Below are 140,586 nucleotides of genomic sequence, written 5' to 3'. Positions count from 1 at the left end.
GCAGAGAGAGAAGCAGGCTCCATGCAGGGATCCTGATGCGGGACTCGATCCCGGGACCCCCGGATCATGACCTGAGTCCAAGGCAGACGCTCAACCGCCGAGCCCCCCAGGCGCCCCCAGCCTGAACAAAGCTTTACTGAGCATTTACTACACACCAGGCTGCCCGCGGAGTGCTATCCCTTCCCTTCGTATCTGACTCAATTCCTGGGAGATGCGGTGGTTTCTACCCCGCTTTACAGGGAAGGATTTGAGGTGCGGGGCTACACCGCGGAGGGCGCCCGGAGCCACCTGATCTCCTATTCCTTCCAGCGCTCCTCGCTGGCCCGTCCTTCCGCGACTGTGCACAGGAAGGCTTATGCCGCTCGCCTCGACCTTGCAGGCCCGGCCGCCTCCCTGCGCTGCGCTGGGTACCCCGTGCTTGGAGGGGCGCCGGGCACGGATATTTATACCTACGGGCTGGAAGGCAGCTCGCAGGCCCAGGAGCCCTCCCTCAGGCCTGGGAGGCCCGCACTTCACAGCAGCCTGAGAGAGGCCCCGATGGGGTGGAGGCCACTCTCGGGAGAACCGGCAAAGGCTGGGGGCCAAAGCTCCGTCCGGCCCAAAGCCGCAGGATTTCTGGGACAGACACGGGGCGCAGCCCGTCTGGCACAATTGGCGGCCAGAGAGAGAACTCAGATCCCCTCTCTTGGGCAGCTGGGGGTCTCCGGGGTCCCAAAGCCCCCGCTGCCCCGCGGGTACCCGTGGGCCACCAGCCCTTCCCAGGCAGAGCCGCACATCCCTTCTGGAGAAATCCAAGGCAGCCCCCTCCTTTCTCAGATGCTACCAGCAATCTCCTTGTCTTTGCCGGGCTCCCCATCTTCCTCCTCCCGCGCCCCCCACCCCTACCCTACCTCCCCCACCCATCAGAAGTTAATTCCTTGGAAACTTTCCTTGGGAGCAATTTCCACTTCTTATTATGCCCGCTGCGCCGGCCCAGCTCGGTGCTATCTGGCTCCCTACAGCCGGGAAGACGTCTGACACTTGCCTGGAATAGCAGAGGTGACGGAGTGGGGGGGGCTGCTCCTGGGATTATGATAAGGGCTGGCAGGCCGTTTGGTATGCCGGCCCAGGCCACACGCTTTACCTTCCATATTGGGGTGATAAAGATGATTTTCCATGCTGGTCCCTATCTCCTATCAAGACCAAACATTCAAATGCAGCCCTTGGTTTTCAACCCCCCTCCCCCTCCAAGATACTACCTCCTCCAAAGGAAATTGAACCTGACGATTTGAACGGGGGAAAAAAAATTAATTGAAGTAGCCAGGTCATTCCCTCCCTATGACTCTCGGATTTAATGAAAAAATGGAGGTGGTTTTGAAGCTAGGCATGCTTGTGGGGTGCAGAGAAGGAAGGGGCTGGAAGGTGTTTCTCTCGGGGGCTCCAAGGAGGCCCCACTCCATCAGGAGGGCTCAGGACCGGGGCACTGAGTCCCTTCCCACTTGCCGGGTGCACCGACCGCCAAGTTGTCACATCGGAGAGGAGTGTGCATGCAGGAGGAAGATCCTGACCCAAAAGACAGGTTGATGGGGGTTGGGGGGCCAGGGAGGAAGCGTGACTTCACTTCTCATCTCAATAAAATTTTACCAAAAAAGAAAGAAGCTTCAGGAAGCTTTGGGCTCCTTTTCTTTATTATTATTATTTTTGTAGGGTTTTGGAATTGTTTCCTGGGTTCGGAGTCTGTCAGCAGAATATTTATTGTACTTTATGGTGCATTAGTAACGAGATTGTCTTCCCTCTCCACAGCCGACTTCAACCCCCACCCACCCGACTCTCTGGAAGGAGAGTGTATTAAGTAGGAGGATTTCTTTTTTGCCAAAGTCAGCAGCTGTGGCAGAGACGCCCCAAGTCCCGGAACTCCGGCTTCGGTGGCATCGCCCACGGGGCCTCGGGGAAGAGGGGGAGGCGCCCTGGCGGGGCCTGGCACCCACAGCCGTCCTCGTCCTCGTTCCTCCGGCCGCCCCGTCCCGGGCTCCCCCACCGAGCACCCCCACCCGGATTCTTCAGAGAGCCACTGGGAACCCCAGCGACCCCCCCCCCCCGCCCCCAGCAGGGCACCACAGCCCACGATGGGCTCAGCACCGGTCACAAATTACAGCCCCGACAAGAGGATTTACCAGCGGCAGGACAGGGCCCAGAGGCGGGGAGGGCCGGGCTGGGGAGGTCACCCACCCAACCCCCTCCCGCAGAAGCCCAGGGACAAAGGGGCCCGAACAGAGAGGCTGGCCGCTCAGCCAGCTGCCCGGCCCTCACCGCTTCTCATACAGGTTTTACAGGTCTGCTCGAGAGGCGGGGAGAAACTGGCCACAAGCCATTAATTACAAATTGGTTCAGGGAGGGAAGGCCTGGAGAAGACCTTTCCACATCCCGGCTCCGATCTCCGGGGGCAGTTCCTGCTCTGTCCGCCGGGATGGGCCCCAGAGCCAGCGCTGGGCCAGCAGAGGGCCGGCGCGAACCCACGTTGGCTGGGGACGCTGCTCGGGTGGCCGCCTCTCGGGGCCTCACTTTCCCCATCTGTCAGCCCAGGGGTTGGGCCCGGTCACCTCTAGGGATGTCCCGGATTCTGCTCATCACAATGACGACAACAAACAAGCGCTAATGCGCCAGCTGCCGTGCACGCGACCTCGCGGAGTCCTCCCAGCAACAGCGTGGCTGGGGACTATTATCCCCATGGGGCAGTGTGGGGCCGAGGCCCCGGGAGGGGAGGCCGAGGAAGCCTCGCCAGCACCCGGCAGGTTAGCAGGTTAGTGGCGGTGCCCGGACCCCCGTCCCACCTGCTCCAGCTCCCCTCGGTGCCTCCGTACCAACCACCTCGGACAGTTCCCCAGGCCTCGGATTATACATTCGTCTTCCAACTTTTCTTCATCAACTAAAAATAAAGAAAGAAATGTGTCTGGAATCCCAGGAGCTCCCGTGCTGTGGCAATTCTCATCTGGGCAGGGCCCGGCTGAAATGGGGAAAATCCATGTCCGGGTCTTTATTCTAGGAGGTGGGCTGGGCCACCGAGCCCGGGTAGTAGAGGCCACACCTGCCACAGACCCTATGATGGCACTCGCCGTCTTTCCTGTCCTGCCAGGACCCCTACCCCTGGGGGCTCCTCCCCTTCTACGCACCCCCCTTCCCTCTCCTGGGCCCACACCCCAGGGCAGGACTTCTCGGCCTCAGCACTGACACGGTGCATGGACAATTGTGGGCTGGAGCCATCCTGTGCGCTGTGGGCTGTTTAGCAGCAAACTAGGCCTCTACCCACTACGGATGCCAGGAGCTCCCCACCCCACTCCAGCCGTGGAAACCCCCCACGAGTATTTCCAGGTAGTGCCCAGGATTCTCTGGGGGACAAAATCATCCCCAACTTGAGATCCATTGCTCTAGCAGTTAGAGGGACCAAATGTCCCCTCCTGCCACCTTTTTTTTTTTTTTTAGGATTTTATTTATTTATTCATGAGAGACAGGAGAGAGAGACAGAGACAGAAACAGAGGGAGACAGAGAGAGGCAGAGACACAGGCAGAGGGAGAAGCAGGCTCCATGCAGGGAGCCTGATGTGGGACTTGATCCTGTGTCTTCAGGATCAGGCCCTGGACCGAAGGCAGGCGCTAAATCACTGAGCCACCCGGGGATCCCCATTTTTCTAAAGGTTTTATTTATTTATTCATGAGAGACAAAGAGAGAGAGAGAGAGAGAGAGAGAGAGAGAGACCCTCCTGCCACTTGTAGTAGTATCATTAGGACACTGCTCGACCTTCTAAGGCTCAGTCTCCACGCCTGTAAAATGCAGCTGATAATGACACGTGAAGATATGATCCAGGGGTCCCATGAGGTGCACGTGAAGGGCTCAGCCGGCCCAGCATCCAGCAAATGTGTGCGACCAAAGGAAATGGGCGTGAGTGGGGGGAACAGATGGTGTCACCTGGAGAAGAGGATCATCAATTTTGGAAGTCACTGGGGCTGGGGCCAATGTCTTCATGAACTGAGCACATCATAGAGTTAAGATTTATCTTTGGGATTTTGAGACCTGATCCCGAAGGCCCCGGTTGTCACGTGGTCCAGTCCTTTATCTGAAGATCCCACGTCAAGGTCTGTGTCCTTATATTAGGTCATCGGTTCTCAACCATGGGACAATTTTCACCCCCCAGTGGACATTTGGCAATGTCTGGAAACATTTAGTATTTTTTTCTAATTTTTAGTTTTAGAGAAAGAAAGAGAGAGAAAGAGTAAAGGGGAGGGGCAGAGGGAGAGAGAGAATCTCAAGAAGATTGCACTGAGTGGAGAGCCCAACGTGGGGCCCTATCCTGAGACCTTGAGATCATGGCCTGAGCTGAAATCAACAGTCGGACACTTCACTGACTGAGCCATCCAGGCTTCCCTGGAGATATCTTCGTCATAGCTGGGTGGAGGGCAGGTGACTCCGGGTAGGCTAAACACCTTACGGTGCACGGACAGCACCACAGCAAAGAATTAGCCCAACATGTCAATGGTACCCAGGTTGAGAGGCCCTGCATCAGATTGCTCAAACCCACTTTGCTTTCCCTTTTTGCCTTGGCCACTAGGAAGCTCAGAGCAAAAAAATTTTTTAAGATTTTATTTATTTATTCATGAGAGACACAGAGAGAGGCAGAGACACAGGCAGAGGGTGAAGCAGGCTCCATGCAAGGAGCCCGACATGGGACTCGATCCCAGGTCTCCAGGATCATGCCTTGGGCCAAAGGTGGCACTAAACCGCTGAGCCACCCAGGCTGCCCCCATTGCAAAATTTTATATTCAACTGCCACAGCTTCTCTGGGAAGAGGTTTTTTTAAAAAAAATTTTTTTTATTTATTTATGATAGTCACACACAGAGAGAGAGAGAGGGAGAGAGAGGCAGAGACACAGGCAGGCTCCATGCACGGGAGCCGGATGTGGGACTCGATCCCAGGTCTCCAGGATCGCACCCTGGGCCAAAGGCAGGCGTCAAACCGCTGCGCCACCCAGGGATCCCTGGGACAAGGTTTCTGATTTAACTCTTATCCCCACTCCCATCTTTAATTATTCTATATCTTCTTTCAACTTTACTGAAATAGGCCTATAGATTTTTTTGTCTCATTTTAACCACGTTTTATTGTTATAGGAAGTGGACATATAAACCGAACCAAAGCTAGTCCCTGTTGGGTTTTTTTTTTTTTAAGTGATTTTTTAAAAGACTTTTATGGCTTGCAGTTTCTTTTATAAGTTATACCATCCTCTCAACAGGCATAAACGGCAGGTGGGAGAGGAAACAGGCTCAGCCAAGTGTCTCTGTGAGTAAACGAAACTGGGGCTTTCATGTGAATTAAACGAAATGGCAGCGACTAAGTGAATCCTATTGATGCGCCTCTGATAGGGAAGAGTAATAAGCCTTAGTACATTAACCAATGAATCCCTATGGCAACTCTTTCAAAAATGACACTATTTCCTTCTTAAAGATGGGAAACCTAACATTCCCAACCAGTGCGGATGACCCACTCCGTATCCTCATCCAGAAGCCAACTTGATTACTCCTGTGGTCTACACGGGCTAAGTTACCCAGATGGTTGGCACACTCGGTGCTCAGTGCCCACTGTCAGCCCGTCCCATCACCCCAGCACCCCCTGCCCTCGGCTGCACCAGGTGCCTGATGGAGCCCTGAACTCAACACAGCAGAAGTGGTACAACCCAACGGTGGAACGTTATTCAGCCACAAAAAGGTGCGAAGAACTGAGTCATGCTACAACGTGGATGAACCAAGAAAACGTCATGCCGAGTGAGAGAAGTCCGACACCCAAGGAAACATTGTTGGAGTCCATTTGTAGGACCTAAAGACTCAGGATAGGTGGATCTAAAGACACAGGAGGTGCATTAGTGGTTGCCTGGGGTTGGGGTCAGGGGGAGGAATGGGGAGTGGTTGCCAATGGGTGCGGCTCTCCTTTTGGACAGGCAGGAATGTGCTGGAAGTACGTAGTGGTGTTGGGTGCCCATGCCACTGTGTTGTACAGTGTAAGATGGTCAAACATGGTATATTTCATGTACGTGACTTTTACTATAATTTATTTATTATTTATTATTTATTTATTTGACAGAGAGAGAGAGCACAAGCAGGGGGAGCAGCAGGCAGAGGGGGAGAGAGAAGCAGGCTCCCCACTGAGCAGGGAGCCTGTCTCGGGGGCTCAATCCCAGGACCCTGAGATCATGACCCCAAGAACTAAAGCAGATGCTTAACCAACTGAGCCACCCAGGCACCCCCACCACAATTTTTTTAAATGTATAAAGATAAATGAAAGAACATTAAAAAAGGGGGAAGGGGGGAAGGAGAGAGGGAGGGAGGGAGGAAGGGAGGGAGAAAGGGAGGGAGGATGGGTGGATCCAGTCTGACTCTTCTGGGCTAGGAGTGTGCGAGCATCTTTTTCTTCTTTTCATTTCATCTCTAATATTGGGATATTGTTTGCCCAACAGACCAACCAAAAACAAAACAAAACAAAAAGAAGAAGAAGAAATAAACAAAACCCAGACCACTAGAACAGCTGAGTCTCGCTAACATTGTGGAGAATCAACAGGTCAGAAAAGGTGATCTGATCGGTCCGTCAAAGGGTTATTTTGTCTACACAACACGGCACAGCTGGTTCGAAGTTTGGGGTTTTGTTTTCTTTTCCCTCGCTTTGACTGGCTGCTTTAACTTGGTGAATAAGCAATTTGAGAATGACTGGGGAAAAATAATATTTTTACTCAAGCCTGGGTTTCCAAATTGCCCAATTAATAGAAGAGGGAAAGTCCTTTCTTTGAAGGGTCTGGCCTCAGGGCATTTGGAGCTCACCAAAGGCAAGTGAGCTTTGGTCCCACTCCAAGCCATGGGAGAAAGGGCTCAGGGAGCCCACCGGGCTTCACTCCTCCCTGGGGCTGATGGGGGCGGGGGGGACTCATCCCAGCATTATTTATCCTGGGCAAGGGAAAAGCAACCCCCAAGTCTCAAATGAGAGTCCTAAGGAAACTGCACTCTGTCCACACAATGGCATGTTATGTCGCTCTTAGGTCTGCGGCCTGCAAGCAAGCAAACAAACAAAACACTAAGGACACAAAGACATATTTTCACACAAATTTGAGTAAAACGGCCCTCGAGCCCACAGTATTATTGCAAATGTAGGTACAGAAGAACCACTCGAAGCAAATAGATGAAAATGCAAGGAATATTCCGTGATGGGCAGCCTTGACTTCCTTCTATATACTCTGCAAAGAACGAGTGTTGCTTTTATAATCCAAAAACTTTTCTTTCTTTTTTTTTTTCCCCCCAAACGTTTGCAGGGAATATCAAGGACCAGCCTTCCCTTTGAAATGGCTTCCAGCTTGCACATGGTCTAAACTCAGTCTTTGCTCTCTGGCTGTCACTGGCAGCTGCAGTGGGGGAAATCCAGATCACAGGCAAAGAAGCTTCTGGGCTGCGGGCTGCTCCTGGCCACCTCCCAAAGATGCAGCCTCGGCACAGAGTGATAGAGAAACCCAGCCAGAGAGAGAGGCAGTGGGGCTCTGGGGGACACACAGCCTCCCCTCTCCCCTCTCCTCTCTCCCCTTTTCTCCATCTCTTCGTTCTACCTGTGACTAGCTTCTTTCTCAGAGAAGGTGCGGAGCATCCTCTTAGATCTAAGATTGGACCGTGCTCCCTGACTCTTCCCTCCACTCCTGCCTCTGCCACTTAACTGGTTGTGTGTCCTTGGGCAAGTCATTTGAAGGGCAAGCCTCCTCGGAGGCTCCAACGAGCAAGTCCGCAGGGCCCTAATCCTGTCTGTGACTTTAACCTTGTATTTAGGCCACTTGGGTCTGATAATTCGCCTATCCGGACAACCCTCTGAATCAGTGTCAACCTTACACATGAGGAAACAGCAACCCAAAGTGACACAGCTGGAAAATGGAGAGTCAGAATTTGAACTCAGATCCCTGGATGCAGGGCCCAAGCTCTTTTGAATGGTTTCTCTCTCTCTTTTTTAAAATATTTTACTTATTTATTTGAGAGAGAGAGAGAGAGAGAGTACAAGAAGGAGGCGGGGCACAGGGAGAGGGAGAAGCAGACTCCCCTCTGAACAGGATGCAGGGCTCCATCCCAAGACCCTGAGGTCATGACCTGAGCCAAAGGCAGACACTTAACCGACTGAGCCACCCAGGCATCCCACTGGTTTCGCATTTTTTGTGTCCACATCGCGCCTCTGGCTACACAGCAGCTTGATCTGGTTCCGTCAACATTGGTGAAGAATCTAAAGAGTTGGGCAGCCCCAGTGGTGCAGCGGTTTAGCGCCACCTGCAGCCCGGGGTGTGATCCTGGGGACCCTGGATCGAGTCCCACGTCGGGTTCCCTGCGTGGAGCCTGCTTCTCCCTCTGCCGGTGCCTCTGCCCCCCCCCCCTGTGTCTCTATGAATGGATAAATGAAATCTTAAAAAAAAAAAAAAAGAATCTAAAGAGTAATCCTTCATCGGCAAACTACCGATTGTCAGCCACCGTGCTAAGTGCTTTTCACACATTATCTCATTTAATCCGTCAGTTTACCCTGAGAGGTAAGCATCGTTAATAACCCTCATCACCCAGATGAAGGCACTGCAAGGTAAATGGATTCACCCAATATCGCCTAGCTGGGAAATCGGAGGATGGAAACCCAAGAGCGTCTGCGGGGTTGGAGATTAAGATGACTGGCTCCGTGTCTTGGGAATTACCACTGGTATCTATATAGGACCGGGGGTAATGGATTCCGAACGGACTGTGGGGGCTGGGGAGCCAATAGGGCTGCTGGCCATGGTGATCTCTGGCTCCGGCCTAGAGCGGGGCAGCAATGCCCAGGACTAGAGCTGGTACCTGAGACGCCCAGTACGAGGCGAGACTGCGTGGGCGCCAGCCAGCTGTGGACCGGCGGGCATCACAACCCAGCTGTCGGTCAGCAGATGCTAGCCAGCTGCAGGAGACCAGGTCAGACGCCCTTTTCCTTCCAGACCCTGGATGGGGACTCCCTGAGAAAATGGAGGTGCTCACTTCCCAACCTCTTATGCGTCATGGCACGCACAGAAACTGATCATAATAGGGATAAATAGGTGGCACCAGCCACTTGCAGCCAGGGGCAACTGGCTCAGGCCCCCACATCCCTGCACTCCCACCCCCAGATTTGGAGGGTGTCCAAAGCTTGGCACACAAAGTGGGAGGCCTGGTTCAGGAGGATCCCTCACTGCCCTCCCCCATCCCCACCCTTTATGATTTCCTTCTGCTTAGAAGCAAAAAAATCTGCTTCTAAAGGGTCTTTAAAGAATACACACACACACACACACACACACACACACACACACCCAGCTCTTTCCTAGAGAGCTCTGCTTTAATGCAGATTCCCAGCTTTACGGTAAAACACTGGTGTCCGTGAGTACTTGAAAATATGTTTGACTTGATAATGAGCACGTTTGAACGGCCCATATTTTGCAATTCACAGCAACCTGGTCTCAGTCAACACTTTTCTGTGAACATGTCTTTCGAGGAATAAAGAAAACTAAATTCTATTCTTTTTATCGATATGCACCTTCCTTCCTGTGGTGTTGGGTGCAGACACACACACGTGCACACATGTACACATACTCTTTACAACTCCGTGGGTTCCTTCCCTAAAATTGATCAATATGTGAGACACACTTCTATGAACTTTCTCTGGAAATTCAAGACGGAAGAAAATTTCCAGGTTTCAAATCACGGAAGCAAGTGTAAGGACCATCTGACCCCACAATTAAACAGAGAAGCACACTGAGACCCAGAGGGGAAGGGACTCGCCCAAGGTCATACAAGGAATCTGTGCTGGAGCCCAAGTGGGTACCCAGGCCCCCTGGCTCCCGGCCCAGCACTGCCCAGAGAGGTACAAGAATAGAAGTCATTGTCTAAATTAAAAGGAGACAAATACCACTTCTCCATCCCCGAGGAGAGCCAATGGAGGGAGTCTTTGCAGACACAATTGCCACAAAGTTTTCAAAGCCTTTCCTAACCTAATATATGTAAAGAAATCTTTGGAGAGTCATTCCCCATTAATCAGCTGTCAGCAGCGTTCTGAGGGAGGGGAGGGAGTGGGGAATGGAGAAGACGAACTCATTTTCCAGAGCCTGTCTCCAGGATTTCAAAAAAACGAGTTTAGCAGAGCCAGTCACTTTGGGGGCGTCTGAGAAAATGAGAAACGGCTCTCACACCCTTGAATGCTCTAAACCTGCACGACGATCCTTCTGATCTGGTGACTCACATGTTAGCGTGCCTCAGAGTCATCTGGAAGGCTTGTTAAAGCACAGATGGCTGCCCCCCACCCACCCAGATGCAGCGGGTCTGGTGTGGGGTCTGAGCAGTCGCATAGCGGGGCAACTTCCCTGTGATGCCCCTGCGGCTGGTCCAGTGACCACCCTAAGAATCCAGGCTCCAAGCCATCAAGACTATTCGCACGGCCCAGACAAAAGGGTGAAAAAGAAAAAAATTTAAAAACCAACTTTATTCATCTGGGGGCAGGACCCAAAGCCGGTCAGAGGTGACTGGCACCCAATGGCACAGACTCCATTGGTGCTCATGGGTGCCTGGCCGGGGCCCGCACAGCCTGGCGCTGCCCACCGCGGGCTTCCCGGTGCTCTGGGCTGTCGGGTGGAGGCAACTCACACCAGCGCCTGCCCACTGCCCAAGTGGAAAGAAAGAGACAGAGACGGATGGCACAGGGTCTAGAGGAACCTCGAGAGTGACCCAGGAGACTCATTTCTCTGCCCTGATGTTGGGTTTGGGGGGTAATTAGGTGCTGAGGCACGAACAGGGCCCCAAAGTCTGTTTCTTTTCATTGTAATATCTTCCATGTGGAAGCCTTCACTTTTTTAAAGGTATAATCCTCCTTAGCGAATATGTAGAAAATGCCTGGAGGCAAACAGAAGAAAATCAGTTATCACCCATAATCTTACCCCATAGCAGCACTCAGCACTTGGCTACAGTCTTCTGGGGTTATTATTTTTTTTAAGATTTTATTTATTTATTCATGAGACACAGAAAGACACAGGCAGAGGGAGAAGCAGGCTCCATGCAGGGAGCCTGATGCGGGACTCGATCCCAGGACCCCAGGATCATGCCCTGAGCCAAAGGCAGGCGCTCAACCACTGAGCCACCCAGGTGCCCCTGGGGTTATTTTTCTACACATATGTATCATTTTGTGTTTTTAAGTAGGATCATGCTGTTTTGGAAGCCTCCTCTTTTTTTTCACTCAATTTTCATGAACATTTAGCCAGATGATTAAAAATTCTGACATGTAGTATAGTTCACCGCAAGTTCTACCCAGCGTAGCATTCGGCAGAGACAGAAAAATGTCCTCCTGCAGGTCATTCAAGATGCACCTTCCTCTGTCCAGAATCATCTGTTCACTCAGTTAAGAACACAGACCCTAGTGGCACCCGGGTGGCTCAAGCGTCTGACTCTTGATTTCAGCTCAGGTCATGATCTCATGGTCATGAGATTGAGCCCCATGCTGCGCGTGGAGCCTGCTTAAGATTCTCTCTCTCTCCTCTCTCCGTCTGCCCCTCTCCCTACTCCCATTCTCTCTCTCTAAAAAAAAAAAAAAAAAAAAAAAAAATTAAAAATATGGGATCCCTGGGTGGCTCAGTGGTTTAACACCTGCCTTTGGCCCAGGGCATGATCCTGGAGTCCTGAGATCAAGTCCCACATCGGGCTCCCTGCATGGAGCCTGCTTCTCCCTCTGCCTGTATCTCTCATGAATGAATAAATAAATAAAATATTTTAAATAAATAAATAAATAAATAAATAAATAAATAAATAATAAAAATAATTAGGGATGCCTGGGTGGCTCAGTGGTTGAGCATCTGCCTTTGGCTCAGGGCATGATCCTGGGGTCCTGGGATCGAGTCCTACATTGGGACTCCCTGTAGGGAGCCTGCTTCTCCCTCTGCCTGTGTCTCTGCCTCTCTCTGTGTGCATCTCATGAATAAATAAATAAAATCTTTAAAATATATATAAATAAATAAATAAAATCTTTTTTAAGAATTAAAATAATTTTTTAAAAACTACATAGACTTGCAGCTACATTGCCTGAGCTCACACCCTCTGTGCCACTTTCCAGGTAGGGGACCAAGGACACGCTACTGGACCTCTCAGTGGCTCACTTTCTTAGCCAATACAATAAGGGTGATAATATTAGTACAGATCTCAAACCGTCGTTGTGTGGATCAAATGAGCTAAGACGGTTGCTAGCACAGAGTAAAAGAAACATTACGCAAGTGTCACCTCTTACTATGTGTCCATATGATGGTTCTAGAGGATTCCATTATATGCACGTTTCATAATATATTTGTCAATACTATATTGTTTGGGATTTCCCCCCCAATTTTCCTTGTTATAAAAAAAAATATTGTGATGAACATACTTATTTCTTTGCAGATGTGCGTGCTAAGTTCCCAGAAATACAAAGTGATACCCCAAGGATGGTTCTAAACATTTCTAGAGCTTTTAAAACATACTTGGCAAGTCACCCTTCAGAAAGCTGGCACCAGTTTACTCCACCACAAACAGTATATGAGAGTCCCAGCCCCCAGAACCCTCAGCAACCCTGGATAGTATCGCCTTTCCCCTCACAAATGCCACTTTAATGGGTGAGCAAGCATGGCACCTCGTTGTCTTAATTTGCTTTGCTTAGGTATCTGGTAAGATGGACAATTTTTCATATGCTTTTAGCCCTCGTGTATTAAAGACGTGTATCTTTAATAAATTGTCTATCCATGTCCTCTGGCCTAAAGATGGTGCATCATCCTTATTGATTTGCAAGAGCTCTTTATATAGAAAAGACATTGAAGTATTGTAAGTATTTTCTCCAAACTGTCATTTGCTTCTCAGTTTTATTTTTGGTGGGCTTTTTTCCTTGTGTGTCACTTTGTTCCCCCTCGGATACACTAGTTAACCAACCAGAGGTGCCCCCACTGTGTCCCCATCGGTATCCTCCTAGCCCCATTCCATCAGCCTGGGGCCCTTTTAAGTTTGTAGCCTGGGGCAGTCCCTTTGATTTACTGCCCCCTACATAATGAAAAACTCAATTGGGAAGTGGTCTATCAGGTCTGTCCAGAAGTCCTAGACGACCCCAAATCTGCTGGGCTCCTACCCCTGCTGGCAGCCCAGGTCACAGGTCATCACGCCCCAGTGACCCCCAAAAAAGAATAAATCACGCCCCCTGGTGATAACTGCTGATGCCAGCCAACTGGTTTGGCTGCTTGCTTTCCTAAATTTCCTTGATAATTTCTGGAAGAATGCAGGTTATAGCCCAGGACCTCAAGAAGAAAAATAACACCAACCCAGGATAAGCCATAAAAACTGCCCCTTCCTGAGCCCTGCTAAGGGCGATCTCTCCAGCATTCCTCACAAGCCGAGTGTTACTGTGCCCATTTCCTAAATGGGGAAACAGAAGTTCAGTCGAGGTAGAGTCCCTTGGCCTAGGAAGACCAGCTTGTGAGGAAAGAAACCGAGGGTTTCAAAGCCTGTGCCCTGTGATAGAGCCCCCCTCACTAGACCCACCTGGGTTTAACTCATGTGGCACCACCTGCTTGCTCTGGGACAGCAGGAAAACCACTTCACCACCCTAATTCCCATTTTCCTTCTTCTGGGGATGATAACACCCTGCCCCTGCACTGCACAATACAGAAGGGAGAATCGAGTTTGTAAAGACTTTTTTTAAAAGATGGTTTTAATTTATGTACTCATGAGAGACACGCAGAGAGGCAGAGACACAGGCAGAGGGAGAAGCAGGCTCCCTGCGGGGAGCCTGACGTGGACCCGATCCCAGGACCCCAGGATCACAGCCTGGGCCGAAGGCAGATGCTGAACTGCTGAGCCCTCCCCCCAAGGGCCCTGAAAATCCAGTTTTTAAAAATGACATGAAAATTTCATAACCTGTCAAAATGTCCAAAAAAGTTGACTTTGTATCAACTTGTACTTTCTTGTCCACTTGTATCAGCTTGTAGCAAGCCTGGGACACCTACAGGAGGATCACCAGCCCCTTGCCCACGCTCACAATCATGCTGCCACATTCAACAACACAGAATCCTGAGTTCACCTGGAACCAGGTCCCCACACCTCCCCCTGCCATTCCCATGAGCCCCACACATGGCAAATCCATGTTCACAGAGTCCCCGTACCTGGGAACGCAGGGAGCGCAAGTGCCGCAGAGCATGCAGCAGGGCGAAAGGAGACCCAGCAAGCCCCAGCTCCATCTGCCCGGCAAATGAGATTCTTTTTTTTTTCCCCGTGTCTTTAAACCAACACTACCAGGGATGCCTGGGTAGCTCAGCAGTTGAGCGTCTGCCCTCGGCTCAGGGCGTGATCCTGGGGTCCCAGGATCAAGTCCCACATTAGGCTCCCCACAGGGAGCCTGCTGCTCCCTCTGCCTGTGTCTCTGCCTCTCTCTCTGTGTCTCTCAAGAATAAATAAATAAAATCTTCAAATATACATAAATAAATAAATACACTCTAACACTTGGCTAAAACCAAGGTGTCAGGGCAGCCCCAGTGGCGCAGCGGTTTAGCGCTGCCTGCAGCCCAGGGCATGATCCTGGAGACCCTGGATCGAGTCCCACGTCAGGCTCTCTGTATGATGCCTGCTTCTCCCTCTGCCTGTGTCTCTGCCTCTCTCTCTCTCTGTCTCTATGAATAAATAAATAAAATCTTTTAAAAAATTGCCAATAAATAAATAAATAAATAAAACCAAGGTGTCCCAGGACACGCTCTTGCCAGAGGCTCTACGGACAATCCTCCGTTCCTCCTTCCAGCTTCTGGCGGCTGCCGGCATTCCTCGGCTTATGGCCACATCCCTCCAACCTCTGCCTCTGCAACCACAGCACCTTCTCCTCCTCTGTGTCAAATCTCCCCTCTTCTCCTCTCTTATTAAAGACATGTGTCATGGCATTTCGGGCCACCCAGATAATCCGGGATCATCTCTCCATCTCATGATCCTTCACTTGATCCCATTTGCAAAGATCCTATTACATTGTGAGGTAATATTTACGGGCTCTCCAGACACTAGGACCCAGTGTCTCGGGAGGCATGATTCAGCCTACGGCAGCATGTATAGAAGTGAAATGTGCCAAATTCGTGACTGTGGTGTCTTCTGGATGAAAAGAAAGGGAATGCTACAGGGGACGAGTGTGTCAGGGTGTCAACTGTGTCTCAAAGGACCTATCCTGCTATAATGTCTGTGTGAAATATTTAATAAGTTAAAAAAAAAAACCTTAAGCCCTCCCAACTCCTAGCTGTGTGACCTCAGGCAATTTATTTCACATTTATGGACTTTTGGCTTCTCATCTATATTACGAAGTTACTGGTGTCTACCTCATGGACGTGCACCGGCCCTCAATCAGAGACTGTATGCAAAGTGCCTAGCAGGTGTCTGGCTCCTAAGTACCGAGTCACCATTAATATTGATACTGTGTCTGTTTTTCTGAAACCGGGGAGCATTTTCTACAGCACACCCATGCACACGCGCGTGCGAGCCCACACACGCACACCCTTCTGCGCCACAGAAATAAGTTTTTCTGCTCCCAGCCCTGGTTTTGAAACTCAGCACTGGTAGGGGGTGGGGAGAACAGGCCAGCTGAAAACTACAATGGCAGAAGCAGGGGGGGGGTGGGGGGGGCCTTTGCAAAGGCACTTTTTTGATCTGCTCTAACTGCCACTATAGAGAATTAGATGGAATTCATTTTTATGATGAAGGAATTAATGGTTATGGAGAGAATCGGGTTCAGGTGGAAGACTTGAATCCAAAGAAGGGAATAAAGCCTTGAAATTCAAATGAAAAATTATTATATAAGCATAAAGGAAACCTATTTTACACCTGTAAGACTAAATGTATAAATATGAACCAACTGCTCCCTCTGGGAAATGGGGATTGTGCTTTTAATTCACCTAGACAAATATGCAGCGCACCCTCCCTTCTACCTATACATTTCAATGAAGACCTGGCACCTGCCAGGGGCTCCTGGGTACCCCCAGCCTGGCCACCTGCTCCCTCAGAGTGGGCACTTTCTAGGCAGGCAAAAGCCCTTCTGGCCTCCCCCAGAGCCCGCAGGAGGGAAGTGAGCTCCTGAGCAGAAAAGCCCTTGGCCAAGGTCATTTCAAAGTCTCCCTTACAGAGCCAGCATTCTCTGGTACTGCAGTCCCCCATCCCCACCCCCACGGACTCCGGAGGCAGGACATCCAATTCTACCGTCCCACATTAGAATGTTTCAGCTTCATTCATTCATTCATTCATTCATTCATTCATTCCATAGCATCTCTGAGCACCTGTCATGTGCCAGTCTCTGTGCTCTGTGCTGGGGACTACCTGGTTTATAAAAGGAGAAACTGAGGCAGCAAGCGACTCCAGGGGAGCAAGAAAGAGAGTAGACTTTGGAGCCAAGGAAATCGAAGTTAAAATCCCTTGCCTGCCACCTTGGACCAGTCTTGGTTTGACCTTGGATGTCCCCGAGTCCAGTTTCTGCCTCCGTAGAACAGAGATGCCGATTCCACCACACATGCGGGCCTCGAGGTTAAACAGGCCTGCTGTTCAATGCCTGGCACAGAGTAGGCACTCAAAAATGCTAGTTATGAATGTTGGTGCCCAAGAGCACAAGGTAATATGATCATTCAACTTAGCTCTTTATCCAGCACCCTCTGTGTTCTTCCAGGCACGGAGCTCAGCCCTAGAAATGTCTGCAGAGAGGAATGCAGGCAGGTCCCCAGTGCTGACTGCAGAGGGAGCGGGAAGCCAGGGAGCCAGCGAGCAAGAGCACTGAGTGCCCACTGCGGACCGAGGCTCACCCAGCTCTCCGCACATCAGCCGTGTTTGGGTTCCATCGGAGCACCTTTCACCCTGCTGCCACGGCTGGTCACCCCCCCCCCCTTCCTCCGAGGGCTCCAGGAGATCTTAGCCACAGAGGCCAGGCCAGAGGTTCCATATCACTGCAGATCACCAGCCTCACAAGATTCAAGCCCAGGTGTCCCCGCTTTTCCCAAGTCCAGATACCCTGCTTGTGCTAGAATCATTCGTTCATTCAGTCCTTCACCCAATGAAGATTCACAGAGCATCTTCAGGCTTCAATTGCGAATACAAGAACCAAAGAAGAGGTCCTGTCCTAGGAGAGGAAAGACCCCTCCCTAGGGAGTAGGCCGCAGTAGCGGAGGGGGGTTCCCCAGGAGACCAGGAAGGAGGAGCCCAATTCCATTGGCCTCCCCTTAGCAATCAGAGGTGGGGACCAGGCAGCCTTTGATTCTTTTGTCCTCATTCCCATCCCACCCCACCCCCCAAAAGCCTGGGGGCCTGGAGGGAAAGTTAGTCTGGGCTTGTGGGCTTCCCTGGAACTTGTGCGCAGCCAGGAGCTCCAGGCCAGCCGGAGCTGGGCGCCACCACCCCCCCTTTGATTTGTTCAATGAAAATGCTTTGCCGGTTCCATAGATGCTCGGCTGTGATAAGGTAATTGTGCAAGGGCGCAGTCTACAACCCATTAATGCTGGACTCGGTACAAATTGATCTTGGAGTAGTGATCTAAAGGCGCCAGAGAAGGCAGCCCAGCGCCATCCATCGGACACTTGGTCTTTTGTTCAGGCAGCTGGGAGCCTGGGAGGAGACTTCCGTCCTCTGGCTCTCCGAGGGTTCCAGGAAACCCACATTCCTCGGTTGCACACACACCTCCAGCTCCTCCTATCTGCAGGTACGCAGGGCACTCTGGTGTGCACACCTGCGTACACGCACACGTCCATGCACAGGCATACTCACATATGCTCCTCTACACTCTGACATGAGCAGAGCACACACGTGCCCTGAGCCTCACATACGGCTGTGTGAACACTCACGCACATGGTCACGTCTTTCTCCCCTCCATCCCCTTCAGGCCCCTAGAGTGGAAGCAGCCTCCTCTCACTCCCGCACCAGGAGTGAAAAGGAGACGGGGATGGCTGGGCAGAGGGGAAGGTTCCTACAGATATTAGGGAACACACTGTAAAGATGGCCTTGATTGCATTTCTGAAAGCCAGTAGAAAGCAGCTGGCAAGAAAGGGGAGCCCAGAGGGTCAAGAGTAGGAGAGGGAAGAAGACAAGAGGAGGAAGAAGCGAAAAGAAGAGGAAGAGAGGGGAGCGGAGGAGGGTAGAAGAAGCAGGAGGAAGGGCAGAAAGAGGCTCAGGGACATCCTATTTAAAGGTGGGCCTGGGAGAAGCCTATTACTGTTATTGTTGTTATTTACCTTGGGAACTGGAATCGAACGCGTTCTATTTCAGGACTGTTTTATTTTTCTGGGGAAAACAGAAATGTCAAGCCAGAAAATGTCCCAGTTTCCCTCTCCTTCCTATTCTGGTTTTGGACCGATATTTCAAGGCCGCTCTTCCAAGACTGGGACTCGTTAGGAGAGAAATCCTAATAGAGGACTGGGGGCGTGGGCGAAAGGTGTTCTTTTTCAAGGGTGCCCCTGTGCAGGCGGCACTGAGGAATTCCAGCCTCCCAACCCGAACCGACTGGAGCCTCCAGAAGGTCCTTTGTTCATGGATATTCCATTTCTCTCCCCACCCCCACGCCCACCCCCTCCTCTCTCATTATCAAACATTTGAAGACTGAATCATTCCATTTGTTGACGTCTTTGGCCAGAGCCTCTGAAAACGCAAAAGAGCCCGCCGAAATTAAAACTCCTGGTTTTCAAGGTGGATTTATCACCCTTTAAAGGAAGATGCATTGGGTAATCGCTTTCACAAAGTGCTCATCGCACAGGGATCTAAAATAAAAAGAGTGTCCTGTCCCATGGGCTGGGGGAAGGGACCCCAGTCCCTGGGAGCAGGGAAAAGGAAGCCCCAGTTGTGGCCCTAAGTCTCTCATCCCCTGGACCCATCATCAATTTACAGGCTGGGGCGAGAACAGCCCGAGAAAGGCCACCTGCCCCAGCTGGTGTCAACCTGGGGTCTTTGCTCCTGATCCTTCAATGCCGCCCCCCTCCAGTCTCTCTTTCCCATTTGGAGGGTTCATTCATTCAGGGGAACTTGGGAAGAAGAATTCCTATGAGCAGCGCTGTTGCCCTAGAAAAGGCGGAGTGGTGGGACAGAGGGTGGGAGACAGACAAGGATCTCCGAGCAGACAGGGAGAGGTGGACCTAGGGGACAGTCACCCAAGCCAGAGAGCAGGAGAACAGGAGTAATTTCTAGAGGGAGGGGGTACTAGAATCCAGCTGGGCTGGGCCTGGGGGATGCTCCTTCAAGAGATAGCCCCGGGTGGATGCAAAGCAGAGGAGAGACCCTCCTGGAAGGTCTTTGCCCAACCACATCTGGGCCAAAGGAAGGGCTTTCCTGGGAAACAGGTCTGAGCCATAGCCTGGTGCACAACGGAGGCTCCTACATATTCCAAGACACCATGAAGGGCGGCGGGGGCGGGGGGGCAGCAGTGCAGAGAGGAAGATCACAGGAGAGAAGTCAGAAAAGCACGGAGCAAAAGGGGGGATAAAAAAGAGAGGAGCTCAGGAGACAGAAATGTGTGTGTGTCCATGCGTGTGCACATGCATATGCATAAGAGACAGAGACCCACAGAGACAGGCAGACCAGGCTGAGAGAAGAAGAGGGAGGGAGGAAGAAGCAGGGAGGGGGGGTAGGGAGAGGGGCTGAAGGGAAACTTTCCAGGCCAAGTCCAGCCCACGACACACACAATGCACACCGAGCCCCTCAGCGCTTCCAGCAGCGGCTGGAGGTCCTGGGAGTTGATGGATGTCTATGTGGGGAGTGGACGGGGGCAAGGGGGTTAGCCAGGGGAGCTGAGAGGAGAGGGAAAGAAGTTCCCCCCACCTCTGGCTGGGCTGCAGCCGCCCCAGTTCCCAGGTGAACCTCCCTTTACCCCCGCTGGATGTGAAATCGCCATTTCACCCTGCCACACTTCTTAATTGTTGCAAAAATCATTTGTGAAATTGGTCTCCAACAGGCGAGAACGGCCACGCTCATTCTGACAGACACCCCCCTCCCTCCCCCTCCGCCTGCCCCGCGGGAGCCCACGGAATCCCCAAGCTTGGAAAGCTCAGGCTTGGTGCCTCCAGCAAGGAGTTGGGGGGCAGGGGCTCCCTGGCGGCTAGACCTGCTGCTCCATCCTCTGCAGGGCACGGGCAGCAGGCAGTGAGGACCAGGCCAAAGGGCTAGGTGCCCCCCCCTCCGGACACCTGGGGCTCAATATCCCCAGGCACCAGCGGAACCCTGAATGGAGGGGTCTGGCTCTGCACTCGCCCCACTCAGCTCGGGAACCACCGCAAAGTCAATGGAGGAGGGTCTGAGTGTCCCCAGAGCTCTTTCTTCGTTGGGAACTGACCCAAACACACATTCACACCTTCCAATGGTGGCGCTGAGAGTTGCCCAAGGCAGCATGGAAGCGACCCTAAAACATAAACACAGACACAGACCCTTCCTTAGAAACCCATAGCTACTCAGACTGGCCCACAGAAGACCTCCCACAAACCCACCTTCACCCAGACACAGGCACAGATGCTCCCAGGTCCACCCACAAATACAGAGAATCGGTGCCTTAAATCCCTCCCAGCCAGGACGGAAATTACCGATGAATGAATGTACAACATCTTGTAACACGTACGGGTATACGTGTGTGTGTCGTGTGCCTATCTGTAGGTGTGCATGTGTATATTCATACATACACAGAAAATCCATAGCCACCTCTGGAGGTCAAGGCAGGCCAGACCCTCTAGCAAGACAAGGTGTAAAGGGCCCCAAATCTAACTCATTCTCCCCAGACACACACACTGTGGCTTCAAACTTCATCTCCCTGTCCCTCTCAGGGCCTGCGGATACAGTGGGGTAGCACCTCCAATGAATAAAGGGACCCAGGAAAACTTGTAGGGCCCCTACAACTCAGGCAGCCTGGCACCCTGCCCTGGGCAAGGCACCCTGGTGTCCCGTGTCCAGTTCCAAAGCGACGTGGCCCTCCCCAATTTTGAAGCCACCGGAGGGTGTGGGTTTAACTTGCTTTCCCATTGGCCCCCATTTCCAGAGGGCCTCCCCTCCAAGAGCCTGAGGAGAGGAGGGAGTCGGTCACATGCTGAGAGGGGCAAAGGTCACAGGTGAGGAAAAGGGGAGGGGAAGGGGGCACACTAGGGCCAGCCCGAGGAGTGCCCCCCAGGCCAAGACGAGGCTGACCCCAGGACCCGGAGAGGGCGGGCAGGGGGCGGGCTGCGGGGTGGGGGCCGAGTTGGAGGGCTGGGTTTATTTTATTGTATTTTGCCTCCAGCACTGGGCCGGAGACACTCTTTCCCGGGGGAGACAAAAGGCCTGCTGTCCTGGCGTCCTGCCCCGCTGGGAGGGCGTTTCGCCCCCAGGACTCGTGTCCCGGGGCAGGGGCGTCTGGGGCAGGGGAGAGCGCAGAGTTGCCGGACCTCTGATCACTACCCCCCACTTCTGACCCTTTCAGTGAGACACCCCCCGACCGACCACCGCCGCCCCTAAATTCTGAGCAGAGGAGCTCAGAACTGATGGGCTCAAGGTGGAACCAAGTGCCCACCCGCCTCCCTCCCAGGGTACCCACTTGCTGTCAGCCTCAGGGCAGTGCACTGCCTGCTGGAAAGGGGTTCTGGGTGGTGGTCAGGGAGCCTGAAGAAGAAGATGAGTTTAAACCCGGCTGGAGAGATGGGTGAGGGGAAGAGGAGGAGGAGGGGAGAAGCGATAGTCCCTAACATTTGGCACACCCGGGTTTCTAAGCACTCGGGGCTTCTCAGGGCGGCAGGAGGCTGGGCAAGACCCGGACGCCGCGGCTCAGACATTATTTCACAGAGAAAGTCATAAACCCTTCCCTTGAAGTCACCCGAGGCCCATCTCTGCGGGCCCCGCTGGCAGAGATGTCAGAGTGTGCGAGGGACATGAAGGAGACGTGCGACCAGCGGCCGCTGACCCGGGGAGGCCAGAGAAAAGGCGAGAATCCAGGGGAGGCACCGACCGGAGGCAGACATTCCCCCGCAGCCCGGACTGCAGAGAGGGGCGGCCGGCGACCGGGGGGCCTGGGCACTCGGCAGATCTGGGCCATTCGTCAAAAGAAGACACTTGCACAAAGTTGGCCCCCTCCCCTCCTGCGCCCTCCCCCAGCCCTGGGCCTCGCTCCCTACGACTTAACGGGGCGGTTCAAATTCTCCCCCAAAAAACGAGGTCGGGGGGGGGGGATTAGAAAAGAGAGAGAGAGAGAACAAAATATTCGTTGGCGATTTCTTTTCGGGTATTGGTCCCCGGCTCCTTCCGCCCTGGCCCTCTTCCCTCCTCATGAATAAAAGAAAAGTCGGAACCTATCAGATCTCGTGGGCTGCCTCCCCCCACCTCCCCGGGCTCCAGTTGAGCACTTTTGCACAACTTACCCAGCGGATCACTCGCCCCCTCGCTTCCCCTCTTCTCCTCCCGACCCCGGGACCCCCCTGTCGCCTGCCCGCAAGCCCCGACACTGGACAGCCACCTCCTGCCTCCCTCCCCAAGCCTCGCGGGGGGCGGGCGGGGGGCGCGGGCCGGTGCGCCGGGGAGGCGCGAGCGCGGCCCGGAGGGAGGCGTGGGGAGGGGTGCGGGGAGGGAGCGCGAGCAGCGGGCGCGAGAAGAAATATATAAATAAATACGGGAGAGGAGCCAGGCGGCGGCCTCGCGGCGCAGAAACTTTGGCCCGGAGCGCGCGGCTGGCAGCCCGAGCGGGGACCCTGCTCCGGCCGCGACCCCCCCAGCCCCGCTCGGCCGCTCGGCCTCCCCTCCCGGTGCCTCCCGGCCTCCCCTCCCGGTGCGTCCCGGCGCCTCCCGACCTCCCCTCCCGGTGCCTCCCCGCCTCCCCTCCCGGTGCCTCCCGTCCCGGTGCCTCCCGGTGCCTCCCCGCCTCCCCTCCCGGTGCCTCCCGGTGCCTCCCCGCCTCCCCTCCCGGTGCCTCCCCTCCCGGTGCCTCCCTGTGCCTCCCAGCCTCCCGTCCCGGTGCCTCCCGCTGCTGCCCGGCCTCTCCTCCCGGTGCCTCCCGGCCTCCCCTCCCTGTGCCACCCGGTGCCTCCCGGCCTCCCCTCCCGGTGCCTCCCGGTGCCACCCGGTGCCTCCCGGCCTCCCCTCCCGGTGCCTCCCGGTGCCACCCGGTGTCTCCCGGCCTCCCCTCCCGGTGCCTCCCGGCCTCCCCTCCCGGTGCCACCCGGTGCCACCCGGTGCCTCCCGGCCTCCCCTCCCGGTGCCTCCCGGTGGCTCTCGGCCTCCCCTCCCGGCCTCCCCTCCCGGTGCCTCCCGCTGCTGCCCGGCCTCCCCTCCCGGTGCCTCCCGGTGCCTCCCTGTGCCTCCCGGCCTCCCCTCCCGGTGCCTCCCGGTGCCTCCCGGCCTCCCCTCCCGGTGCCTCCCGGTGGCTCTCGGCCTCCCCTCCCGGCCTCCCCTCCCGGTGCCTCCCGCTGCTGCCCGGCCTCCCCTCCCGGCCTCGCCTCCCGGTGCCTCCCGGTGGCGCCCGGCGCATCCGCCCGCACAACTTCTGGCCCCGCGGAGCGCGCAGGGGCGGACTTGGGGTGGCCGCGTTTGTTTGCTTGAACTTCCTTGTCACCACCTTCCCTCCCCACCCACCACCCACCCCAACCTCCGCCCCCACCTCGCCCCCCTCCCCAGCTTCTGGACGCGCCCGGCGGCCGCCGGGGGTGGGGGGGCGGGGGTAGGGCGCGTGTGTGCCGGGGAGGAGGGGGGAGAGGTTAAAAAAAGAAGTGGAAGAAGCAGGCGAGGAGGAGAGAGCGGCGGGGGTGGAAGGGAGCGCACGGGAGCGATCTTGGCCGACTCTGGATCCGTCCCCGGCGTGCGCGACCATGGCGGCCCTTCCCGGCACGGTCCCGAGGATGATGCGGCCGGCCCCGGGGCAGAACTACCCCCGCACGGGGTTCCCCCTGGAAGGTAAGAGCGCCGGGAGGGCCGCGCCCCCGCGCCCCGCGCCCCGCGCCCCGCGCCCCGCCGGGAGCCCCGGGTCCCCGCAGCGCCGGAGGCAGGGGCCGCGCCAGGGACCCGGGGTCCCTTCTCTTCTGGGTCCCATCCGGGCGCTGGAACTTGCCGGGGCCCACTCTTGCCCCGCTTTTGCGCAGCTCCCCGGGACGGGCCACCCCGGGCTCCCCAGGGCTCCCCAGGGCTCTCCAGGGCTCCCCAGGGCTCCCCAGGGCTCCCCAGGGCTCGGGCCGAGCCTCCCCTCCTCCCCGCGCACCTCGGCCCCTCGGAAATTTCAAGTCGGAGCCAATTTCAGCTCGTTCCACTATTTTCAGACACTTTCCCCCAGGTGGCTTTCCCAGCTCTCCGCCTTCCCCAGCTCCCGTTCTTGCACTATTCCTTTTTCCGCTCCCGGCAGGGTCCTCCGATCCCTTTTATTTCGAAATCCGGGCCATGTGTGATAGTTCATCTGTCTGAACTAGGAAGGCTGCCCCTTTCTTCCAATGCACCAGTCAGAAACTCCTGCCTTTTGGTTTGGAAACAAACTGATTTGAAATAAATAAATAGCAACGATTTTCTACCTCCCACCCCGCGTCCCCCGGCCCCCCCCCCCAAAAAAAACTTTTCACTTGGGCCTGGGAACTCTGGAACTCTCCCCGGAGAGAAGCTCCGGACGGGCAGACAAGGGGAGAGTGTTAATTCTGTAACGGGTCCTCCGTAAATAGCCAGCACCGGGCTCCAAGCCGGGAGGACTGGCCGCGGACCGGGTCCCCGGGCTGGGGGAAAGGGTGGGAGCGCCCTGCCCAGACCCTCTCCTGCATTTTTGTTTTGTTTTGTTTTTAAACTAATGGAAGGCCTTCAACCTGTCAACCGAGGGATCCCCGGCTTTCTGGGCTCTGGGCGTAGGTTAGCCCAGGGTGTCCTAAAGATATAGTGGGAGATGGGTGCCACTTTCCTTTTTCTTTTTTTTTTTAAAATCACTCTTCTTGGAATTGTATGAGCCCCCTGTGCGTGAGGAAGGGGAGAGAAGGCGGGGAGGGGATGGATGGGCAGGCGGCCTGCGGCCTGGGGAGGGAGGGGTGCCTCTGGCAGCCAGGCGACGCGGGTCCCTGAATTAGACGGAGGCGAGGAGAGTGGCTCCGTGATCAAGTGCGCGCGAGCAGCCACGCAGGCGGGAGAGCGCCCAAGCCCGGGGATTTGCCGTAGCCCTCTCCTGTAGCGAATGCAAGTAAAACAGGCGGCCGAGGACGCGCAGAGGATTAGAACAATATTTGCCCAACATGACGGAGAATACTGAGGAGAGCCGAGCGCCGGTCGCTAAAGAGGCTCTTGAATATAAAGTTGGGCGCTCGAGAGCTCTCCAGCGCTAATGGCATATCCCGCCACGGAGACCGAGTGACTCTGACTTGGCGACGCACGATTTCTGATTAAATCCGAGGGTGGCTTCAGACACCTACTTTTACAAAGAGAGGTGGGGGGGACCCGGAGCGCGAGGGAGGAGGCGGTAGGAACAGCTCGGCCGCCGAGCCCCTTCTCGCCTCCTCCCTTCCAATTATCCCGGCAGCTCCCTCCACTCGGGCGGCTGTGAAATCGTTCTAATCTGGCACATCTCCGCAGCCGCCTGGTCCCCAAATTGGGGGGATGGAGGCCGGATTAGTGTACCGGGTGTCCCCCCCAACCTTCTGTGAGGAAATTGTGTAGACTTTGCATTAAGGCTTCTAGGGAGCTCTCCCCTCCCCAGCTTGCGGCAGGGGTGCCTGTCTCCCTGGTTCCCAAAGTCGCCCACCCTGGGAGACGGTGACCCATCTGTGTGCCACCCTCACAGAGCCTGCGGGGACAGATCGTGGATTTCTGAAGCCAAATAGGTATTTGCTATGGAAGCTCCCCGACCCCGGAGCGCCTCCCAGAATTGCCCCAAAACGAAATTAGAACTTGGAGGGGGGCTGGAAGCAAGGGAGGTCCCTCAAGGGACAGCCAGGTGACTCCAGAGGCAGCGACCAACAGCATCTTGTCGCCAGTGCCTGGGCTGTTCAGTTATAAGTAGGACAGTTCTGCTGCCCAGGCCAGGGCTGTGAATACTGGGAATTGACCAGCATTTTCTGGCCCCCCGCAAAATGGATCAGTCTCGACCACTTAGGGTATGGAACTGACCAGAGGGGCCACATCTCGCCCCCCCATTGGCCCCTCTAAGAGGCTAGCAGACCTGCAGCCCAAACTACATCCTGGGGGACAGAGCCGCTGGTCCCACAGACTCCAAGACTCCGTCAGCCTCTTGCCCTCTCCCTCCCGTTCTCAGAAGCACCAGATCCCTCCCAGGTGTGTCTTCCTTCCCCATAGGGTGACAGGAATGGGGGCACAGAGCATCTGAGTGGCTGTGGCAGCCAACCTGACTCCTCTCTCCATCCTTCCAGGACCCTCTCTCAGCTTTATGACTGTGTTTCTCCTGACCTCTGAGCTGCCGCAGCTCCAAATGTGGGGAATTCGGAGACCCCCTGTTGGGAGTCTTGGGGCTCAAACACAACTGGAGTCAAGGGGTGTGCTCAGTGTCTCCTCCCCATCCTCACCCTGTGCCTCTCTCCTTCCTCCCCTCCCTTCTCCAGTGTCCACGCCACTTGGCCAAGGCCGGGTCAATCAGCTCGGTGGGGTCTTCATCAACGGGCGACCCCTGCCTAACCACATCCGCCACAAGATAGTAGAGATGGCCCACCACGGCATCCGGCCCTGTGTCATCTCCCGCCAGCTACGTGTCTCCCACGGCTGTGTCTCCAAGATTCTCTGCCGCTACCAGGAGACGGGGTCCATCCGGCCTGGGGCCATTGGCGGCAGCAAGCCCAGAGTGAGTGTCTTTGCTGCAGAGCTCGAAGTCGGCCTTCTCAGGGTTGGGGGATCCTGGCTGTGGCCCCTCTCACTACCCTGTGTCATCCAGTACCACTGGGGTGTCTATATGCTCCCTGTGGAAAGTACAGGAGGAGAGTGTCCTCACCCATAGATATTCTCCTAATTATTTAGATTTCTAGGGGCTAGAGTAGCTGAGTTTCCAGGTTGTCCAGGACTCTGAAGCCAATGAGTCATCCCTGGGCTGTTGCTACATCTGTTCTGAGCCCCCAGCATCATCCCAGACCAGGGAAAGTCTTCCCTGTCTTGCCTGAAATAGTGATTGGGGGAGTCCCAAGAGTCCTAACTAGGTCCTATCTTATTACCTGTCACTACCCTATGCACCCAGCTGCTTTCCTGGTTTTATGAAAGAGTAAAGCCAATCTCGAAGGGGGTGGGGGTGGGAGACATGGGAACCAGAGCCACCAGCCTGGCCCGGGGCTCTTGGGAGTTTGATATTAAAAGTGTCTCCCTCCCCCTACCCCATCTTTCCACTCCTGCTCTCCCACCTCCACCTCTGAAGCAGGTGGCGACTCCGGATGTAGAGAAAAAGATCGAGGAATACAAGAGGGAAAACCCAGGCATGTTCAGCTGGGAGATCCGAGACAGGCTGCTGAAGGACGGACACTGTGACCGCAGCACCGTGCCCTCAGGTGAGAAGGCAGCTGAGCCGGCCAATGCAGTAGAGTCTGGCTGGGGCTTGGGGCTCCGGCTGTGCAGCTGTGCAGGGTGGGGGGGCTGAAGGCCCGAGGGGACCGGAGGGGATGAAGAATGGGGAGCTCCAAGGAAAGTCGGGAGGAAAGGGAGCTGGAGTGTTGGGAGAGTTAGGGCAAAGGAGGGAATCAAAACCGAAAGGAAGATGGAGGGAGGGAAGAAGGAAAGAGAAGAGAGAAAGTTAAGAAAGAGGAGAAAGAGTGGAGAAAGGAGGGAGAGAAGGAAGGAGGGACAGAAGGAGCAAAAAGTTATCTGATAAGGCTGAGTGATAACCGGAGCTCCCTTGGTGCATTCTCAGAAAAGTGGCCCTAGAGAGATGGGTGCGTCCTAGGAGGGTTGATCTCCGTGGCCTCCCTGGATCCCTTTCCCCAAGTCATTATTTTTTCTGTTACTGGCACCAGCCAGCAGTGGGTCCCAAATGTGGAGGCCTATGAGACAGAAAGCGGCCTGGGGTGGACGTGCACGTGTGCTCGTGTGCATGGGCCTCCTGGCGTGCGGGGCGGGGAGGCACACCTGGGTGTAAAGGGGACAGCCACAGGGGCTGGAGGGCCTCTGGAAAGGTGTGGGTGTGGGTGCATCTAGGGGAGGTGACGGTGTAAGGCACAAGTGTGTGCATGGAGGAGTATAGGAATGCCCCTGTCAGAGTGCCCCAGGTGAGTCGGCCTCCCTGGTGAGGACTGTACCTGGATGTAAATGCTTAAATGGGGCGGGGGGGGGGGGTGTCAGTGTGCTGGGGGGAGGGACTGCGTGGCTCTCTCCCCCGGAACCAGGTGGCCGGGCTCCGCTGCCCCAACAACTTATACTTGCTCTTTTGCCTTTGAATTTCTGAGGTTTAGTGAGTTCGATTAGCCGCGTGCTCAGAATCAAGTTCGGGAAGAAAGAGGAGGAGGACGAAGCGGACAAGAAGGAGGAGGACGGTGAGAAGAAAGCCAAGCATAGCATCGATGGCATCCTGGGCGACAAAGGTAGGGAACCTCCGGTGGCCGGGGCGGGCGCCACTGCCGAGCTATGCATCCCCGCGGGAGCGCGCGGGCCGGTGGCGGGCCGGTGGTTCACTTCCGCCGTCCAAGGCTGGCGGTGGCACTTTTGCAGGGGGTGGGGGGACTCGTAGTGCTCCCCCCACCGCCCCCGGGGGCAGCCTGGAGCCCCTCCGGGTTTGCGATAGAGCGCCTCCTCCGTGCGCCCCGGAACCCGGGCAGAGCTTGCCGAGCCGGGGCGCAGACAGCCTCCATGTCCCGGGGGAGCCGGTTGCAGGTTGGTGCACTGCGCGCCGCTGAGTGCGCAAGCCCTTCGCGCAGGGCCTGGCTGAGCCGTCAGGGGCGTGTGTCCTGCGGGGCTGGAGTCTTGGCTGGTCCGGGTGTGGATCTATTATTTATAGGACACTTGGACAAGGGGGCGGGGGGGGGGGCGAGGAAGGAGGAGCCGGCCCGCGGCTCCCTAAATGAATTTGTTAACCAGACCTGCACACGCTCTCTAAACGGTCCCTTGAAACCCTGCCTGACAGTTGACTGACCGCTGCAATCAATAAAAATTAGCAAGGGCCGCGTGGGCCGCCGCCTCACCCTCAGCCCCGGGTTGCCAGGGCTCGAGCGGAGACCGTACCGAGTGGGTGCAGTCGGGCGCACCAGTCAGGCACTTGCCTCTGGCGGGGCCAGCAGTTGAGGCCAAGTTCCCAGAGGCCCGGGATGGGAGGATCTCGGGCGGGGAGAAAGATTCCGACTGTACCCACACTCGGCCCACTTCCAGCGGCTGCCAGGCTGCTGGAGGCCGAGCCTAGCCCCCCGTTTCTCTCCTGGTCTGCTAGGGAAGGCATTTATCTTTCATGCGCCTGCACGCCCGGCCCCGGAAAGGGGAACCTGCTTTTGTTTATTGACGGGGGAAGTTTCGGGAGAAGGGAGTCTTCCTCATTACCCCCTCCCCTAGTAGTTCTCTTTGAGACTTGGTGAATGTGTCCTAAGTTAGTGCGGAGGGGGGAAGAAAGATAGAAATTGAAGGCCCAGAGTCACAAAGAGGGGCTGGGAGAAAGAAGCGAGCCCCCAAACGGGCTGGCCTGCGGGGAGGCAGCAGGCAGACAGGACGGACAGCGGTCGTGCAAACCTGCACGGCGGTAGCTTTGGAAAAAGTGAGGGAGTGCCCGAGACCTGGAAACTTGTTAGCACATTTTGCTTGAATTTCTTTCCAGAGGTTTTCTCGAGATACCCCACTCCTGGCCTCCCGTGAACTCCAAGCCCGGGTCCCTCTGCAGTTGTCTGTAGTCTCTCCCAACCTTGAAGATGAACTTCACAGACAAAGCCCGCTTCCAAAGACAACACCGGGGAGGCCCAGCCCCCACAGGCCCGGTGGAGGGGGAAGGTGGGAGGAGGGGCAGGGGCAGCCCCTTTGAGAGCGGCCTAGAGCTGGGGAAGGGGCGGGCTATTGACATTCAGGGCCCCGAGTGGAGCCCGGTCCCGCCGGGGACAAAAGGGAGAGGGAAGAAAGGGAGCGAGCGGTGCCTGGCACCCCGCTGTGCCGGGGCTGTCGCGGAGCCTCGGGTCTGCAGGGGGAAGCGCTGGTGCAGCTTGGGAGCCCCCGGCTGGGCCGAGGCAGCCAGAGCCCTGGGACCCCTGTGTGTGTGCGTGCAGGGGGGCGGGGGCCCACTCCTTACTTCAGTTCGTTTCAGAAAGGGACTTGGTTGGACTTGGTGGGGCACTTTGGACTTGAAATGATCTTTGCCGGTGAAATACCACACAGCAGACAGGGTTTCTGAGAAGTCTCGGGGAGAGGCAGGAGGAGGTTTGGTTTTATTTGGAGAGACTTTAGGGGTGTGTGTGTGTGTGTGCGCGCGCGTCTTCGGAGAAAGAAGGAGAACCGAGGAAGAGGCTAGAAAGTGCATTTTGGGGATCCCTTGGGCCCCAGGGAGTTCGGGTGCTTCTGGCGTTGGTCAGGGCTTGCGAAACCGGCTCACGAGCCACTTCGCTGCAGAGAGGATTTCCCTGCAGCAGAACCAGGAAGCTCCAAATCTCCAAGGGTTTGTGAGGAGCCTGGCGGTTCTAGATGGGGAGGCAGAGAGCACAGGAGCAGAGTCTGGAGAAGAGCTGCAGAGACGAAATGGAATCCGTGGGTCTGGGATCCACAGAGCCTAGCAGTTTGGGGGTGACAGTGGGCACGTCCGGCGCTGGGACTGTGAGCTGGATGGCTGTGTAAGCGCATGTGACTCTCCGGGTGGCTGTTTGCCCAAGGGCCTTGGGATCACTGTGCCGTGGGTCGCATTCTGTGCGAGTGGGGTCCTGTGTGGGTGTGCAGGGGGGCCGTACGTGCGTGTGAACGGGCAGGACAGTGGGGATGAGAGAGGGTTGCCTGTCCCTCTGGGGACAAATCGTGTCAGCCCCCTGAATCCCAGGGCCAGGAGGCAGGCATCCCAGTGAACCACCCAGCTGGAACCTCTCCTCTCTCTCCTGGGCCCCAGCCATCAGTTTCATGGCCAAGTTAAAGGTGAAAAGACCTCCTAACCTCCACCCAAGTCGGCCAGGTGGGGCGAGGCAGAGATGCCTCCAAGGGCAGAGCGGGGGACGGGGCGGGGAGGGGGGTGCACACCCACAAACTTTGTTTTGGTTTCTTGCTCTCCACAAATGCTTTCTCCCGGGGGTTGCCCCTCTCATGGCGGGGAGCCTTCGAAGAAGGGGTTTAAGAGCTCTCCTCTTTAAGCGCTAAAGAGAGATCCCTCCCTGAGTCCGTTTTTCCCTATCGTCCGCTTGGCATTTAATAATGTTAAGACTTATTAGAGCTGGTAATGAAAACTGGGGCTGCTGAATAGGAAACTGTGTTGCAGAAGGGTGTTATAGCTCCCAGGCATGGTAAGAAACTATTTATCCCCAATCAGTCCTCACTCTCAGAGTTTGAAGCACAAACGTTAAGTTGAAGGGTTTTAAAGCAGATTAAATTGAGCTTTTATTTCTGTGCACTTTCATCTCTGAACAGCTCACTCCTGCTCCCCTTGGGCTGATATTCATGAGGCTGTTCATATTTTTTTTTCTCTTATCCTTGTTAAGACTGAGTTATTAGGATTGTTGGTTGTGAGAATTTCAGACCACGGCGGATAGGGGCTCCAGCCGTGCTCTGCTCACCTGGAGAGGGAAATGGACAGTTCCTTGGCCTCATCCACTTGGACTCTCTTCTCCTCACCCCTTCTCCGAGGATCAAGGGAGAGACAGGCCAGAGACCCAACCGGGAAAGGATTTGAGGAGGGATAGGAGAGAGAAAGATTTTCCTAGCTGGAGCTCAGGGAGTCTCTGGTGGGAGATTTGATAGGGGGTTGCAAAAAGTCAAACCATTCCTCTGTGGGAGCTACGGGAGTGTAAAAAAAAAATAAGCAAAAAAAAAAAAAAAAGGCGATAACAACAGCAATCAACAATAAGGACACCAAAGCCTCCTGTATCTGACAATATGCAAACTTACGCTGAAACGGACCGCATCGGGGTTCCACCTGGGTCTCCAGGGTACAACACCTACGTGAGGTCACAATTAACATGAAATAGGGAGGGGGGCCGCAAGATTTAAAAGAAGAGGAAGATCGTGCATTTCCTCTATGGGGGGGGTGGGGAAGTGCCCCGATGTCCAAGTCTGTCTGAGAATTTGCCGACTTGCCTGGAATGAAAGGTCCTCTGAGGTGGGGGCCTAAGGTGGTGTGTGTGTGTGTGTGTGTGTGTGTGTGTGTGTGTGTTTCTTTGCATTTTTCCTGAATTTGTCTTTAAAGCGGCAAACTTACAGGTGTGGAGTGGGAGAAGACGGAGAAGGCTCGGAAAGGAGGGGAGAGCCCGAAGTGTCGGTTTTAGACACTTGTAAAAGGAGGTGGGAAACAATTTAATTTGGCAGCGCCGCTAGCTGCTAATGCGGTTTTCGGTGGTTTGCTACACTGGAGGAAGCTGTTTTGATTGTGTGTACAAGGACCTGCCAAATTTAATTAGGCTCCGGGGGAGCGCATGAATAGGGGAAGGGGGGCGCCGGCTCCCCTCAGCCCACACCGTTTTTTTTTTCTTTTCCCCCGGCTTCACACCTGGAAGGGGCATTGTTTACCGGATAGGCGAGAGCGGCAGAGGGAAGGGGAGGAGGCGCAGCGAGAGAGGGGCCTGGGAAGAGGGAGCGAGGGAGGGGACGAAGATAGTCCATTTATCAAGAAACAATCTGCATTGATTTAAACCAACAAGTTCCCTCCTCTGTAAATGTGTGTTTAGAGAAAGGTAATTGACACTCCACCAAATCAAAGGATTACCCCGGGTTGGCAATCTAATCAAACAGAGTCCAGGCGGGATTTGAGGCTGTTCAGAGTAGGATCAGCTTCGCATAATGGGGGCTCGGAGGAAGATGGGAGGGTGTCAGGCAATTCCCCGGCTTTAGGCTGCGCTCAGTGGTGGATGTGCAGGGAGACCAGAGGGGGAGAGAGAGGGAGGGGGCGACGGCCCCGCCGCGCCCGGGTGGTGGGGGGATGGGGGCGAGCCCACACTGGGCCGACAAGGCTCCCCCTTTCTTCCCTCCGCGCCCCCCCAACCGAAGAAGAGAGAGGGGAAGGAGGGAGAGAACAACAATGAGATAAGTATTACAAAGGCAAACACTGGCGCTCGCTCGCTCGCTCGCTCGCAGCCCCGGAACCCGCGGTAAATAAACAAAGTCGGCAAACTGTTTGCCAGATAAACTCGTGCCTAAATCGAGTGTGACGGGCAAGGAGAGTAGAGACAGAAGGAGATAAGGTTGGAGGGGGAATGAACGAACATAATCTAATAGAAGACATTTAGCAAACAAACTTGAAACAAGGGAGAACAGGCGAGCGGAGGCTAATTATCCGCCCCGGAGAGCGAGGGAAGCCTTTGGAGGGCTGGGGGTGCGGTAGGGGGGCCCAGGAGCCGCCCAAGAGCTGCGTGTCCTCGGAGCAGGCGGGGAGGGGTGGGGGGCGCCTTTGGGACTCCCCGGGACACCGGGACAGGGTGCCCAGGGCGTGCAGGGGAAGGGCTCGGCTCCCCAGATCGCTCGCTTGCCGAGCAGCTCGGGTCTCCAGAACACGTTTCCAAACGGGGTGGGGGTCCCCCCCCCCCCCCCGCCGCGAAGGCATGCGGGTTTTATGTTCACCTCCGGGCACGCACCGCCACACACCGGCTGTTTCGAGGCGTTTGTACCTAAAAGACTCGTGTGCGCGGCACAGCCGTGAAAGGAATTAGATATTTACCAGTTTGAAATAAGCCTGGCTAAGAAGAAGAGAGAAGAGAGAGAGAGAGAGAGAGGGACGTTGAAAAGATGAGGCTGGGGGAAGACTTCAAACGAATTCATCATTTGGAATGGTGGAGGGGAGATTTACCAGACAGTATTGGGAAGTTATTTAGATATTAATAACACATTTTCCTGAGGCGCGACCACGGCAGCCATCTGCGCTGTTCTCCGAGCTATTTGGCTGGGTGAAATATGGGCGTCTCAAATGTTGGGAAGAGATAAGGCAATCAGGCTAACCCTGGTCCTAAGACGGCATCGCTCCGTTAAACCCGGATTAACCTCCCCCCACCCCCACCGCCCCCTCCCCTTTCACAGCTTTCCAAATTTTTCAGTGGAATTTACATGGAAGGATTTAAAAGCACATATAACAGTAGCCTTAAAGCAGTAAGGTGATTATTTGGGCTTTTTTTTTTTTTTTAAAGAAAATGATAGTTGTCACACACTACATTTTATATACGGAATATTATATAAAAACATATATATTTTTATATAGGGAGAGAGGGCTGAGCAAAGGAGATTTCCTTCCAGGTTGCTTCTCTTTGGAGTTCCCCGTTGCCATCATCCCGCAAAGTTGAGGAGGGCTTCCTTCCTAATGGGCACCTATAGAAATAGGAAGCGTGCAGGAGCCCCGGCTCTGGCCCCTGGAGGCTCACCTAAAGCCAGACAGGGCTCACACCACAGAGGAGACTCCGAAGTGCCCGGTGAGGGGGGGCACAGAAGAGAAACCCCAAGGGGGAGATGCTCCAGGGGCTCTGGTCGTCCTTGAAGGCCATGACTAAGATGGGGGGGCACATTCCAGAAATTCCAGAAAAATAGCTCTTCTCCCTCTCCCCACCCCAGACTAATGAGGTAATTAGGAAACCCAGTTGGGGATGGGGATAAGAGGGGATTGGAAGGTTGGGCTGTCCCCCTCGGTTTTGGCTGTCCTACGCCTTCCTTCTTTTCCCCCCTCCCCCCAACTCTGGCTGAAAGAGGAAAAGGTGGAAGTGGGGTCAGCGCTTTCTGACCTGCTCTGGAGCGATTGGCCCCGGCTGGGGTCGGGCAGGGGGAGGGAGGGAACTTGCCTTCCCAAATCGAATCAAGGCAGAACGGTGACCTAAGGGGGAAACTTCGCCATTAGTAGATAGATCTCTCCAAAACTTCAAACAAAGTGGGGTGGGGGTGGGGGCGGGGTGGGGGGAAGGGAGCGGGGAAGCAGGGTAGGCAGAGGCCAGGCAGGGAAGGAGTCCGCACAGAGCACAGAGGGGACCGGGAGCCCTCGAAGGGGAGGGGCGTGGAGGAGGAAGAGAAAGGGTCGAGGGCAAAGGGGAGGTGGGGGCCAAAGGAAGGGGTGTAGGGAAGGGGATGCTGGAGGGGGGTCGGCTGCACTTGGAGCTTCAGCCCCCGGGGAGAAGAAAGGCTTCCCGGCTGCAGCTTCGGTAGGGATGAGGGGAAGTGGTGTGAGCCCCAAGTCGTGCTGCGAGGAAGCCCCCAGGGCATTCCAGGGCGCCTGGGGCACTCGTGCCTGGCCCTGTGTGGGGCAGCAGAGTGAGGCTGGGTTTCCAGCAAGCTCGCTGCTGAGGAAGGATCCATCTGGTTGCCCTGAGCCCGCGGGTCAGCCAACGGTCCAAGATTTGGTGGCTGGGGCCCTGGCTGTGCGCTGGGCCTGAGCCCAGCCGGAGACCGAGGGATGGCCACTCCGGGAAGGGGCCGCAGAACCACAGGGGTGGCATGAGAGAGAGTCAGCGAGGAGGAGGACAGCAACGGGGCGGGGTGGGGGGGAGACAACACCGTCCGCTAGAAAACTGGAGAGTGAGAGAGAGGAGCGCGGGCCAGGAGAACCTGCCCAGAGCGTGTGAGGACGCTGAGAAATGTGGAGGGGCCGAGGGAGGCGCCGAGCAGCAGGAAGAAAGACAAAGGGACGCAGAGTCACCGACAGGCTGGCCTGGGACAGGCCGATGAGGAGAAGCGGCGGGACCTGGAGACAGCCCGCGGGAGAGCGCGGGCGGAGAGGGCGAGCGCGCAGAGCCGGGCGGCGGCGGGAGGCGGGCGAGCCGCTGTCGTCCTTTTGATCCTCCGCGGCTTCCCCTTATCAGAAGCGCTTTCGGTGACACTGGCACAAAGGCAGTTCATCATATTACAGCGCGGCCCGGCGGCTCGCTGCGATCCCGCCGCTTAATTAGAGGCGAGCGAGTCGGGCCGGCGGAGCGGGAGGGAGGCCGACCCCGAGGCGGGGGCCTGGGCTCCGCACTCCGACCCCGGGCGCTGGGAAGGGGCCGGCCCGAGGGCCCAGCCCGGTCGGGCCTGGGATCGGAGGGTGGAGGGGGGCGGCGGGGACCCCTTATTCGGAGCGCCGCTAAATAAACAGGCCTGTGGGGGTTTCAGTGCTGGAGAGCAGGCCACTGCCTTCCGGGTTTTGGCAGCAACCCCTCCAAGTTCGCAGCTTTGGGAAGGGATGGGGCGCAGGCCAGCGTCCCCATTCCCTGGCTTCCCACGCTGCAGAATGGAGGGTGAGAAAAGGTGAGGGTACAAGCCTGGAGAGGCGAGGGTTTGGCGCTGCTCTGGGCCCACTTCACACCCACAGGTTCCCGGCGGCGGAGGTCACGTTCCCTCCTCCTGAGGCATGCCCTGTCCCATCTGAAGCCAGCTGCGCTAGGCAGCGGGAATGGGGAGGGGCAGAGTGCCGGGTGGTGGGCCTGGGAAGGAAGGATTCTAGTGTCCATCCCACCCCCAACTCTGGGTCTCCGTTTTTCTCCCACGAAAGCCAGGAACCTGGACTGAATCAATGATTCTTGTCCTTTGGGGGAGACCTTAAACCCCTTGGAGAACTGGATAAAACCAGAGAAACTGGCCAATCACACAAATTCATACAGCCAGAATTTTGCCGACAGCATAAAAGGGTCTCTGGGCCTCTAGAGGCCACACCCCATTAGGAACCTCACATATGCGAGTTTCCTGGTGACTTTCCTATTCTCCTGGGAGCAGCTCATTCTGGGAGCAGGACCCCAAGAGGTCAGGATGAGGAGAGGGAATGGGGGGGCATGCACTTTGAGGCCGAAAGCCTGCCCCCTGTCTGGCCCTTGTTGCTTCCACTCTTTCCAAAACAGAGGCAGCAGAGCACCCCCACCCCCATTCATTTGTTGGAAGGGTCCTTTTTGAGGATGAAATAAGCACAAATGCTGTGCTGCCCTTTCGTCTGTCCCACCAAAAAAAAAAAAAAAAAGAATAAAGCAAAAAAAAAAATGTTTCCGAGGGTGAATTTCTTCAGTCTGTAGGATTTTGTTGAGCACCTACTATGTGCCAGGCATTGTTAAGTGCCCAGGAGTACCTGAGACATCAGGAAGGTCCCTGCCCTCAGAGGGTTTTGAGCCGGGTGGTTGAGACAGAAAATAAACAAGCCTCCGATGAACAGACCTGCCTCAGTGCATGTGTTTCTGTGTTTCTGTGAGTGTTTAGCTGCCCTCTTGCCGGGCTGCCGGTGTGTCCCGGTGTTTGTGAGCGCTGCCTCGGTGTGTTTGTGAGGGTCTGCAGCGGCAGGATACATTGGGGGGGGGGCAGAGCTGGATTTGGCAGGCGGTCCCCGGCCCTGCATCCCGAGTCACAGGCACCCGACAGGGCTTGAAAGCGCCCTGGGTTCGAGGTGAGAGGAAGAGGATGGAGTGGCCGCTGGACTCCCGAGCCTCTCCCCTTCACGCTGCTCTTTGTCTGCCGCTGCACAAGATCAAACAGACCCTAGGACGGGACAGAAAAAGGGGTGGGGCGTAGGCCCAAGAAGTAGCTTGGAAGACTCCACCCTGAACTTTCCTGGGGTCTTTTCCATGGGGCCCAGCGCCAGCAGAGCCCCAGTTGAGGGGGTGGCTGCCTTTCCGCAGGTCCTTCCCCAGGTCGCCAGCCTCTATGGAGTAACAGGTGGAGAGGGGCCACTCCTGGTTTGAATTACAATTGTGGGTTTCCAGGCGACTGGGGAAGGTGGAAACAAGGCAACATTCAGGGAAGCTTTGTGGGGTGTCCTGTGTTTGGGTGATGCGTTGTGTACACTTTTGCGTGGAGATTGTGTGACTGGGATCAAGCCCTTGGGTTCCCTGGAAACTTGTCCTACAGTCCGCACCGGATTTATCTGGGTTGCTCAAGAATCAGAATCAGAGGTCGTCTCCAGAGCAACAACTTTGGGGTTGGTAGAGGTCAGGGGGAGCGCTAGGGAATCTTCTAGGATTCTCTCATTCCCAGTGGAAGCCTGCAAAAGAGCTTCTATCTCCGGGACTCATAACCACAGAACCAACTCCCACTGCTGGTCCAGCGGCAGAAGGAGGAACCTGGAACTTTCCAGCCTGATTTTGCATGAACCCCTCCCACCCCCTGTCCACCCCGTGTCCACCCCCTCCACCCCCGAGCTCCTCATCCTTGCCATTTCTTTCTCTTTACCTGGACTTCTTGAGCTCAGATGCACTCCTCGGAGAATCAAAAGTCCGGTAGGAAAAAAGAAATTCCAATGTACGTGTGTGCGAGAAAGGGCGCAGCTAGGAGATGCCCCTCTGCTTTCATCTACTGCTTTTTGCCCCCTGTGCCCCCTTTTTGTCCCTTCCTCTATCATGGTCCCTCTGGCGGCCTGCACGCACCCGCCCTCTCCCATCGTTGGTAATGGGGGAAGATTCTGAATTATCGCGCTCGCATTTCTGAGATTTATTGGAGGTGCCGGGAGGGAACCCTACGCAAAGAGGCTCTGGAACTTCCTTTAATAAATAGGAGGAGGGTGAACTTTCCTCCCTGGGGAGTCGAATGGTGCTCAGGGTAGGACTCCCCCTTGGACGGCGGGTACAGGTGACACCTTGACCTGTGGCCAGTGCTGGTGCGCTCAGAGCTGCCTTAAACGTTCGCCTCCTCCTGCTTAAAACAAACAAACAAAAACACCTTTTCTCCTCCGGGCTGCGTGGTAGGTAGGCGTGCAATGCAGGGAGCGCGTCTTCTGCCCCGGAGCCGCACCTCGGTGGCTCCCGGGGCCCGGGCCTCAGTTTCCCCATCTGATCAGTGGGGTGACAGCCCCGCCGCGGCCACCTCCTGGGGCAGGAGGAAACAGGGGCCAGGAAGGCTTCCTTGGAAACTGGTCAGCGGGTCGGAGGAGGCGGGGAGGGAGGCTCCGGGAGTTTCCCCTCCCCGGGCTGCACCCCCCCTCCCTGGGCGCAGTCCCGGCTCGCGCCTCAATGGCCACTTTAGAAATACAAACAACTTTAGAAATAAAGTAACCAAACCCCCGAAAGGGGCTTTGAAGGGGCGAATGCCTGGTGGCGCTTTACTATGGTGTGGGCCGAGGCCCGGCCTAATCCCGCTTTCATTTTCACCGACGGCCGCGGGGGAAGCGCTCCTGGCCTCCCGGCCCCTCAGGAGGCTGATTAGGCCACAAAGAGCCCCCATTATCCCGAGAAGAAAACCGGGGGCGGCGCGGGGCGCAGGGGGGGTGGGGGGAGCGGCCGCCCGCGCCCGGGGCTATTGACTTAGTGGATGAAGTCAAGAGCGGGCACGCTGGGGGCTCGGGGAGAGGGGAGGGGTGGGGATGGAGAGGGGAGGGGATGGGGAGGAGGAGGAAGGGGGTGGAGGGGATGGGGAGGAGGGGAGGGGATGGGGAGGGAGGGGAGGTGACAGGCAGGGGGAGGAGAGGGAGGGGAGGGGGGTGGGGAGCGGCAGGGGGAGGGGCGTGGAGGGGCGCCCTGTGCTGGAAGGGGCGGGGAGACAGAACAAAACAGGACGCACAAAACCCCACAACAAAACCCACAAAACCCCACAACAAAACCCGGGCTGCAGGGCGAGGGAAGCTGGTGGCAGAGGGCTCCGGATGCGGGGCCGAGAGGGGGTCGGTGGCCTTCTTGGGGTGGAGTGGGGGCATGTGCGGGGTCTGGGTCGCTGAGCACCTGGTGGTGGCCTGGGCACCAGGCTCTGGCTCCCAGGCAGCCCCTTCCTCCTCTGTGAATCTGGGGAGCAGGTGGGTCCCTGAGCAGGGACGTCTAGTGGGCAGGGGCCACTGCCCTGCGATGCTCTGGAAGAGGTGCCTGAGTTGGGGCTGCTGCGGGGAGGAGGGGGATGAAGGAGAAAGGCAAGCCCCCTGCACAGGCCTGAAAGACCTGGGCGACCTTCAGTAAAGTGCCTCGGGCTACAAAAACAGGTGCCCGGATGCTCCCGCCCCGCAAAGTGCCTTGGGAGAGCGGTGATGTGATTACATAAACTGGACGGGAAATTAGGAGGCTGGGTAAACGGTACTCTCTGGTCCCTTCCACCTTGTCCTCTCCGCCAAGGCCGCTCCCCTGTGACTTGAGAAATAATAAGGGCTATAAATCTATAAGTAATCACCACATTTGGGCTGGGCTGGGCTGGAGGCAGGTGCTGAGCCAGGCGCCTGTGAATGGCATCCCTCGGATCCAAGAGAAAGGAGTGGGCCCTGCGGGTGGCACCTCATTCAACAGAAGGCCGGGGGAAGAAGGCAGAAACAAACAGAGCCAGTTTTTGGGACCCAGCAACCACGGTTGGATGTGTGGAGGATCATTCCTCCCCTGGGGAGCTCTGTCCCCCCTGGCTTTGCTGGGCAGGGTGGGGACGGTCAGGGTGAGCCCTATCTGGCGACTGCAGGAGGTGACAGAGACTTCCTCCAGGGGTAGAGGAGGCAGGACAGGGTATGAGATGCAGTCCCCCCAGTCACATCCCCTCCCCAAATGTAGCTGCACACCCCCCCATTCCTCCATTCCCCCATTCCCTTGAAATAGGGTTCGATCTAGGCACTAACTAGAAAGACTTGGAAGTGCTTAGGAGGCACCTTGGCTCTTCATGCATTCATCCCACAGTTGTCGCTCAAGATCTGCTTCCTTCAGGCTGCGGCCCTGGGGGGTCCTACTCCTGGGGCCCAGGTGGTTGGCTCCTCCAGGCTGAGTTAAGAAGTTAGGACTTGTTCCAAGCACGGTCGGGGAGCTAAGGAAAGGACTTCAGTGATGGACAGTGCCCAGAGAAGGTCCTGGATGGATGGAGGCTGTGGGGAGGGCAACTAGGAGTTAGTGTTGTGAGGGGAGCAGGAGAGAGGTACAGGGGAAGGGGAGGGCGGAGGATGTTTGGGAGAGGTTGGAGGAGAGGGAGGAGCTGGAAGGGGGCACTGTTCCAAGACCCCCTGACCAGATGTCATGGGGTGCTGAGCCTGTGGCTGGCTCCTAGGACACTTGGAGTCACCTTGGCATTAGCAGACTCCATGCCGAGCTCCCGATGGGTGAGGCCTTAGAGCTCATCTGGTCATTTTACAGATGGAAAAGCTGAGGTCCCAAGAGTGTGGTATGAGTGAGCCAAGGGGGTGGGGAGTAACTCTGGTTTGCTGACAGTTGCACCTATAGAAGAGCAAAATAAGGGGCGCCTGGGAGGCTCAGTAGGTTAAGGGTCTGCCTTCAGCTCAGGTCAGGATCCCAGGGACCTGCATCAGGCTCCTTGCTCAGCTTCTCCCTCTCCCTCTGCCTGCCGCTCCCCATGCTTATGCACTCGCTGGAGCTTGCTCGCTCACTTTCAAATAAATAAAATTTTAAAAGAAGAAGAAGAGCACAATAAGCTGGTTGAAGTCTAGCTTCTAGGAGCTCAGAAGGCGCAGGGTGAGGGCATGGGAAATCTGGCACTTTTATCCATCCCTGCGCTCTGTCACCCTGTGTACTTCTCGTGAGGCATGCTCTTTTTTCTTTTTTAAGTTCCATTTCACAGAGGGGGGAAACTGAGGCTCAGAGACATTCACTCAAGGAAGTAGGGAGAAGGAGATTTTCTCTTAGTAGCATCTCTAAGACCCTGAGACCTTTGCCCTCAGAGGCCTGAAGGGCACAAGTCCAGCTGCTCTTCATGTGCCGTCTGCCCCCCCTGCTGCCCCCATCCTTCAGGAACCCTAGATCCACAACCGGGATGGGTGGGGACGGGCGGGGGGGGGGGGGACTGTGGCTCTAGCCAACACCCACTGCTACCACCCATACTCCCAGCACCAGGAGCACCTGCTGGGATCTTGAGACTTGAGGGATGTCACAGACTTGGCCATCTTCTGGGGAGAGTCCTGGGAGCAAGCAAGGAAAGATCAAGGCCAGAGGGAAAGGAAGGGCTGGATGGGGTTAGGGGTGAGCTTCAGACCCCGGGTGGATGGTCCCCACGGAGAGACCGGGCTTTGGTGCTAACTGCTGCGTACCCCTGAACGAGCCACTGAATTTCTCTGGTCCTTGCCCCTTTGAACAGTGGCAAGGCCCGATCCGTCTAGTGGTTTTCAAAGTGAGTTCCACAGAGCCTTGGGTTTCAGAGCAGGAGCTTCTGGGCTGATGTAGCAGGAGAGGATCCTCGGGGCTCTGATCCTCTCTGGAAGGGGAGGAAGTCAAAACCCAGCGTGTTCCCCGTTGACGGAGGGAGCTCTGGTGAGGCAGGGCTTTGTCCCAGGGAGGAGCAGGGACTAGTCCAGCGGAGGCTCCTCTGGAGGAGGGGGAGGGCAAGAGAAGCTCTGTTTACGCCTGGAATCAGAGCCCGGGGCTGTGGTTATTGGTCTTCAGAGATAAGCTGATATTGCTTATCTGGTGACAAATGATTCCCCTCCTCCTCTATTCCCTTCATTAGGGAACTTTCTCTCCTGGCTAGGAGGTCTCTTTGGGAGAACAGGCATGGCTGGTCTCCAGACACTGGGGTCTACCTTTCGAGTCCTTACCCAGCTTGCTGTGTAACCGAGGTTGGGGGGTTACCTTCTCTGCGCTTCACCAGGGGGTACTGGTGGTGCAGCTGCATTGCACTGCCATCCTGGCATGGTCCTGGAAGGAGGATTCAACGCAGATCCTTCCATAGACGGAAAGATCCATGAGCCAGGGTGGCCGAAGGGTGTGCCCCAGAGTCATCCTGGTGCTTCTGCAAAGCGTGCACACGTGGGCACTTTCTTGATGTGGGACATGGGAAGGGAGCGGCTTTTTGGGTGAGCGGTCCTGGTCCTTCTGATGGCCACCCCAGTTGAGAGTCACTGGTCCACTGCAACAACCTGTTTTACAGATGGAGAAACTGAGGCCCAGAGAGAGGAAGAAACTTGCTCCTCGTTGCACAGACAGTGGGAACAGTCAGAACAGGGAGCAGGTCTCCAGAGTGTTAAAGCAGGCACCATGAAGGGACCATTCTTCCCAAGTCTCTGGGTCCCTCGCCTTTTATTATTGTCACCTACCCCTGCTGAAGGTCTGACCGGCAAGGGCAGGATCAAGGGGGCTGTCAGGGCAAGACCCCTGCCTGTCCTGCTGTGCCAGACTCCTGCCCACACCGTGGGCACAGCCTCGCAGACACTCCCTTTCATCTGGGCTCTGGGCCCCAGCCCCTACATCCAAAGGCAGCCGTGGGCAACACAAACAGCACCAGACTCATAATCAGCAGGACCCGGTGTAGGGTCCCTGCTGCGGGTCCCCTGGGCACACTGCTCACCTCTCTGAGCCTTGGTGTGTGTTTTCACCCATCCACTGCAGATGCAAACCACAAGAAGAGCACAGGAGTTGGAACACAGGAAAGGTGGCTGGCACCTAGGGAATGCGTGATCAAAAGGAGATGAAGGGCCTAAAAGCGGTTTGTGTGGAACAGAGGACCCGTAGAGGTTTCTAAGATCAGAATTTCCCAAGTCACAGGCACCTGGGTGGCTCAGTCAGTTAAGCCTTTAGCTCAGGCCCTGGGACCGGGCCGCAGGTCGGGAGTCTGCTTCTCCCTCTCCCTCTGACCCTGCTAGGATTCTCTCTTGCTCACTCTCTCACAAGTAAATATATAAAATATTTACCAAAAAAAAAAAAAAGTCAAATGCAGATTGTTTAATCAGGGGCTCTAAAATAGACATATTTTCTCATAAAGATTTATCATAGAAGCCATTTGTACTTGTAAAATTTCAAATTATAAAAAAAAAAAAGCAGATTAAAAAAAAAAAAGGAGACTCTTTCTCCTTCCCCAGAGATGAGCTTGCAGAGTTGGTCTGGCTTCATGTATCTAGATCTGTATCTGTAGCTATGCATCCCGCCGTGCGTCTAGGTATAGGCGTGGACAGTTAAAGTGGCATCCTAGCGACTGCCGCTGGGACTATAGAGGCTTCCTTGGTAGCGGTGAGACCCTAGAGTTAAATCCCGGTTGCAGCTATGTGTAGGTACACGTGCATTTCCCTCCGTGGGGAGATCCTTAACTTTCTTGGGTCTCTAGGGCTCAGGGCCCCCAAAAGGTTAAGCATCTCGAAGTAGGAGATTTGCAGGTGTTTGGCCTCTTTGAGGAGGGGCAGCAGAAGCTCCCGCTCCCCCCCACTCCCCCCCACGGCCCCTCCTCCTTCCCCTTGTGCACCTGCCTGGGCTTCCGGCCTCCTCTGCTTCAAAGCAGCAGGCTGGGCTTTACCTGCCTCACCTCCAAAGGGGAAGTGGCATTTCAGGCACTTAATTAGACCCAGGACAAGAATAGAGGCTGGCTGTCTGGTCAGGCCAGGGGGATTGTTGGGGGATTAACACCCAGGTAAACCCATCAAGGCTCACGGGCCCCTTGGCGGGAGGCAGACAGAGAATCCCAGGCCCTGAAGTGGAAAAAGGCTGGGCCAACAGCTGGGAATCACATTCCCAAGGTGGGTGTGTGACCCTTCGAGCAGGGATGGGAGGAGAAGAGGCCCCTTCCAGCTGCAGCCTCCACCATCATTCTTCCTCCCCTACCTCCCTAGTGCCCCAGGAAGGCGGGGCTAGGCCTACCATTTTATTCTTATAGCAACAACGCCCTGAGCACCTACTGTGTGCCAGGCACTGTTCTAGGGGCCAGAAGTGCAGCCTGGAAATGCACAAGGCCCTGGGCTCGTGGAGCTGATGCCCCGGGGGGGGTGGGGGTGGGCAGGGAGACAGTGAGCAGGTTCAGGGATCAGGGAATACAAGGATTTGTAACCCGGAGTCACCATAGAAAGTGGCCCCCTGGGGAAGTGATGGGTTATCACGGAGCCTCCCCCCCAAAGAGGTGATATATGAGCTGAGATCTGGGTGGTAGGGCAGTGGCAGCCATTCACTAACATCTACTACTCAGGAGCATAGCCTCGTGACAGCTGACTGAATGCCAAGCATTGGGTTAAGCATTTTCACGAATCCATGAACTCCTCCCAAGGGCTGGATTTACAGATACAGAAACTGAGGCACAAGGAAGTGCCTAGGCCCTCTGAGCACAGCCGGGCGGGTATGTCTCGTTGGAAGCCTGTGTTCTCAGCCTGCCCACCTCCTGCTACGGGTCCAGGAGCCGTGCCAGGTGCTCTATCCACTTCCTGTCACCAGACTCTCCACCCCCACCCCAGCCCTGCCCCACAGGGATCTAGTATCCCAATTTTGCAAATGAAAGCAGAATTCAGAGAAGTTTGCTCAGTCCCCCCAGAGTCACACCGTCAAGTAGCACAACCAGGCACTGAATCCAGGCACCGCAAACTCTTCCTGCCAGGACACAGCAGCTCTTTGGCAGGCCTCTGACTCTGGGATGCCCTGCTCAGATTCACAGGGTCTCGTGTTCCTGGGAAGTGGCCTCCCTACGTCTGGAGCAAAGGGCTTGTCATTAACCAAAGATTCAGCAGGAGGGCTTGCTGGTGTGTTTTCTTTCATGACTTGCGATGGGGATTATGAGCTGAGGAATCCCAGTTGGCCTGCCTTGGAGTGTGTTGGAAGGTAGACCTTGGGGCTCTGTTGAGGGAGTGTTCTTGCGTGTATTTTGTCGTTGCCCCTGTACTGGGTACGCGTGGCTGCTGATGGACCATAGATTGGAAGTCAGGAAGGAAGAGAGTGGGTCCTGGTTAGATTGGGTGGGGGGCTTTGTTGTCACTTGTTGGTGCATGTGGGTATGTTCCTGTGACGTGAAGTGTGACAGCTGGGTGTGAACATGCTCAGGGGTGTGTGGAGCGTTTGTCCTTTGGTGCTGTGGGGTGGATGGCCCCCGGGGCTGTCACTGGAGAGTCAGGAGTATGTGTGCTCATGGGGCTGCCTCCGGTGGGCCATGCACCGGTGCGGGTCAGCGTGCTTGCCTGCGCTCTAAATGCATCTGCCCCCGCTTTGCAGATATGAAACCACTGAGGCCCAGGGGAGTTGAGTCGAGTCTGCCAGAAGTCACCAGCCAGTAAGTGGCTGAGCCAGGAAGGGAAACCAGGGCGGGGGCTGCCTTCCGAGTCCAGCCTCTTTCCCCTGCTCCCCAGGAAAGGTTTAAGTGACAACAAAAGGTTTAAAATGCCAGGGTGAGCCTGGCGGATGGACAGACCCTGCTGGTCACATGCGCGTCCCCCTCCTCGTTCTGGTGTCTCAGCCTCTGCCTCTTCCCCGGGGCCCCCAGCCCAGCCCTGTTGCTCCCGGGCCTTTCTTTCTTGGGATTGCAAATACGTCAAAGATTAACACTGCAGCTGGCTGCAGCCCTGAACAATGGTGAGATCTAGGAAGTGAAGAAGTAGCCAGAGAGGCACGACAGCCCCATCCAGAGAGGCGGTTCACAGGGTCTGGCCGCTTGACTCGGAGTGACCCCCCGGCCCACCCCAGCTCCGTGCTCCCAGCTGGAAAGGGAAGACAGAGTCTGCAAAGAAACTCTCCCTGGAGACAACACTTCTCACAAAAGTGCACTGCGCTGGACCAGAGGGTGGGGGAAACAGAGGGAGGCGGTGCCCCCTCCCGGGGGAGAAATAGCCCACAAGTAGTAGAGAGAGAGAGAGAGAGAGAGAGAGAGAGAATGGAGCAGGAAGGGGGACTGGCTGGAATTGCATCCAGACACTGTGACCCAGCCCGAGATGGGTCGCCTCCAACTCCGTGCTGAACGCAGACAACAAAACAAAACAAGGAAAACCAACATTGCACAGGGATGCGGTGGCTTTTTCCTTCCCGAGTCTCTGCTGACCCACTTCCTCCGGGGTAGCGGCAAGGGAGAAATGGGTTGCCCTGTTCCCCGGCTACCAGACGGCGTTGGGTGGGCTGCTTGCAAAGCTGCAGTAACTAGAGATGAAGAGATCACGCTCCCGGTCAGCTGGGGCTGCAGCTCTGGGAAGCCCCCTCGGGACCGTGGACGATGCGCCGTGTGAGGGGCACATCCCTCCCCACCAAGCCCCTGAGTCCCGCCAATACCAGGTCTTGCTAATCCCATTTTATAGAGCAGGCGACTCTTGGGCCCAGAGTTCCCAAGATCAGAAGCAGAGAAAGAGGCGGAAGGAAGGAGTTTGAGCTGGGCCTCTCCTGCTCTGGGTCCAGGACTCAGGTCACCCCTCCTGGGTGGCTCAGGAGGGGCCGGTCAAGGGGGAGGGCTCATCTTGCTTTGAACATCCCTACCGAGCCCCGGTGACAGCAGCTCCTAGGCCAGAAGTGCCTATGTGTCTCCCTTTATTTTTGGCAGAATTTTTATTATTTAATTTTGACTCTTATTTCCTCCGGAGCCGCTCGGGTTTCTGCAAGCTCCTTTCCAGTTCATCTCTCGGCAAAAAAATAAATACTCTTTTAAACAAAGACGACCTACTCCCTTCCTGCGGCCAGAAGCTGGTCTCCCTGGATTCCAGTTTCCACGGTCAGAAACAAGGGCTGCGGCCGGTCCCAGCCCAGGCCTGGGAAGCTTAGAAATGCAGGTGGCGCGTCCCCTCCGCAGATGAAGCCACTTAATTACCACGCAATCAATATGCAAACAAGTGCCAAACTGGGTTTGAATCAAATTTCTCATTGGGGACCCAGTGGGGGAGGAGAGTCCAGCAGAAGGGGGGGGGGCGGCAGGGGTGGGCTGGCAGGGAAGGGGGCTGCAGGATGAGAGATGGGCTTCGGCTGGGACCCAGGCACCCCAGGGCCGCTCAGAGGCCCCCGGAGCCCCCCAGTGTCTGGCGTGGGGCCCGGCTCCCATTGAGGGGAGCCAGGGTCCGTGGCCCAAGGCTGCTGTCGGCGGGAGGGTTTCCAGACCTGTCAGCTGAAGTCTGGCGGTCTCCACTAATTCATTTGACTCGGAAATCTCAAATTGACCAGGTTCCCCCTCCCCTCTTTAAAACAAACTCATTAAACTTGTCAACACTCATTAGGCCTGTAAAACATTGAACTAGAGCCACTGGGGATTCTTGCAGAGGGTGTGTGTGTGTGTGTGTGTGTGTGTGTGTGTGTGTGTCTGGGAGCATGCACTGCAAAGCTGAACCAGGCCCTAGGAGACCCACCTCTGAGGCTTGGCCGGGGCAGAAGTCCCGATTCCTTCATTCATCTGCTTCCTTCCTCCGGCATCTGCCTTTCATCGGAGGTGGAACAGCGTGGGGGTGGAGGCAGGCTTCCAGAGTCAGCCTCCAGGTGGAATCTGCCCTTTCCCTCCCGCCCGTCTGACGTGGGCCGGTCCCGTACCCCCTGTGCCTCAGTCTCCCCGTCCCGTAACATGGGGATCTTTAATAGGACCCGCCTCTCTGGGCAGCTGGAAAAACAATGTGTGTAAAGCGCCGGTACCGATGCCTGGCACATTCTTAAGAGCCACGGCCACTGCTAGCGGTTCCTGTTGGCGGCGCTGGTAATATTTTTAGCGATTACTATTAATAATACCTTCCGATGTGAGAGGCAGCTCGGTTGGGAACTCTGACATTTGGAGTTGCTAAGATTCGGGTCTGGACCTCAGCTTCCCGCTTTGGGACTCTGGGTCAGGGTTCATTTCTCTGAGGCTCAGTCTCCCCCAAGGAAGAGGAGTAAAGGGCAGCCCGGGTGGCTCAGCGGTTTAGCGTCGCCTTCGGTCCAGGGCCTGATCCTGGAGACCTGGGATCGAGTCCTGTGTCGGGCTCCCTGCATGGAGCCTGCTTCTCCGTCTGCCTGTGTCTCTGCCTCTCTCTCTCTCTCTCTCTGTGTCTCTCATGAATAAATAAATAAAATCAAAAAAAAAAAAAAAAGGAAGATGAGTAAAACGTGTGTCAGGACATGGGCTTGGGCTGAGAACGGACGTCATATGTAGGGAACCAGAGCCCGAGAGGTGTCCGGCACTGTAGGAATGTGAGCAGATACCCTGTACCCTGCCTTCCTTGTCCGCTCCCCCCCGCCCCAGTTCAAGCAGCATGGGATGCGGGGGGCATGTCTAGAGCTCACTCCTTTGGTGAGGACCATGCGGGTACTTTCTTACAACCCCAAGCAAAGCTGGGGCAGGTCGGCTTCCAGGAGAGGCCAAGGATGCCAGCCGCCACCCCCCTTACACCTGAGGGTGGAGGTCCCGGTGGCCTCAGAGGCAGAAGGAAAAAACCGCACCCACCCTGCCCTCAATTAAAAAAAAAAAAAAAGTCCACTTTATATTAAAAAAACCACGCAATGGGAATGCAACCAGGTGACCCCAGATCTAAAACAGAAGCTGGAGGGCGGGCTCCTGCGGCCGCTCGTAAGACACACTTTGCTTCTAAGAAATTCCTTCTCCGCGGCTCCCTACAGCTGTGAACTGAGCCTTCCGCACCTCTGCCAAGGGGACCCGGCTCGGGCGGGTCCAGAGACCCTCGGCGGCCGGAGGCCGGCTCCGGGGGGGCCCCCCGATGAATAGCGGTTTTGTCTGGGCTCCCATTTAGGATTTGTGGCTGCAGTTGCGATGTGTTCTTTTTGCCTTTAAAGTGGGGTGTCTCCAGGCTTTCTCTGTTTCTCTCCTCCATTCACCTTCTTATTGAGAATGCCTCCTTAAAAAAAAAAAAAAAAAAAAGGAAAAAAAAAGAGAAAAAAAAAAAACAAAACAAAACCACGCCGGCCTTCTGCTACTTTTCTTCTCTCCCTGAAAATGAGAACATCAGCTATTGAAGTGGATTGATGAACTCTTCCCAAAAGTTTATTAAGGGAGAGTTAGACAAAAGCCCCAAGGCCCGCAGGCAACTGAGCAGTCAGTATATATACTGGGTCCTTTTGTCCCTCCAGGGCCGACGCATGAATACCTCTCAATGGCCCTCTTTAGAGTGACAAGATCAAGCCAGACAAGGGCTTGTTAAAAGGGACTTCGAGCTGTTTCTCTGTCCGCAGCCCGAAGCTCCGTCCCCCACTCCTCCTGCATTAATGTACATCTGCAGCCAGAATAATCGGCTGGAATTCTGTGGGTTTTGTGTGGGTTTTTCTTTTTTTCCCTAAATACACCCTTCCTCCTCCTCCTCCTCCTCCTTGCCCCTCCCCCCCAGCCCTGCCCGCCCCCTGGCCCAGCGGCCCTCCAGCCATATGTTGTGAGCGCAGCCTGCTGTGTCTTTGAGGGACCCCGGGGTGGGTGTTTCTGGAGAAGAGCAGAGAATGGGGTTCTCAAGCCTCCCCCACCCTCATCGGCTCTGGCCGTCTGTCCTTGTGGTAAGAAGCACCCTTCCCGGATACTCGCCAGGTCCCCGCCCTGGGCTAGAGCATGACCTTTTTTTCCTCTTTTTAAGATTTTATTTATTTATTCATGAGAGACACTGAGAGAGAGGCAGAGACACAGGCAGAGGGAGAAGCAGGTTCCCCGTGGGGAGCCTGATGCGGGACTCGATCCCAGGACCCCGGGATCACGCCCTGAACCAAAAGCAGGTGCTCAACCACTGAGCCCCCCAGGCGCCCCTGGAGGAGGACTTTACTTTACGTGTGTCCTGGCTCACGTGGGCTTTTACAGCAACGTAGCTGTTTTTTCCCAAGTTACAATAGAGCAGTGGGTGGGACGAGCTGGTCTTTCTCAGGATGAGTTGGGGGGGACCACGGGCTTGCTGACTCTTGAGCCCTCCCCCCCGCCCCATATTTCAGAACAGGTTGAGACCAAAACCCTACATCAACCCCAGTTATCCATCCCGTGGCTCAAGGACCGACTGGTCGGAGCCCAGGGGGCTCAGGGGGATCTGGGTTCCCCCAGGCGGAGGTTGTCCCAGAGAGGCCGGGACCCCAGCGTGCCAGGCGGGCGAGGCTGAGAGCCATCTGATGGGGATGCTGGGACATGAAGTGTCCCTGGGAGAGTCCTTTCCTGTCCATCACGGCCGAAGGAGAAGACTCTGCGGCTCCAGTAAGGCCTGGTCCCTCTAACTGGGATGGGGAGTGCGTGTGAGCACGTGTGAACATGCGTGTGTGCATGTACACGTGCACGTGTGAATATGCACGTGTGTGCACTGAGATGCGCTGTCCTAGTGAGGCTGGCTCTCTGCTCCTATCCGCGTGCCAGATTCGAATGTCCCTGGAGGGCTCTCTACCCAGTGCCTGCACGATGGGGAAGGCAGACTGGTGCCCGCTAAGTGCTCCCAAATCTAGAACTTTCCTGAGACACATGAGCTATTGGAGGGAGGAAGGACAGCCAGGCCTCTGTGAGGGTTGAGGCCTACCCTCTCCCTCACCTCCCTTTCCCCGGCCTCTCCTCCTTCTCCCCCGACCCCACACCTGTCTTAATTTGGGTTCCAAGGAGACTGAAAGGGAGCATCCCTAGTGATCATGGTTAGAGTCGGGGGCACCATGTACCTTCAGCTGGCCTCCAAGCAGAGCCCGGGAAGGTGCGTGCAGCCATCCTCCGCGGTGGTTTTTCCCTGGGGACAGGGATGGAGAGAAAGGGAAGGGGGCTTAGGCAGTTTTCTGGCTGCCTGGTATCAGCCCCCCTACCAACATCCTACCCCCGTGGGGCGACCTACTGTCCCAGCCTGCCTGGGCCTGTCCTGGTTTTAGCACTTACAGTCCCACGTCCCCGGAAACCCTCGGTCCTGGGCAAACTGGGTGGTTGGTCATCCTGTTCTCCGGCATGCAGGGACGGGCCCTGTAGGCTCAGCTCTGTCAACACCCAGGGGGCATCTCAGCCTCATGCCAGCTCTGTGATGGGGTGGGTGGGCAGGGAGAGGGCCCCCAGAAGGACCTTGAAGAGCACGGGGGTGCCCGGTGCTAAGAGGCATTCCCTCGCAGAAGCCTGTTGGGCATCTGTACTTTGTGCTGGGTTAGGGGGGGTGTCCTCTGTGGCTGGAGCCTGGGGGAGTCTGTCAGGGGAAGGAGCTCGGCCCTTTGCTTTGGATTAACCGAGTTCCGGGCCCACATCTGCCACTTGCTGGCCGGCTGGTGTCCGCAGACTCATCCTCGGGCCTGGGACACAGAAGTGACACGGTCCAAATCTCAGGCCTGGGACATGGAAGTGACACCATCCAAATCCAGATCTGCTCGCAACAACATGTGCCTCCAGCACGTGCTACATTCCTCCCTTCGTTTCTACTCTGCTCATCCCCCAGACCCCCTTATTTTCTTCTGGCTTAAGGACAGAATTAGAGGGAAGGAAACGGGAAATCCAGATGCGGAATCTATCCAGAGAGACTGAAGGGGGGCGGGGAGGGAGGGAGGCCCCACGGGGCAGGGAGGTTGTTTGGGGCGGGGGCGGGGGTGGGTGTGAGTGTGGAGCATGGGGTGGGGGGAGCAGTGGAGCAGGGGTGCGTGAGGCTCAGGGAGGCGAGGCGGGGAGGTTAAGAATCATCCTTATGTAAGAAATCTGCCTCTCCTCCCTCCCCGCAGATAAGAGTTGCCATTTCATGGATGATTCAAGTCGAACTTCCCCCAAGGAAGGGCTGTGACCCCTGACCCCTGTAACCCGCATTTAGCACGTTCAAAAGCCCCTACTAGCCCCAGAGAGCTGACCTGAGCTGAGACCAAGGCAACCGGGCAGGCAGGGCTATAAACAAGCCGGGCTCCTTAGGCTCAGGAATCCTGAACGAAAAACCAGAAGGGGGCCCGAGGTGGGGCCTGTGAGCACATGGCCGAGGAGAGGGTGGGTGCGGGCAGGAAGACCATGGGGAGGTGGAAGGGGTGGGGGAGAAGGGGTAGCCGACCCCCCCCCCCATAAGAATGCCTTTCCTCTCTCTGGCCTTGTTTTCTCACCTGTAAAATGGAGCCAGAACTACTGTCCCTGTAGGGTTTTTGTAAGGCTCTGGTGACAAATGTGGGTGACTCCCCGGGGGCAGGAGTGGCTCTCTGGGGGCCTGGGGCATCGTAGGGGCTCAGCAGAGCCAGAGGGGAAGGATGACAGGAGAAATGTGATCGCCTGGGGGCCCAGACTAGGGGTCGATCAAGGATGGACCCTGTTGTCAGAGGATCATTCTGTCTGTTTGGGCCCCGAGTAAACGCCAGGCGCTGGACAGAGGTGGACAGCAGTTCGGGAACGTGCCTGCCCTCGGGGACCCCCCGTTGTTTCCTGCGGGAGACAGACCGGAAGACACACAGCCCCCCTGTACTGTGTGAGAGGTCCTCGGGGAGGGGCCCAGGCGCTGTGGGAGATTCCCACTTCGGGGTTCACGAGATCCAGATGCATTTGCCTTCATTTCTTCAAACTCACATTTCCCGTGTCTTTCTAGAAACTTTCTGATCTCTGCTCCCACCTGCCCCTCTTGCCCCCCGCCCCGCCCCCCACACCTGCCCAGAGACCCAAGAAGGGTTAGGATGGTCCCTGCGGCTCTCCTTCCAGAACTTCTGGGAGCCCGCGTGGGCTGGATCCTCGGTCGGTGTGGCTGTTTCCCGGCTCCATACCCTCAGGCAAGAGACACCCTCTCTGAGCCTCGGTCTCCTCCGTCTCCTCGTCTGGCGGCCGGGGGGGGGGGGGGGGGGGGGGGGGGGGGGGGGCCGTGGCGAACAACCCCCAACTCTCAGAGGGGGAAGAGGCCAAGTGGCCGGTGCTGCATCAGCACACAGTAGGTGCTCAGAGGGTGGGTGCGGGTGCCAGGGGGGAGCCCGGGGGAGCCCCGAGGAGGAGCCCAGGCTGGCTGCTGGCTGCAGCACAGGACCCCGGCTCCGGCTCCCGTGGCCCAGCCTGGCCTTTGAAGCTTTGTGCGGCTCCTTATTACCGCAATTAATTACCCGGGACAATGGCTCTCAGCCCTGCCCTCTGCCCGCGCCTCCGAGTGGCAGGGGGTGGGCGGAGGGCACCGGGAGGAGGGAGGTGAAGCGGCTGCCTGTTTGTTTATGGGCCCAGGAAGCTTTATTGGTTTTACACTCCAGCCTGTTTTGAAATCAAAGAACGTTTCCAAGGAGGGGGTGGAAGCCAGCCTTCCTAGAGCCCGGGGAACAGCCTTATTTATTTTTTGGTCCCGGGTTGTGCACGGCCTGGCCCTCCGAGGTCTGCTCTGGGGCCAGACCGCGGGGGTTGGCGCTTGGGGCCAGGGACGGGGCCGGGCACTCAGGGGCCCGGGGAGCAGCAGCCTCTCTTCCACGAGCTTGTAGCAGGCTGGGGAGGACCCCGAACTGGAGGGGGGGGGCTGTGGGAGAGGGGGGCCTCCCTTCCCAAAGGCCAAAGCGAGCCCTTGTGCAGCATGTGGCCGGGGCCCTGGCCAAGTCACGCCTCGCCTCCTCTCTGAGCTTCGGTGATCTTGTCTTCGAGAGGGGCCCGAGGATGCTGACCCCTGCCCCGCCACCTCGGGAGACGCGCGGAGCGGGGCTCAGTGGTGTGATAACGCTGGGTAACCTTTGTCAGGGCCTGGCCTCCGCTCCTTTGTTCCCTCTTTCCTTCACTCGTTCCTTCCTTCGCGCCGTCGTTTACGCTCTTGCCCCGTGAGAGCAGCTGCAGCTTCAGGTCAGGCTTCTGCTTGGAATTAGGAGAGAAAAAAAAAAAAAAAGGAAGCTGCTTTCCAACGCTCGAAAACGTTTTATTGGTTCTTTATTATTTGAGGACGGCACGCTTGGTGTGGGGGGAGAAAAAAAAGTGTCAAGTGCTAGAAGGATGTAGAAAGTGAAAAGTTTGTCATCCTCCCCCTTCCATGCTCCCCCCGCGCCCCGACCCCCCCCCCAAGCCCAGAGTTAAATATTGTGAATAATTTGGGAATCTGATCGCCTAGATATTTCTCCGCAGGGAAATGTGCGCAGGCACACATGTGTTTGTCTTGGCAAAATGGGCTTTGCAACACGCACCGTGCTGGACGTCAGTGGTTAACAACGCATCAGGGGCATCGTCTCCTGAGGCTGGTGCAAGGGGCCGCCTCTTCCTGCTGCCTCACCCACGAGGACTTTGGGAGGACTTTGGCCGACTGCTCTAGTCGCTGTCGACCTGACGGGGGAGGGCAGAGGTGCCTGCCCCCTTCACCTGTTACCCCTGGGAGCTGCTGCCGCCCCCGTTTTACAGTGGGTGAGACTGAGTCTCCGAGGGTTGGAATGGTCCCTTCAGGCCTCTTGCTAAGTTGCTGAGCTGGACTTTGAATTGGAGTTTTCTGAGTCTAAGTCCTCTGGAATATTCTGGGGCGTGTGGAGGGGTTGGCCCCATTCTAAAATACAACCGCTGCCGCCGCCTCTGCCGCGTTCAACGGACAGACTCCAGATTAAGAACAGCAGCCGGGCTCCGAGGCGAAAAATTAGCAGCACTGACGTTGCCCTGACATAGCTCTCCTGATGGGAGCAAGAGGTGGCTTTGACATGAGCTGGAAGCAAAGGTCAGCTGCGACCGGCCCGTCCAGGATGGGTCCTTACTGCCCTCCTTTCCTCCCCCCAACCCTGGAGAGAGAACAGAGAGACAGGGACGCTTAGTAAGCCCACACCGCACCCACTGGCATTAAGAATGTGGGGTGGCCAGGGCGCCTGGGGGGCTCAGTCCGTGAGGCGTCTGCCTTGGGCTTGGGTTAGGATCCTGGGGTCCCCGGATTGAGCCCGGCATCTGGGCTGAGCAGGGAGCCTGCTTCTCCTTCTCCCTCTGCCCCTCCTCCTGCTTGTGAGCTCTCTCTCTCTCTCTCAATTAAATAAATAAAATCCTGGAAGGAAGGAAGGAAGGAAGGAAGGAAGGAAGGAAGGAAGGAAAGAAGGAAGGTGTCAGGGCTCTAGTTCTCTTTCCTGATGTGGGATCTTGAAACTCACAGTCGCCCCCAGATCACTGTACTAAGTTTAGGATTTGGAGTAGAAAAAAAAAAAAGCTTCTCCTACATCAGAGCCTCCTCATATGTCAGCTCTGGAAGCATCTAGTCTGACCCTCTCACTTTCACAGATGGAGGGGCAGAGGCCCCAGAAAGGTTAAGTGACTTGCTCAAGGTCACACAGCTAATTAGTGGCAGGGCCTGGACAGATTCCCTCTTGCTGGAAAGACGATCTTATTCCTCTGAGGCAGTGGTGACCTCTCCTGTGGCCCCCGCACTGCCTGTAGCCACATCTGGGTTTTTCCTTCCCGACTGTTGTCTTCTGAACCTGGAGGAGACCAGGAGGCATAACACATGGGGAGCTGGTGGCCTGGGGGTGGGGCGGTGAGGGCTGGAGGGAGGAGGCCCTGCTGGAAGTCCATTTACGGAGTTAGCACAGGCCTCCTGTTTGGCCAGCGCTCCACAGCTTACGGAGCTCTCCCAAGACTTCGATCCTTACAACCCTCTGTGCAGTAGCCTTGTCGCCCCTGGTCTATATATGGGGAAGTTGAGGCCCAAAGGGTGACACCAGCAGCTCAACGTCACGCAGTAAGTGGTCAGTGTCACACATGGAGGAGGGGAGAGCTTGGGACTATCTGGTTTGATGCCCCCATTTTACAGATGAGGAAGGTGACAACCTCTGGGTGACACTCCTTTCCCCGACACAGGCTGTCCCCTGGACACATGATAGGTGAACCCCAGATCCTGAGTGGAAATAGGACAATGCATTCCCTTTCACAGGGAACATCTAATAAGGCCCAGACAGAGACACCACCCTCTAGAGCTCCTAGTGATTCTAAATATGGCAGCATGGGATGGGAGCTAAGCTCTCAGGTCCTAGAGTCAGCTTGGAGGTCCCAGAGTCAGCTCAAAGTTCCCAGAGTCCACTCCCAGGTCCCAGAGTCACCTCCCGGGTCCTCAAATCAGCTCTCAGGTCCCAGAGTCCACTCCCAGGTCCTCAGGTCAGCTCCCAGGTCCCAGAGGCAACTAGACCCCCATGCCCATCCTGACTCTGCTGTGTGTCCTGGGCCTCAGCTTCCTCAGGTGCAGGGGCTCCATATAGAGTGGCCATGCCCTCGGGATGACATAACACACGTGCACACAGCTTAGCAGACAGCCAGTTACCTTAAGTGCTTAAGAAATGTGGGCAGCTTATTGGATTTTTTTTGTCAGAGCAGTCCTAGAGAGGTTGACAGTGACCCGACTCTCAACCACAGTAGCCTTGACAACACTCTAGCATGTGGCCTTCATTGCCTCTGGCCAACACAGAGGAACAAGACTGTGCCCCTTAAACTCATCCCAACTCTGCACCCCAAACCTCAAGCCTCTCCCTGCCCCCGCCCGTGCAGAGTGGCCCAGTTGTGGTCTAGGGGAGACCCTGGATGCTCTGGCCTGTGGGAACCTCCTGGGCTCTCCAGAGAAGAAGCTGTTGGGTAAGAGCTGGCACATTCTCTGCCTCAAGCCCCACAAGGGCTAGTGGCACAGGTGAACACACCTGCATGTACCTCATCCTCTCTAATAGCTGCCGGGGGGAGGGGGCACCGGGGGCCTGCCTTCCCCATCTCAGCCCCTGATGCGATGCCAGCCAGCGACTAGGGGATAGGCTTCGGGGTGGGGGAAGGGGTTGGTGGGCCTAGAGGTGACCGTGGACGGCGGCTGGCCAATCACGGAGCCCAGGCACCTCCCCATTCATTCCCTGGCAAAGTCCTCGGGGGTTCAGCCCCTCGCCCAGGTGCTACATGGCAGCGTGCCACCTGAAGACAGGCTTTGAAAGTCAATTATTTGAAACCAGGGAAGCCAAGGCCTCAAGGGCCTCTCAGAGCAAACAAGCTTTTGGCACGTTTGGAGAAAAGGAAACAGGATTGAATTTCCCCTCCAACTCACCTGGGGAAAAATTCAGACTGCTCGGTGGTGGTGGTGGTGGTGGTGGTACTAGGGTGGGGGCATCTGGGAGCTTGACTCCAGTGCTACGCTCAAGGGTGCAGGGGTTCTTTGGGGTCAGCCAGTCTGTGCCGTGGCTGGGCTTCGCCTACATCCTTGAGGGAGCCGCAGGCAAGGAAGGATGCTTCCGTCCGCGCTGCACACAGCCCTGACGTTGCAGCAGCCCCTCAAAGGGAGACCTCGTCCCAAGAAGCCAGAGCCTCGCACGACAAGGGAGCACAAGACAGACAAGCTCGAGCAGATGGCTTCCGGAGGCTGCAGTCGGAGGGGTTTGAGTTTAGATTTAAGGAAATGCACACCTGTAGTCTCCACAAGTCGTGAGGTCCTCGGGGTGAGGAGGGAGATTAGTCAGGGGTGGGGGGGTGGGGGGGTCTTGGCATTTGCTCTGAGAATGTGGCAGAGGCAGTGGAATGGTGGAAGGAGCCCCCTCCCGAGCCCCCAGCGCTTTCCCAGGAGCTGCCACCCACCTGTCAGCTCTGTCTGGGACCCCTGTCCTGCCCCTGCGCCGGCCCAAGAAACACCAAGGTTTGGGGGAGGCTCCAGTCTTTTCTCTTTGCCCCAGCCAGGGCCAATGGGACACTGGCCGTCTCCCCAGGTGCCACTTCTCCCCTCCCCGCCGAGATCTCCATGATTCTTCCTCCCACACCCTCTCTGAGCCGCGCTGCCTCTGGAGCTGAACAGCAGATGGGCAAATCCAGAGCAAAATCCAGGGGCCCAGAGCGGTGGCTCTCAGCCTCCTCGCACGTGAGACTCGCACGCGGGAGCTTTTAAAGATCCCGCTGCTCGGGCTGCACCCCAGACCATGTTCCGTGATTCCAGTGAGCAGCCCAGGCTGGGAACCCCTCGTCCAGAGTCAGAGCCGTGGCGGTTCCAGCCCTGGGGATGCCTGAGCCACACCCTCCTGGCTCCCCTGTCCTCACCTGAGGGCACCTGGGGCCACCAGAACCCCCTCACAGAGCAGGAAGGCAGACAGAAGGGCGACCCTGTGTGAGAAAGCACCTGGTACCTAGTAGGTGCTCATTAAATGCTTGTTAAAGTAATAATGGTTTCCATTCACGGCCACGAGCTCCGAGCCAGGTATTTTGCATGCATTTACATAGGCTCTGCTCCGGACCTGGCTGATTCCTGGATTGGCACGTCTTTCCCCCAGAAGGAGGGTTGCCTTTGTCCTGGTTTTGGGCAGGCTGGTGTGTCGGGAGGCCCCGCAGGAGGACCCTGGCTGGTTCTTGTCTGGGCGCATGTTAGGTAACCTTCAGCAAACAGTGACTCAGCCTTAGCGGGGTCCCTTCCCAGGCCAGGCCCGTCGTTCCTCAGGTTTCTTCCTGCAACATGTCAGGGCCCACATGTCAGGGCCCACGGGATACGGCCAGCAGTTGTGTCGGGTTTTCTTTGGGGCCCTTGGGAGGGAGCAGGGGCCGAAGGACAGGGGTGTCTCTTTTGTGTGCCCTTCCTCAGACGCTGGCTTTGCCTGAGCACCCACCTGCCTCCTAGAAGCTAGGGCACAGAGATGCTGAGTGACAGCTCGAGGCTGCCCAGGATTCAGATCCCCAGGGCTTCTAGGTCCCCAGCGCCCCAGCAACAAGGGAATGATGTTTCTGGATCCTCAGCCTGGCAGGATACGCCTCCTTTCCCAGCGCTTGGCCTTACTGTGCCTTCTCCTTGGTCCTCCTCCCGGGTCTGGAGCACCCTCAGCCTGGGGGTGGCAGCCCCTGGCATTGCTTCCAGCCTGACAGGGCAGGCCCGGGGGAAGCCAGAGCATCCTTAGGGCTCCAGGGCCTGTCCTGACTCAGTGGCCCCAGGCCTTAGCACCGAGTTACCGGCGGCGGCACGGTCAGGGCGTTCCTGCCTGGGGAGGCCTGCCGTGGGCCACCCCTGCACCCTTTGCGGACATACCCTGAGAGTGTCTGCGGGTTTCTGAGCCCTGACAGCAGGATGAGCCCTTCCACTGACCTGCTGTGTGGCCTCTGGCAAGTACATGCCCTCTCTGGGCTCATCTGTAAGACAATGAGAGGGGACTGAGTTACCCCCTAGGCTGCTTCTAGCTTGAACCTCTGGATTCCCCTGACACAGAGAGGAGGTCTCAAACGTTAGAGACCCAGTCGATCCAGAGAAGCTATCCTAGCTGGGGAAGCCAGTGCCTGCCCCAGACCCGAGATGCGCCCCACACTCTCTGCCTCTCTGAGCCTTGGTTTCCTTACCTGTAAGTGGAATAATAGTGTGACGTTGTTGCAGCCCTTGAGCACACTAATCTGCACAAAACCCTCTGCGGTGCCCTGCACGGCGGCGAGCGATTCCTGTGACCTGTAGTGACCACCGGTGATGGCTTCTCTGCCTTCCAGGGCCCTTTTCCATGAAGTGGTGGCGCTAAGGCCGGGATCCATGAGACCATAACCGTGCAGGCCTCGGTGCCCCGCGAAAGGTCCCAGTTACCATGAGATCAGTTGTTTGCATGGGTGTGGCTGGATCCTTCTGCTTCCAGCTCCCATCGTGGGAGCAGGGGCAGCAGAAGCCAGGAAGTGGGCAGAGGCTGGCGGTGGACCCTGCTCGTGGTCCCGTTCTGCCCCCCACGTCCCGGGTGCCAGGCCCAGGGACCTTCGGCATTCCTCCCTGGTTCCAGCCCACGGCTGTGGCCTTTCTGGTAGCACCGTGTGCCCAGCCCCCACCCAGGCCTCATTCTCCAGCAAGCACCCCCTCCCCCCTCTTGCTTCCCCTTGGGGGGGGGGGCTCTCAAACCCTAATTCATGAAACCTGCTGATGTGTAGCCCAGATCCGCAGTCGCCCGGGGTGTCCGTCTCTCCGTGCATCTGTCCATCTATCACACGTCACTTGCCGGTCTGGCCCCCGGGGTTGTGGGGAGCGGGTGCCAGCCGGCCGGCCGGGACTGTGGGCTGTGCGGACCCCAACCCACACCTGTGTGCCACCATCCACCTGGCTCCCCGTCCCATCAGGCACCGCTGTAGGGGATGTACCCACAAAGGTGGAGGGCGAAGGCAGGGCGGGAGATGCCTTCAGAAATGGAAATGGGACCCATTTGTTTGTAATTTACTCCCTGACACTTAACGGGAACCCGATGGGACCAATAAAGGCCCCTCACTCACCCAGCGCCTACCTCAAAAGTGCTGGACCCAGTCCAGTTCTCCGGGGGCAAATGCATCCCACAGCGGAGCGGACCGCTTTGCCCGCTTTGCCCCCCACCGCACGCCTCCCTCCCTCCCTCCGGCCCCTCTCTAAACTTTTGAAAGACGCCTCACTGTTCCCAAGATCAGTGGGGGCTGCCAGCCTTTCCAGGCTGTGGGGCAGGAAGGCGGCGGGGGGCGGGGGGGGGGGCTTGCTTGCAAGGTATAGAGGGGCCAAGGACTAGAATAGTCTGGGCACAAGATAGGCTAAGAGAGGGGCTGGTGATGGAGGAGAAATCCAGTTTTCAATTTTCCTTAAGAGAAAAATGAGTGCATGAGAGACAGAATAATTTTCCAGTGTGCAGGCTGTAAGTAAAACCTCCTTGAGACATTGCGAGTTATTAAGAGAAGGAAAGAAAAGAAATTGTGAAATCAGTTTGCCTTTAGCGGGACTGTACAATGCACTCTTATTTCCAGGGGAATCTAATTAGCGGGCAGGCGGCCGAGCCTGAGAGCGATGGAAGCTGGAGGTTGGGCTGGGGGGCCCCTGTGGCTGCGTGCGAGGGGGCTGGGAGGGTAAACACCGGGCTCCGGGGAGGCGTTGCCCCTCCCCGAATTGCAGGAGGCTCCACTGGCGTGGATTCGAATCCTGCAGCTCGGCTCCGCTTTATGTCTTTGAGTTGGTGGCTTAACGTGAGCTTCTGTTAGAACCAGCAGGATACAAGTCCTTAAGGGTCGAGTCATCGGGGTGGAACGAGGGGACGTATGAGCCGGCCTCCGCACACCCTGGGCGCTCAGGGTTGGCTTATTTCTCTCCTTCGGCAGCCAGGGAGGTTACCAGCCTCCCCACCTCCTACACCTTCCTCATTCCCAGGCGTGCTTGAGAATTCCCCTGACTCAGAATTTCTGAGCCTCTGAATCTTTTTTTTTTTGAAGATTTTATTTATTTATCCATGAGAAACACAGAGAGAGAGAGAGAGAGGCAGAGACACAGGCAGAGGGAGAAGCAGGCTCCATGCAGGGAGCCTGATGTGGGACTCGATCCTGGGTCTCCAGGATGACACCGTTGGCTGAAGCCAGGCACTAAACCGCTGAGCCACCCAGGGATCCCCATGAGCCTCTGAATCTAATCCCTGGGTCCCCCCGGGCTGGTATCACACAGGACTGGCATGCAGCCTGTGAGGCCGCCAAGCGGTCCCCCTCTTCTCCGTCCTCTTGCAGGACACATAAGCTTCTTTTACTAAAAGGTCATATTTTGTTGTCGATGCTGGTGTTGGAAATACATAACAGAAAGCAAAATTGCCCGGAATCATAAGCACATGCATGCACACAGTAGGACCATGGCTAAAACAGTGGGATGTGTGTCCTTCCACGTTAATTCCCCAAAGCACAGGACCCAGCAGCTTCCCATGATATTTCTCCGGATCTCAGATGCCACGTCGTCTCCCACCACCTGCAGCCCCAGGCCAGAGGGTGGTGGCCTTTCCGGCTGCCCGGATCGGGGCTATTTGGAGTCAGCACAGTACGGCACCCGGGTGGAAGGGAAGGGCGAGAGGGAGGGTGGCAGGGGGTCTGCACTCAGGCTCAGCATCCCGACAGACCTGAGTCCCAGTCCTGGCACGGCCACGGGCAACTGCGTGACCTTGGGTAAACCACTGCCTTTCCCGGGGTCTTCTCCTTGGAACTGCTCCAATATCCGTGCCCCCGCCAGGTCTGAGTGTTGCGGGGTGATGCCTGTTACACATGCCACACACAGTACCTGGCAGCAGGTAAGAGCATCACTGTTTCATCTCTGAGGGGAGGACTGCTTGTTCTTTAGGACTGGGGAGCCCAATCCCTCTCCCCCTCGAGGCCTGATTTTTGCCCTCTGAGAACCAGTGTGTTTTCAGATCCCCCCCGCACCCACCCTCTGCGCTGGTTTAACGTAACTAACCTATGGCTGGCCACATTTTGGAAAAATAACATTATTTATTCTATCAAGATTCAGCAAACGGGGCCCGGAGCAATAATTTGCCCCAGGGTGCGAGTAACAGATTTTATTTTTATTGATCAAAAAAAAAATTTTTTTTTTATCAAAAACACATCAAACTAGAAAAGGCGTAAGCAGCAGGATCAAATTGGATTTTAACTCCCTTAAAAACGGGCTCCCTCTGAGCAACCCACTTCCAAAGCCGTCTGACTGTTAGCGGTGAGATCCTGGCAGTCCGGGCGGGCTGAGGGATCACCCCAGTGGAGGCGATTCCGAAGCCTTCGTTAAGACCCCACATTTGCTTCTGGGCCACCTCTGAGTGGACCAAACATCTGGATGCAGAAGGGAGAATTCAGCGGAGTCCCTGTGTGTTGGTTTACAGAGCGTCAATCCCCGGACCTCTTGGAGCCGTGCAGCTGGCTAGTCGGGGCTCTCAGCGTGGGGCCAGGTGTCTGGCGTCGCATAAATACATCTGTAATGAGGTGGTTGTGCGGGATGATCCTAACATCCTCACCAACAGTCACGTTGGCTTGAAGAGCAAACTGTCCCAGGCGTCTGCGGAAACGTTCCAAGTTCTTGCACGGATCTGGGCATATAGGAAGAGGCCACTCATTCATTCATTCATTCATTCATTCATTGGACAAACATGTGTTGAGCTCTTCCCATGGGCCAAGCCCTCTTCTGGGCATTGGGAATAAAAATGATGAACAAACCAGATAAAAGAAGAAGAAAAAAGTCATTCTCCTGGAACAGAAACATTGCCCCTCCAAATAATTCAAGCTAGGAGACGGGAAGATGGGTCACAGAGGAAGCAGGTGTCAGGGGCGGTCCCTGACGTCAGCCTTGGAAAGGTCAGCCTCCTGATACGGCGACAACTCTTTGTTAATATGGGGTAACAGAATCTGATTGGTGAACGTGGAGGGAAGGACGATGGAGGAAGGGAAAGAGGACCTAGGTAGGGAGCCAGGGTGGAGAGAAGGGGTGGAGAGAGGTAGGTCCGGAGGCTGGGGTGGGGTGGGACAGGCTGGGTCCTGGTGAGGGCTCCAGGCATCCTGGGCTGTGGTCTGCTAAGAATCTGATGACCCAGAGGTGCCCGGGTGGCTCAGTCAGTTAAGCATCTGCCTTCAGCTCAGGTCGTGATCTCAGGGTCCTGGGATCGACCCCCATGTGGGCTCCCTGCTCAGAGGGGCGTCTGCTTCTCCCTCTCCTGCTGCCTCTATGCCCACCCATGCTCGCTCTCTCTCCTTTTAAATACATAAATAAATAATCTTTAGAAAAAGAATAAACAAAGAAAAAGGATCTGATGACCCAGACACCATGGCAAGTGGCAGAAACAGGGCTACAGAGAAGGAAGTTCACCTGCCAAGCTTGCTCCCTGGCTGGGGCCACCTTGGGCTGAGTCTCCTCCCCCCCAACCCCAGGGGGAAGCACAGGTCGGGTTTGGGGTCCGCAGGTGGGAGCTGAGGGCTTGCCACTGTCTTTCAGTCCCTCCGTTCCGATGAGAGGTACGAAGCCCTGTATGGTTCTCCCTTTCCCCAGAGCAGCATGATCTTTGTGGCTGCTGTCGCTGTTTTTCTCCGAATTTCGGCAGAACTGTGGTTCTCAAAGTGTGGTGCCCCCCGCCCCCCTCCCGGCCCTCCCGCAGCATCAGCAGCACCTGCCGACTTGGAAATGCACCCTCTTGGCTCCATCTCCCCAATCAGAAGCTCCCCCTACCCCCCACCCCAGGACCTATGTTTCAAGGAGCCCTCCAGGGGATTCTGATGCGCTGACGCTGGTCCAGAAGGTGCTAGGGAGGTGGCTCGATTTCCCTGAAATGTATTTGGTGACTTTTGGGACCTACCTGGGTTGAATGGAAGCTTCACCGCTCAGCATCTGAGAAAGTCTCCCCTCCTCTCTGAGCGTCTCCCGAGGAGCACTGGCCCCTGAGGTGACTGGGAGGGATTCCATGAGAGGACATCATGCACGCTGAGCTCCTGCTGGCGCACAGGACGCCCTCAGTAAGCCGTAACCCCCTTCTTCCTTCTGTTACTGCCTTACTTGGCAGCGGTGAACCCATAAGAGAAAAGTGTTCCACAGGGCAGGTGCCGGTCAAATCAACCTCGCCGGCTGTGAGAGCAAGAGAGTCCCAGCATCTTGGAATCCCGACCCAAAGGGGGATGATTTAGTCCCGCCCCCTTTTCTTACAGGTGAAGAAACAGAAGGTGGGTAGCAGGGGGCACAGCGGGTCACAGCCACCCCGTCCTCCCCACACCGGTGCTCTTCTGACCACCCAGCCTGTGTCCCCCCACCCCTGTCCTGTCCTGAGTCATCCTGCACAGTGACCCACAGTGGGGAGGCCCAGATGAGCCCCTAGCTGCTTTCCATGAATATCTTTGGAAGCCAGACATCGCGTCTGTTTTGTTCTGTGCAGTCTCAGCCGTGGGTAGCTCAGAACCTGCACAAGCCCAACACCTGTGTGGGGGGTGATTGGATTCACACCTGGGGAGGCAGGAGCCCGGGCCAGGAGGGAGGGCGGCAGGCCCCGGGGGGCCCCCTGCAATCAGTGGGTGCAGGCGATGGCCCTCCCACCGGCTGGCCAGCATCCTGGCCCCGGGGACCTGACTCGGAGCCGGTGGCTGCTTCAGGACCAAGTTTTCCAGGGTTGGGGCATCTGCCTGACATAATACGTAACAGTAATTAAGAAATAAGCCGCCTTGCCCAGCTTCACAGCGATCATTTGGCTAAGTAACTACCATGGTCCAGTGCCTCAAAAATCACCATTAGAGTACGCTCCTTATGGCCATAAAATTTCTCGTTTTCTGCCTTTCATCGGCCTCCCCCTGCAATCTTCGCCTTGCTTTATTTATACATTCGTCCTCAAACAATGGCAATAAACTCTTTCCCAGAGTGTTGCAAATCAGAAATTTGTCCACATTTTTCCACCACCTTCCACTGTGGACCTGCTCTGCCTGGGAACAGCCCGGCCAGGCCAGCTGGAGAGGCCCGGTTGCGGCAGATTGATGGGAGCATGACAGGGTGGGGTTGCTGGGGAGAGAGGGCGGGGAGGGGCGGCCGAGAATGCACCATGAAAGGCCTCCGGCTGCCCAGCGACCAGCCCAGCCCGAGACACGAGGGGCCCAGGACTGGCCTAGGGAGAGGCGGGGAGGGGTGGGGAGACATAAGCCTTCCCTACCCCTGTCCCCTAAGAGAAGAAGAAGGGCCTGGGGACCACTGAGAAGCGGATGATGGTCGTGAAATCTGTCCCTCCCTGTCCCTACGAGAATCAGATGATTTCAGGGGGTCTTGAAGCCCGCCCTGCACCCCCAATTTAGAACCCCAGTCCCTTCTGGAGCTCCTCCTTGCCCTCATCAATCGATCACTATTTATCCAGCAACAGGCATTTATTGAAAGCCCTATTGTGTGCCAGGAATGGTACTGAACTCTGGGAGTGTGAAGTGGTGAATAAATCAGATATAGCCCAGGCCGCCTTCTCAGGGTTGTTCCTAAAGATCCAGGAGGATAGAGAAAATGATGCTCAGGAAGGAATTAAGACGTGTGCCAAAGGTCATACAGCAAGTTGGAGGCAAAGTCAGGAGCAAGCTTCAGGGTTGTCATCCAGAGCCCCTGGTCGTCCCAGCCGCCCACAGACCCCCTGGGGACCCGCCTCTGGACAAGGTGACAGTTGCCTCATCTGGTGGTGTGTGGGGTGTGGGGAATGGGTGCCTGTAGCCAGTGTGGGGGGCACTTCTGCAGTGAGTATTTGCATTTTAATCTGGAATTCTGGAGGCGGCAGTAGGTGGGGAAGTCACTCCAGTTGACGGCTTTGGTGTTGGTCTACAGAGGGGAAGTCTGTTCCATTAGGTGGGCTTCCCAGGTAGAGCTTTTAGATTCTTTTTTTTTTTTTTTTTAACATTTTATTTATTTATTTATTTATTTATTTATTTATTTATTTATTTATTTATTTATTCATGGGAGACACAGAGACAGAAGCAGAGGGAGAAGCAGGCTCCATGATTCCGGATTCTGGGATCAGGACCTGAGCCAAAGGCAGACGCTCAACCTCTGAGCTATCCAGGCGGGTGTCCCGAGCTTTTAGCTCCTAAGGAGGGAGCCTGGCCTCCATTAACGCACTCGCCCCAGTGTCGGGGGAGGCCTGGCTTGCCTTTCCAGCGATCCTGCTCGACCTTTGCATTCATGTTGTGGGCTCAGCCTGCACCTCTGCCCACTTTTAAGGGAGTGGTCCTCGGTCTAAAGGCAGGATTCTGAGATACCTGCTGGTTTCCCTAGTGGTGGGCATTCGTTGCGGGAGCTTTGCTCAGTGTGGGGCTGTGGGGCATCCAGTAGGTGTTTAATGAATACCTGTTGGGCACACACTCCTCTGTGCTCCCTGACGTGGAACGTGACATTGGGTGTTGGAGTTTTCTGGGAGGCCCTATTTAAAGAAAGTGGAGGTGGGGATGGTTGGAAGTTGGATGGATAGAAATGACTCAGCGCAGAGTCCTGAGAGAGAATCTCTCTCAGGCTCTGGGGAAGTGGCTCTGGGGAAGCCTGAGTCATTCTTTGTGTCTGTGATGACAAAGTGCAGGGTTTCTTTGTTAAACCGATGGCTGCAATTCCTACCAACGACTGTCATTAAGAACGTTCTAGAGTGGGAGCACCCAGATGGCTCAGGGGTTGAGCATCTGCCTTCAGCTCAGGGCATGACCCCGGGGGTCCTGGGATCGAGTCCCGCATCAGGCTCCCCGCATGGAGGCTGCTTCTCCCTCTGCCTATGTCTCTGCCCCCCCCTCTCTCTCTCTGTGTGTCTCTCATGAATAAATAAATAAAATCTTAAAAAAATATATAACATTCTAGAATGATAGGAACCACAGCGCCATTACCAGGGCAGGGTGATACCCAGCTGTAATAGAGAAATGAGTTTCTACCCTCAAGATTGTCCAGTCTTATCGGGAAGGCACAACCTCAGTCTCTGCTGGGGTGTCCTCAGTTCGATGGAGGGGACACCCAGTCCTCACACACAAGAAGTTCAGAGAAAGTTCTTACAAGCCGGAGGATCGGGTGTATTTGGCAAACAGAGCATATGGATTAAACGTTAACCGTCGGTCCCCAGCAGGAGTCGGTCGATGCCAAGTGCTGGGCGGGTGGCGCGGGCGGCGGATGCCCCGGGATTCAGGGAGGGCCTCGTGGTGGCGCTGGGCTCTGGGTGCAGCTCTGCAGGATGGCGAACTAGGAACCAGGTGAGGGAGGCCGTCACCCCAGGCTGCAGCGAGGTCCTGGGCCAGCACAGGGACCTCGGACGCCAGGCTCCTGTAGGCCTCCGGGGCCACCTATCACTGGGCTGTGGAGTTAGTGTCCCCGTGTGCCTGTACGACGGGGCTGCTGTGGGACTCTGAGTCACTGCAGGAAAGGCACGGGGTGCGGCCAGGACACATCAGCCGCCTTCATGCCCAGTCCTGCCGTAGGAGACTTGGTGAGGCCACAGAGCCCCGTGTTCAGGGTCCGAGGGTCCAGCGAGCCCCAGGCTGCGGCCCTTCCTCGGGGCCGAGTACGGAGGCAGGGGGTTCGATGGATGGACGGAGGCAGCAGCCCGGGGGGCTGAGCCCCTTTCCGCCTCTGCCTCCTTGGATGACTTTGCAACTGGCTGAACCTCTGTGGCTCCCAGAGTTCCAGCAGGGAGGAGGCGCGAGGGGGTGGCGGGGACAGCCGGTCGGTCGGGCAGGCTTGGCTTCTCAGGCGTCTGGCCCTTTCACAGTGGCTTTGTGGGGCGCCAACGGGTGGCCGGCCTGCCGCTTCCTCGCCGCCACGCGGGGCAGCTTCATCTGGCCGCTGGGGCCCCAGCTGCTGGTTCCCCTTCGCTGACCTCGAGGCCTCGAGCCAGGCCTTCCCAGGCCCCGCTTCCTGAGGGCCTGGCTCCCTCTTTGGTCCTTGGGGCCGGTGAGCTCTTGTGCGCCAGCAGGTGCCTTACCTGAGCTCTGGGATGTTGTGTCCCCTGCCCACCCCCGGCCCTGGGAGCAGGAGGGCGGGGGCCCGCCCGGGTCTGTGCCAAGCACTGGCCATGGGATAAATAATTAAGGATGCCAAAGCGGTCACCATTCATTGAATCATTCATTCACACAAGCATTCATTCCTTTGTGCTTGCCTCTGGAGGGGGGGTGCAGAGGAAGGTTGAGTTCTCGCCGTATGCCACCCCCAATATTAACTGCAGGAGGAGGGGCGCCTGGCTGGCTCAGTCGGTAGAGCGTGAGACTCTTGATCTTGGGGTTGTGAGTTCGGGCCCCAGTCGGGGACAGAGATGACTTCAAAATAAAACTCTTAAAAAACCCCAGCAGTGGGACGCCTGGGTGGCTCAGTGGTTGAGCACCTGCCTTCAGCCCAGGGCGTGATCCTGGTGTCCCGGGATCGAGTCCTATGTTGGCCTCCCCACAGGGAACCTGCTCCTCCCTCTGCCTGTGTCTCTGCCTCTCTCTGTGTGTCTCTCATGAATAAATAAATAAAATCTTTTAAAAATAAATTAATTTGAAAAACCCAGTAATAGTGATAATAGCTCACGTACATTGAGCACTTACTGTATGCCTGGCACTGTTAGAAACCCTTGTCTTGTAGCAATTCATTTAATCTTCATCCGTGATGGCTCTATTATTCCTTTCCTCGTTTTACAGATGTAGGGTCTGCGACCCAGAGGAGGGGAGTAAATTTCCCGAAAGAGTGTGGGGAGCAGGCTGTGATCACCGCATCAGAGGCACCATTTGATGTTTCTTGAGGTTCCCATCCTGCAGCCACGCGGTGCCCTGAGGAGCAGGCGCCTGGAGCTCTTATTCCCAGGGTGGGTGGGAGAATGGGGAGCCCAGGAGGGCGGGTGACATGCTCAGGGTCACACGGCAGCTCAGGGTGTGAGCCTGGAGGGCCAGCTCCTCCCCCTGCCAGGCTGTATGAACTAGAGGAGAGACTGGGTCTGGAGGAGAGCGGCTGGGCCGGGAACCCCGGACCCCCTCCACCCACCCCCACCTCCAAATCCCATTTTAGAAATGACAGGAATGAGGCTCAAATGTTGAACAACGCCACGCAGCATCTATAGCTTGTTGGGGGCAAATGCAGTCTCGAAGCCCAGGTCCATCTGACCCCACGGCTTCCCTCCCCGCACCTGCCCCTGGCCACCTGGGCCACGCGCCGTAAGATGGGACCCGACGGCGGCAGGCTTCCTTCGGGCGCTGACGTGCAAGCTCTGCTGTCGCCCCAGCACCAAGCATCGCTCTTCCTGTCCTTACACGAGGTCGATGAGTTAAGTGGCTGAAATCGTCCAATGAAGAAGTTAAAAAAAAAAAAAACTGATGATTATTTTCAAGATTGTCTTAAAGCCGCAGGAAGGGTGTGAAAGGGGCTGGTGAGCTGAGCTCCTCCTGCCCCCAAGCCACTTCCCCTCGCCCCCCCACCACCTGTAGCTGCGGTCCCCTCTTCCGAAACTCCGGGTTTTCTGTGTATGAGGCCAGCGGGTTAAAGAGACCGAGTTGGAAGGACCCTCTTGACGTCTTCAGTTTCCAGCTCTTGCTCAGGCAGGGAAACCTTAGTCTGGAATTCCCTGCACCCGGACGGTCCCAGCCCTCTGCGAACCCTCCCTTCTCTCCCACGTGGGGCTCGTGCTTAGGTTCACACAGATCCGTGCAGAACCAGCTCCGGTTCCGTCGCGAGACAGCGTGGCTCTGAATTCGGGTGCAACTACACAGTACCGGCCCAGACAGTACTACCTCCTTCTTCCCAGGTGTGCCCCTTCCTAGCAGGAGTGTATGCAGAGTGCCCTCTAGCGCCTGAGGACGGTACTAGGCCGTTAGCCGAGAAGCCGGGATCTGAGAACACCCCACTGGGAGGAGGGGGGCCCACATTTTGTAACGCACATTATGTGCACATTATGTACCTGCAGTTTCAAGGTTACAAGAAAAAGGCCACCTGGTGGGGATGGAGGGGGGACTTCCTGGAGAAAGGAGAGTTTTGTCGGGTTTAGGTTGTCATAAAGTGAGATCCCGCCCCGTTTTCTAAAGACACTCTCCTTGCTCCTTCCCATCCTTGATTCGGGAGAATGAAGTTGGGCCTGTTGACTCAGTGGCTGAGAAATCGCCTGGGGTGTGGAGTGGGACAGAAATCCCCGCCTCGCCGGGGCCTCCCAAGCCCCGGGAGGCCTCCCAGAAAGCAGGACTGACATGAACCGAGTGTGGATGGACGGTGTGGCTGAGCCCCAGCCCTCTGAGAGCACAGAGGTGGGCACCCCAGAGCCGGAGCGAGGGCGGCGGCCTCGGGAGGCTTCCTGAAGGAGTGATCCCAAGCTGATCAGGAAGGGCGAGGACCCGTGGAAGCTCACGTTTACCGAGCACTGTCGTCTGTGACGCTGATTCGTGTGCCTTAGTCTAGCCTCTTGTTTACTCGTTCGTTCGCTCATTCGTTCATTCGACAGATATTCGGGCATCCACTCTGTGCCAAACATTGGAGATTTATCAGTGAACAAAAAAGATGAAACCACCCATCGTCGTGGAGCGTCAGTGATGGCCAGGATGATGGTTGGCTGGGGGGAGGGGGCAATAAAACAGATTAGTTAGCCCATCCGATTGTGACACGTGGTGTGGAAAAAAAGGGAAAGCAGGAAGATGGGCGGTGGGGTGGGGTGGGGGGATGCCTAATAGTGTCCATGTTTTACATGCATGGAATCCACAGAATCCAGGGAAACTGCATCAGAAGCCTGTGCTCGTAGACGCCCTGCTCGACTTTGGCCTGGACAGCTGCAAACTCAGGCCCAGACGGGCACGGGGAGGGTGCTCCAGGCCAAGGGCACAGCCTATGCAAAGGCTGGTGGTTGCTGGAGCAGGAGATGGTTGCTGGAGTCCAGGGAGAGAGGAGAGGGCAAACTGAGGCAGGATGAGGTGGGAGGGGGTTGGGCTATAGGGTGGGTTCAGAGCCAATGGGGATTCTGAATCTCCCGGCTCTGGTGCTGGCCTGGTGGCATGGAGGGGACGTGAAGAGAGAGGACGAGGCTGTAAGGGCTGAGCGCCAGGCCTTCGATCCCCGTGCTGAGATGGGCACCCAAGAGGAGGGCGGGCAGAGGAGGTGGACAGGAGGAGCTGGCTTCCAGGGAGCTTTCACATGGGTCCATCCGAACCCCGCCTCTCCGCCACCCCACCCCCAGCCGGGCCTGAGCCTGGGACCCGGGTTGCCAGCCCTTGTGTGGGGCCGGGCTCCCACGGGCATCCCCAGCCTTGCGCCACGCGCTGGTTACAGCTGAGCGGTTCTGCGGAGGGGCCGGGAGGGGCTCCCGCCTGGGCCCCGGCTCGCCCGGCCCCCAGCTGAGCTGTAAATGACTTTTCCATTTTCCGAGCCCTGCGCCCAGGCCTGTTTGGTATTCAGGGACGCCAGGCCCACACTCGCCAGCTCTCGGCTCTGCCCGAATTACTTGATTAAAACGCATATCAACTATTATGTGATTCGTTTCTCTGCCGCGGCTCGCGCGGGGCCTATGTTAAACTGTAATGAAGACTGGGTTAGGAGGCAGCGGGGAGGGGAGCGCGGGGCTGGGGTGGGGTGGGAGGGCGTCGCTGGGTGGTCGGGCAGCTGGGAGACGGACCCCAAACCTCAAGGCCACCGCTGGCTTCCTCAGATCCAGGATGACAGGGATCTGCAGCTGGCCAGCTGCCTCCTGCCTTCTGAGAAGTTGGTAGGCCCATCCCATTTCCAGGGTCTTCCTCTGGCCCAAAGGAGAGCTGGGAAGGTTGGGGGGCGGGGATGGAGAACGAGCCACCTCGGTCTTCATGCTCAGAAATGGAATGCTTCACCATCTGGGACTACTCCAGGGCAAAGGTGACTCTCCCTGGGCTGTGAGTCCTGAGTCCTGGGTTTGCTTCCCAGCCTCACTGCCCCCGGGACTCCACCGATCATCTGTAAAATGGGGCTGATATTGCCTGCTCGGCCGTCAGCGTTATTGGAGAGACTGTGGTGGACCGGGGACAGAGCTTGCAAACTGTAGGGTGCGGTGCACGTGCATAGGGTGATGACTGTTGCAGTGTGTCGGGGTTCAGGAGGAACTTTGTAATTGTTCTGTCAAGGCCTATGCATCTAAGAAGCCTTTGCTGAGCACCTGCTGTGTGCTGGGCACGGTGTGTTCCACCCAGGGATCTCCCAGCCCAATGGGGACCAAGAGACCCAGAAATAGGCAGGTTGGGTTCCCCTGAGGAGCTCTGAGGGCCCAAGAAGGGGCACGGAGACCAGTGTGGGTGTGCTCAGGAAGCCTTGCTGGGGAGGGGAGGCCCCCCCATGAACTGGGTTCTGCTGGATGAGCAGAGGGAGCCCAGCGAAGGGGGTGAGGTGTTCCGAGCAGAGGAAGCTCACGGTCAGAGGCACGGTGGTGCGAGGCAGCCTGGCTTGGTCATTTAAGGATGATGCCAAGAGCTGGCCAGGGAACCTGGGGGGTGACGGGGTGAGTCTGCGCACACGGGCAGGGCTGACGGTGTTGGGGCCTCACCGCGTAGCCGAGGCTTCCGGGGTCAGCGGCTGTGAGAGCCGGCAGGCTGGGAAGGAGGTATGGAGGCTGAGGTAGAGGCTGGAAAAGAGGCTCCCCGGTGATAATCTATCCACTTCCGTCAACCCGGCCTGGGCTGGACTCGGCCTGCGCACACCTCCGTCCTGCCCACTCTTAAGCTTCGACAAACCCGGCAGCTCCCGTCCCCCTTGCTGTCCCTCATCCTGTTCTGTGTTCAGGGCGCTCTGAGGCTCTGAGTCCTGCAGCTGTTGGTGTCCTGACCCGGCCCCAACTCCTACAGAAGCGAAGTTTCCTCCATCAGACCGGGAAATTCCCAGAAGAGGCGTGATACCTCCTCCATCAGATTGGGAGCTTCCTAAGACAGAGGCTGTTTTCCCCCCATACGGTTGGAGGGGGCTGTTTTATCCTTGCTCTGTATTGGACTCCCCACATCCCTGAGCAGAGACAGGACCCAGGAACCCAGAGAGAGGGTCCCTCGCCCTATCCCTCTGTGTTGGGGCCACCGCACCCCTGCACCAGCCCCGTCCCACCCCTCTTTGGGACCTTTCCATCTCACAGCTGCATGGGGGCAAAGTGGCTGCTCTCCCAGCGCCCACCCCAAATCCTCTGTCTAATGAGCGTGCTCCGTGTCCACTCTGCCCACGTGACCCCCCCTCCCCAGGCTCCTGTGTGGACCGCAGTGAATTTCAGGATTGAATCCTTGGGGCTAGTCGTTTTTGGCTTTGAGCCCCAGATGTGCTGGGGAAGGTGCCCCAAGGGCTCCAGCTGTGCCAGCCTGGCCCTCCCCTCAATGACAGGAAGCTGGGCAGCCGGGAAACGGGAGAGGAGGGGGTCGGATCTGACCTCAGGTCTCTGCCTTTAGGGAACGGTGTAGACAATGAGGGGAACGTTGGCTTGCCATTGGTTCCCTTGTCATGCGGCGTCACAACCAGGGACGGCCTGGCCTTGGCCAAGAAATAGCAGGGATGACCACCCAAAGGCCGAGATGGGATGGAGGGAAGGGGACCGGGGCAGAGGGACGTTCCTCCAGACCGGATGACGTCCCGCCGTGGACACGGCCCCATGACCACGTTGCCCATGGTGCCCTTTGCTGCGCCAGGCCTCGGCATGTGCTCTTCCCCCGGCCCAGGACACGTAACACCTAAGAGTCCGTATTAGGTATTTTAGGGAGGGAGGAGGAGGTTGTCCCTTGTGGCAGAGGCCTAGACCTATTTGTATAACAGACACTTAAAGCAGTTGAAGAACAGGGGTGGGGACAGGCTGCAGATGTGGGTACTTCTGGGAGACTTTGGGCAGTTCACATTGCTTCTGTGTGACTCAGTTTCTCCTGGCTGTTGTGTGATCATATGTCTGAGACCCTTCCAGCTTGACTCTCGGACTGTGTTGTGAGCACAGTGTACCCAGCCCGGGCAGGGCAGGAGGGGGGCAGCACCCAGCAGGTGCTCTCTTGATGCTCTGGTGGACCAATGAATGACAAAACATAGAAGTGCCTCCAGGAATTGCAAAGATGGAGGTGGGAGCGGAGGGGGAGAGAGCTTGAAGGCAAAGAGGAAAGAGGAAGGAAGCAGGAGTGGAAGATAATCTCTGACGGCCTGCTTCTTCTTTCCCTTCCCCTTCCTTGGCCCTCCTCTGAGCTGCCCACAGTTCCCCAGGGGCCTCAGAGGGTGCAGCTCCAGAGTCCTGGCTAGGCCACTCCTTGTTAGCATTCCCTCTGCTGGACCAAGACGGGTAAGAGGCACAGGATCAGTGGGGCCAGGAAGCCTGTTCAGTCCCCAGGGTGTCTTCATCTCTGATGCCAAGGGGCTTGAGCAAGCCCTTCCTGCAAACCCTCCTGGCCTGGACCTGGCCTGCTAGCCCCATCCAGGGCTGAGAAGTAAGCTGGCTCCAGACAACTGGGCCCTTTCCGCACAGGAAGCAGTGGCCTTCATTCACCCCCAGACTCCAGAGTGGAAATTAGTAAGGACCATCACGTAGAGACCATGGCCACAACCAAGGTAGTCAGGTAAAGTCTCCTCTTCCAGCCTGGAAGGTCCCTCAGAGATCCCAAAACATCCCAGCAAGGCCCTGTGTGTAGAAGTCACATAGTCCAAAACTTTCATGTTATAAGCAAGGAAACTGAGGCCCAAGGAGGGAAGGTGGCCTTCCTAGGGTCATGGGTCTGGGGCATTTAGGGGTGGAGCCCGGTCTGGAATGGAAGCTTCCTGACTGCCAGCCCGGAGCACAGGCACATACCCTCTTTTCCCTCTCTCCCTTTCTTCTGGCCTTCCTGATTTACTTAGTTTTTGCGATATTTTCCCCGAATGCTATAGCATTGCTGTCTAAATGGTCATTTAAAAACTACTAAGTACAAACAAACATAAAGAAAAAAAAAACAAAAGCTCTGTCACCGCGAAGGTTAATGTTGGTTAATCTTTCGAGTATAGTGTGTCATGCGTGCGTTTTCCAAAAGTGGGATTGATCTTTGCGCACTGGTGCAAACCTTGCCTTTTTCTTAAAGTTAGGTGTGTGGAGGAGTTCATGCACAGCCGAACTCTCTGATTTTGGAGAATATAGCCCTAGAAAATTTCAGCGAATGGATTTCATCATGAAACTACTCCGAGTCCTATGTCCTGGACATTCTTCTGTGCCAGTGGAGCTAATCTAAATACCCACCTATAGGGGATTGGAAAAAAAAAAAAAGATCATGCCGTAAAGTATTTGACCAATCCCCTAAGGCTGGGCATGGAGGTTGCTTCCCACCCGTCACTCTGGTAAACAGTGCTGTGGGAAGCATACTGTCTCCTTGTGTTCAAGAGGGATCTGATTGTCAACGCAGCGGTGGGTCAGAAGGTGGGCGCCAAGCACCTCTCCGTCTCACTAGCCCCCCCACCCTGTCCTTCCCTCTCGCCTGGCTGCAGGGAACCGGCTGGACGAGGGCTCGGACGTGGAGTCGGAACCCGACCTCCCTCTGAAGCGCAAGCAGCGCCGTAGCCGGACCACCTTCACGGCGGAGCAGCTGGAAGAGCTGGAGAAGGCCTTCGAGAGGACTCACTACCCGGACATCTACACCCGCGAGGAGCTGGCTCAGAGAACCAAGCTGACCGAGGCGCGGGTCCAGGTGAGGCGGCGTCCTGGGGGTTTGCACCGCAGGCATGGTGAAGAGGGGGCAACCGAGGAGGTGGGGGTGGCCGGCATCCCAGGGCTCAGCGGGCCCCCAGCGGGTTCTGCGGCAGGTGGTCCAGGGACCTTGGAGGCAGTAATGCCACTGACACTTGATGCAGAGTAAGTGGGCGGCAAGCGTGGGTTGAGGGGCTGAGCAAGTGGCGGACGGCCCAGGGAAGCCAGGATGTGCAGTGGGGCCTGCTGGATCGCGCTCATCCTTCCTCCAGAAGACAGGGTTCAGGAAGCGTGAACGTCTCTGAATCTCTGATGAGGGGAGGAAGTGTTTAGGAGGAAGATTTCTGAAGGGCCCAGCTTCTTAAGACGGGTAAAGAGTTTCCCGTTGCAGGCAGCATGCGAGCACACAGAGCGGGCACGTCCTGGGGGGGTTAGGAGCATCAGAGGGAGGGTGTGCAGACTCGAACCCCCCCCACGCCCTCAAGTGTGTGGGTCCCCATCAGTGGGGCTGGGGGAAGGGAGGGTGGAGAGGGAGCAGAGCCTGCCTGGGCATGGCCTGCCCCTCACCTGCACCCTGGCCAGCAGCCTCCCATGCCAGGTGCAGGAGGAAGGCCCAGGGTCGTGACGTGTAGCTCCTGTGGGAACCCATTCCTGGCCTGTCGTCCCGTAAGCGAGCGAGGCGGGTCTGTAGGAGGGGCTGCCCTAAACTGCTCCCTGGGGCCTCCCAGATGAAGAGAACCAGCCTTTGCTGGGCGCCCGCTTTGTTCCCACCTCACACGTGACCTAGTGGAACCTCAGACCGTGAGGAAGGCGCCCACAGGTGGGCCACAGGTGCAGAAACAGCCTCAGGGGAGCGACAAGTCCAGGGGCACAGAGCTCAGCTGGGGCTGAACTGGGCCCGGAACTCAGCCTGGCCGATGCCAAAGCCCAAGTTCTTCCCGTGGGGAAGGAAGAAGTTGACTCAGAGCCTGGGATCTGAAAGCAGTAGGGAAAGTTCTAGAAGCAAGTTGTCGCGTAAGTGCTCCAGGAGCTGGGGCACCTCCCTCCACCCTCCCCACCCCCAACCCCTGGAGTGGGGGGTCCTTGGCTGCCTTTGAGGGAGACCCCCAGGGGACGGGGGCAGGCGGCAGCAGCCAGCTCATCTCATTCCCTCCCCTCCTCTCCAGGCTGACATCTGAGCCTGCCCTGGGCTCCGGGCCTCCCTCCCCCGGCTCTGATCCTCCTGCAGCTGTTCTCCTGGGCACATTCCTGGGTGCTTTCTCATTCCCACGTCTGGCGGCCGCGGCTGCTTCCCACCACCTTGAAGCCTGACCGCTCCTTGTAAAATTTCCTGGCTGTCAGGGCAGTGCTTTTACTGGCCCAGGGGACCCAGAAACAGGTGTCACTCAAGGTCCAAGGAGGGAGGGGGGCTGGGAACAGGGGGCGCAGCCAGAGCCTGGGGAAACCCATAGCGAGGGGGCCGGGGCAGAGCTCTTGCACATGCTGACTCCTCTATCATCCTGTGGGCAGTGAGTCTTCCCAACCTTAGCCTGAGAACTTAGCTTGATCCCAGTAGAGGAGGGGCCAGGATATGTTGAATTTTTAAAGAATGAACAAAGGTTGACCCAAAAAACCCCACCACCAACAACAAATCAAGACAGGAATGATAGAACATTTGGCCTGGAGAAGAGATTTTGGAGGATGCAGCTAAGAGGCTCCAGAAGGTGGGACTGGGAGCCACAGGCTGGGGTGTCCATTGGTCTCTGACTCTGATCAGCTGTATCACCTTCCACAGATCAGTTTCCCCCCTGAGACCTCATTTCCCATCTATAAGTAAAGGCAAGGAACTAAATGATCCCTAAGGCTCCTTAAAGTTCTAGGATCCTTATCTATTAACAATCAGAACTGCCTTTTGAAGTGATGAGATCCCCGTTACCAGCAGCGTTCAAGCCAAAGTACACTGTCCAGGCGATCCGAAACCCTGGTGAGGGGGCTCCTGCTGTGGAGAGTAGGGCCGGGAACTCAGAGCCTCCCGAGCGCTGCCCAGATCCTATGGTTTGGGGATCTTGGATCTGTTTCTAAGGGTCTGTGGTGTTTGGATTATGGATTTTGCAGTCCTGGGACGTGTCACCTCAGTGGCCCCACGAGATGGTGGGAAAAGTGGAGCGTTTCCAAGCGGGCTCAGTTCCTGGCCTTAGTTCTCGCGTCTGCAGAGCAGAGGTGACGGCAATAGCCCTTCCTGTTCTAGGGGCTGAATGCTTACATGTGAAAACACACGCCCTCCAAGTGAGGAAGGGCCCGGCACACAGAAGCGCCGTCAGTGGGGTACATTCATATTGAACTCCACCCGTTCTTGACGGGTGGCCTCTCTGGCTGCCCTGGAAATGCCCAGTTCATCCACCCGGCACTCCCTTAGGAGCACCTGCTGGGTGCCGGGCGCTGTTCTAGGTGCTGGGGACTCGGGGGACAGAAATCCCCGCTGCCACGGAGCTGGCAGCCCAGAGAACGAGGCAAACAGGTAAACATGCCAGGCGGGGCTCTGCTAACTCAAACGCGTTACCTCCCTCTGGCTCTGCTCCAGCCCCGCTTTTGAAGCCCACGGGGTGTTACTTGGCATCGCTGATGTCTGGGGGTGGGGGGAGACACCCCTGTCTCAGCTGGCAGCAAGCCACCAGGAAGCGTGGGGATGGGGGTCAGGCAGGAGGACACATGCCTGGGGACCGAGAACTTTCTCTGGAAGCACCTTCCCTGTTAAACAATTAGGGGCCAACCGTACATCTTCCTTGGAGGTAAACGAATCCACTGTGTCCCAAGTGCCAGGATCTCCGAGCCTCTGTGTTTTCCTCCAGAAGCAGAAGCCACCCTGCCTGGGACCCCATTTAGGAAGCGCCAGCAGGACTCACTGATTAACACCCGAGACTGAATCTTTCCATAACAGGAGATGATGAGTGTAGTGCTCCTACCCAGCTCCCAGGGTGCTCCCCCTCTGCTCTCCAAGGATGCAGCCCCGATCAGGGCTTCTGGGTGGGTGCTGGGGCTACCCCTGTCCCGACCCCCCGCCCCGGAGCCCCCATCCCCTACCTGGGAATGGGCAGCTTGTGCCGGATGCTGGCTAAGAGCTCTTTCAGCGCAGCCATCGGCGGCTTTCGAGCGGAGTGACACGCGTAGATGTTGCCGGCGTTAAGTCATTTGAGATCTGGGACCGCAGGAGGGGGAAGCCGTTATCAGGCAACAAAGAAATAAACGCATGGAGGGGATGACGGGATTTGCTCATCTCAGCTAGGAGTTAGAGGCAGGATTCAAGCCCAGGCTGTCCGGCTCCAGCGTCCCCGCTCTTAGCCAGGGGAGGAGGGAGGTGCCTGCTGGGATGGGATGGAGACTTCCCTGGGCAAGCAGGACAAGAAAGGAGGAAGAGGCAAGAGAATTGACAGCACAGAGGGCATGTCCTGTCCTCCAGGAAGTCCTCCCGGATTCTGATAGGTGAAGTGGAAGCCCGTCCTCGGACCTCCTCCTGGAACCTGTATGTCCCCTGAGCTTACCGCACGGGGAAGCGGCCATCCCTGGCCTTGCCGGCTGTGTGCCCAAGCAGGGGGCAGCTTGCGGGCTACGACTATTCTGTTCAGCTCTCTTATCCTTAGCATCTGGCTTGGCACCGAGCAGAGTCACGGCAGAGGCGTGAGATGAGAAGACGGGACATAAGGAAGGAGGGAAGGAGAAGGAAAAGACGAGGAAGGATGGCAGGGGAGGACCCTTTCACCTGCCTTTAGTATTCTTGATTCGAGGGAAGGGTGACCCACGCATAAAGAACAGCGAGGCGCAGGGTGCCGCGTGGGAGCGGGGGTCCCACACCCACTTCAAGATCGTTGCTGTATACGCCTATTACCCGTAGCGTTATTTACTTTTTTTTTTAAGATTTTATTTATTTATTCATGAGAGACACAAAGAGAGAGAGAGAGAGAGAGAGGCAGAGACACAGAGGGAGAAGCAGGCTCCCTGCGGGGAGCCCGATGCGGGACTCGATCCCGGGACCCCGGGATCACGACCTGAGCTAAAGGCAGACGCTCAACCACTGAGCCACCCAGGCGTCCCGGCGTTATTTACTTTTAAAATAAAATCAGTATGTTTTACCATAAGTCACGTAAGGAAGGCAGCTGGGAACACGCACACCCGCCGGGGAAGACCGAAGTCGGGCGGGAGAACACCCCCACAGGACTCCTCTCTGTGCTAGAAGGGAGCGTAGCAGGTGTTAGCCAGCACCCAAGCCCCGACCTTGTCCTCCACACGCCCAGAGGCCTGGGGACAGGTAAAGTGGGTCAGGGCTCTTTCGTGTCTGCGTCGCTGCCCCCCGGGATGTCCCTCCCGCGTGGGCTGGGAAACACTGAACGGAAACACGCATGAGCCCCCCACCCCCTCACTGTCCCCGAGGAGCAGCGAGCGAGGAAACACTGCACTGCCCACTCCTCGCCAGTTCAGAAGACCCTCGGTCTGATGGGGGCATCCACCCCACCAGGACCCCCCGGGGGAGGCCCTCAGTGCCCCGGGGAGTGCGGAGAAGCCGAGACCTTCATTTCTATCCAGAGCCAGTTTCACTCCCGACTGGCCTCATCTCCTTTCTCTGCGCGTCCTGAACGCATCTGAGCCAGCTGCTGTGGTCATCTGGCTCGGAGAGCTAAACATAGCTTCCCTCCTGCAGAAGGATCTGGAAAACAAAAGGGGCACATGAGCACCCCCCACCACCACCCAGCTGAGACTGGCCTCCCCGGGTCTGCAGGCATGGGCTACAGGTTGGGAGGGGGGCTGTCCGGGGATCCCGCACCAAGAGAGGTCGAGGTCTTCACCCCACTGCGGTGGGGGGCTCCCAGCTGAGCCGGGTAGCACCAGCTCTGGGGAAGACCCACCAGGGCCATCTCTGCATTCCCTTGTTCATTGGTTCATTCATTCATTCATTCATTCATTCATTCATTCATTCATTCAACAAGCATTCTGTGAGCACCTAGGGAGCCATAAGCAGAAAGCAAGGAACACATGGCCCCCACCCAAGGGGCCTGGAGCCTGAGGGGGAGACAGAAGCATCGCCAAGAAACAAATGCATAGATTAATTGCATGTGTGTGGAGGCTCATGGGGAAGCCGGAGGCCCCCGGAGAGGAGGCCCCACCTGCCTGAACTTGCCTTAGATGCAGTGATTAGGGAATCAGAGAGGAGGAGGCGTTGCAGCTGAGCCCGCTGGTTGAGGAATCGGCTGCGGGAAGAGTGTGTGGGTTGGAAGGAACAGCATGTGCAAAGCCCAGAGGTAGGAAAGGGCCCCCCGGAAGCAGCCCCAGGGTCCCACACTCATGGTCCTTTTCTGGCCCAGAACTCATCGCAAATCCAGACAAGCTGGTTTTAGAAACTCGGACTGATTTAAGATTGAACCTCAGCTTCATCACAGCGAGCTGCGCAGCCTTGGGCAAATTATTTGACCTCTGGGAGCCTCCGTTTCCCCTTCTGTAAAATGGGAAGAGGAGGGCAGGTCTCATGGGTCTCCCTATGGACAGACGTGGGGCACTAGCACAGGGCCTGGAGCAGAGGAAGCCTCGAACGTGTTAGGTTCTTTCTCCACGGATGCTTTATCAATGCCTGTTGTGTCCGTGTGAGGTGGGTTTTCTGATCAAGGCCCCGGCGGGTGAGCGAGGCAGGCCTCTGGCTCCACGGTGAACTGGTGAACTAGCCGGCACATCTGAGTCTGGCGGGTAGGTCTCGCTCACGTGGGTTCCAGACACGGGGCTTCCTGGAGGAGGTGAGGGCAGGTGTGTGTTAGAACAAGGACGCCCGTGGGGGCAGGAGCAGCGGCCGTGGAGAGGACGCCGCACCGAGAGGCACCCGGACTCACCCTGCCTCCTGGGCAAGTCGGCCCCTGTCTCCGCGTCTCCGTTTGCTCGTCCGTAAAATGGGGACAACAATAATAACCCCCCGATGGGGCGGTGGAGAGGACAGGATGCGATCACGCCCGTGGACGTGCCCTGCCCGCTGGTCGGAGGGTGAGGGATGGCTCGGGGACCGTCCTCGCCGTGCCTCAGCTCCCCGCCCGGGCCCGGCTGAGCCTCTCCACTCTCCCACCCCCAGGTCTGGTTCAGCAACCGCCGCGCCCGTTGGCGTAAGCAGGCAGGAGCCAACCAGCTGGCGGCCTTCAACCACCTCCTGCCCGGGGGCTTCCCGCCCACCGGCATGCCCACGCTGCCCCCCTACCAGCTGCCGGACTCCACCTACCCCACCACCACCATCTCCCAAGGTGAGTACGCAGGCGTGTCCTGGCGCCTCGCCCCGCCCTGTCTCCCCCACCCCAATTCCTCCACCAAGAAGGAATCATAAGAGCTATTTTTAAAGGTTTTATTTATTAATATGAGAGAGAGAGAGAGAGAGCACGGGGCGGGGGGCTACAGGGAGGGCCAGACTCCCCTGATGAGCGCCGAACCCTATGTAGGGTTTGAAGTGGGGCTTAACTCGGGACTCGATCCTAGGACCCGGAGATCGTGACCTGAGCTGAAGTCAGACCTCAACCAACTGAGCCAACCCAGGTGTCCCAGGGCTATTTTTTTTTTTAAATGACCCTTCGTCTCTTTGCATATGGATGGACCATTAAGACAAAAAAAAAAATGAGGTCCTGCCCTTGAATTTCTTGCTTCTGTCAAGGGAGCCGAGGAGCCTGAGGATGCACAGCAGCCCTTTGGATGGGGCTTCTCAAGCTGTAAAGTCACATGCAGAAGTGACATTCGAGGCTTCCCCCCTCCCTCGCTGGACCTTCCCTCCATCCTGCCCTCCCTCCCTCTGTCTTCCTCCCCACCCCTGGCACACATTAGCAGTCCCACTACTTAACATCTGACTCATGAAGTCCCCCTCCACCTGCTGTCTCCATAAGGGCTGGCAGGCTGGAGTTCTGGAAGCCGAGGAGAGAGCCAGGCGACCCTCCCTAGGATTTTTCCCCCTCCCTATGATTTCTGATGAAAAATAGAGGATGATTGTCCCATGGCCTAAAAGGCTGCGAGGAGGAACCCTCACAGAGCAGAACAGCGGCCCCCCAGCTGGAAACAGAAGAGCAGCTCAGACCCTGGCCCCACCACTCACTGGCCTTGTCACCTTGCACCAGTGCCCCGACCCCACCAAGCCTCGGTTTCTTCGTCTGTAAAAGGGGACTCGTATTCTTGCTTCAGACCCTTATACTTGTAAAGGCCCCTGGCAAATGGTTGGTGGCCACAAAACGCTGGGCACAGGGACAGGCCTGGGTAGATTAACAGAATCCCCAGCAAGGTCTGACTTCGAGTCCAGGTGACGTTTATCGAGCACCTACTATGTGCCAGACGCAGAGCAACATGACTGGTGCCCAGTTGCCTCGAGCTTTTGTGGAACGTCGTTAGCCGTCGGTCAAGACTCGGCTGGTCCCTAGTGCCTGTCCTGCCCAGAAGCCAGCTTGTCCCGACCTGAGCAGTGGGAGTAGCTGGTCCCCCCCCCTCCCTCCACTGGATGGAAACTGGGAGGAGGAGGCTCGTGGCTCGTTCTCCAAGCAGGTGGCTCTTTCCCTGCCCCTTGACGCCCACCATCTGGGCTGGGGCCACCCGCTCAGGCCCTCTCCCGCGTCTCTCCGCAGACGGGGGCAGCACGGTGCACCGGCCCCAGCCCCTCCCGCCGTCCACCATGCACCAGGGGGGGCTGGCGGCGGCCGCCGCAGCCGCGGACACCAGCTCGGCCTACGGAGCCCGCCACAGCTTCTCCAGCTACTCGGACAGCTTCATGAACCCGGCGGCGTCCTCCAACCACATGAACCCCGTCAGCAACGGCCTGTCCCCCCAGGTAGGTGGCCTCACCAGACTGGTGTCCGGCAAGGCACGGGCTCTCGGGTACCTTGAGAGAGTTACAGTGGGAAGGGGCGTGCTCCTTCCACCTTCGCTGGTCAGTATCTGGGGTCCTACGCCCTGGGTTTATCTTCAGCGGGCTGCGGGCCTGGGTGACCCAGCAGGCAGGGTTTGTTCTGGAAACACATACTGCATTATAGACGTGCCCCCTCAGAGCTTCTGAACCTGGCCCCCCACCCACCTCGGGGCTGTTCGGGCCGGGAGAGCCAGGCATTTTCAGACAGCGCGTTGGGGGAGGCCTTGTTCCCTTTCCCACGGGATGCGGACTGTGGTTCGGGCTTTGTTCTAGAACCGGGAGTCCTTCCTGCCTGGGTTCCATCCTGGGCTCTGTCTCTTGCCTTTCCCCCGGGAGTGACCTCTGAGGACCGCATCCCGCCGGCGGAGGGAAACACAGCTGAGGTTCCAGGCTGGGAACTCTGCTCCCCGTGGGTCTTGGAGCTCCTTGACTCCTGCACCATTGGTTGCTGGTGGGGTCCCTCGCCGCCTGCCCCTGCTGTTAGAAGTCATGAGTACCCCCCCCCCCACTTAGATCAACTCAGAAAGACGGTGCCGAGGCCACTGGTGGGGACTGGTGGGCTTGGGGAGCAGGGCTCGGTGATCCTCGTGACTTTGAGGGTTCCTTTCTGTGGCTTCAGCAGACTCTAAATATCCAGGGAGGAAATCCAAAGCTGGTTTCACCCTGCCTCCCACCTTCTGAGGGAACACGCATGGTGCAAGCTCCTCGGAACAGCTGTAGCTCGGCAGGAAACGTGGAGGCTTGCGGGGTGGGGTGGGGGGTTCAAATCCCAGCTCCACTGCACAGGGCGTTGGGAAGTTAGCATCTCTGAGCCTCTGTTTATCCATCGCCGAACTAAAGAGCCATGAAACCAGGTGTTGCTAACCTCCTAGGAAGGGTGTTCTCTGAATTCAGCACGCTGACGGGCCGAAGCCTTAGCACCGAGCCAGCATGAAATAGGGGCCAAACAGACATCGGTCCTCTTGCCAACCACCCCCCCTCCATTGCCAGGATGATACAATTCATATGAAAAACCTGTTACTTGAAGGAAAAAGAGGGTTAAAGGGAAGGTCAGCTACAGCACCGCCCCCCCCCCCCCCCCCCGCTGGCCCATATCCATTTAGCTTCCTGTTTTTGTCAATAAAGCTTTATTGACACACAGCCATGCCCATTTATTTACATATTTATGGCAGCTCTGGGGGGTACAACACCAGAGCGGAGGGATTTCTAAACAGACCTCATGGCCCATGAGGCAAATAATATTTGCTGTCTGGCCCTGACAGAAAAAAAAAAATCACCAAACTCTGTTCTAAAACCTTCCCAGGAATGTCAGTTCTCTGCGTGGTTTGGGTTCATCGCTGTTCACCTCTGTTAGGGAGCGTGGTTGAGAGCCAACTGCATGTTAGTGTCGTCATTTATTTATGGGGAAGATCCCTTTTCGTCTGTCTGCCTCGATTTTTCCCATCCGTGAAACGGGGATGACACCAGCTTCTATCTCATGGGGCTGTTGAGGATGGTACGAGCAGACGAGCATAAAGCACTTAGGCCAGGTCCGGGGCAGAGCTGAGGGCCAGGGAACAGGAGCTGCTGGGCGCAGAGCTCCTAACGGCAATGCTCCAAGTCCTCTCAGGCCCCGTGTTATGGGGCAGGGGTGACGCAGCCTGCGGAGCAGAATGTTGACCCGCTGGAACCTAGTTGGCCTCTTTGGGGTTCAAAGCCGCGGCTTCCATGTCGTTGGTACTGAGGACAAACTGGCTGAGCCAACCTTCCAGAGTCCGGAGACAGGACAGGAACTCAGAGCTGGCTGGGTGCCCACGACCGTGGCCGTGAGGATGTGGTCCAGGCCTGGCCTCACGGTACGAAACAGGTTGGAGGAGCATCACTTGGAAATCTGAAGCGGGATGCCGAGATCGGGTGGGCCCGCCTTCTCGCTTCATGGATGGGGGCCCGGGACACATGGGCCGAACCAGAGCCGAGAGTGCCGGCACCTGGCTCGCTGACTACGGTTCCTCGCAGCCCACTGACTCAGCGTGGGCTGAGCTGAGGTTCCTCCCCCACAGAGGGGCAGTTTTGTCACAGGGCAGAGGAGAGGCAAGCAAATAAGGGGCCCCGGCTTCTGGAGCGTGGCTCAGCGATGGGATAAAGAGTGAGGATGCCCCATGCACTGTTTGGGCCCAGAACAAGCCTCAGGGAGGGAGGGCGGAGGAAAGAACCCAGTCCTTGCTGTGAGCGGCCAGTAGCCCGACCTTCTCCCTGCCGGAGCTGGACCCTCACCTCTCCTCCCTGAGGCCCTGGGGAGGCTTCCTCCCCACGCTCCAGGCAGGGAGGTTATGAGGACATGATGGATTGGGCCAACTCCGGAGACTTGCCCAGAGGTTCCCACCAAAGGTGCGAAGACAGATGGAGGGTCTGACAGGGGCAGAGGGGACCAGGAGGTGAACAGCTGCTGGCAGGGAGAGGGGGCTGCGCGCAGGGTGGACCGGAGGGCAGGCTGGGTGTGCTTCTGTCCATGTGAACTGCCGGGGTTAAGCTTCTGACGCTTCCCCGAGGAAGGAGGCAGCAAGGGGGCGTTTCTGGGTCTGTACAGAAGTTCCTGCTGCTTGTGAGTCCCGGGATGCTCTGTCCTCCCTCAGAGCAGCCCCACTGCACCTCTTCGGCACGTCTCTGGGCTCGGGAGGGGTGGGGAGTGGCCTCCTCCACCAGGACAGATCCTCTTCCTAGGGCCTGTCCCCCCGACAGCAGGGAGGTTCTCCAGAGCCCACCTGGGCAAGAGGGATGGGGTGGGCTCTGTCTGGGATGGGGCTTCCACCTGGCCTGTGGGGCTGGCACGTATCCCCTCACCCGGGACTGCTGGTCCCCACCCCTGCCACCCTTGGCCTTGGCCTTGGCCCTTGTTCTTACAAAAGCCCAGGAGGATTCTCTTGGGGGGTGAAGTTGGGGCTCTGCTGAGCACCCGCTCATCACACTGGCCAGTTTGCTGCTGCCTGGAGAAGTGCCCCTTCCCAGGGCCTGACCCGGGTCCTGGTCTCAGACGCAGCCTGGGAAGTGGGAGCTGTCAAGCCTCAGAGACTCCACGGAGAGAATGCCCAGCAGAATCCCACGGAAAAGCCATTTATTCAGCTCTGCCCTGGACCCTGGCTCTGGCATACCAGTTATGTATGGAGTGCCTGCTGTGTGCCAGGCACTGGGCCAGGCACAGTGAACGCAAGGGATGAAGCCCCTGCCCTCGCGGAGCTGGCGTGGAGCAGGACAGACAGGCAATACACGAAAAACCAGCAAGTTCGTGCGACGTGTCTAATACCACTTTGACAAGGACAGCTAGACTTTCGAGCCCCCGTGACTCGGACCCTGTTCTGAGGGTTTCCTGTACACTCACTACTTGGGCAGCAAAAGCCAGGATTCGGCTCCCCCCTTGCTAGAGCCTGAGATCGTAACTGGCACTGCCTTCCTGCCTCAGGATCGTGCACGCTCCCCCTCTTTTTGGGAGGCTGGCTGGCAGCGAGAAGAAATCCTCTCCCCTCCGGCTTGGCGGAGGAGGAAGCTCATTCAACCCATGTGTTGGATGAGAAGACCGAGGCCAGGACCTCAGGCTAGTGGGCAACGGGCAGAGTTGAGTCCCATGCGCAGAGGCCTTCCGAGAGGTTCAGACACCGAGGAGGCTTGGTTTCCTCGTAGCCCAGCCCTGCAACCACCCGCAAAGCCCGCGATCAGGGACTAGGCTCTCAGCACACGGACGTCCCCAGCTTTGTGCACAGGGTCCTCCTGAAGAGCTGCAAGGAAACCAGTGCAGTTGACCCTTGGACAACGCGGGGATGAGGGGTGTCGACCACCCCCCACTGTTGAAAATCCATTTATAATTTTTGACTCCGGCCCCCCACCCCTGCAAAAAAAACTTCACAAATAACCTGCTGTTGCCCTAAAGCCTTACTGAGGAGACACACAGTGCACTGACACCTATTTTGTAGGTTCTTTTTTTTTTTTTTTTAAGATTTATTTATTTATTCATGAGAGACACAGAGAGGCAGAGACAGGCAGAGGGAGAAGCAGGCTCCATGCAGGGAGCCCGATGCGGGACTTGATCCCAGGACTCCAGGATCACGCCCTGGGCCGGAGGCAGACGCTCAACCCCTGAGCCACCCAGGCGTCCCTAGTTTATAGGCTCTGTTCCTTTTATCCTGTCTTCTTACACGGAAGCAAACTAGAGAAAATGTTACCAAGAGAAGCAAAAGGAAGAGAAAATACATTTCCCACGCCGTCCTGTATTTGTTCATTAGAGCGCCCGGCACCCGGTGGGCCCTCCCTCCCTAGCTATGTGTCATGTGAGAGCCAGGATCCAGGGCAGAGTATATTAAATGGATCCATGCAGTTCAAACCCAAGTTGTTCGAGGGTCGGTTACTGCCCGTGAGATGTTGGGAACCAGGATCCGCAGACCCCCTAGGCTGAGGTCCTTGGAAACCACTTCTAGAAGACAGCTCAGGACAGCTTAGGGCAACAGGAAGCTTCTGTGGCCCGAATGGCAGTGAGTAACGTGATGCTGGCACACCGGTAGGGTAGTGGGCTACAGAGGGGACACCTATGCACAGGTCCCTTGGGATGCCTGCCCTTAGGCATTGCCCAGTCTGATGGGGGAGACAGCTCCTGCCCTGAGGGACCCCTGGTCCGAGAGAGGAAGGACTCCGTGCCCTCCCATCCTCGGGAGCTCACAGTCAGAAGCGGAAAAAACTGTCCTTAGATGCCCTGGGGTGACCATAGCAGCCAGTGCTGTGCTGGAGAGCTCCCAGTTTGAGGGGAGACAGGCTCAGAAAGTCACTCACAACTGCTCACCCTCCAAAGTCTCAGCAAAGACCCAGGAGAGGAGGGTGGTTGTGTTGTTTCGGGCAGGGTGCCCTGTGCCGGGGGCTTCTTTAGGGTCCTCATGGGTATGGGGGGGCAGGGTGGGTAGCCCTTGGCCTGAGCTTCCTTCTTCCCCCAGGCCTTTTAGAGGCAAATTCTCTCAGAGTTGGAAGTGGAAACTGAGGCCCAGATGGGTGGCGGGGGGCGAGGGGAGGGAATACGGCCCTAAATCATAGTCGGGTTAGCGGCAGGGCCGGGACCAGGCCCCAGAGCCCCAAACCCCCAGCCAAGGGCCCCTGCCACTGCCTCTCAGAAAGGGGGTGTTTCTTTCTCGCCACCTCCACTCCTGTCGCTCCTTTGTAATGTCCCACATTCATCGCCTCCCGTGCTCCTGTCTGGGGCTTACCCGGAAGGAACCTGTAAGAGGGATCGTGACGATTTCCCCCCACGCTGAACTAATGAAGGGTCCTCCCTAAGTGTGGGGCGACTCACATGGCCGCGAACACAGTGAAACAAGCCTCTTTGTCCTTTTGGGCTCCTTGATGCTTTTCCTCCTTTCCCTCTTCTGCCCACACTACAGTGACAGTTAATGTGGAATAGATGCTTCTGGCAGGCGGGCCTGGGCGGAGCTACGTGCTGTAGCCACTTTCACTCCCGGAGGCTTGGTCATATATTGTGACCTTCACTTTACAGATGAGGAGACCAACTTGTCCAGGCTCATCCATCCATCCATCCATCCATCCATGTGCCTACCCTGTGCCAGGCTCGGTGGTAGGTTCTGGAAAGTGGCAGAGCCAGGATTAGAAGGGTCTGCCTCCAGAGCCCGCTGTGCTCGCTGCTCCATCATATCTGCCCCCTGCCCCCTTCCGTGGGGCCTGTGCTCTGGCTGGTGACGCTCAGGTCTGCAGCCACGGGGCATAGGCAGGGTCAGGATCCGAATCATCACATGCTCAGCTTTCCCTTCTTCCTAAACCGGGCAGGAGTAAAGCTCGAGGCTTTATTTCCATTTCTTTACAAGCGGGGTGTCCCGATGGCTTCGCCACAGCAGATTGCCCCCCTGGCATCCTTGGAGGGCCCCGGGGGAGCCAAGCCAGCAAGGGGAGACCCTCCACCAGCTGAATACCTACAGGGCGCCGCATCCCATGGGAGCACGTGGGCTCTACGAAGTCCCTCAAGCTCCGCAGACCCCCTCCGCCTGGGGATGCGGGCTCAGAGAGGGTCAGTAACCTGCTGCGGGCCACGGAGAGGCTGAGCGGCAGAGGCAGGACTCTAACACGGCCCCGCGCTGACCCTCAGCGGGATGCGTCCGCTGGCTCTGGGGACCCGAGCTGTGCCCCTCATGCGGTGGGCCCTGGAAGCTGCCTGTGTTTCTCTCCCCTCTCACTTCCTCTTGTGTTTTTTTTTTTTCTCTTTATTGGCGACACTGCGTTTATAATAAGCATTTAAAATGAGTCTTGCTGGACCAGGGACGAGGAAGGAGGAGGGAGTGGGAGATTTGTAGGCAGGAAGACGGGGAGGGGGATGGTGGGGTGTTAAATAGCCCAGAATTTTTAAAAAACTGATGCAAATCACTGGTAGGAGAGAAAATTATGTGCAATTACGTCCCGATATTGGAAGGTTTTGCCTAGCCCAGGCAACAAGATCTCATTAACAAGCAGAAAATAAGATTGAAATGGTGTGTAAAAGAGCTGAAAAATGAATTTGAATGCTGCGTTTGTCCACAATTACCCCCTCCTTCACACGTATTTTATTGCAATTTTTTTATTATTCTTAATCTCTCCATTCCTCAAAGCAGATTGGGGACATCCTGGCATTACCGGGGCATCGGGAGGAGGTGTGGAGGATTTCCTGCTCCCCTGAAAGGAGACCCTTCTCTCGCACATTTTCCAAGGTTGGGTTTTGGAGGGATCAGAATTCATTTCTCCGGCTTAGTGGGTTGTAGGAACACGGGGCTTTAACCCCAGCCCCCAGCCGAGTGAGCAAGACTCTGCGCCCCGCCCAGCCCTTCCTTCTCCTCCCTTCTGGGCGCCGCTTCTGCCTCGGGCTTCCTTCCCCGTCCTTCTCAGCATCCCTTCCAGGCTTGCTCTCTCCCCGGGGGTCTCTCCTGCAGCCCCCCACCCCCAAGCAGGAGGAAAGCGGGGAGGGCAAGAGAAACTACACGGCGGGCCCATTGCCAACAAGCAGCTCCAGGGTGGAGCTCTGGTTCTCCCGTTTCCTGAGTTGCTGTGTGGCTCTGGGGCAGCTTGCTTAACCTCTCTGGGCCTCATCTTTGTCATCTGAAAAACGGGAGTGATAGTCCCTACGTCTCAGGGGGTGCTGTGAGGACAAAGGGAGAATTTGACTAAAGTGCCTGGTCCATAGTAGATGCTTAATAAACGCTTATCCTTACCCCATCCCCCCAACCCCACATCTGGGCCCTGGCCTCCAACTCTACCTGACTCCCTTCCCGTCTCTTCCATCGCTTTCCTCCTCCCTCTCCTACTCTCCCTTCCATTCATTGGAAAATGTCTGAGCTAGTTTCTAGTCCAGGACAGTGCAGTATGTCCCCCTGACCCCGGTCCTGGGAAGAAAGGATGCTGGGTGCAGGGAGCCCCCTTTTCTGCAGAAAAGACAGGAAAGGCTGTCTCCGCTCTCCCCTTCCTCGGGCCCCCGGGGAAGATGAGCAAGGGTGGAAGGAGTGACTGGCTCAGATTGGACGGACGTGGCTCTGAGCCCGAGTGGTTTTCCCCAGGATCAGGGAAGAGCTGACTCACCCCACCCACCCACATATCCACTTCTCACCATGAACGATGGTGACGGCGTGGGGTCAGGGCTCAGGGGTGAGAAGGGCCAGAGTCTTTGGCCACATTCTCTTGGCCTGGAAGCCAAATGCCATTTGGCAGCATCTGGCCTCCCCAACTGGTTTTCACCATACCCGGTTTCTCCCAGAGACCCCTGTGCCACAAGCCTCTCCTCGGAGCCCCGATCGGGGTGCCGGGCGGGGGCGATGGGTACTGTCCACTCGGCTCATCAGGCGACCTCACACTCCAAGTGCCCTTTCCCCTTGACTCCCAGCCAGTCCGGCCCTGGAACAAGGATGAGCCACAAAGCTCAGAGAACCGGCTGTGGGGCCCTGGGCATCACTGAGCCCTGCCAGCCCCCGGAGGGACAGACCCTGCCAAGATCCTGCTCTCACATCCAGCTCTGCCTTTGTCCACAGTTAACCTACCTCAGTGGGAAAAGCTGAGTTATTTCCCCCCTGGCAGCTCCTCGCCAAACAAAACCACCTGCTCACGTCAATCAGAGGCTCAGCTCCAGTCCACAGGGAGAGGCCTGGACAGAGCCTCATCTCCTGTGAAAACAGACCCCTGTTTATTTCTCTGCCTTTCGCGCCCCTTTTTCCTGGGTGGAAGGGATGGGGGCAGGGGAGGCGAGCTGGGATCAGGAACTTTCCAGACTGTGGTTGAGGGAGGCAGGTCATCCCTATGTGCAGGAACTGGGAATAAGCAATAAACTGCCCCCCCCCCAGGGTGACTGTAGGGTCTTTTTTTTTTTTTTAAATCATCGAGGGCGATGTAGGAGGGTAACCCTAGCCCTTTCTCCTTCCTTAGAGGACCAGGTGGGATTCTGGAAAGATAGCATCTTAGGTCCATGTCTCTGAGTCTGGACACGAGATGTGCGTCGGGGGCCGCTCTCAGAGCTGCTGTTGGCCTCTTTTTTGCCCACCATGGGAACATGCACAGCAACCTGGGCTTTACACCTTGAGAAGGTATGGGTGCAAGCCTCCCACGGGCAGAGTGAGGCCTGGCACTACCAAGGGGGGAAGGGGAGCCTGGATGCTCCCATGGACCGACCTGATGGCAGGGACCACGCTCTTCAGTAGGGCCCCAGGCGAGGCAGCAGTGTCCAGTGCCTGGTGATTCATTTTGGTGTCAGAACTCAGCGTCCGGCACGTAGTAGGCCTCCAGCCTCCACTGGTGAGCCCCCAGCCGCGTGCACCCTGATTACACGCAGCTGCGCTTTCTTTCCAAAAGGCTTTTGAGGCAGCTGATCCTTTCGGTTGGTACTTGGATGTCATTACCTACGACTCCCTTCAAGTTTGTTTCCCTAGCTCCTGTGATTAACGCAGCATACAGGGAGGCTCAAAAAAGACTTGTCCACGGCTGTCTCTCTCTAACCAAGTCCATTTCAGGGGAGACAGTACCCCTCGGGGAAGGGGTAGGAGCTGGTGCTGACCGGACAGCAGCAAATCATGCCGCGAGTCCTAACCCAGTGTCTGATGCAGATGCAGCGTGTGCAAGGGGAAGGATCATACAGCCCCGGGTTCAGATACCAGGTTCTCTACTTGCTTGCTGTGTGACCACAGGCAAGTTACACGAGCTCTCTGAGCCTCGGTTTCCTCAGCTAGAAGATGGGGCGGGTACTACTTACCTTGCAGAGAGGGATCAGAACTCATTTCTCCGGCTTAGTGGGTTGTAGGAACACGGGGCCGTGTGTATGCGCAATAATGAGACCTTGCTCGTGGGAAACACCTAGCCCCAAGCCGGGCATATAGTAAGAGCTTAGTAAGTGACAGCTTTCTCCTCTCTGCTCCTCCCTGCCCTCCTTAGAAACTGAATGAGAGATGTCCATCCTCTGCGTTGGCCATTTCCTTTCTGGGACTGGAGGTCTGGCTTAGCCAATTGGGAATTCAGGAGATCCGAGCTCCCTGCGGGCTCTGCTTCTCACCCACTGTGTGACCTTGGTAGATGCCTCCCCTCTGGGCCTCAGTATCCCTATCTGTGCCATGAAAGACACGGACCACTTGTTAGTAAGGAACCGTCCTGCTCAGAGCCTGTGATTTCTGTGGATTCTTTGTACGGGCATGTGAGTCCCAGCCTCCAGATCTGAGGGCAGGGGCTGGCCCTCCTCTGTGTCCTGCACCTCCTCCTCATCCTCGTGGGGCCCCAGCCTGGGCCTTCTGGGCTTCCCAGCAGGCCAGGGCTTTAGCCTCCCAGAGCAGCCTGGTTCGGTGGGAAAGAATGCAGATAGCGGATTTGTCCTTCTTTCTGATTAGCACGGGGGCTTGGAATGAGATAGTCCCGGCAGAGAGAGGGGAAGAAAATGAGGGAGATTAGCAATTAATACAGCGGGCAGACGTGCCGAGCAGCTCAGGCCAGTCCCTGGGGTCCCCGGCGGGAGGGAGGCCGCCGGTATGGCCAGCGACTGGACCTGGGAGGCCGGATAGCACCCCAACCAGGACAGGCAGGGTGACTTTGAGGGTCCCCAGAGAGTCACGCTCTCCCCTGCCCCTGGGACGTCTTGCCCGCTGCTCTCTCTGCCAGGACTCCTTCTCCAGCACCTCGTCTTCTCAAAACCACTCCTGCTTAAGACTTGGCCACCTTCCGGGATGCCTTTGCTCACGCATGGTGGGTTAGTTGTGCTTTCTCTGTGCATTTATCACGTTTGATCGGTGTATTAGAAGTGCTTGTGTTACTAGACAAATACTACATAAAATATAATTGCTCTCCTTTTCGGAGCACTTAACCACAGGCCAGATGCCATGCTAAGCCCGTCATGTGAACCAGCTCATTTAATCTTTGCACCGTCTCCTTTGGAAGGGGAGGGCTTCACAAATGGGGGGGACAGAGGGACCAAGCAGTTTAAGTCATTTGCCTGAGATAAATCACTAACATGTGGCAGGCCCCGGACTTGAACCCGGCCTGCCTGGCCCCAGAGACCATGCTCTCACCCAGCCCGTGGCATGAAAAGTGGCCTGTTTTCCCCTTGCTGGTGAGATTTTGAGGGCCCTCAATGTGACTCTTTGATCTCAGCTAATCCCAGTGCCCTATGAGGCCAGAGAGCGGGGGTGTCAGGACGTGGGCTCTGGGGTCCCTGCACCTGGTCCCAATCTCTAGCACCGTCAATTCCTATCTGTGTGATTCCAAAGAGGTTCTGCTCTGCCTCAGCTTCCCCCGCCGTCAAGTGGAGCTAGCAAGGGCTCCCATCTCACAGAGTGGTCTGAGGAATGAGCGCGTTGAGATACGTAAAGCATGTTGGCATCTGGCACACTTCGGGGTAGCTATTTGCAGATGGGAGCTCCAAGGCCACGTGGTGAGTTGAGGCAGGGCCAGGCCTCAGATCTCCTGTTGCAGAATTAATGATCCCTCCCCCGCCCCCCCCCCCACCCTTGCGTTCCCTCCTCCCTCCTGGCCCTCTCCCCAGCTGTGAACTTTTCTCCAGCACCTTTGGGAATGGGGACAGGTGCTCTGAGCCACCCCAGGGAGTTGGGCTGCAGGATACTGGCTGATGGGGGAGGAAACAGGTGGAGGACGTTCCTCCCCTGGGGATCCTGGGACCATCTGAGATCTTGACCAGTGTCCCCCAAGCACTGCGGGTGACCTTTGGAAGGTCAGGCCTCAGGGCCACCCCCATTCCTATGCAGCCTGGGCCAGTCACTTCCACTCGGCACCTGTTTCCTTGTGAGTGATGAAGCCCAGCACTTTCTTTAGAGGGAGGACAGACTCCCTGGCACCCCAGCCCAGCCAGCCAAGCCCCCCACTTCCCTCATCCTCCAGCCAGTCTTGTCTCCTTGTCTTGCTACTCAGCCCAGAACTTTCCCTTGGTCCCAGCTGATGGGAAATTAACCTGGGATGTCTTCTGGGCACCTCCCTCGGCTTCCTAATTCTCTGCCTTCCTGTGCTCCTCCCTCCGCACCCCATGTCTCCCCACCTCTTGTCTGTCAGCCCACTGGTACCCAGGCTGTTCTCAGACCCCTTTCCTTCCTCCTTTCTGCAAATCCAACACTGCGCCCCATTCCCTTCCCCTAATCTCTCATCCTTCTCCACTCTTCCTCTCATTTCCCGATGTCTCGCCCCCTCTCTGACCACTCGCTCTCGACCAGGGGCTCCAGGCGGGGGCTGGGTGCGGTTCCGGGGTGGGGGTGGGAGTGGGGTGAGTGGTGGGGGGATCGCTGGCCGATCCTGTGAGGGGCCCCTCCCCGCTCCACCGCCACCGCGCTGACGCCGCTGCCGCGCCTTTGATCCATGGCCCGAGGCCGCCTGACAGTGGAAAATGCGGGGAGACAAAACCACTCAGTCAAAGTGATTCCCAACAACTGTCTCCCCGAGATAAGGACGCTCGGGCTCGGCGGCCTGCTTAATTCCCGCTGCCCGGGACCAGGACGGGGAGCAGCAGCACGAGCCTGGTCGCCCCCTGAACGCAGCCGCCCGCCCGGCCCCGACCCGACAGTCCAGGTGAACACGGAGGCGGTGACTCGGGGGCACAAGGCGGGGACACAGAGGCCCAGGCAGGACCTCCCTTCCTCAGAGGGGCCAGGGCTCCTCCCCCACTCCCCTTGCATCCATTCTGTCCATCCTGTCCCCTTCCGCCAATGCCCTTGCCCGTCCCTCCGCCCAGAACTCGCTCACCCACCCTCTCTTGGCCCAGCCAAGCCCATCCATCTCTCTGGTCTCCGCCCAGAAGGCCACTTTCTCCAAGAAGCCTTCCTGACCTGCTGGGTGGCCACACCCCCTCCAGCATAGCAGTTTGGGTTCTGAATTCTAACTTTCTGAATATTGCTCTCACCACCTAAAGCCAGGACCAGGTTATGCTGTGGCCTGTAGTCTCTGCCACCAAACCTAGCCCATGCTAGGGATCTAATATGGGCACGTTTGGACACCGGGAGCATCCCTTCCCTGCGTTCAGGGACCTTCCTCCCAGGTAGTTCTGCAAGAGGCAAGCAAGCAAACCAGGAGCCAAAAGCCTCCAGAGAAGAGGGGGTGCCCCTGACAAGGAGAGGGATGGGGTGTGAGGGTATCAGTGACGACCCCCCAGCCCAGAACCCTCCTCCAAGGGACACAGCTTTCTCAGGGCTGGCCTGGCTGAGCTGGACCGACCACCTGCTCCAGCCGTGCTTTCCAACCACATTCCCTGGCAAGTTGCAGTCCGACTTGGGAGCTCAGGGGGTCGGATTTTGTACAGTGGGCCCAAAGGGAACCTCTGCCGTCCCACCGGAAACCTCCACAGAGCTGTCCCCTGGGGGCAGAGAGAGCCAGCACGTTCCATTGGTGGCAGGGGGTGGTCGTGGGGAGACAGAACTCAGCTCAGGACGTCCACATCCAGGCTGGCATGGAAGGGGTGGTCTTGTAAAGCACGGAGCACCCCGCTTCTGGGGGGGCAGCAGCAGAATCCGGGTTTGCCGGGACTGTTGGAGAGCCGGCTCTCTCCGCGGTGCAGGCGATTTGGTAGAGACTGTGACTCCTAAGCCTGTGCATCTGAATGATCTGGAATGCCTGTTAAAAGTCTAACTCGCAGGCTCCACCCTGACTGGCTGATGCCGTGGGTCTGCAGGGGCACCAGGAATCCATATTTTAAAGAAGACACCGTCCGAGGCAGCCTGGATTATCAAAGCACTGGATTAGTGCGCTTTCACCTCGTCAGCCTCACAAGAGCCCCCTGACCTCCCCTTTCTTTGGGAAGCGATCTCAGGGCCTGTTTTTTTTTTTTTTTTTTAATTATTTTTTGGGTAGGGTCTGTTTGACCTGAACTGAGATCCCTTCTCCAGCAATGTTCCAGGCAGGAGGCATCCTAGAAAGAGTTAACCCAGCGTCTCCTTTTACTAGGAAGGACACCCACAATGGCACACTTTCCACTGCCTAGAAGGACTCAGGGATTAACAGCGCTTTTCCCAGGGCACGAGCGCTTTTTCCCAGGGTGTGGCGGTGGCCGGATGGACGGCCTCTACCTTCATCTCTGCCTCTGCTCCCACGGCAGGGGCAATGCCCGCTTTGACACAGAGCCCTGGGACCTCTTCTCAAGCATCGAGCACCAGAAAAAGAGACCCGGGTGGGATGCGTGAGGAAGACCCACCCCTGCCCAGCTCCGTCCCTCCATCCTGCTGGCCTCTTGGGGACTAGCACAGAGCGTGAGGGCTCAGCACGCGCACGACCCTCTCTCCAGACAGTGGGTCTGACCTCCGGGCTCGGAGGATTAAGGTCCTGGAAGGGCCCCTGTCAAGTGTCTTAGACAAAGGGGCACATCCAGGCTGAAATTGAGAAGTGAAGCCCCGAGCCTCCCTCAGGGCCTGCCTTCCCTTCCCCACCGCAGATTATGCTCCTCCCCGAGCTCCCCTAACTCCCCGTGTCCTTCCTGACCCCCCCCCCACCCCCGGTGCTGACCTCGACCCCAGCTGATCCCACGCTCCCTCTCAAGGGAGGAAGCAGCTGTCCCAACTGGGGTCCTGCCCCGCTTTGGCCCCAGAAGGAGCAGGACCAGGGTTGTGCTTTCAGCAGCACAGATACCGTCCGTAAGTGTGGCAATGACGTCGTCCATTTGTTTAGAGCCTGGGGTTCCACGGGGCACTTTTGCCCTGTTCCGTGATTTGATCTTCACCGCGTCCTGAGGGTGTGCAATCGCCATGCCCGTCTTGCAAACTCAGAAAGGCAAAGCTCAAGAGCAGCGGCAGGGGATGGTGTTGGCATCCAACCAAAACCCAGGTCTGCCGGGCGGCAGGGATTAAACTGTCCTCCGTGCCGGGCTGCCAGGACAGGCAGAAGCGGGACGAGACCCTGGCTGGCTGCTCTGGGTCTGGTCTGGACTTGAGATTCCCAGGGGATTCACGTGTGCAGGAACGTTTGAGAGGCACTGGCTGAAGGGCCCTCCCCGACTGCCGACTGCCCAGCTCTCAGAATCCCTGCGAGCTCCCGGCAGTGACTCAGTGGACACCCTGGTCAGCAGAGGGAGGCCTACGGGAGGGGTCTTGGGGGGAAGGCCCAGAGGAGAAGCAGGGGGCCAGCAGAGGTGGGCTGAGGGTTCCTCTGGCCAGGGGCAGTCCTGAGCTATGGTGACAGCCAGCTGGACCAGGGTGTGAGCCTGGCACCCGGGGGGCGTGGAGGGCTCAGGCCCGGTGCAAGAAGCTCCAGGGTTGATTCGGGAGGTGCCTCCTGCTGGAGGTATGCAGGGGTGATGGGCAGAGAGGCAGGGAGGTGCACGGACAGGCTGACGGGCCCGCAGAGAGAGCCTCTCTAAGATGCTGGTGTAGATAACCCCGGGGAAAGGGGGCAGCAGGGGCTCGGGGAGAGAGGGAGACAGTAGGGGAGGTAGAGAGAGTCTGGGGGAGAAGTGCATGGAGGGATAGAAACAGCAAGAGAGAGACACCCAGAGACTGGGAGAGACAAACGGGAGGAGAGAGAAGGAAAGAGAGACAGAGCCACACAGGGGTGCGCAGGCAGGGACAGGGACAAGGTCGGGGGACAAAGAGCAAACACAGGAGGCCAGGGAGCAAGGCGTGATGGGGACTCAGGGACAGGAACTTACAGGAGGGGGGTGGGGATAGGGACCTGGGATGGGAGGGCGCCCCCAAAGCTGGAGGGAGACGCAGCAGCCCCGCAGCGTGAATCCCAGCCCGCCGCCTCCCAGCTGCGTGCCCGTGGCTTCCTCCTGGTGCAGGAAGGTGCCTCCAGCCCCAGCTGCCGGAGCCTGCCGCTCTGTGCCTCCCCCTGCCTCCTGCGGTCCAGGTGTCCGTGGCACGGCCTTTTCCCAAGCAAATGGGGCTTCCTGGGCTGAACCCCAGATGCCCCGCTCCCAGCCCTGGCCTCCTGGCGGGGCAGTGGCTGGTCTCAGAGCCCCAGGAGCCTGGGGTGAGAAGTCCTGCCCTTCTGACGAGTGTTTCCCTTTAGTTCCAGATGCCACCCTGACAGGTGCTCCCTGTGATTAATGTCCCCTGGGCCTGAGACCAGCCCCTCCCCCCCAGGCCGAGCTGGTGGCCGGTGGGCAGCACAGGGACCGAGCCTTCTGGAATCCCCTCCAGTTCCTCCCTGTTCCTGGACCTTCTCCAGCCACCAAGAGCAGAGAAAAGACCCCTCCTCAAAGCCACCTTCAGATGGGCAGGCTGACCCTGGCTGGGTGGTTGGGGGTTTTTGTTTGGTTGGCTTTTATTTATTTATTTGACAGAGAGGGAGCACAAGCAAGGGGGGTAGCAGGCAGAGGGAGAGGGAAAAGCAGGCTCCTCGATCCCAGGACCCCGGGATCACCACCTGAGCCGAAGGCAGATGCCCAACCGACTGAGCCACGAGGTGCCCCACCTGGCTGAGCCGAGCGGGCGTATGGCTTTCAGCAACCTGAAGGCTGTGCAGTGGGAGGGAAGGGGCTGTGAACCGTTGGGGGCAGGGCCAGGTGGTCGGGGGACTGCAGTCAGCCGGGGTTGGGGACCATGGCTGGAGACGCAGGTTGAGTTGGGATTGGCCAGGGTCGGATGGGAGCGTTTTCGATAATTAACTCTCCAGCTGGGGGCAGGGGCTACGCGCTGTGTGACCCTGAGCAAGTGCCTTGACCTCTCTGTGCCTCCGTTTCGTGATCTATACAGCAGGGATGGCAGGGGGACCGACGTCACAGGGCTGTAGCGAGGAGCGAAGCAGTTATGCACGCAAGGCTAGGAACGCCGCCCGGCACGGAGCGGGCCCCGGAGAACCCCGGTAGCCAGGATGCCGGGTGGTCAGGTCTGGAGGTGTGCCAGGCACGGGGGCAGGGAGTCGGGCTGTCCTGGGAGCTGGGGCCTCGGGCTGGCGGCGGGGCGTGTGCAGTGTCGGGTGGAGCCAGGACGCCATCCCAGCTCCTTCCCCACCTTGCCCGGCCCCCTTCCCCGAATAACCCCTGGCATCGCCTGCGCAGCCTGCGGCGCCAGTGAGAAAGCTGCTATCTCTTCCCGCATCTCTCGGGGCCCCGGGGACCCAGGAGAGACAACATCTCTCCGCAGCCGTCCCCAGCCTCTTGTTTGTTTGGTACGTCGGAGCCGTGGGCACATTTTTGCTAATTTTGCGACTGCCTTTATCAAATGGGGATTCACAGGCGCTTTATCCTCGATAAGTGGATTAGTCGATGAACTAAATAAGACGGTGTGGGACGCGGGGGCTGCTCTGGAGAAGGTATTTGTTTCGCGAAGAATGGAGCCTGCGTTCCGTGCCCTGTGCAGGCAAGGCAGGCCGGGCAGCCACGTAGCTGGAGGCCACCCCCCGCCCCACTCCTCCTCTTGGGGCAGCTCGTGGGAACTCCGTATGGTGCAGACAGGAAGTGAGACGGAGGCTGGGTGCCTGGAGGACAAGCCCCTGGTCCCTCTGGAGGAGGGGGGGGGGGGTGGGATGCAACCTTGGATTACATCCAGCCACGGCAGTACACCTGGGCTCATCTGAAGAGCATCACCTGCCTGGGCAGCAGCTTCGTCCTCCCACCTCTCACCTCCCACCGCCCTGCGCCCTTCCCTTCCTTCCTCCCCATCCTCCTAGCCCTTCCACTTCCTTTGTGTTTCTCTCCCTGGTCCCTCAAACACCTCCGGAGGCCAGTGGCTAAGTACTGTGAATGCATGCACGGGAGGACCTGGTCCTCGCTTTTGCAGACAAAGGCACAGCAGCAAACCAGGAGGCCCCCAAACGTGGTGTAGCAAGAGGCGAGACTCTGGTTGTCCACCGGGCTCCTCAACTTCTCTCCAAAGCACCCCTGCTGCTGGTTGAGTGTGTTCTCTTGGGGCCGTGGGGACACAGACGTGGAACCCAGACACGCACACTCGCTTGGTGTTCTTACCGCCGTGCTGCCGTGTTTGACCATCAGGTGACATCAGGCAGCACCGCGTCAGGTTGACCCACTGGGGAAGTTGCACCCCGTTCAGCTGGTGACTTTGCAGGGCGCGCGATGTGGTGCGGTGGCGCGGGTGTCGGGACCGGCCGGGGAGGTGAAGATGACGGGGCTGTGTGGGGTCTGGGAGGCTGAGAGGGTGACAGGCTCACAGGAGCAGAGAGGGCAGGAGGAGGACCTGGATGGGGGCAGCCGCGTGGAGGCCAAGGCCAGGAGGCGGCCAGCAGGGTGCCCGGGATAGAGGTCAGGGCAGAGACGTGGATTTCAGAGGTGAGGGTCTCTAAAGGCCCCGCAGGTGGAACAACATACTTAGGGAGGGAGGAGAGGAAGAGGCAGGGAGGCTGCACGGTCCAGCCGTTCCCCTACAGCTGGATGAGAAGCGGGGATGGGGGTGTGTGGGGGCACCCAAATGTTTTCTTTTTCTCCTTCCGTTTTTAATATGAGTGGCCGGGGAGCTTGAGGTCCCCGTTCTGGGCTGCGGCAAGACTCTGGCTGAGGGTGAGGGGGGAGCAGAGACTCTAAGAGGGAAAGAAAAGGCTGGAGCAGAGCATTCGGGTCCCCAGCTGGTCTGTCCTCCCCAAGCTGCCTCCAGCTGAGTGTGATTTTGCTATTTATTTACATGTAATTATTGCTATGAGGTGCAGATATTAACGCTGTCAAGAGCAATTTGCTCTGACATTTTTCACTCGTTCAGTGCCCCCGCCACTGTCGATGGAGCCCAGGGCTCTCTCGGCTCGGGCCGCTGCGCGCTCGGTGGCCCGGCCGGGAACCACCCAGCCGGCAAGGAGCGGCGTCAGCGAGCTCACCCGGCTCCTCTGCAAACTCATTAAGCTTTGAAATTGAATTTGGTCCAGGAGAGGGCTGGCTGGGCCCTGCTCCACCCGGCCTGGGCTGGCTCCAAGCCTCCGTGCCCCGCCTTCCCCGGAGGAAAGGGGCCGGGGCCGGGGCTGGTGGCCCAGGCTGAGGCTGGCAGAGGGTGGCCGCCGAGGATGGTGGAGGGTCACTGTCAGAGTGGTGGGTGCGCACCCAGCCCCGGGGCGGCCCGGCGCCAAGGTAAGGGGCCCGGCCACAGGAACCACCCTCGACTCTGAGACCCGGGCCTCCTCCGGGACAACCGGGCAGCTCTGGCCCTGCAGGAGCGGTTGACAGCTGGACGCACCCAACAAAGAGGCTTTCCGAGGGCGTCAGGCCAGCATCTGAGCCCGCCTGCAGGGGAAGGCACCTCGGGGGCGGGAAAGGCGGCGCGCTGGCCCTGCCGGGGGTCCCTAGGTAGGTGCTAGGGGGAGACTGGCCTGTGGAATTATACCTTCTGAGTTCAGATCCCAGCCCAGCACTTACTGACTGTATAGCCTGGGGCGCGTTATTTAGCTTCCTCGAGCCTCAGTTTCCTGACCGGTGCCACGGAACAGCCAATACCCCTATTTCCCTGAACCTGAGACGACTGGCTGCCGGTCGTCCTTGATCTCATCAGAAGCTGTCAAGAAATGCCTTGCATGCGGCTCTGCCGTCACTGCTACGAGACATGGATCTACCCGGCGGCCACGCAGCCACAGCCGGGCGTTACGGGTGGCAAAGTGCATGCCACCCCCAGGAAGATGCAGACACGCATCCTTGTGCCCGCGGCCGGGAGGGGCGAATGGCAGCGCTGCCTGCCCATAGTAGGTGCTTGGCACACAGTGGGCGCTTACCTGTGATCAGTTTTCCTTTTGAGCCTCTCAGAGTAACCGGGGGGCCACTCATTCATTCTGCTCAAGGGACTCGGCCCCGTGGAGAGGGGAGCGGAGCCTGAGCTATCACGCCTGGGAACCCTTAACGCATTGTGATATGTGCCAGCTTGTCTGCCCAGGTACTAACGAGGCCTCCCTGCCACCACTCAGTCCCTGCCACGGCCAATCTGCGTCCTCGTCTCCGGCAATTACTAAGTGGGAGCATCCCCCCCACGTGGGGGGGGCCCTCCCCTCCTCCTCCTTTTCCAACCTGGGCCAAGAGTCCAGGAAGCGCCCCTCGCCCCCCTCCCCAGCCCTCCCACCACTCCCCTCCCCTCGGCTCAGCCAATTAGGCCCCTGACACCTGGAGCCGCTGACAAACTGTTTCTGTCACTTGCTCTCTGTCTTTCATTAGGGGCCTCGGAGGAGGGGGAGCGGGAGGGGAGGGGGAGGAGATGGGATCTTTCATGCTTAGTAAGGCCAGATACATTAATTACAAAACGGCCATTTGCCGCGTGAAAGTGTGCTAATTAAATTTATGCAATCATTATCTTTAAATAGTCATATCTTTCCCGGCGATCGGCCCCTTCCTTCTCCAGCCCCGCCGCCGCCGCTCAGAGCGGTCGCTCTCATCCCCCTCCGCCATCCGTTATCGCGCCATCGGAGATGGTCCCCAAATCCCACTGCACCCCGCTAGCGCCAGCCCCTGCCAGGGCCCGGGAGTCCTTGGACTCGTCCTGGCGTGGACATCTAACCCGGGAGCCCAGGGAGGGGATGCCAAAGCCAGCCCCTCTCTAGTGCTTCCAGATAATTCTAGATGGTTCCAGATTTGGGAGATTGACATCTCACAGAGCAAACACTGGAAATGTGCATGTGTGTGTGTTTGCATATGTGTGTGTGTGTCAGAGAGAGAGAAATAACTTCTTACAACACAATGAGCGGGAGTCATTCTGTCCACCAGCCCCCCCACCCCCCACTTTCAGACAGTCTTTAGCTGGGCCTCAAGGACCCCCGGGAAGGGGAGGGGGCTCTGAAATCCGTGAGTTGAGGGCCCTGTGTGAGTGTGCCGCAAGACCCCTCCATTTTTTCTTTTCATTCACCCAACTCCATGCCAGGCCCTGCGCTGGGGATGACAGATAAATTCATTCATTCATTTATTCCTTCCTTCCTTCACTCACTCAACCAATATTAGTTGCACACCTACTATCTCCAGGCACTGGGACTAGGATGGGAAGTCTGCCCCCTAGCAGCTCCTGGCCAAGCCCCGGGTCAGGGTCAGGGTCAGGGTCAGTGGGTAGAGCCACAGCAGGGCTGATAGCATCCTCTGGGTGAGGCCCAAGCCCAAGAATAAACAGCGTTTTGCAGCTTAGGCTTCCTGGGTATTCGTCCACATGCTGGGAGTTCTTACCTGAGTCAAGGCTGAAGCCTTTCTCTGCAGAGATCACCGCCCTCGACGCCCCCTTCCCGCCCCGCCTCCCTCTGTATTTAGGCAAAGCCTGTGTCCTGAGTCTTTTCAGGTCAGCTGTGTGGGATCCCCTGGTGGAAGGGAACAATAGCCTGAAGGAGTTTGGGGCTGGGGAGTCCCCCCAGTCAGCGATAGCAGTCTGTGACCATCTGGCCCCCAGTTGCAGGGGGTACCCATGGGGAGACCATCAAAAGGGGCAGACAGGGCACGTACCCATACACATGTGCAGTCCTTGCATGCACACACATGCGTAGACTCAAACACACACACAAAGTTCATACATTGACACGTGATACTCTCATGTGCACATGCACGTGTGCACACATAGTGCTCTCACACACATGCAATAGTCCCACCTGTGATACTCCCACGTGCACCCACACACCACGCACGCACACACACACACACACACACACACATACACACATGCATGAACCTAAGAATGACCCAGAGCTGTCTATGGTAAATGAAGACCACAGGCAGGTGCAGGACCAAGAGCATTGGACTAGAAGCCAGGGGTCAAGGGTTCTTGCCCCACTGATGCCGCTCATTCCTTAAGGTGACTCTGGGGGAGCCCCTTAGTCTGTCCCTCATCAGCAAAGGTTTGAGGCTTGAGGGGAAATGCTTTGGAAACTGCAAGGCCCTGTGCTGGGCAAGAGAATGGCAGTAGCCAGGCTTAGGAGAGCATTCTCGGGAGGCTGGTGGTGGCGTCTGAGAGAGGCTGGGGTCAGGGGGTGGGTGGAGGAGGAAGGGGAGCTTGCTCTCCTGGTTGAGATGTGGACAGGGGAGGGAGGAGGAGGGCCATAAGCAGAGGGATGGAAGGCGAAGGGGGGCGAGGCCGGGGAGACCTGCAGGAAATCTTGTTTGGAAGCTCAAAGTCAGCACCCGAAGCCCATTACTGCTGTCCACAGGGGGCAGGGAGAGGGGAGGGGGCCGATCCTCTTAGCAAGTCGGCGGGAGCAGGAGAGAGGGGGAGCGGGGGTGGTGCATGGCTGCCTGGGTGGGTGATTTCTCGCTTGCACTAATCCCAGTGTGGAGCTGGGGACAGGCAGCGGGACAGGCGGGGGGTGTGTTTGTGTGATGTGCGTCTGGGTGTCGGTTAGGGGCTGGAGCTGGGTGAACAGGGGCTCATGGGCTCCCATCAGTGAGCTGGCGATTGTGGGGTTGTGAGGTTGCGGTGTGTGTGAACATGTGTGTGTGCTCCCCGGGGTGTGCGCGTCTGTGAGGCACGCGATGGCCTGTGGCCTAGCTGTGTGGGTGCGCGCACTTTATCGTGTGTATCAGTCTTTGTGTGCTCGTGTCAGCCTGTCTCCCTAACGCTGTGTGCCGCAGCTACGAGTGTCCATGTGTTTTGTGTGTGCGCCTGCGTCTTCATCCATGTGGGTGAGGACTTGGGGTCGTTAGCATGAGTGTGGAGCAATAACAACGATGATTTGAAAGCCGTGGCTTGCAAACTCGGCTGCACATTAGAACCACCTCGGGGGAGCAGGCTTTATGAACGCTCCTGATGCCCAGACCCTCAGAATCCACAGGGTGTGAGGCCCAGGGTGTGAGGCCCTGGCATTGGCATTTTATTTATTTATTTTTTAAGATTGTATTTATGTATTTGAGAGAGAGAGAGCAAGCGAGCACAAGCAGGGGGAGGAGCAGAGGCAGAGGGAGAAGCGGACTCCCCGCTGAGCACGAAGCACAACGTGAGGCTCCACCCCAGGACCCCAGATCATGACCTGAGCCGAAGGTGGATGCTCAACTGACTGAGCCACCCAGGTGCCCCAGGCATTGGGATTTTATTTTATTTTTTAAATGTTTAAATTTTTAAAAAAATTTTATTCATTTATTCATGAGAGACACACAGAGAGAAAGGCAGAGACACAGGCAGAGGGAGAAGCAGGCTCCAGGCAAGGAGCCTGATGTGGGACTCGATCCTGGGACTCCAGGATCATGCTCTGGGCTGAAGGCAGTGGTAAACTACTAAGCCATCGGGGCTGCCCCAAATTTTTAAATTTTTAAAAATTGTTATTTAATTTATTTATTCCTGAGAGACACAGACAGAAAGGCAGAAACATAGATAGAGGGAGAAGCAGACTCCCTGTGGGGTGCTCGACGCAGGGCTTGATCCCCCCACCCCTGAGCCAAAGGCAGATGCTCAACCGACTGAGCCACCCGGGTGCCCCAGGCATCGGCATTTGAAAGACTCCCCAGGGGGTGCCAATGGGGAGGGGGCAGCCAGGTCTCTCCTCCCCTGCCCTCAGCCTGCCCCCGGGAGCTCCATCTGCACACAGCGAGGGGGTCCCAGCCCCAGACCTTGAGGGGCCAGGGCACGTCGTCCCCGTGAGCTAGGCTGCCCCAGGTAATCCCCAGCCCACAGAGACGTAGATCATGGAGTTCCAGCATTGTGTCCCATCCCCGGCGATCTGTGCCCTGGCCTTCTGCCCTGACAGCGGGCACAGGCTGGCCTCCGATCCTGCCCCCCATCCCCTATTGTGGAAGTAGGAGAACGAGCCAGTGAGGTGGGGAACCCGGCTGGAGGCGGGGAGATAGAAGTGCTCAGTGCGCCATGCCAGCCTGTCCTTTAGGAGGCCACCAACCCGAGGCTGAGGGCAGGAGGGAGCGGCAGTAAGCCCGGGGATGGGCGACCCTGCTGGTAGCTGGTGGTGACTCTCTCCCGATGTGCAAGTCACTGCCATCCTTGGGGTCTCCGTTTCCGCTGGAGGCGTCACAGACTCGCCATCAGGGGCCCAGCTTCTGTGTGGGGGCAGGGAGTCTCCCTTCAGAAAGCTCCCACTGTGTGCCAGGCTCCCGGGGAAGAAGAGAGGACAAAGGCGCAGTCAGGCCTCCAGTCGGCCCGCAGGTGATGGTTTCGAGCTCAGGCCAGGTCCCTTCTCCTCCAGGTGAGAGCAGAGGGGCGACAGCGAGCATGTGCTGAGAACAGGCCGTGTGCCTGGCACTGCCGTGCGCCTTCACCGTGCACGGACTCCCTTATTTCTTACAGTGACCCCATAGGGAGCTACGGTTGTTGCCAGGCCCATTATACAGACGAGAAAGCTGAGGCAGAGAAGGTTAAAGAGATGGCCCCGGAGGGTCACAGCTCCCCGGGGGGGAGAGGGTCACAGCTCCCCGGGGGAGAGCCTGGAAGCAGGGGCTGATTCTCTGGCTCGAGGCGCCGCAGAGAAGCCCCTGGAAGCCCTGAATGGGTGAGTCTCGGGGGTGAAAGTGCTGTCCCTTGGGGACCTCGGAGTCCCCTGCAGCCGTGCGAGCTGGGGCTCCCTGACCTGTCCACTGGTCCAGGTGGTCCTGGGCCTCCTTCCAGCCCTGGTCCCATCCCCGGGGCCCTCCGGGCTTGATCCCTGCCCTGCCTCGTCTCCTCTCCGTCCCTCCGCGGCCCCCGCCTGCCGCCCCCCACCCCGCCACGGAGCCCCGGTGATGGCGATCCCCTCCTAATTGCAGCCTTGCTCCCGAAGCGCGCTCGGTTATCACAGAGGGTGCAGATCCCACCGCTCAGCCTCCTCGGTCCCAGGCCCTGGGGCCAGCTCAGGAGCGGAGGGAATTAATTACATTTTTCCCATCCCCTCCTTTTCAGGGAGGGGAGCGCGCCACCGCGGCCGGGGAGGGGGTGGCGAGCGGAGGATGTGGAAGGAGGGCTGGCACGGGGGCTCCCGCGGCCCCCCGCCCCCCAAACCTGCCAGCCTCTCCCCCAGCGGCGGAAGGGGGGATGAGGCTGCCCCTTATTGATTTAGTCTGGTGGAGGCTGGGACTGATTTAGAGCCCAGGGAGAGGAAGGGGCTGGGGGCGGGCGGGGGCCCGAGGAAGGGACGGCTGTCACTCAGCCTGACGGACAGCCCGGAGATTTGCCTTCAGATAAAACCTTACAGATGTGGAGGTCGGTATTGATTTTGAGTTAGTAACGGTAACGTACCAAGAAGTAATACATTAGCCAAAGCAAGGTCACCGGGAAGAAAGTAAAACCCACCGGGGGAGAGGCCTTAGCATTCTTGAGGGGGGGGGGGAATTACCGCATCAGACTGGGACTTCCTCAAGTTCAAAAGTTTGCAGGCCCCACACTCTTGGGCTGGGCCCCTAACCCTGGGCAAGGCTTCCTGCCTCTGCGGCCGGAGGAGGGGGCTCCCGGGGGTGCAGGGGCCAACCGGAGGCCATGGAGGGCCACTCGGGTCCGCGGGACTCCCCGCCGCGGGGCTGCCCCCGGCCCCCCTCCCCAGCATCTCTCCGGCACAGGCTGCTGGGGTCAGGGAGACGTGGGTTCGAATCCCAACCCCGCCGCTTCCTGGCTGTGTGACCTCGACTGTGCCTTTCCATGTCTCTGTGTCTCGGTTTCCTTGTCTGCATAAGAGGAGTGACCATCACCCATGGGCCCTAGGAGGGAGCGCGCCCACCTCCCTCTTCAGCGGGGTCCTGTCCCACTTGCTTGGAAACTGCTGTGCCTGGAGCCGGGGTGGGATGAAATGGAAGCTCTTTGATCCGCAGGCCGCCACGGACTCCGGGAGAGAGTAAGCAGCCTCCTCACGTCCCCATTCACACCTATCCCAGATGTGGATTTGATTTGATGTTCCAGGGCAAATCCCATTGAACAAATCCCATTACTGAAAAATCTCCTCGGGCCTGAGCTGTATCTGAGGCCTCTCGAGCCACTGGGCACCACACGAGCCCCTTCTGACGAACTCCGGGAGGTCTTGCAGCTCTCAGGATTTTCACTCAACACTGACCTTCTTGCTGTTTCCTAAACCTGCTGGGTGTGTTCCCACCCCAGGCCCTTTGCACCGGCTGGCTCCTCTGCCTGCAAAGCTCTTCCGCGATATCCTCCCATGGCTGGCTCTTTTTGCTCTTGCTGGATGTCACCTCTTGGGGACGTATTCCCTTTGTGTATCCGCCGCTACAAACACTTCTCGGTATCTGAAATTATATTGTGTATTTGTGTGTTTGTCATCAGCCTCCTTCACGAGGGGCTGGCTCCAGGCGGGCACGGAGTTGCTGGTGCTCGCTGCTGCACCCTCAGTGCCCCGCTCAGTGTCGGCACATAATAGGTGCTCACTAAAGATTTGTTAAGTGAGGTCCGTGAATCCAACCGGGTTTTCCTGGGCTCGTGGTATGCAGCAGGCGCGGTGTCGGTGCTGGGGCGGCCAATGCTGGGTGAGCCGCAGTTGCCCTCCTGCCCTCGAAGGGCTCACAGTCCAGCCCTGTCTGCAGCCTGGCACATGGCGGCGGGCTGTGAAATGTGTTGAGTGCGGAAATGAATGAATGACAGGTGTCTTCTGGGACCCAAAGCGTAAGGCGGGGAGTGGGGGAGGAGTTGGGACAGGTAGGTAGGTAGGTCGTGGTCTGAGCACAAGAAGACCATGTCCTGTTTCTCTGGGAGATAATGAGGAGCGACCGATAATTTTTTTTTATTTTATTTATTTGAGAGAAAAAGAGAGAGAGAAAGTGCAGGAGTGGAGGGGAGGGGCAGAGGCCGAGGGAGAAGCAGGCTCCCCACTAAGCAGGGAGCCCCATGCGAGGCTTGACCTGAGCCAAAGGCAGACGCTTAACCGACTGAGCCACCCGGGCACCCGCCACCCATAATTCCTGAGAGCTGGGGTCAGATTTGTGGCAGTTCTCGGTGGGTCTGTGCCCTGCAGGGTGAGTGCGTTCTGTGCAGAGCTCCCAGCCCATCCCCGAACGTGCTGCTCCTCCTCCTAGCCCCTTCCCCCCCTCCCCTCCCATTCCCTTGTCTCTTGCAGCTCAGCCTCTTGGCCTGTGCACAGGAGGGAAGGATGAGACCAGGGTCTCTCCAGAGCGGACCGACCCTCCCGAGAGTCTCCTCACCCTGACAATTAGCCTCCTGAAGGAAGGGGGACCGGGCCTGTGGTTTTCCCTGAGCCTCTGAGTCTGATCTTGGGGTCCAGACCTCCTTCGAGGGGAGACCAGGATTAATGTTTAGGTTAATGTTTATGGGATTGGGGTGGGGGATATGGGATGGGTGATGATTTTCTTAATTTAGGTGGAAAGTGGAGTCTAGATGGGGAAACTGAGAGGCAACTGGGAAGAGAATCAAGTCCCCTAACCCCCTGGCAAGTGCTAGATTCCTGAATTTTCCCTGAGATCCCCCCGCCCTCCTTCCCCCACCACAGACCTACGCACACCAAATTCCCTAGGCCCAGGAGAACCCATCTGCACAGCCAGAAAGCAACACACGGGGCCCAACAGTGGCAGGCGTCCTCACAGACCACCCCCTTGCTGGGGTCCCTCTTGCCACCCCCACCCGGACCTCTACATGGACCCTCCCGTGAAAGAGGGTGGGTTGGTAGATCCCATGGGTCAGGCCTGCCCAGACTCTCCCCTTCTCACACACTCATCCCCTTGTGGATTTGCCATGTCCATGGGGCTGACACACCGTTAAGTCCCTCCTAAGCCCTACCAGCTGCGGTGGAGGCAAAGACCACCCCCCCCCACCCCAGCCCCAGGCCTGGTGCCCTTGACTCTGGCTCTGGGGGAGGGGGAGTGAAAGGACCCAGGAGGGTGACCCCAAGGTGAGGGGATTGTGTTGGGAGCATCCAGGGAAGGGGCCGGGAGGGTCTGTGCCCATGCCCCAGCCGCAAGGGGCCCCAGCCTCACTCACCCCGGCCAGCGACTGCCCAGGCGGCCGGCCCCTGGAGTGAGAACCTCTGAAGGGGTCAGATGCCCAAACTCACCCCTTGAGAGTCAGTCCCGACCCTACCAAGCAAGTGGGCCCCGAGCTGCTCCCCGCACACTTGCGGTGAGGTCTGGAGAAGCCACAGCCTGTCACTTCGTCTGAGGAAGGGGCACCCCGGCCCGGCCTTGCACACCTCTTTAGGGATCTGGATTGGGGGAGTCGCATGAGTTCATGCCAGGACGATGGCGTGGAAAGAGAAAGGGGAAGAGGGGCCCTGGGGGAGTCGGGGCCTGAGCCCTCGGCACGCAGAGCCCACCTCACACCCGCAGCGACCCTTTGGGTTGGGGACGGTCACAGAAGCTAAGGGACATCTCAGGGGTCCGCGGAGAAGCCCAGGGGCTGTCCCCGGCCTGAGGATTCCACATCCATGCCCTCCGCGCCCGCATGCCTCAGTGCCTACGGTGAGGACAGGTCACAGGAGAAGGTCGCAGTTTCCAGAAGTGTCCAGTCTTCAAGTAGATGGTCTGCTCCCATGCCCCTAGCCTGCCTTCTCTCAGGGGAATCCGAGAACACAGCCGTGTCCCCAGCACGGACCCCAGCTGCTGCTCCGGGCAGGTGAGCGGCATGGCTTCCCCCCGGCACTGCGGCCTCCCTCCCATAAGGGGTGGCATCACGGGGAGGTCGCCAGGGTCCTGGGCCCTGCAGGCCCGCTGCACCAGGACCTGCCTCTCCGTCATCTCCTTGGGCTGGCCGCGACACCCGTGCTCCCACACTGAGGGACTCCTGCTGTCGGCACCGCCTTCCCTCGCCCTCTCTCCTGGAGAGCTGGACAGCAGCTGTCACCTCCTCCAGAAGCCTTCCTGGACCACCAGACTGGCTGAGCTCCCTTCCCTGGGTTCCCACGGTCCCCCTGAGCGGCCTCTGACGTGCCCCACACTGCTTCATATCTTGACGATCTGCTCCCTGCTGCCTCCCCCACCAGACTCAGACATTCCCTCCCCGCCCCCCGCCAAGGGCAGGGACCATGGCTGTCCCACCTCTGAAGACCCAGCGCCCCGCCTGAGTCACCACCAAAGCATGTTTGTTGAATGAATAAGTGAACGCACCAGTGAACCAACACCAGGCTCTCTAAGCTGGGTGTCTAGGGGTGAGCCTCACCCCGGCCTTCTGGGCCGCCAGCCCTATGGGGAGCCCCTGTTGGCTGTCCCGGCCAGGCAGGGGGGGTGATGATCACAGGCACCTGAGAGCTACCGGCGTCAGAGAAAGGTGCCCTCAAGGCTCTCTGAAAGCGTTGGCCGTGGATGTCGGTGTGTTAGGGGCAGAGCCTCAAAGTCAAGGGCACAGCAGGCCTAACGCAGGACCAGGCGTGAAGCCAGACAGATCAGAGTCCTGTTCTAGCCTCTGTAGGGGGGGATGGGGGCATCTGAGCCTGACGGGGGAGGCGCAGATTCCTGCCCTGGAGGAGCCCCTGTCTGCTGGGAGAGGCCTCATTAGCCAGTCCGTTCATCCGTGCGTTCGTTCATTCATCAGACAGGCACCAGGTGCCCCTTAGAGCCAGACCTGAGGATATGCAGAGGTGGGGGAGGCCCTGCCCTGCCCCCCGGAGCCCTCGGTCAGGGGAGATCCCGTGGGTCGGGACCTGACCAGGAGACACCACTAACCGTCTTACCCACAGGGGCGAGCAAACCAGGTAAACTGAGGCTCTCGGTGCTACACAGGCATCTCAAGGGAGCAACCCCAGCCAAGGCCTGTCTGGGGCCAGCCTGGCCTCACCCCCTCCAACCCCATATCTGTGGGGTTCATGCTCTGAGCCCCACGCGACCGCTGCTCGCCCGCTGCTCGGGCCGCACTGATCGTCTCTCCCCCGCAGGTAATGAGCATCCTGAGCAACCCCAGCGCCGTGCCGCCGCAGCCACAGGCCGACTTCTCCATCTCCCCGCTGCACGGCGGGCTGGACTCGGCCACCTCCATCTCGGCCAGCTGCAGCCAGCGGGCCGACTCCATCAAGCCGGGAGACAGCCTGCCCACCTCCCAGTCCTACTGCCCGCCCACCTACAGCACCACCGGCTACAGCGTGGACCCCGTGGCTGGCTACCAGTACGGCCAGTACGGCCAGAGTGAGTGCCTGGCGCCCCAGCTGTCCCCTTCCCCACCCCTGCCCCGCTGCAAGCACCGTTCTGGGTGTTTAGAGAACCTCTGTTCAGTTACAGAGAGCTGCAGGGTGGTGTTGGGGTGGGGGCGCCCATTTCACAGATGAGAAAATCGAGGCCCGGTTGTCCTAAGATGATACTGAGCCAGGCCCCTGCACCCCCGCTACTGTGATCTCGGAGCAGTGCTGTCCCACAGAAGCCACGAATGGCATTTAAAATTTAAATTAAATTAATTTAAATTTTTAGAATTTTACAACGTAAGAGGAAACAAGCGGACTTCTTTTTACTAACATGTGTTGTTTGACCCGGTATATCTGAAATGATGACCATCTGACACGTAATCCACGCAGAGTTATGAATGAGATGTTTCGCATTCTTCTTTTCACGCGCTATCTTTGAAATCCAGCCCATTTTGGTTCAGACGCTAGGTTTTCATTGGAACTGCTTGATCTGTATTTAAATTTCATAAAATTACAGCTGAGAAGGGGGATTTACACACCCAAGTTGTTCCAAATATACTGTAAAGTTTCCCAACCACTAAGCTAAATCGAATTTCAGTTTTCACATTTAAATTAGATAGAATTAAATTAAAATGTAAAATCCGGTTCCTCGGTTGTGCGGCCACATTGCAGGGGCTCGATGGCCACGTGTGGCTGCCGTGTTGGACGCTGCGGTGCTAGAGACCCGGCCCCGTCCTGCCCCTCTGGGTACGGGGGACAGCTGGATTTTCGACTCTCTCCTGAACCTGCCTCCCATCCTCAGCCTCGACTGTCCCCCCCCCCCCCCGGGCACCTCGCCTAGATGCGGGGGGCAGCTGACGCCCGGACCCGTGGCTGCCAAAGGCAGGCCCAGCCACAGCCTCCGGCCGCCAGATGGGGCAGCGTCAGGGCAGGCCGAGAGGCACCGGGAGCCGAGGTCACGGGGCCCCCCTCCCGCCCCCCTCCTGGCAAAGGCCTCACCTGCTGGTGTCAAACTAATCAGAAGGGCGTGTGGTGCGAGGCCGAGGTCCCAGCCCCAGGGCATCCTCTGCCCTCCTCTGCCGCCGCCCTGGCCCGGCCTCACTGACCTCTGCTTCCTGCCCCACACCAGCCGCTCCTCCTCGCTCGGCCTTGGCCTCCACAGCTAAATGAGGGCCAGCTGTGCTGCGTTCACGGCCCCTGGCCCACGTATGCGTGTGCTCCGTATATATGTGTGTGAGTGAGAATACACGTGTCCTGGACTCGTACGATTCGTGTGAGTCTGTGTGTGTCGTGTGGTCCAGCGTACGTGTGCTCGTGCACGCGTCCTGTGTGTAGGCGTGTGTTTGCATGTGTGAACGTGGGAGGGGCACGCATGAGCATATGCACGTGACCATTCACGTCTCTTAGCTTACGCGAGCATATTGTGTCCACGTGATATGCATATGAGTTTGTGAACATACGAAGGTGCACGCATTTGGTCCTGCGAGTGTGTCTGTCGTACATACACACGTGTGTTCAAATGTACGTTCAGGTGTATACACGTGGCTGAGTGTGCCCGTGTGTTTGACATGTGTGACGGGCGTGTGTCACTCTGTGGACGAGTAGAGCAAACAAGTATGCGTGTGTACAGATGCATGTAAGAGTGTGTAGATGTGCGTGGTTATACGTACGCTCCTACGCATGTGCACTCCGACGTGCACAGATGCTTGCATGTGTCCGTGGATGTGTAGATATTTTGGAGTGCGTGTGTATGGAGCGGTATGCTCCATGTGCAGTGTGTAAATGTGGAGGGGGGTGTGCCAGGTGTGCACGTAGGTGTGGCTGTGAGTCCCCGTGTGTAGCTGCGCATCTGGGCCTGGACGCACGGTGTTGCCTGTGTGTATGATGGTGCCTGCGTACGGAGTCGTGTGCGCAAGGAGCAAGGGTGTGAGGGGGCACAGCACGTGTGTGCAGGTACGGCTCAGGGCGGCGCGCACACATGTGCACACAAGTGTCTCCAGAGGGGCCCGGAGGCGATCCCCTGCCCCGGCCCGGGTTCCCGGGCAGAGCGGGACACACATGCTCTTGATAAAGAGTTTAGAGCAGCTCCGCGGCGGCAGCGGCCCGGCCTGGGGCGGGCGTTAGTCACACCCGGGCCCCGTGCCCTGCTCCGGGGGTGCCTGCCCAAGTCGGAAATAAAATTAACCCCAAAGTCAGCACGGGGGCTGCAAGGGAGGGGGGATCAAAAGGGAAAGGGCCCAGGAGGCGAGAAAGGAGCGTTTGTTCCCCCAGAAGCTGGCCAGAGCCAGCTGCCCTCCTCGCCTCCCTCCCTCCTTCCCGTTCTCCTCACTCACCCCTGCCAGCTCCAGCCCTGCCCTCCCCAGCTCCTCCAGGGCTGGCTCAGAGCACTCCTGAGCTGACCCTCCAGCCCTATCCAGAGGGAACCCCACATAGGCTCTAGGGTCTGGCTGGGAGGGGCCCTACTCCCACTGATTCCACCACCACGTCACCCTGCCTCTGAGCCTCGGTTTTACCATCTGGGAGGTGAGAGTCCAGGGAGTAGACACCCAGAGTTTTTCCATCGTGTCGTCTTCCTCACCCTTAACGTTCTGGGACAGCCAGGGTCAGGGACACACCCCCTGTCACGGGCGACGGAATACACCTATGACCGGGCTCCCAGTCCACCTGCAAAGGTGCACCTCCCACACAGCCTCTGTGTGCACCTCGGTCCACCCGCACCAGTCCCGTGCGTGAGTTCAGCCCACCGGGCACTGGGCAGGTTGCATGTTCCTCATTTCACGCCATCGTCAAAGCCCCACGTGCAGCAGGTTATCATTTGTCCTCAGGTTATAGATGCAAGGCTAAGGCTGAGGGGCTAGGGACCTTCCCCAGGTCACACAGCAGGTGAACGGTGGACTCCAGGTCCCCGAACTTCCCTCCTGACTTCCAGCCCGGTTCTCTTTTGGCCAAACCACAAACTCGTTTAAGACACTCAGTAATTCTACGCTCCTCGGCCCTCTGTTGTGCGGGTTCACGTTCAGGACCTCGCAGGCACCTGTGCGTGAAGAGCCGCACACACACAGATTTGTTCCTGAGCGTTCCCGGATGTGTGACTCTGTACGTGGCTTCAGGGTTTATTGAGCATCTACTGTGGGCCGGGCCCTTGTGGCTGCCCTGTGTGGTGTCCAGGTTATTCCTCCTGGACAGACCGGGCCATGGACCCCAGAGAGGTTATTTGCCTGAGATCCCGCATGGACGTGAACACAGCCACGCCTATGGCCTCGCCCTCAGAGAGGCTCCCTCGCAGGTGTGCGGGGAGCGTGCATGTGGCCAGACTCCTCCGCGGGAGAGTCCTCCCCTCTCCCCGGGCCTCTTGTCTTCCCAGGGACACCTCTACACCTTCTTCTCTTGTTCCTGGCCATCATCTGTCCATCTGTCTGTCTCTCCTGTCCCTGGAGGGGGTGGGGGCAGGGGGCAGGAAGGGGGCACACGGCAGATTAATACGGCCCCGGTGTTCCCAGAGGCCAGGGCCGTACTAATGATGGGGCTGATAGAACGCAGAAGTGTGAAAAGAATTTTAATAGATCTGACAAGTCTAATAAGAATTTGTGTCTAGAAGGGTCCTCCTCTGGGGCCGCAGGCTGACGAGGCGCTGACGGCTGAGATTTGTTTACTGGTTGGCATCTCCTGCCAACTCCCGATTAATCTAATTTGAGACATTTCGAGCCCAGGCGCGGGCACCAGGCAGAGGAGGGACGCGGAGAGACAGAGGGACAGGCGGGGCCATTGACAGAGGCTGTAATGAGAAATGTCACAGCCCTGCCCTCGCCGGCCCCTGGCTCGACCCCAGGGAGAGGCAGGCTCTGCGGCACGAAGGGTGCCCTTGAAGTTGGCTGGTCATCAGTAGTTGGGTTTCTTGGTGACTCTTTGCCCGCCTTGACGGAGCCTGGAGCCCACTGTGCGCTGGGCCCTGGCCGGCAACCCGGAGATGCTAAAAAGGATGACACCGAGTGACCAGAGGCACAAGCGGGACGAATTCGGCTTCCTCCGTCTCATGTGCTGTGCCTGCCTGTGAGTCGGCGATCTTGCTGTGCCTCAGTTTCCACCTTGGTAAAGTGGGAACGGCTGTACCCTAATGCATGAGACTGTTGAGAGGTTAAGTGAGACTGCGGCCGCCTTTCCACCACCCCCACCCCAGGAAGAGCTGCAGGGGCTGGCACAGAGTTTGGTGAGAGGTAGAATCAGAGGGATGAGGGGGATGTAGGCGGAGCCTCCGGTGAGTTGGGAAAGGTCACCTGACTTGGTCATGTGCAGCAGGTTATCATTTCCTGGGGTGGAAAATGGGGCCAATGTGGGATTTGGTGCAGAGTAGCCTCTAAAGTACGGTGCATATGCCAGGGGTTGTTCTGTAGGAGGCTGCAGGTGAAGTGTGCATGGAGGAGGCTGGGACTTGGCATCAGACCCCCCCCGCCCCGGCTTCAATCCCAGCTCCGCCACCTAACAGCCAAGTGACCTTTCAAGTTACACGGCACCTTAGGGCGCAGCCTTGGCCGTATCCCCCGTAAAATGGGATCGCAGAACTGAGCTAGTGCACGGGGAGTGCTTGCACCAGGAGGGCCAGAGCACCAGCTGGGTGCCCACCCGCCCTCCTCCCTCTCCTCCTGGTGCCGCTCTGCGCATTAGCTTCCTCAAAGCTGAGGGCAAGGCTCGATTGAGGTCAGGTCGGGGCCCTGGGACCCACATAAGACCTGCTCCAAGTAGCAGAGACGAGACACCTGAGTTGCAGGCTCCCCCTGAGGCCAGGGATCTGGGCTTCTTACACTTCCACCTGAAGCAAGGGGCACACCCACGGCAGGGCAAGGCTGGCCACCACCACCTCTGTGCTACCCGCTGGAAGCCTGAAGGCTGACTGACTTCAGGGGCAGCACCCAGGGGCTCAGCTCCAGCCCTAGAGCCTGGGAAACAGGAACACAGGGCCCAGCCAGGCACTCCAAAAACCCCAGGACATTTGCATATCCTTTGGGAATCTGGATGCAATCCCTGAGCCCTCTGTGCCCAGCATCCGAAAACATATCATCTCATTTGATCCTCATAAGAGCCCTTGAGGAGGCTGGGATTTGTTCTACCCATTTTACAGACAAGGAAATGGGCCTGGAGAGGCAGCATGATTTGCCCAAAGCCACATGAACAAGAGATAGTTGGACTCTGAGTTGTTCCATTTGCTGTTCCTTTCCTCCCTGCCGCCATCAAAGGTCCCGTCTGCTCAGTGAATCCCAATCCTATGAGAGCCCAAGGCCCTTGAGCTCACCATGTACCAGACGCAGTGCTGACTAACCTCTTCATATGCATTTTCTCACCTCGTCCCCACAATTCTTTGACCTAGGTGCTATCATCATCCCCATTCTACAGACAAGGAAACTGAGGCTTGGATAGGCGAGCTGGTGTGCCCCAGATCATACACTGAAAGTTGGTGGGTGTGGGATCTGAACCCCTAGGGGATATGGCCTCAATTACTGATACTGCCCACCATGCCTCCCTGGGCCTTGCCCACTGGCCATTCCCACACCTCCTGGCTCTACCCATGGGGCCCCTCAGGGGGTAGGTGACCAGGAGAATATTGGGCCAGGCCTCGTGATTCCAAGGCAGCACTCGTTACATTTCTTGTCACCTCTGGATCCAACAGATCCTAGGAGTTGGATTGGCCACAGCCACGGGTTCCAGCGTAGGAGGTAGCATCTCTGCAGTTCGTAGAGTCAAGACAGAACACGTGCACACACAGACCTAGCAGTCACGCCTGCACACACACGTATATCGACACGTGTCCCTGGCTTAGGTGCAGCTCACCTGTACCTGGCTACCCATGCTTGCGCAGGCATTCCCACTGCTGTACTCACACAGGTACACACAGCTGCCCGCATCTACCCACGTGTACACGTGTGAGCATCGTTCACGTGTGAATGTTCACATTAGTGCCCCTTGCAGAGACTTTTGTTTCCACTGTGCACATATACGCACAAGTACACACCCTCAGACTCATCTCTCTCCTCTGGATGGTCAGAACTTCGAGGCTAAAGGTCTCAGCTCCCTGCACATTAGGGTCCTGGCTCCTCCTTCCACGTGGACCCCATCAGCTCAACTGTGAAAGCTGCTTTGCTTTTGAGTAAGGGATATCGCTTTGCCTCATCTGTGACTGGGCTCAGGGCCTGAAGAAGGCAGAAGGACCTTGCCCTCGTTACTACCTGGGCTCCAGGGGATTCATGGACGTCCCCCATAGCAGACGTAGGTACAGGCATGTTGGAACTAAGTCTTTGCTCAGCAACATGGATCCTCCCTATAGAACCTACAAGAGAGCTGGGCAAATAATAAGGGTTAAGTAAATATTTGCTGAATGGTTTGAGAGGAGGTAAGAGAAAGAGCTTCATGAAGAGATGGATGGATGGATGGATGGATGGATGGATGGATGGCAGAAGCATGGCTAGATGGACAGAAGGGTGAACAGATGAATCAATGAATGGATACATGGATGGATGGAGAGATGGACGGAAGAACAAGTGGATAGATGGGTGAACAGATGAATCAAACAGATGGATGGATGGAAGAAAGGTGCATGGATGTACAGAAGGGTGAACAGATGAATCAATGAATGGATAAATGGATGGATGGAAGACCAAACGGACAGATGGACAGACGAGTGAACAGATGAATTGGTGAACGGATGGTTGGATGGATGGATGGACAGATGGATAGGTGGACAGACGGGTGAATGGGTGAATCAATGAATTATGTACATATGGATGGATGGATGGATGTGTAACAAATGGAAGAATAGGCAAAAAGAACCTCAGTTTCTAGGAGTTTCTGTCTCTCTCTTTTTTTTTCCAGCTGCTGTTGATTACCTGGCCAAAAACGTGAGCCTCTCCACACAGCGCCGTATGAAGCTCGGGGAGCATTCTGCTGTGCTGGGACTCCTGCCTGTGGAAACTGGCCAGGCCTACTAGGGCCCCTGGGGCGACTTGCCCCAGACCAAGTCCCAGCCCAACCCTTACTGGTCCCCGAGCCTCCCAGCCTCAGTCCTTTCATCGCCCTGGGGTCCCACGAGGCCAGGAAAGCCCATTCCCTCCTCATAGCCAGCCCTCTGGAGATGTGCAGCCAGTCTACCATTCACCTATGTTTAGGCACCCAGAGTGACCCCCTTGGAGTCTCCCCCTCTACTCTCTCCCCAGGAGGGTTTCTGGTCAGCCTGCAGTCCTCCCCCCAGTCAAATCCTGTCGTGGCCTCTGTGCTATCTCAGGCACAGAAATGGAAGCTCACCCTGAATAGAGCACCTTGGGCACCCAAAGGAGGAAGGTGTCTGGGATGAGGTACTGGAGCCCTTTGGACCCAACTCCAGTGAGTACCCTGGCCAGAGGTGGGGGTGGAGCTCGCAGGGCCACTCTCAGCTGGAAGTGCTGGGAGCCAGCCCTCCCAGCTGGATCTCTGACCCAGGGCCAGAAGCATAGCCTGTTCCTCCTCTGGATGCTGGGGTGCCAGCAGAGAGGGGACCCTCGCCCTGGGGTTTTCCCAGGAGGATCACCCAGGAATTCTGAGGACTCCAGGACCCTCCATACACACCTCTGGTGGGTGTAGGGGAGGAATCTAGCCCAGGTAGGGGTACCAGAAAAAGCAGGAAGAGGTACCCAGGGGGCAGGGCTCATCAGCAGTGGGCCGCCAAGGGTGCAAGGACCCAACCCAGGCACCCAGAGGCAGCAGGCTTCTAGACTGAAGCCCAAATTCCAACCTTGCCCAGCCTGTGCGGGGCCTGTGGAGCCCATGGGCCCTTCAGTCTTCTCATTCTCTGAATCACATGGGAGGGGAAGGAGACCAAGTCTTGTGTAAAGAGGCATAGGGCAGGCTCAGAAGGGGGCTTCGTAGCTGGGGTCCCTCTGTTTGTGGGCAGCAGACCTTTGTTGCCAAAGGCTTTCCTGCTCTGCCTTCAAGTCCACAATCCATGGAGCTGCAGTTTCTCACAAAGCCTCCCTCAGAGACCTGAGCCTGTCCCCTGCATGCCCAACCCTCTGCGAGGGGGACCTCCATCTACCCTTTAAGCTGCTGGGGTGCAGAGAACTTCCCTTGGAGCTCTGGAGGAGGGTTCTTGGACCAGCAAGGACAGCTTACCTAAGACAAGGCCACCAATTCCCCTTAACGTTTGGGGGAAGGGGGCATGTCCCTGTCCCACTGATAGTGGCACCTTTCAGTGTTGATCCACTCTAGGCTGAGAGGGCCCTGTCTACTCATCCAGCACAGTGAGGTGGGGACACATGTGGCCAGTCTTCAGGCCACCTCTCCTGGACAGGTTGGGGATGCCAAAGCTTCCAAAGAATCGGGGAAAGCCACCTTCCTTGGCCATACCCATGGCTTCCTCATATCCCTTCTCTTTAAAAGTTGAGATCTTTGGGGAATGGTTCAAGCCCCTGACTATGCCTCCCTTGGGACTTTCCGCCACCTTCACCTACTTATCAGAATTATATTCATCTTCACCATCACCATCATTATAATCTACACTTGGATCACCTTTATCAAGTGCTGCTAGGTTAAAGGCACTTGTGAGGGAGACACAGCCCTAAATCCACAGAGACTGGGCCAGATTGCTTGACCCCGCCTGGGCACGTGAGGCCACCTCTTTACTCAACCCATGCCGCTTGCTCTAAGCTGACAAGACATTCCCGGAGGGAAGGGCTGCTGCTTTGGGAGTCAACCTGAGTTCCTCCCTACTGGGGAAATGGACTGGCAAGATGCTAGGACACTTTCCTGCATAGATGCCACTTCTGTGACAAATGCTCACCTGTTTCTCATCTTCAGACTTGGTACTATCAAGCCTGTCCTGGACCGTGGCCAGGGTGGCTCATATCTCTGGTTTAGAAGAACCTATACATATATGGGGACAAATAAACTCTTTGGTGGTAGCAGATACCTGGACATGTGTAGCCCATGGACTTCAACCAAGATTTCAACTGGAGCATCTACTGCAGACTTTTGGTTCTTCAAGCTCTGGGCAGACAGGAAGACTGTGTCGTCCCTCGGTGACCCAGTCCCTATGTTTGTAACCATCACAGCCAGGAAGCAGCTCTTAAGATCAACCATGGTCTTCATCTACATTCCTTGAATGGTCAATCCTCCCCCTGGAGGCCTGGCTCAGAAATCATCTGAGTCCCCTTCTATACCCAGGAGCAGGGCTCTCAGGCAGGTGACATCAAAACAGCCAAGCCTCACCCTCAGGAGGTGACATTCCTATGCTAGGACCAATCCTAAATATCTGCTCCCTGTGATGAAATGAGAATAAACCAAGTGGCTTCTCATGATGTCCATCTTCTCTGGAGTTCTCCCAAGTCACCATCTTGGTAGAAAATGGGACTCATTCCCCCTGGAGCCCCACCCCCCTCAGAAAGAGACCCTGACCCTGGCAGGTTTTCCCTAAAACCTTGTGTACTAGTGTGTCTAGCCAACTCAGTCCATAAAACTCAGTCTTTGTGCTGGCAGCTCACAACTTCAACCAGAGAGAGAACGTGGGACAAGAGGTACAAGGCTTCAAATTCTTGAGGATTGACCACAGCCTGAGAAAGAAGGCCTGAATCCCAGTGGCCAGACCCAGTGGCCCAGAAACAATCCCCATCCATTCCTGTAAATAGAATCCGTAGCAAAATAAGAGATGTTTCCTCCAACTTATCACAAGTAGCTGTCGGTCCTACCTATTGGGGGGGGGGTCCCTCTTCTGAGCTCATTGTACATTAGTTGGAAATGTGGTGATGTGCTGTTCGTTTATAGGAAGTTGACTTTTATATAAATATATATATATATACTAAAAAAGGAAAGAAAACTCCCACAGTGTGTGTCGTGCTAGTGCCAGGGACCATCTGTAGGGATATATCTGCATATTGTGTGTTTCAGATTATACATTCCAGGCTCTGTTGGGTTCTTTCATTTTTATTGCTTTGTTTTCTCATTTGGTATTTCTCTCTTGCTATGAAAAAAAAAGTGATGTGTAAGAACCAAGCTATGCTTTATACTCTTATTTTTTACTTGATTTACCTTTGCCATTCTTTTGCCAGAAGAACATGAAGAAGAGAGATAGAGGAATGAGAGAGAAGGAAAGAAGGATGAAGAGGGAGGTTTGCCCAGAAGAAAAAATGAGAAGGTCAGATTTCCAATCTGACTATGGCTTGAGAGCAGAACAGGTCCCAGAATTTGCCCAGACTCCACCGAGATCCAACGTAGTTTTCGATGGAGCTGGTGAAGCATTCTGAGATTTGGATCCTGGAACTTGGTGAAATTCCATGATTGCCCAAAAAAGACATTCTCTGGGGCCTCTCTCAGGTTGACGTTCTCGCCAAGCTCCCAATGTGCCCTTCACTACTGGACGCTTTTTGAGGTTGACAGCTCTGTCCTGCAAAGGCACCTGACCAAGACCAAATGGGGAGGGGGGTACTCTGGCCGCCTTCTTGAAATGCTCAGAGACAACTGTGTATTGAATGCTTTTTCTGTCAACTCTAACATGGCCAATTCCCCCACCTGGGAAATATCTACATAGCACTCTAGATCATTCCTTCTTCCTAGTAATTGCAACTTGGTTGCTTCCGTGTTTGACTCACAGCCATATTCCTCCATCTGGAAGTGAGCGTGTGTGCATGAGAGTGTGAGTGGGGTGTGTGCGTGGGCCTGTGGGCACAAGGGTGTGTGTTTAACTATAATCGCACCATAATTTATTCAGCTATATGGAGTAGTAGACTAGAAAGAGAAACTGGCATTTGCTTTAACTACCTGCTTGTAAGCGCTTCCTCTGTAACTCAGGCGTAACTGTTATACATTAAAAGAAATTAAAGCATTTCCAAGGTTCCGTGTACTCCATTGATTGCCATTTAGCAGCTGCCCTAAAAGGAACCGAGGGGTGGTTGAGAACCCTAATTTAGAGGGTCAGCATAGGACCCCCAGGTTCTCCAGTGCCAAGCAGCTGTTAGGCATGTAGAGGATGCCTACTCAATATTTGATCAATGAAGGCTGTTGCTTAAGCATCACTCTGATGAAATCTCAGTTCTGTTCAGTGGGACAGACTTCCTGCTGCTAAGCTTAGAGCCCTCTGTGGCCCTCTCCCGGTACATCGAACTTGGAAGGTAGGAGAATGCTCAGAAGCTTCCACGCTTCAAAGGAAGAAGAAGCAGCTTCCACGTTTCCTAAAGAAGCAGAACCTGGTGTGGGGAATCAGGGGCAGGTGGATTTATGGAGGGGGAGCCCTCAAGAGAAATGCACGAGGAAGTGAAAAATGACTTGGACAGAAGAAGGAGCTAAGCAAAGAGGGGGCTTTAACTGGAGTCTCATTCCAACCTGATAGTCTAGGGAACTCTGGAGCATGAGTAGCACAGAGTTAGTCTCACTTGGGGCCTGGAGGATTGGCTTTTGCTCTAGAGTGTCAGTCATTGGTTGGCTGCTGGCTGCCCCTGGGGATGTGGGTAGGTCAGTAAAGGCTAATGTGCTCAAGCAACTCTGGTCCGAGTGGGTCCTATGAGCTGAGGGCAGTTCTCCAGAGGAAGGTTAAGCAATGCACCCTTAGCAGCAACATCACGTCCATTAGGGGACAGGTAAACTGGCCCAGTAAAGGGGATCTGGGCAAGAAACAAGTCCACATACGTTCCCCGGGCTCTAACCCGGGAAACCCATGTCATTCCAGGGCACTGGTTTAGGAAGGGGTGAAGTGGAGGAGTTGCTGGGAGAAACTGTACATGAAGGATTGGTAAGGTGTTTTGATGGACCTGAGTCTACCTAACTCAGCCAAGCGCTCCAGGGCAGGACTGGGGGAGATTGGCTCTTCCCTCCACCACTTAGTATCCCCACAGGGTGACGAGCTTTGTACCAGCTCCCTAGGAATCCAGGTAGCTTATGTCAGAATCAGGGCTCCCAGCCACCTTTCCTACCGTCTCACCCCAACTGTGTAGTTATTCAGTAAGTCAGGAAGATATGGGGGAGAGTCAAGAACTGGTCAAGTTCTGCTCTTAGCCCTGCATATGACTCGGTGTGGGTCCTGAGATAATTTTCTCCCTGTCTCAGACCCTAGTTCCATAAATTTTTTAAAAAGCAGGTTAGATAATCCCTAAAGATCTTTCAGGCTACCCTGATAATAAACTGAGCTGAAAGCTGGTCTGGAAGGTGGCCCAGAGAGTACCCCGAGGGCTCAGAGCTGTCCACTACCAGTGCTGGGAAAGCAACACAGTGCTAGGTGCTGGGTGATGCCAATTTGCTCCCAGACATAAACTTGCACTTGGGGGCCCTCAGAGAAATCTCTGTCCCCCCCTTCTTAGGGACCTTTTCTAAGAGTCCCATCCAACAGACCAAGGATGGCTGAGAAATGTGATCTCCTGCCCAGACACAGTATGCCCCAGAATAAAATCAGGTTTCTGTGTCTAAAGGAAAAGGAGGGACATCTGGGTGGCTCAGCAGTTGGGTGTCTGCCTTTGGTTCAGGATGTGATCCTGGGGACCCAGGATCGAGTCCTAGTCCTGCATCGGGCTCCCTGCATGGAGCCTGCTTCTCCCTCTGCCTATGTCTCTGCCTCTCTGTGTGTGACTCTCATGAATAAATAATTTTTTAAAAAAGATAAAGGAAAAGGAAAGAATGACTATTGGATAGATGAGTGTATCAGTCAGCTGTTGCTGCAGTGATGCTGTGTAACGTAGTAGCCTCTTCCTGGTCTCATTGCTCATGCACATCTTATATGAATGAGTCCCACGGTCTTTCCTGGAGTAAGATTTACTAATGAAGGAAAGAAATTCCTGAGACAGGATATGTGTGAGCCCTGAGACTCTGTTGTGGAGTTGAGTCTAGAACACCTGGTCCTCCTGAGAACACAACTTTCAGAACCCGGTTCCCTCCACTCACCAGGCTGCCACAATCGATCTCCTAGCCCTGCTGATGTAAACACCTATTGCAGGGAGTGCCTCGCTTCCTGGTGCAGGGAGGCACCAGGGAGAGTATGTTCAGGGCTCCAGTTACCTCTTCTCTCTCTCTCTCTCTCTCTCTCTCTCTCTCTCTCTCTCTCTCTCTCCCCCCCTCTGGAAAGAATCAAAATGCTCCCTCAGATAAAGCCTTGTCCTTGGTCCCAGGAACCCTCTGTGTGACTGTACACAAGCCGCTTCTCCTGATGCTTCAAATGGGAATAAAGTCTGTCCCATTGCATCAGGCTAGAATGCAGTAGCCAACAACTTCAAATCTCTGTGGCTTAAAACACCAAAGGTGTAATTTTTTTCTCATTCATATTTGTGACTGCTACTCATCACAGTCAGCCTGATGGAGAATGGGCATTGCCTCGAGCATTGCCAGCTGCTGGTATCAGAACAAAAGAGAGATGTGATAAAGTGTGTACTGGCTCTTAAAGTGCCCACCTGAAGTGACCGGTGTCAGACACTTCTGCTCACCCTCCATTGGCCAAAGCAAGTCATGTGGCCACACTGACCTTGAGAGAGAGAAAGAAAGTATAATCCATCCTGTACCTGGGAGATGAGGGGGTAGGACTATCAGGAACAGCACTTGGGGCCACCAAGCCCACCCATGCAGGGGTTTTCTTGAGGATCGAGTGAGGCTAATGATATGGAAACAAACATTTCTATAAGGACATGCTCTGTGCTCCCTGCCAGGGTGGACCCTGGAGGTAGGGTAGGGCAGAGAGTGGCACTAAGAGAACCACAGAAAAATGGCCTCTTCTCTGAGGAAAGGGGAACACTGACTACAAAGCTCCTGTGGTGTGCTCATGCATGTACTTTTAGTCCTATCATTGGCATAACAACATTGTGAGGGGGGCGGATTTTACCGTTAGTGTACAGGGAAGGAAGCCAAGAGTCAGAAAGTTAAAGTCACTTGCACAAGATCACACAGCTAGTGACTGGTAAGGACTGAGCTCTCCAAAACACAGAGATGTTTCCAAGTCAACATCCCAGTATTGAAGTGCTGGAGACATGGAGCAGCGGTCTTGTTTGAGGGTGGGTGCCGATGATCTGTACCCCATAGAAACCAAGCAGAGCTGTCTTCCACAATCTGGTTCAGGATCAGAGAGCCCTGCAGGCCACCCCCATCATCTGATGAGGAGAGACCAGCTAGATAACCCACAGGCATCAACACTGTGGTGACCCCTCCCAGAATTTGTACCACATTCATTCTTGGAAGACAAGGGCATGCTGGCTAGAAATATGAGCTTCAGAGAGAAAAGACACTAACATTTATGGTGCCTACTGTGTACCAGGTGATCCTCATCCATTGTTTTAGTTAACACGCCCAACATCTGGAGGTGGCAAGCATTGTGGACCCTCCGATACAATTGAGAATATGGACCCAGAGAAATGAGGCAACTGGCTCCAGGCCCCCAACCAGGGGGTGGAGGAGGAGAGATTCAGACCCCTGACTTGTTCCAGTGTCCTGTCCATCATAGCAGGCTGCCTCCCCAAAGTGCAGATGGGACACTGTGTGAACCAGGAGGACAATACTTCTTGAAGCGTATCAGTCAGCCGTTGCCATAGTAATGCTGCGTAATAGGCCACCACAAAACTCTGGCTTACAATAAACACTAATGTTTGACTTCCATCTTGAAACCATAAGCAAATCATGTTTATGAAATACCTGGCTATTTCATATGGATATTGCTGCTATAAATATTGGGGTGCATGTGCCCCCCTTCCACAGTTTTGTAGGCCAACCGTGGTTTGGCTAATAATCTAGGCTTGGATGTTTTGGTAGGCAGATCATCTGCAGAAGGTCCAGCAAGATTCCTATTCCTTGATATATGTGTTCTTGAGTATGGGTGGGATCTGTGAGTATAATGGGATGGTCACTACCTCAACATGGTTACACAATCTGGCAAAGGTGACAGTACAGTCACTCTTGTGATCACATTACATTACACAAGACTCCATCATAATAGACTGGAGTGACATTCTCCCACTGTCTTTAAGAAGCAAGCTGCTGTATTATGACAGGGTCATTGCTAGGATATTAGGGTACCTTCTAGGAGCTGAGAGTGACCCATGCAACAGCCAGCAAGAAAGTGGGGAGTCAGCCTTACCCAAGGAACTGAGTTCTATCAACACCCTAAATGGGTTTGGAAATAGATTCTTCCACAATCGAGCCTTCTGATGAGTTCATAGCCCCCACTGACACCTTGATTTCAGCCTGTTGAGATCCTGATCAGAGAGCCCAGTTATGTTGTGCCCAGACTTCTGACCTATAGCAACTGTAAGGGAGGGTAGGGTTGTGTTAAGCCACTAAGTTTGTGATCATTGGTTGGGCAGCAATAGAAAGCTAGATGGGCAGCACAACTTTAGACTCTAGATCTGACGATATTTGTTCTGGGGAGCCCATGAGAAAGGTTGCTACTGGACTATGAGTACAGATCATCAGAGTTCAAAGGGCATTATGGAGATCCCATGTTGAATCCCATTTCAAGTTTCTTCTCTTGTCAGATCCACTAACGTCCCATTGGCCAAGCAAATCTCATGGTCAAGCCCAAGATCAAGGGACTGGGAAGTCCGTTCCACTCACCCTGAGGCCTGAAAAGTCTAGATATCTATTATCGGGGAGTTAAGAATTAGGATCCATTACTTGGGAAATTTAGTACACATGCACAAAATCCCTCTGGCTGGTTTTACCTCCTCCACGTCCATCAGTACACAGCTGAGCATAAACAGTTACCTCCATCATACATTTGAAGCTCATGAAGCCCCCCTCGCCAGCGCTGCAAATTGGTCCATGGAGAGCAGCACTGCAAATTGGTCCATGAAGAGCAGACCTCCAAGAAAGGAAAGTGGGAACTGGGAGAAGTCAGGGTAAGGACCAGGTACTGGTATGAAATTTGTGGGTTATCAGAAACAGTTTTGGGTAAAACTGACATGAACAGAAGTATTCCCAGGCAGAAGGGCTTAGGTAAGTGTTGGGGCATGGGTGGCTGGGTTCCTTGATTCTTTGGGCTGGGCCACATCCACCTGACCCTATTGAACTGCCTCCTTTTGTGAATCTAGCCCTTAAGGCCAGCTCCTTAGCTGCCTATATCATATGGATAAATATTTCCTTTTTCCAGGTATTTCATATACATGATTTGCTTATGGTTTCAAGATGGAAGTCAAACAGCATGTTCTAATCCTAACACCACTACTCGAGCAAGTAGTCTCTCTGAGGACTCAGTGTTCTCATCATCTTATAAAAATGGCATAAACAACGGTACCAACCTCTGAGGCAATTGTGAAGATTACACGAGCTCACAGAATAAAGAAACCAATTTCACTTTCTTTAGCCCTGTGTTTCACAAATATAGTGACCATTGGATCTTTTATTATAGGGATGCTTATTAACATGAGAGAGAGATGCCTGGAGTTTCCTAGCAGCCAATGGAAAATAGGAAAACCAATGAGTTACACAAGTACTGATGTCAATGAGAAAATAAGAAACTTGCTAAAGGATAGTTCTCCCTGGTATCTTCCTAAACAGGACAGTGTGATGTCAAAAATAAGAACTCAGGAATAAACTCCTGAAATATATAAAGATGTGCTGTGAAGGATTCTTTTTTTCCCTTTTTAAAAAATTTTATTTTATTTAAATTCAATTAATTAACATATATAGAGCATACTAGCTTTAGAGATAGAGTTCGTTGATTTATCAGTTGTATATAAAACCCAGTGCTCATGACATAACATGCCCTCCTGAATGCCCATCCCCTAGCTGCCCTATCCCCCCACCTGCCTCCCCTCCAGCAACCTTGGTTTGTTTCCTATGGTTAAGAGTCTCTAAAAAAAAAAAAAAAAAATTTTTTTAAAGTCTCTTTTCCCTCTCCCTTCGTCTTATTTTATTTTCCCCTCTTCCACTATGCTAATCTGTTTTGTTTTTAAAATTCCATATATGAGTGAAATTACATGATAATGCCTTTGACTTATTTTGCTTAGCATAATACCCTCTAGTTCCATCCATGTCGTTGAAAATGGCAAGATATCATTTTTTGATGGCTGTAATATCCTATTGTCTATATATACACCACATTTTCTTTATCTATTCATCTGTCGATAGTCATCTAGGCTCTTTCCATAGTTTGGCTATTGTGGACATTGCTGCTATAAATATTGGGGTGCAGGTTCCCCCCATCAGATCACTACATTTGGATCTTTGGGGTAAAGACCTAGTAGCACAATTGCTGGGTCATAGGGTAGCTCTATTTTTAACTTTTTGAGGAATTGCCATAATCTTTTCCAGAGTGGCTGTACCAGTGTGCATTTCCACCAGCGGTGGAGGAGGGCTCTCCTTTCTCCACATCCCCACCAACATTTATTGTTTCCTGACAGTTTTCCTTAAAATTTAATTTTAGCCATTCTGACTGGTGTGGTTTTGATTTATTTGTACTTGAGGAACTGTTTCTTATAAAGGTCTTCAATACAGATTGAGGATAATTCAGTAAAAGTAACCCTGATGGCAGGTGAGGAGAGATAAGAACAGGATGTGATGTAGACACTGGATTCCCTGACGTCTTCATTTGAGCCCAGGATCATTTGGAATTCCTAAAGAGGGAACGTAAGCTCACCCAAAAAAATAAAATCACACTTATCATGACTTCTTTTTTTTTTTCCAACTGAGCTTTTGATAAATATTGAATGGAAAAGAGTTGGACAGTAAACATCTGGAGAATTTTTAGAGTATAATTATACAGATACTGAAACAGTTTTCTTGTAGACGGCATTGTCAGAATCTGACAATCTCTGTCCTTAAAGGTCCTATGTTTAGACCTTTTACACTTACCGTATGATTGATGTCATTGGATTTAGGTCTACCATCTTATTATTTCTTTGTCTGTAATCTCCTTTTCAAATTTCCCTCTTCTTTCTTCCTGCCTTGTTTTGGGTTGTTTCAGTACATTTTAACATTCCATTTTAGTTTATCTGTTGGCTTTTCGGCATATACTTTAATATTTTTTTAGTGATTGGTCTAGCTATTATTATATATCTACCATCCATCGTCTACTTAGAGTTAATATTTTATAATTTCAAATAAAATATAGAAACTTAAAACCCTTGATGTTATAGCTGACATGTGTATTACATGTACACACATTGAACACTGCCAAACAATATTATACTTTTTCCTTGAACAATCATATATTTTAAAGAACTTAAGAGGAGAAAAATAGTCTATTCTATTTTCCCAGATATCTCCCATTTCTGTTGCCTATTCTCTATTCCTGAATTCCCAAGTTTTCCTCTGGTATCAGTTCCCTTCAGCCAGAACTTCCTTTACTCTTTTTTTTTTTAGAGATTGTCTGCTAGTTAACAATTCTCTTAGCTCTCCCTCATCCAGAAGTATATGTATTTCCAACTTCACTTTCAAAGGATTCTTTTTCTTTCTTTTTTTTTTTTTTTTTTGCTAGGTATTAAATTCTGGGTCAACAGTTTATTTTCTTTCAGAAAAGATGTTCCAATGTCTTCTGGAGTCTGTGGTTGCTGAGGAAATATCCACAGGTACTTGAACTGTTGCTTCCTTTTGTATAAATGTGATTTTTCTCAGAATGCTTTAAAACCTTTATTTGCAGAAGTTTGATTAGATTGTGTTTAGGCGCGGTTTTCTTTGAGCTTATCCTCTCTGGGACTCACTGACCTCTTGAATCTGTAAAGTTACTTTTTTTCACTTACATTTGGAAAACCTTCAGCCATCATATTTTTATTTAATATTTTTCCTGTATCTAACTCCTACTTGCCTTATTCAAGGATTTTGATGATAGAAATACTAGAGCTTTTATTATTGTCCAACAGTTCTCTGAAGCTCTGTTCATTTTTTTCAATCCTTCTTTCTCTGTTTTTCAGATTAAATCATTTCTCAAATTCAGTGACTATTTTCTGTTATCTCCATCCTGCTGTTAAATGCACCCAGTGATTTTTATATTTTTTCTGATACTATTTTGATAGAAAAATTTTAGTTAGTCCTTTTTTTGTAGTATCTATTTCATTGCTGTGAACTTCTATATTTCCACTCATTTCAAGAATGTTCACTTTACCTCATGGAGTGCAGTTATAAAAGCTACATTAAAATCTTTAATAACTCCAATTTCTGAGTCATATCAGGGTTAGCATCTATTGATTGTTCTTCCCCTTGAGAATTGGCTGAGTTTGCTGGTTCTTGATACATCAAGTAATTTTGGACTTTTGAAACATCAGGTTGTGAGACTCTGGATTCTGTTAAAATCCTTTGGAGAATGGGGATTTTGTTTATTTTGTTGCTGTTTTAATTTAGCAGAAAATCAACCCATTTAAGTCCAGATATCAAGATCTGGTGGGAAAGATGGGATTATGTCGGTGTTTAGCTTCCCACACTGTCACAGTTGCATGTGACTGGACCTGCCTTCAGGGAGGCAACACAGAAAGAAATATATATATATACATTTTTAAACTCTGGGATTCCTTCCACACTCCTTACAGCATGGGGCCCCTTTGCCTTGTTTCTGTATCCAGATGGACAGGTTTCTCTCTGGGTTTCAGATGCCCCACTTGCCACCATCACCATCATCTCAATGTAGCTCCACCATAGGGGTTCATCTCGGGGCAAGGCACAGGTTGAAAAAACAATTTTAGAACCCCAGAGATTTCTCACACTCTGGCTGACATGAACTTTTTTTTCCCGATACCTGTGGCCAGAAAGACAAGGTTAGATCTGTCCCACTTGCAGATAAATGGGTTTCATATGACCAGTGGTCCTGGAGTTCTCCATAAACTCTCTGCCTACTGACCCCAAGGTTCTGTCCATTCTTGGGCCCCTGGTTCTGCAGGAAGTCTTAATGCTTGGAGGTGCCTAAAATTACCAAAAGAAGCTGATATGAATAGTTTTCTATCAACGATACATTTTATATGTGCTAGGTAGTGCTCTAAGCATTCTGCACCTACAATCTCTTTCCGTTCTCAAGTCAGCCTATTTTTATACTGAGCAATTCATGCCCTGCTCTGGATCTCACACATAGGGAGCATCGAACTCAGGTTCAAATGACCCCAGAGCCTGCCTTTACCTGCTGAGCTTCGTGCCTCAAACTCAGGGACTCTACATAAGGCAGCGGCTTCAGAGCCAAGGGAGTGGATCCCAGCTATTTAAAACTTACCCCCCCCCCCAAAAAAAATGATTTTTCCCCCTCTGTAAGAGGTCTAGGATCCAGGTGGGAATTAAGAGCCCAACCTGGCAATGGCTGAAAAAAAATTATATATGATTGTAGCACCAGGCTGAACTGAATAAGACGTGTGTAACTCATCTGTTCGAACAGTTTTCAAACAGTTCATCTCAAAGAAACATTCCCCTGAGAGGCCAGTCTATGTCAGGTCCTGTTCAAGGTGTTTTAGAAAGAGCTGAGTTGGGGAGAGACACATAGATGATGTCAGTGGCACAAGAGTGGGCTCTGACTGAGGGAAGCCTGGATGAGGAGCATCCACCCCAGTGGTTCCCACCAATGGGTGCAACCTGGGGCCACTTAAAGGGCCGGTGCCAGACCCCACCCCAAACAACTGAATCAGCATTGTGGTGTTGACGAAGGGTGATTTTTTAAGCGTCCCAAGTGATTCTAAGCTGCAATCAGGACTGAGACCCCTTGACTAAGCTGGAAGGAGGCATCAAGATCTACCCACCGTCTGGCTGGGCTCATGGGATGCTGAAGACAGGTAGAAAGCATAAGGTACAAGAAATAAAAGGAATTTTATCAAAATCGATGCTAACCAGTGCACTCGCTGGAGACGAAGGCCAGAAGAGGGGGCAGCCCACGGCAAAGACTTCCCAAAAGAGACCAGACAAGTGGGCCCCAGTTCTGCTAGTAATTTTGTAATCTATGGTACCCCCCCTTACCCCTGTAAGCTCTGATCAAATGTAATTGTCGTTGTCTTATCTTGTTGATCACTTTCTTCATCCATCAGCATCCTGCATGTTGAATGTACATCCTTAGATTCCCGAAAAATACCTTTGTGTGGGTGGAGAATTTACACAAATATCTTTGTGCTGTGGATTTCCTTCTGTTTCTTCTCACGTTCGGGTGACACTGAACTCCCCCCATGGGACTATATTTGAGCCTCACCTCTGTGTGCTAGGTAACAGCCGCTCAGATTTCGCCTCTGCCTCCACTCCCGTAAATGCTGCTGGGCTGAACACCCTCGCGCCAGCCCCCTTACGGGATGGCCTGAACGCCTGAGGGTGGATGGAGAGGACAACAAGCACTGCTGGACAACACCGTGCTCTCGAGGGGTGACCTCCATCACCTCTTTCTTCATCTGTGGTCGTGTCCCCAGAAGACAGATTGGCCCTCAAATCACACCTCCGGGATCCATGGGTCCATTAGCCTGGCACACATTTGGGTATAGTTCTTTCATGACAGAAGAGGGCAAAGACAGTGTGAAGGGAGGGGAGTGGTCCCCAGGACCACCGTCACCACTGACACCCATATCTTTCAGAGTTTGGGGTTTCCCGAGACCACCCTCCCAAGGTTTGGTAATTTGCTAGAAGGACTCATAGGGCTCATTGAAAGCTATTACAATCGTGATTATGGTTTAGGACAGCACAAGGACGCAGATATAAATCAGCCTAGGCATGGTGGAAACTGGGGGCCAGGGGAGCCCCAAACGCTGAGCTTCTTGCCCTGTGGAATCAAAGCCAGTGACAACTCCTCATGACAGCAATGTGTGTGTACAACAATACGTGCAAACTGTCACCAGGAAAGCTCATCTGAGCCTTGATATGCAGAGATTTTATTGGGGAGACATGTCTGGTTGCCCATGTAGCTCACCTTCAGTGTACAGACCCTCTGGAGGTGGAGCTGACCCCTTTAAAGGCCCTAGGATATTAGCCAGGTGAGGCTTGGCTCTGCTGCAGAGACAGATAAACCCCAAGTCTCAGTGGGCCTACACAGTAAAGTTTTGTTTTCTCCCTTTGAGCTCCTGTACCACTTGGAATGCGTGGCCTCCCCGGTCCCTATAGCTGGGGAAGAGAAGGGGAACCAGGGCATGCTGGCTCTTAGCTGCCTCAGCTCAGAGGTTACACTGTCATTTTCTCAAATGGAATTGGCCACATGGCTCCAACTTGCTAGTGCAAGGCCTTCTGGGAAATGTAAGGCAATCCATGGAATATTTGTTGGCTGGAGACTCATTTCCCAAGCAGCAGCCCTATGAGCATGAGCAGATCCCCAGGGGAAGCAGAGGGGGGCCAAGGGGAGCGGTTCACATGGCGTGCCCACCCATGCTCCATCCCCAACCAGAATTCCTGGAGGAATCTGAGTGCTTCACGCCAACTCCAGAGAGTCTGGGAACATGGGAGTAATTCAAGTGGCCCAGAGAGCTGATAGGGGAAAGAAGCCAGCTCCAAGGGAGAACAGAGAAAGCGAAGGCAGAGGGCTGGATGGGAGGGAGGGTGGCACTTAGGCCACCAGGAATTCCGGACGAGGCCTCCTCATGCTGGGGCCAAAGGGGATGGACTTGCACTGAGTCAGGGTTCTTCACGGGGATTAGGAGTTTTGTCTCCTCTTTGCTCTGTGGGTAACTCAGGGTTATGGCCCCTGCAGGGCCATCGCAGGGCTTAGCACTCCCACTAGATGAGCTCTGTGATGAGACTGGCTCTCCACTTCCCCCTGTAGACAGTGAAGGAGGACCTGCTATGACCCCCAGGGAGCCCAGCTGTTGACCAGACCCTGGCCCCTCTCAAGAACTGGCTCGCGCTCTCTGTACTCCCTCATTTAATCCTCACAAAGACCCTGCGAGCTACAAATTACGGTCCCCTCACTTCACAGATGAGAAAACCGAGGTCTAGGGGGGCAAAGACAAATACTCAAGATCACACCATAGATAGTGAAGCTGGGGTTTGAACCCAAACAAGGAATCAGCGTCCACACTGCTAAATGCATTCTGCATTGGAAAATTTCGTGAGAGTAGATGGCGAGATGTAGCCATCCGCTGGCTGCAGCAATTATCCACCCCCCACCGAGCTCATCTCATCTGTACCCCCGCCCACCTCCCCTCCACATCCGGGGCTACTTCGGAGCAAATTCCAGGCTCCCATCATTCACCCTTCGATATGTCAGCACTTGTCTCTAAAAGATAGAGAAGAGCCCACATTCTTAACCACAGGGTCTGGTGTAGAGTAAACATCAGCAAATATCTGTTGAATAAGTGAACGATCTCCAAGTGCCTGCCAGGTTGGAAGCATATTTATGAGTCTAAAGGGCCACCAGGAGTGGTGGGACAATAATGGGCTTTACCATAAGGTTGGGGTTCAAACTCTGACTCTGCCAGTTGCCATGACCGTGGGGCACCGGGTGAGCTCGTGGAAACTGCATGAACTGCAGGTTCCTCCTCTGGAATTCGGGCAACAGGATGCCACGACTTGCAAAGGTGCCAGGACTGGGTGAGAACGTGGCTGTGGGCATGCGCCATCTACGGGAACAGAGCTCCGTCATTGACTCACCCAACGTCCCTGTGCCTGTCTCTCCATCTGGAAAATGGGATAACAGCACTGCCCCCAGAGGGCTGCTGTGAGGAATACGTGTGTTCATCTGTGTTGGATGTGTAACGCCTGGCGCTCTGCAGGTGCTCCACATGCGTCATTGAGCATTAGAAGCCTGCAGCGTGGCAAGGTATGATCTAGGATAGCGGTTACTACCCCATAAGGTAGGACAGATAAGGACCAGGCTACACTCAGGATTAGAGACCCGCTTCTCAACGAAGGGCAGTTTGGTGGCCCAGGGGGTTCGGCAGTCTGGAGGTCATTATGGTTGTCACAAGTGGGTGAGTGGATTGCTCCTGGCATCTAGGAAGTAGAGACCAGGGGTGCTGCTACATCCCCTACAATGCACAGCACAGCCCCCAACAAGGAGTGATCTGACCCTAAATGTCAATAGTGCCGAGGCTTAGAAACTCTGGATTGGAGAGGGTTCAGGAGGGTCAGCTCCGTCGCTCAGAAGCTGGGAGGCAGAGGCCTCGGCCATCCTACACTGTGTCCAGACTCAGTAAGTTAATGGATTTTTTCCATCTTTGCCAGTGTAGCAGTTGAGCTGGTCTTCCCGGAAGACAGCTGGATGTGGCCACGCGGTACCCTCTGGTTTACCGAGTGTCCTCTCCAAGCCTGCGCAGCTGGTCTGAGAGCGGCCAGGTCCTGGGGGATGGAGGGCTCTCCCGCGTGAGGGTTCCTGCTGCCACCCAGAGTACAAGGTCAGGTGGGGCGGTTCCAGCACCAGCTGGATGTGCCTCTGGCCCCAATCTGGAGACCAGGAGAGGGATCTGGGGTGGGAGGCACAGTCAGAGCGGAAGCGCAGTGGAAAGTGTGTGGGCTTTTTGGAGCCTCAGGGGCCTGTGGTCAAATCTCCCCCCTTTTTAGTTACCAGTGGGTGACCTTGGCATGAAACTGAACCCCTCCAAGAGTCTTCTTTTCCATCTATAAAATGGGTAACAGAGCGTACTCACAGGAGATTTTGTTGCAACGAATATTGAGAGCCAGGGGAATCGTCCAAAGTTCCCAAGTGACCAGGGCTTATGTTCATGCCTCTCAGTTCCCAGCCCAGGCCCTTCCCAGGATATTCATTCATTCATCTGTTCTTTTGGACAATCAGTCATTCATCTGGGGTAGGAGACGGAAGGGTGAAACAGGCAGGGGCCTTGCAGACCCTGGCGAAGAGGCTGGGTTTTATTTCCAGAGTGAATGACAGCCACGGGGGCGTCTTGCATGGCACGATCTGCTGTATGTCTAGGAAAGGTTGTCCGACTGTTGCATGGAGAGGAGCCCGTGGGTGGGCAAGATCCGGCCCCAAGAAGCCAGGGGCCTGCGACTTGTGTCCAGCCCAGCGACAGTAGTGGCTGGGACCCAGTGGTGGCCATGGTGGTAGAGAGGACAGATTCAGGACTGATTTGGGAAGAGGGGCCCGTGAGTCTTGCTCATGACCTGGGACGTAGCTGAGGGTAAGAAGGGACGAGTGGGAAGTAACCCTAGAACTTTGGCCTGAAAAGTAAGTGGCAGGGAGGCCACTTACAGAGATGGGAGAGTGGGGAGGAGCCAGGGGAGGGCTGGGCAGGGGTTCCACAGGCCTGATCAGCCAAAGTGGGAGCACAGAACCTCCTAGGGGGCCCCCCATAGTGGAGATGGCACTGCCTGCCCATCGTGGGGCAGCAGGAGAGGAGGGGGGCAAGGGCCGATGCAGGAAATTTGGTTGGTATTTCATTTCAGCTGAGATCACCTGGGGAGTGAGTGAGGTAGAGCCAGAGGAAGAAAATCAAGCTGAGGGGCCTCGGACACCCCAGCCTTCTGAGATCAAAGAGAGAGAAATCCAGTGAAGGGTCGTGCAAAGGAGCAGAGGGGGCAAAAAAAAAAAAAACAGAGAATGGCACCCAAAGCCAGGATGGGAGGCGAGGCTCTCGAATGTCTAGGCCCACAGGAAATGGTAAATGCCCCTATGAACGCTGAGCCATGCTTGGAAAATGGCCAGGAGAGTGCCCCACCTGCATAGACTGCTCTTGAATGGGATTCCAGCTCCCCAGCCCCCAGATCCACCCCATTTGAACTATTCCCATGTTCCCAGCTTCCCCGGAGTTGGCAGGGAGCGTAGGGAGCCCTCCAGGGATTGGGGATGGGGCACAGGTGGACACACCACAGGAACCGCTCCCCTCGGCACCTGCCCGCTTCCCCGGGGCTCTTGGGAAGGGCTGGTGGCCTCAGGCTCATGGGACTGCTGCCTCCACCTGACAAACCTTCTGTGTGGAATCACAGAGGGACGAGGGCAGGGGAGGGGCCCTGAACACACCGGGGTCCAGGCCCCTCCCAGCCCCATAAATGAGACCCTCTAGGAACTGCACACAGGCGTGGATATTATTTTTGTCATTGTTATTGTTGTTTTAGCTCCCCTGATGATCTGTCACACAGGTGGTACTGACAAAAAAGTGGGGAAACTGAGGCCCTGGAGTCCTACCCCTGACTCTCTCGTCCCCCCATTCCTCCGGGCTACACAGCAAGGCTGGCGTTCTCATCCCCTCATAAAATACCTCCAGGGAGGAAGTGGGGTGGGGGCTGCTGGGGCTCTATAACAAATTACCTTAAACAACAAATGATTATTTTCTCACGGTCCTGGAGGCTGGAAGTCTACGCTCAGGGTGCCAGCGTGGTTGGGTTCTGGTGAAAGCTCTCTGCTGGTTTGCAGACACTTCCAGCTGTGCTCTCGCGTGGCCTCTCCTGGCACGTGCACATGGAGAGGACTCGGCATCTTTCCACTTCTTAGAAGGGCGCTAATCCCATCGTGGGGGCCCACCCTCAGGACCTCGTCTAACCCCCACTTACCTGCCAAAGGCCACATCTCCAATCACCATCACAGTGGCACGAGGGCTTCTACATAGGAATGGAGCCAGTTGTGGGGCACAAATATTCAGTCTGTAGCACCAAGCACTGGTCTTACATTCCGCTGGGTTACTTTCTCCCCCGTCTGGCCTTGGGCAAGTCATCCCCAACCTGACTCCTGGGGAAGGCAAATCCTTAAATAACAATTGCATGGCTCTCTGTGGTTTCTGAGGCATTTGAAACACACCATCTCTAACACCCCCACCCCTACCCCCACCCGTGACCCTTTGAGGGAGAAGGCAGTGATTTTCAGGTTGGGGAAATGAAGCTCAGAGATGAAATCACTCACCAAAGAACACCCAGCTTGTGTTTGAGCACAGATTTTCTTTCTCCTTTGCCCAAGGTTGCCTGGAATTGAGAGACACCACAATGGAGGCTCCTTTAAGACAACGCCTGGGACGTAGAAGATGCTTGGAAATTGTCAGATCGATGGACGGATGGATGGATGCATGGACAGATGGATAGACAGATGACAAATGGATGGACAGATGGGTGGATGGATGGGTAAGTGGATGGATGGATGGATGGACAGATGGATGGATGGATGAATGGACGGTTGGGTGGATGGATGGACAGTTGGATAGACAGATACAGATGGATGGACAGGTGGGTGGATGGACAAATGGATGGACGGACAGATGGATGGACGGATGGATGGATGGATGGATGGATGGACGGACAGATGGATAGACAGATGACAGACAGATGGACAGATGGGTGGATAGATGGATGGATGGATGGACTGATGAATGGACGGATGGACTAAAAGATGGGTAGTTGGTGCTCCTGAACAGGGTCCTGCAGGGACCATGGAACCCCCAGTGAAAGGAGAGGAAGAAATGAACCACCTGAACAGCTGCCAGATGTCGGGAACATGCTAACCCTTTACATGTGGCATGAGGCACTTGCAGCTGGATATT

The 140,586-nt window shown here is 56.1% G+C and overlaps 1 protein-coding gene across 3 annotated transcripts; it reads left to right on the top strand.

The window, feature by feature from the left end:
* The first annotated feature begins 23,662 nt into the window (after positions 1-23,662).
* PAX7 (paired box 7) lies at positions 23,663-120,878 on the top strand. Of its 3 annotated transcripts, none has more exons than XM_041767340.1 (9): positions 23,663-23,914; positions 26,539-26,774; positions 27,339-27,465; positions 28,357-28,491; positions 75,927-76,126; positions 82,208-82,373; positions 83,727-83,929; positions 113,072-113,318; positions 120,173-120,878. In XM_041767340.1, exons 1-9 carry the CDS (start codon positions 23,830-23,832, stop codon positions 120,286-120,288), a joined length of 1,515 nt encoding a protein of 504 aa, XP_041623274.1. In that variant the 5' UTR covers positions 23,663-23,829; the 3' UTR covers positions 120,289-120,878. The 3 variants fall into 3 exon arrangements, with proteins under 3 accessions (XP_041623274.1, XP_041623275.1, XP_041623273.1); XM_041767341.1 differs by having other exon boundaries at positions 27,336-27,465; positions 28,363-28,491; XM_041767339.1 differs by having other exon boundaries at positions 27,336-27,465.
* Positions 120,879-140,586: the final 19,708 nt, after the last annotated feature.

Source organism: Vulpes lagopus, chromosome 8 (assembly GCF_018345385.1).
Source record: "Vulpes lagopus strain Blue_001 chromosome 8, ASM1834538v1, whole genome shotgun sequence".
Classification (NCBI taxonomy): domain Eukaryota; kingdom Metazoa; phylum Chordata; class Mammalia; order Carnivora; family Canidae; genus Vulpes; species Vulpes lagopus.
This window is presented reverse-complemented; position numbering and strand designations above follow the sequence as displayed.

Coding starts and splice junctions, on each gene's coding strand:
- PAX7 (XM_041767339.1), top strand. CDS start 23,830: ATGGCGGCCCTTCCCGGCACGGTCCCGAGGATGATGCGGCCGGCCCCG. Junction 26,775..27,335: donor TTGGCGGCAGCAAGCCCAGA/GTGAGTGTCTTT, acceptor CCACCTCTGAAG/CAGGTGGCGACTCCGGATGT. Junction 28,492..75,926: donor TGGCATCCTGGGCGACAAAG/GTAGGGAACCTC, acceptor GCCTGGCTGCAG/GGAACCGGCTGGACGAGGGC.